This window comes from Pezoporus wallicus, unplaced genomic scaffold (assembly GCF_028554395.1).
Source record: "Pezoporus wallicus isolate ANWC-B61680 ecotype Strahan unplaced genomic scaffold, APGP_CSIRO_Pwel_v1 contig_5352, whole genome shotgun sequence".
Lineage (NCBI taxonomy): Eukaryota > Metazoa > Chordata > Aves > Psittaciformes > Psittacidae > Pezoporus > Pezoporus wallicus.
This window is the reverse complement of record NW_026639660.1, coordinates 2,298,338-2,442,516: the sequence shown is the minus strand read 5'-3', so window position 1 is coordinate 2,442,516 and position 144,179 is coordinate 2,298,338. Positions and strand designations below refer to the sequence as shown.

The 144,179-nt window shown below is 37.5% G+C and overlaps 1 protein-coding gene across 1 annotated transcript; it reads right to left on the bottom strand.

Moving 5' to 3' along the window:
* Window positions 1–25,897: 25,897 nt before the first annotated feature.
* Window positions 25,898–143,694, bottom strand: TTC27 (tetratricopeptide repeat domain 27). The gene is made up of 20 exons (XM_057415459.1): window positions 143,575–143,694; window positions 140,683–140,860; window positions 136,029–136,158; window positions 128,346–128,486; window positions 125,428–125,530; window positions 122,693–122,857; window positions 118,876–119,012; window positions 114,970–115,082; window positions 104,743–104,809; window positions 80,523–80,636; window positions 58,632–58,727; window positions 56,354–56,476; window positions 51,819–52,046; window positions 47,025–47,123; window positions 45,713–45,765; window positions 40,698–40,863; window positions 34,425–34,622; window positions 30,220–30,331; window positions 29,530–29,630; window positions 25,898–26,130 (listed from the first exon to the last, which is right to left on the bottom strand). The coding sequence occupies exons 1-20, from the start codon at window positions 143,660–143,662 to the stop codon at window positions 26,008–26,010; spliced, it is 2,535 nt and encodes an 844-aa protein (XP_057271442.1). The 5' UTR covers window positions 143,663–143,694; the 3' UTR covers window positions 25,898–26,007.
* Between the last annotated feature and the right edge of the window lie 485 nt (window positions 143,695–144,179).

Genomic DNA, 144,179 nt, shown 5'->3' with positions numbered 1-144,179 from the left:
AGATTTTTTTTAAGCTTTATGATTTTGGAAACATGCACCTACTTTTTTAGTGTGTGGTCCATTTATTATTTTCCTGACTTTTCTGGGGAGAGAAAATAATCAAAAAATCACGTCAAACTTTTTCCCAAAAGATCTGCTTAAACTACTAAATATTCTTGCCTGTCTTAGATGCAATCCTGGTTTTATGCATTCATTGTAAGATAATACAAATAATTATTTAATTGCTTACCTTTGAATTTTATCCCAAAAGATCAATCAAGTAGTTTTTTCCAAAGATAATCAGGGGCCCTATTTCAGCAATCAACAGATACTTCAAGTGAAGCACATGCTAAACATCTCTACAGGCATCACTTACTGTGTTAAGGATTTACTTATGTTTGAAGCAGTGGAATCCTGAAGTTAAATTTCAAAATCCACATTAAATTAATTTTACAAATAGTGAATACAAATCAGCTTCCTCTGACATGGCTGACCGACATTAGACCTATTCTGTTACATAATGTTGAAAGTAGATTAAACCATCCAAACTCATTTCCCCTTTGACTTCCTACAGTCTAAATAATCTTAATGCATGTTTTTTTTCATCACCTGTCTTTCACATGAGGGAGACCAGAAGGTAGAGATCTGTCCCACTAAGGAATCTGCAGACAACTGACTTTCCAGCAAACCTCTATAATCTATAATTCATTTTCCAAACGAGATCCTGCCAGACCTGGAGAGTTTGTGTGCAGAAACATCCTGATGTGATTCAATATTTTGTTCACCAAACCGAAATCATTATTATTATTAGATTACTTTCCTAAGATATTGGAAATGTGTAATCATGATATGTTTTCTCTTAATAACTTCTAAGCACATAGCCAATTTCAGTTGCATTTTAAGAGAAATAGGAATGTGAAATATATTCAATTTCTACAAGGCTGTTAAACTGAACTGAGAAGTTTCTGTTATGTTTTACTGAAAAATGACAACAGTATTAGACATCAGTGACTGCAAAACACTGTGGGCATCCCAGCTCTGGGAACTGGTTTGGCATTTGCACTGTAGATCAGACAAGATATACCCATAAGATAGAAAGCTATATAGTAGACCTCAGTAGCTTTGCTGCTCAGAATACTATTTTCTATACAGTGATAGATAGCTTTTAAATTATTATTTATTTTAAGATAAAAGTTTGTGTGGTCCCAACCTGCTGCACAAGTGCTGCCTGAGGGTTCCATCCAAGCTGCAGGCTAATTCCACACAAAGGAGTACCTCTGCCTCCCAAGAGCAACTGCTGCAGTTCCTCATCCCCCACTGATAAAGAGGAAGACCAGAGTCTTACTTAGCCAGGCACCTCAACCCAGGAGGCATAATTTCTATGCCACATACTGTGTGCAGGTGCCACAACTAGTCTCTAGCCCTCCCTCTTAAGGAGCGTTGGACAGCTAATCATGAAAGCCATAAAATCTCATGCTGTAATTTCATCACAATAATAATTGCATTATTTCATTACATTGTTGTGGCTTTGTTTTGCTGTTGGAATCCTGTGGTTTCATCTTCTTTTTTGTAACTGATTTTCTCATTTACAAGATAAATGATACACATTTATGCTGCATCTATAAGGGAAAAAAAGCCACTAAAAAAACCCCACTGAACTGAAAAATGACCCTGCCTCTATGTCAAGATTTTTCCTGGAATTATTAAATACTAGATAGATTGCAACAAAAATTTAAAACTTTAAAATAGGGCTCTAATAGCTAACCCATTTGGACACTCCTATGGAAATTTAGAAAATCAAGTTCAAGCCAAAGAGTTTTAAAATACAAAGGCAAAAAGATCAGATCCTTAGATTCCATAAACACATAGGACACAGTATTTGTTTTGACTGAAATATCTCCCAATATATTTTAAAAAATTGCTTACTTACATAATACAAATTTGTATGCATAAAGAATAATGTACTCTTTATATCCTGACACCATCTGTCCCATTTCTCTGATGAAAAACAATTGTACTATCTGCCTTAAATATTTTGTCACTGGAAGTTCAGCTAGAAAAACAAATGCTTGAAAATTTTATTGTTCATTCCTGAAAGAATTCTGGTTTTCATTAAAGCAAAGACTAGTTATAAAAACTGCTTTTCAAAGGCTATGAATGGTACCACAAACTGACATTGGTACCCAAATGAAGCCCATGGTGAGAGTCCGTCGTGGTATATTTGCATCATCATTCACTGGATATTTACAACCAATTGCTATGGAATTAAGGCCTCTGATAGCATCTACAGCATGGACAGTCAAAGCATTATAAAACTGATAATTCAATCACTTTCCCTGTGTTCTCAGTTAGTGAGGATGACATAGGAGTGGCTATCCTGTCACAGTGAAGTACCAAATATAGGGAATCCACAGCTTTTGCGATTCCGACCAGGACTGGGGCTTATTGCTAAGAAACTTTAAAATATAATGTTCTATAGGAAATAAACATGTGATAGTCAGATGTAAGGATTTATTTAAAAAAAAACCAACTGTTTTAAAAAAAAAAAGAGCCTGGTCCTGTGACAAATCAGCTTGTTACTTCAAGAGCTTTGCCAATGACTTAACTGAACACACAGAGAGGACATGACAAATCATTCAAGGTGCAGCAGTTAATCATATGCCTGTGCTGGGTAAAAGTGTGCTGCTGCTGTTTCTCTAGCCTTCCTTTTCAGGCAGCATCTGAACTGAACTCTGCTCTACACTGTGTATCTTCCTTTTATTCTCCCTTTGTAGGGAGACAATCCTGACAAGATCACATCAATCTCTTGCAATGGAGATTATTAATCACACTGAATCATTTCCTCAGTGTCTTTAGCTTATTTTTGGAAAGCATGACCTATAAAGAGCCCATCAGTCAGGGTTAAGAACCCCAACATTTCCTCTGCCTGCTATCTGAAAATTCTTTTAAAATGTTTCTGCTTATTCTCATCTGAAAGGTAGATTTTACTGAAAAGATTGAAAGTAAATATATCCAGCTGTTTCTTAAGTTAAGCAAGGTTGGAAAAAAAATACACTTTTCATACTGCATGAAGAATTAAAAAACACCTTGCCTTTCTCTGCACAGCTAGAAATGCCTGATCCATCAGATTTGGCATGTATGTTATTCTGATTCAGCAACGTATACATGATTGTACTGGGTGACAATCACCCCCCCCCCCCCCTTAGCAACAAAACCCCCTCACTTCTGTTGTATTCACTCTCCCATCCAAGTGCAATGAAACTACACCCTTCCCCCACTTTTCAGATTAAATTCTCATTTTTTTCTGCTCTCTCAGTCGGTTTCATACAACTGGTTTCAATACAAGCAGACAACCAGGTCAGTCACTTAACTGATTTTATTTGGTTCTTGTCCTACTGGGGTGGTAAGAGCGACCTAGGAAATGCTTAGTGACTTTAACTTCTGCTGACCTCCAGGCAGCTGAGTACTCTCAGAATCTCAAAGGACTGAGCCCCTGCATTCACAGCTTCAGACGTGGTCACAATATAACTATGAGGTGCTTTTAAAGCAGTTTTCAGGACTGCCTGTTCCCTTTTCTGCCAGGGACATAACTGAAGTATCAGTTTTCTGTTAAACAAACAAAAAAAAGGGGGGCAAAAAAGCAGGGCTTAAGCTTTGTGCCATCTAGTGTGCCATCTAGTCTTTCTGAACTTATGGGGCACCTTTGCTGTTATCTGAGAGTGAAATAAAAGCAGCCAACCTAGAAGCTTTTATCTCCCTAAAGTACTAGAAAAAAGCACAGTATAGCAAGGGGGTGTGGGGGGTAGGGGGCAGGCATGCAGGACAAAACATGCAGGAAAAAAAGGGAAGTGGGCATGAGAAAAGGCAGGGATTGTACCTTGTGACCCTATGTGCCACCCTACACAGGCAGGCAGCAAAGCAGGGTACTTCAGGTAGAAGGGGCAAAGCAGAGCCAGAGACAGGGTGTGGTGGGGACCTGGCATGCCCAATAGCTCTTTATTTCTACAGCTCTATAGGAAATTTTAGCTGTTGGCACTCTGCCTTGGCAAGCCACACCTTGTCACCCTTTCTGAGCAGAGAGGAAAGAAGGGAAGCTAAGTAAGAGCCCTCTGTGGATTTACCCACCAGTCCACCCAGAGCCATGGATGTACAGAAACATGACGTTTGAGCACCTGCTTTGATTTGGCTACAGGCTAGAGATTTCTGCTGTACCCTTAAATTGAGGAATACTTGTTGGCTTAAGTGCTGGAATAGCAAATGCTGGTAGGGCTGTGAAACATATAGAAAGACTAGATGCTCTCCTCTTCTCAGCATGGGAAAGAGCTCAGCCCAAGTACTCTGCCCCATTTGGATCGTGCACTTCACAAATAGAGCCAAATGGAGATAGGCCTAAGAAGAGCAATGGAAACTAATCTGAGGTCCAGAAAACCTGACGTAGAAGGAAAGGCTGGATATATTGTATTTGTTTAGAGAAAAGGATTGAGAGGAGACCTGATAACAATCTTCAGCGTATAAGGCTGCAAAAAGAAAAGGAAAGCAACAAACTGTTTCCCAGGTCCAGTGTGGACAAGATGAGGAGTAATACGCTTGATTTATAGTATGAGAAATTTGGGGACAGTGTATTTTAGCAAAGAAGAAAATAGAAGACTGGCTAGTTTTTCTGGATAGGTCATTACAGATTGTGTATTGTGTATTTAAGAACAGAGCAGACAAATCTTCATGAGAAGTTACGTTGGTTTAACTGATCCTTCTTTGGGACAGGGAGCGGGCTTCATAACCTTCCTGAGATCATGCCTTGAGAAAACTCTACATACTCTACATCAGATAAACAGTATGTCATGGTCACACTACAGACCCTGAGACACCACATGTGAATAAAAGTCAGGAAGACCATACTGACAGGCCAAATGGAACCCTTGGCACTTCAGAGGAGGATTCTGGGGACTCCTTCAGCCCATACTGTGTGTGAAACTTATGTACTGGTACTTGCCATTTCCAAGTAATTTCTGCTTATCTAGGAGCTGATTCAGAAGACAGTTTTCCAGTCACTCATAGGGCCTCACGTGGCCTTCTTTCACTTAAGGAGGAAGCGGTCTGGGAAAAGAAGTCATATCCTCACACCAGTTGTTAGAAATCACAGCTTTTTATATACATATATATATATATATATATACATATATATATGTATTTTTTTAGGTCAACAGAATTCTCTTATATCTGTTTCCAAAACTGGATTAACAGGGAACAAGAGCATATCTGCAGTAAGCAGAGCCCTGGGGTTGGAAATAGCCTGCTTCTTATCTGAGTTAAAAAAGGGGACTAAAGAGGAAGGCACATCCTACATACCTCCTGTATGTACAAAGGCTTCTGGCCACCCCCAGCTCAGGTAAGTCCTCTCTTCTGACCAGCCCAAAGACAGCAGGAATCCTTCCAGGAAGGGTCACCGACCTTTTCTTCCAACTGGCCAGACAAAGTCCTCGCCCTCATTCAGCTCTGCAGGAAGCACATTTTGGTGAGCGCTGCAGTTTAAGGAATGCAGGCATGTTAATTATTAGTGCTTCAAAAGATACAAGTTCCAGTGGGCTGGATTCCAGAGCTGTGAATGAAATTAAAACCTCATCTTGATCTCCCTTGGCCCACAGTGAGGGCTGTTAGTGGGGAAAAAAAAAAAAAATAGAAAACTTTGAATACACAGAGAAGATGGTTCACCAGTACAAAACAATAGTACACAGCTTTAGGAATATGGGATTATTTTAAGATGAAGCTGTTGTTGGGCAGCGTTCCTTACACAGTGTTCCTTACTCTTCAATGCTGTTAAGAAAATTCAACAGGAAGATTTCAGTGAATGTTTACATTGGTTTCCTTTAAAACAGATGTAAGCACATCTCCCCCTTCTTTACTGTTTGTTTGGAGTTCACATCTCAGTTCCTGTGCTGTGACTATGCTATGTAATGGGCGACACTGAGATTTAAAGGCCATAAGCAAAAAAGGATAATTTCAAAGTCTTTCAGAACTGAATTCCTCTATCTGCAGCTTCCTTTCTTTCCCCATTGCGGTTTCTTGCTGTTTCCCCCTTTCTGCAGGAGACTATGTAAAGCTATTATTCTGCTGCTTGCCTCCCTTTCTTATATGAGGAAGCCTGTGAGAGAACCAAGAAAAATATCAGATGTGTTCATCCTTTTGCTGCTGAAAAGCTATGATTCTAGGCAGTTGAGGTAGGAAGAGTAGCCCAAGTATTTTTCCACCTCTAACTACTCAGGTAAGACAGCACAATTGAGGACAGAAGTTCAAAATTTGGTATGTCCTGCCCAGGTTCCTACTGTGATACACATGGACACAATAAACTTGTTTTGGCTATGATTAAGCATCAGAGCCTCATCCAGTGAAACATTAGATCAGATGGAATCTAAAGAAATAAGAGGTGTCAGCACAGAAGGAAAGAATAATTCTCTCATGGCATCTTGACAGCCCAGCCACCATCACAATTAAATACTGTAGAAAATAGTAGAATCTCATTCTGCATTTTTCCATTAAGTGAGAGAGGAGATCATGTGAAGATTGACTCAGCCATAGAGGCATGCCTCCTGTCTAGTCCAGGCAGAGACTAAAGTTTCTCCTTTCTAGCACACTGGTGCAAGCTGTCCAAATGTCAGAAGGTGCAAGTCTCCAGCTCTTTCTACTCTGTAGACACACAGGTTAAATAATTGCTATTTGTAAAGGTTAAAATCTCTGCTATTCACTGTTAGCATAAGACATGTCTCCTCCACTCATGATGGCTGCAGCATGTGTCTGAATGGATTTTGGCACAACTTAAAAGTCATTGCTCCTAACTCTAGTTCTGTTTCTTACTTGCTGGATGGTCTGGGACAAGTCACTTCAATCCTCCATGCATCAGGTTCCCCACATGTGAAATTGAGCTAATGATACCTCTCTAAAGCCTCTGGAAAGGGATGACTGAAAAGTTCTAGATAGTATCAATAGCTCATTTCCCCAGCAGTTCATAAAATTGCATAGGACCCTCTCGCAAAAATGCAGGTAATTTTAAAATGCCAGGAAACGTCCAGCACTTCAAACTCTAAACAGAAACTAGGTCCAAACGTAAGAACCTGTCTAATGAGAATGTGGAGTTTCTCATTTAATTAAAATATAGACAACTAACTCAAACTCCACTTCTTACCTCACTGATGATGACTAATTCACAAGAGTTCCCCAGCACCCAAACAAGGCAGGGATTACTGTGACTGGGCAAAAGAAAACTTAGAGGAAGGTCTCTCTGGGATAAACATGGATATTATGCTCTCAACACATTCTAAAAACATCAAGGATGAAAAACTGAATTTCAGTATAGCCAAGAGTTCAAGTACCATGAAAGAGCCATTAAAATGTACATTTGTATTGCATCACTGAGGCAGAGCATCAAAGGATACACACTACAGTTTTACTTCACTGACTTTAATATAGGCATTGATATATCCTGGCTTCACTAGGACAATCTCTTTATGACTTTGTTTTTACTATCCAAATATATACATGAAGCGCTGGAAGTTTTTTCAGTGGACTGCAGTGAAGAACAGCATTCTTATAAAAATAGTAGTGGATACTTTGATTTTGACTGGGTAAATATCTACACAATTATGAATGCATGTGCAATTGTGAAAACTAAAAAAATTAGGCCTAACATTTACCAGTGCAGGCTTTTATAGCAGGGCTGAAATGGAAAGCTTCTGTTCCAAAGTGTTCCAAATCTATGAAGTCTGGATTAAAGAGCATAGTTAATCAACAGCTGATGGTGATAGTTGTGTGGACTCACCAAAAGAAAAGGACAAACCCACCATTTTGGAAACATATTACACATCTGCTGTTGTGCTCATAACATTGAAAATCAGGAAATAAACCATCAAATCTGCCTTCTCTTATGGTAAAAAGTTTGAATCAGGGTTCTGAAGCACACAAAATATCTCTGATACTCACTGCCGCACTGTCTCCTGAAATGCCCAAGTTATTTTCAGAATTTTCCTACAGAATTGGAGCCTGTATGAGCATTCATTTTGTGTATTCATTCCAGCAATTTCCTAATGAGATTTCCAACCAGCTTCTAACACTGGTAGAATTGTGAAAGATAGTTGAATTCCTCTTCCTTTTTTTCCTGAAAATAGACAGATGGGTAGAGATGCTATCAGAGTCCTGGCTCTGAGAAAACTTGCAGTTGTGAGTTCAAGATATGAGAGAAGCCTCATGGGAGAAAGCCCTTATATAAACACCCCAATGATGGGAAAAGCTTTGCCTGGGGCTCACATCCTCTTAGATAGTGAAAGTCAATCACCCATGAGACAAAAAACCATAGGAAACCAGGCTTCATTAGTTCTGCTGCCACAAAATTACTTGTTTAACAAAATGGCTATTCCAGAAGTTTTAAAGAAAAGCATTGTACTGTAGGCATGTGCAAGTTTGGATTTCTTTTGTCCTTTTTCACTAAGTGCTTCTCTTCTCTTTATTAAACTATAAATTGTGTACCTAACGCACCAAAAAACAGTCTCACTGCCAGAAATAGGAAGACAAATAAAACAGTGACCTATGAAGCACACAACATGAGCCGAGCAAATGTTTGCACAACCAAACCATGACACAGGTCTACTGAAAACAACAAAGAATGAACAATTTAAAGTACTGGCCTACCTTGCCAACAAGTGATGCCTGATTTTTAACATGTAAATCTTTAGCAGGACATGGAGGGGAAAAAAAAAACCAACCAAAATCAAGCATTCAGAATTTCCTTTTCAGCAGAGTATTGTATCCTAAATTTTCAGCCAAAACATCTGAAACAAGATTTATTATCAGAGAATGAATTTTGAAATACAGCTAAAAATCCAAGTCTAATTTGATGTCTCATAGCTGGTCAACAGAGAGATGAGGCATGCAAAATCTTCAGTGATCTTATTTTTAATCACGTGCTATGTGCATATGTTTTTGCTTCTTGGAGTTCTCACTCTGCTTGAGAGAGAAGGAAATTTAGTCACAAGAATCCCTCTGTATTCTTGACAGTAGGTACTCTTCAAACAGTAAAGCGAATTATAGAACTATAATAATCTGTCCATTGAATTCTGGATTTCACACATACATACAAAATACCCTCAACACCCTGGAAATCTTTTGCTATTGTGATTGCACCAGCATTCACAAAAATAAGCTAGAGACTTTGGCCAAGGTCAAAGAATTGAATCTTTGGGTTCTGCAGTATCATCAGGCTGAAAAAGTAAGGCTCAGCAGCTTTCCTCTCTGGTGGTCTCTTACTGTGGATTTATACTGGTTTGCATTTTTTAGGTCTGCTTCAGGAAGGAGGCTACAGACTTTAAAAAAAACCCAGCAAGCCAAGTTCACCTCAAACCAAGTGGGGCAACAACCATAAGCCTTAGTGGGCTCTGGCTTAAAAGCCTCAGAAAACAGGGAGGGTGAAGGCCCCAGTCCCATATGTGAAATACACACATTGGTACGGACAGAGATCCATCCACTGCCCTGGAGAGCAGTTGCTTGAAGGATTTATTCATTTTCTCACACCTCTCATGATTGCACTTATTGTTCATCCCATCTTTGCAAAGAAAGTACAGTTTGTAAAGAGCTGCAGTCATGCAGATACAGATCAATACAAGTTCCTTAGTTTAGTCTCTTGTCTGTATTGCTCCCAGTCAGTAGGATGACCGGAAAACACTTCTTTGCTATACCCTGATAAAAACTTCTGTTGAATAGTATTTTCTTTACCCTTCCTAAGCCCCACTTACTGAAATTAACTTTTTCCCTTTACTGTTTCATTTAAATCCTCCTTTTTCTTTTTTTCTCCTGCCCCTTCCTTAAATAAACTCCCCATAATCTTTCTTTGCACTTTAAAAGTTGGCTCAGTTTGATACTTCCTTCTTTCACTTTCTGTAACATTGGAACCATTTCCAGCTCATTCCTTTGCCATGAAACCTGCTTTATGTGTGTTGTCACAACTTCTTCATATCTAATTTTCAGTTCTCTCCATCCAGGTTTTAATACAACTGGAGCAACAACAGAATGCAGGAAGTAACCGAGCAGCAGATGTGCTAGGAGAAACACTGATGTTGGGAAGATAATAGACATCCTCTAAACAAAGAAATACCTGCTTATTTTTCCTAGCTTGGCATGCCATAACTATTCTCTGCCTCACATAATGCTCTGCCCTGGGAGCAAATTTCCATGTCTTGGGCAGAGCTGACTGGTGCCACACCAATTAAATGTAATTTTGCATTTAATGGACATGTTTAGATAAGGGATTTTAACCTGGGTTTCTTGAATCCCAGAAAATTCTTAGATGATAAATACATAACTCTTTCCAGTGTTTATGGGTCATTCATCAAGCCATTTTGTAATTATTTGACATTCTTTCTTTTCTTATTTTAGTATTTTGTCGAATTTCACTGATATGTTCCCTAATCAATCTTTGTTTGCAACTCAGTGGTTGAGTCACCATCCCTGGAGGTATTTAAAAGATGTGCAGATGTGATGATTAAAGACACAGTTTAGTGGTGGACTTGGTAGTGTCAGGTTAATGGCTGGACTCAAGAGTCTTTTCCAACCTAACCGACTCTTGTGATTTGATGATTTTGAACGGCTAATTAATACCAGAACCACCACCGGCTACATTCTGTGGCACCTATGCATCATTTCTCTAAGTCCCTCTGCAATTTTTTAAACCACGCTGATGCACACATTCAAGCTGATTTCAAAGTTTGTATACTGCATATTCCACGGTCCTCCACTGATTTAGTCATTATGGAAAAATAACACTGTCAAATGCGATGAGGTCTGGTAGCGACATAAACAAGGGCTACAACTGGAATGGAAATAGCTATATGTAGGCATGTGTTCATTGTGAAGAGAAGTGCTCTCTAAGAGTCAGGCATCCTGGGAAATGCAATTAAGGGTGTAAGTGCTCCAATGCAGATATCTGATCCTGCACATTCCAGGATATCTGGGACCATGATCCTCTGATTCCTGTCCTCTCCCCACTGCCTTGTATCTCTGTAAATAACATTTCTGAATATGAACCACCCTGCATCTGGCACAGCACTGCTTATGCCAAGCTGACTACACCCTTCCCCTGGGGTGTAAGGTCATGAATCATTATAAACACAGCAGTATAGGAATTTCACACCTTATAAAATTATTGTTTACAAATAATAGCAGTGATTACTCAAAAAGCATTCCAGAAAAAAAAAAGGGGGGGAAAAAGTTAATTAGAGATGCAGACACAGTAATTAGGCTGCAGCCACCACCATTTATCTCTTTACCCAGCAGTCTATGTCTTCCTTTATTCTTCTGCTTTTTCTCCAAGGAAGCTTAACCCTCTGCAAGCCTACCGAGAGGAGAAACACCATTTAAATACCCTGCTCCTGCAGCACAAAGCCCTAATTCAGTTCCTTTCCTTGCTCCTCAGGAAGAATCTAGCCAAGAGGGTGCCTTGTGGGTTATATTCATTTTGCTTACTAGCTTGAGACTGGTCAGACTTGGAAACTATCAAAACTATTCAGTTTTGTAGCCCTCCCTTATGCAATTGTTCCAAGCATAATCTCCCTGGGAGCAGGCTGTTGGAAGATGTCCAGCACTCCTGAACCTGTGTGTCCATTTCTACAGATAGCCAGCCACACAGAAATACCAGAGCTCTGTGAAGAAGTGAAGAGCAGCTTCCCTAGGTTCCCTGTTACAGCAAGCAGAAATCAAGGGCAGATGACCTGTGGCACACACAGCCAGGGAAGAGAAGCGGCCACACTTTCAGCCTGGAGCAGCTACTTCTTGGCAGGTCTAACCAAAAACCTGCTCTACCATTCCCATCCACACTGTGCTTATTTCCATTTCAGTTTAGTTACAAGTACCACCATACTTCAAGTGGGAAGCCAACCATTTCCTATCTCCCCATCCAGCTGCTCACCCCCAGTGTGTGGTTGCAAATAACACATGCAAACTCCTTGTAGCCTTGCTAGCATGTGTGCGCCACACACTGAAGTACAGAGATTCTCACTGTTGTGCAATCAGCAGCACAACGCTGGACAGGGTAGGTTCTACATGCTACAAACAAATCTTTTTCCCTCATTCTAAGCCATTTGGCAACAAAGATTACGTATGGGCTCAGGCTTTCTACTTTTAGAGAAGTCCCTCTAAAGTAGAAAACTCCACACAGGGACTTTCCAAACCCTTCAGAGCTATTAGAAACAGCAACAGCATGTGTCCTCCTCCACTCTCAGCAGCGAGACACTTAGGAGTTCCTCCAGCCCCATCTTAAAAATACCCAGAGCACAAAAATAAGTCATGCCTGAAGGTCAGTTAAAATGAAATCTTCCAAATGGTGTTGAAAGTGCCCCACTAGATGCAGCTGAGAGTAGGCACTGGGATTTATTTCCCAACACCTTTCATAAAGTTCAGTCAGTACTTACGCCATTGGCAAGCGGGAGACAGGGAAAGATTTCAGAGGGTCAAATATTGCAGATCTTTTCTGTGTGGGGTTGTGGGCAGACTGAAATGTTGGCAGCATGCCTAGCACAACATGGTCCCACTGCAGGGACCAGGGATCCATAAAATGGGTTACAGAAAACAACAGCTACACCTTCCCTTTCCATTTAGCCATAGGATGGGTCCCACTGCTGTTGAATTTACAGATTCTCTGCAAAGACCTGCTGTGGCCTGGCTGCCCCACTGGTCCTGGAATACAGAATGTGGGGGATGCAGGTATACATCAATTTCAGATTTCTATTTCTTCCTACAAATTAAACCCTTTTAGGGTTATATTCCTCTAAAGGTATCCTGGGCATTAGTATTTGTTCTGTGCAGCTCTGAGAGGCTTCTTAGACTTCATATGGAAGCTACATCTGCTATATTCACCATCTGCTATATTCATATTATTCACACGCAATATATAAAAATAACATTGACGTGGAGATAGGAGCTGACTAAATGGAAGCAGAAGATTAAAATCCTTGTTTTGGGGCAAAAGACAGGCATTAATTCTATTGGCTGTTGCTCAGTGGCAAGTTTGATTATTTTATGGTTCCCATCTCTTTACCTTTTCCTGTTTAATTGTTCTCCCTTATCATCAGTCATTTAGAGACTGAAGACCTTCAAGACAGACTTAATTCAATCTTTTCCTCTTTTATGTTTTCTTGTCAAGACTGCTGTTACCTGCTTCGTTTATCTGTGGTTTATTTGTTCTGCCAAGGCAACAAGCTTCTCTTTGTCAGCTCCCCAAGGTTGCCTCTGGGACGTCTTCCATATGTCTAACTGTATCTAAAACCAATGGCTCTAAGGTCACCTGAAAAGCCCTTTGCCTTTTAGAAGATGCTTTACCTCACATCTCCTCTACCTGCGCACAGAAAATCACAGTAACTTGTATATAAAACTAATAGCTAAAACTGGATGTTTTTACTCCTCTGCCTATCTGGCAGTCCTTGGGCTGTGGTTTTCCTGGAGGAGGAACTGTATTCTTCAGCTATATCTAGACTGGTCAAACTAATAGTGTCTGAGCACAGGCACAGCCATCTTGCTGAATTGGTAGCAAGGCCTCTGGTTTTGGCTTAGGCCAGCTAACTCTCTTCCAAGCAATATGTGGGCACAGTCAAGTCTGGACATTAGGATGGGACAGGGACCATTCCCAATAGGCAGTTGATGGGTCCAATGTTGTTTCAGAGAGAAAAATTGTTTAGCTGTATGGACGTGAGCTCTGCCATGTCAGCATTGAGTAAGCTGACATCCAACTAGGTGTCACTGTAAACTGCAGCTCCTGCAAGAGGGATGTATGCAGTGCCCACTCCCCTGGGGGTATCAGCCATGACTGACATCTCACATTGCTGCTTGAACCTCAATAACAAAACAATAGCTGTCTTTTTCCATTTCTAAGGTTTTATGAGTGCATAATGTTGTCTCCTCTCCTCCCACCCCCCCCCATTATTTGAGTATCCCTGTCTTAACACACAGGGACATCCCACTTAACACTCATTTAAGGAGAAAACTTAATTCCAACCTCCCTTTCATCCGAGAGAAGCCAAGAGGAAGGATCAGAAATCTCTGCACTCCCATTCACTTCCTTAAGCCATCTGAATTACCTTTGCTGACTCAAGGGTTAACAGCCAAGTTCATCATAAACTTTCTTCTCAAATTCTGCCTATGAAGCCTGTGGTTTCCTTTCAGGGGACCATGCTGGAGCAGTGGGAGCTGGAGAGAGCCTAACTGCAGAAGAGCTGTGCTGCCAGAGAAAGGAGGGTCCTGGGGACGTTCTCAAAGAGCATCCTGAAGACAAGGAGGCAGCTGTAAATGAGTTGCAACAGTGAAGGTAAACATATGAGGTGGTGATTTAAGGCAAGGGAGAGGCAACAGAACCAGCAACTACTACTCCCTATGGTGCTGGAGGGAGCAGGGTGTGAAAGACCCCCTTGGTATGACTGCAGATAAAGCCGTTATTCCTGCAAAAAGGCCTGTCACCAAGTCCAGGGAGTAGAAGAAAACATGAATAGGAACCTGGGAGGTTGCCATATGTCTCTTATGGTGCCTTAGAAAGGAGAATTTCATGGCAAAAGCCACAAGTAAAAAAGGATCAAATGGAAGCAAGAACCTCTGATCAAGAACCATATGTCCTCTGCTGTCAACACACACACAGCTTGATGCCATTCTCAGGCCAAGCATCAGGTGCTGGAAGGCTAGAGTGGTCATCGTGTTCCTTGCATGCTTCTGACAATAGCACATGGAGGTTTTGCTGCTACTTCATTTTAGGGGCAATAAAACCAAATAAGGATAAGGAGGATGTGTGTATATTCTTATCTAGATTATGTTTTTAAATGAGGAAAAATCAGAAGAGTAATTCAAATCTCTCCTAACTGGGACTCCTAGTCAAAGCAGTGCTACATCACCCTTTCCAAGCCCTGGCACAGAACTGAGCTATGACATCTTCCAAACACCATTTCTTAAACCCTCCCATCCCATGGCTGCAATACAGTAAATATTTAGGAGAAAGATTTACAAAACAATTTTATACCCATGCTCTCATTCTGCCACAATTAAACACCATTTCCAGAGTTGTGCTGAGATCCCAGATGGTATCAAGTGCAAACAGGACAGTAAATTATAAAGACATATCAGCATTATTCGCCTTTAAAAGGCACAGAAACGCACGCATACATGAACTCACACATAGGGACTTTTGCCAAGCATTAACAACAAAGTTATTTTTAAGCTTCTGTCAAATAGATGCATGACTTCTGTGAGGATGTGTATATGTTTAAAATGTCTAATATTATTTCAGTTATTTTCCTCAATGATCTACTTTTTAGTTTTCAGTACTTTTCCAAATAAATTTTGAAATATTCACAAGAGCTAAATATATTTAAGCTTGCATAAAGGAGAGAGAGAGAGAGAGAGAGAGAGAGAGAGAGAGAGAGAGAGAGAGAGAGAGAGAGAGAGAGAGAGAGAGAGAGAGAGAGAGAGAGAGAGAGAGAGAGAGAGAGAGAGAGAGAGAGAGAGAGAGAGAGAGAGAGAGAGAGAGAGAGAGAGAGAGAGCACATTTAAGGTCTGATAACATTATGCTGAGATAAATTTGCAGAGTCACTATTTTTTCAGGGATGCTGCTCTTACTATTGTGCTGGGATCCACCCTGACAAATCGACAAACACATAAGTAACTTTCCTCCACTGCGGGAACATGCAGGAAAGTCAGGCTCACGTGCACAAGTTGTGAGGGCTACTGCAGGGGCCCCAGTTTGGGAAGTATTCTTTACATTACCAGTCCTGAAGTGAGTAGAAGGGTTGTTTCACTGGGTTTCTCAGGGGAAGTTCATGGCCCCTGTATTTGACAGATCAGAATAACACTGCTGCTCCATTCCTGAAGTGCTGATGCAATATGCTCACTAGAATTCTCACAGAGTAAATCCAAAGGAAAAACACCCCCTGGATTAAATTTCAGTGACAATAAATCAAAGCCTGAATGCTTAAAACTCAAATGCAATTGCTTTTCTGCATAGATATTACCTTGCTCATTTGTTTTCACTGATGCAGAACCTTGTAGAAATGTCATTACAGCAAGAAGCAGCATCAGGGAGGATATCAGGTTTTCCTCCAGATTTATGTCCTGGAAGGTGGACATATCTGCAGTGATCCAAAACACACACAGGCAGAGGGTGTCAACATATCCTACTTGTGGCTCACTGTTGTCACAGCAGGTAACTTCACTGCCTTTCCAATACTTTCACAAGGAAGTAAACTCGTATGAAAAACCCCAACATTAGCAGTATGCAAACTAATTTATAAGTATGACTGTATGAGAAAACATCAGGCAAAGATCTAACACACAAACAAATTTATTTTTGGTTTTAGGAAATTAATGTCATCTCTTTCCAAGGTTCCTTGGCCCAGCTCCCCAGGCCTCTATACACAGCATCAAACTGACCATTCAGCTAAAGGCATTGCCAGCAAAACAACACAGGGTTCAAAACTGCTTTTAATAAAAAATTGCAAACCTTTCCTCTTAAACCAATCAACCAACCCAACCAACCCACCCCACCATGGTAAGTGACATTCACAGAACTGACAACTCTTTCACTCAGTTAAACCTCATGGAGAGAATAAAACCTTAACCAGAGACTCTGAAATTCTGCCTCAAGCAGAATGCTTGAAAGAACAGAAATCCAAAGATCCCATGATATCCACAACAGTTGATTACAGTCAGTGATCTTATGCAGCAGGCACTCAAACACTGCAGCAATGAGTGGGAGCATTCCCATGCAGCATGGATAAACCATTGAGAAACAAGACTCTCAGACATGTCACTTTGTGCAGCAGAACATCCTAGATTGCTGTTTTGCCATGAGGTGGAGAGAGGGCCACTACAAGCAAGAGAAGGGTACACGTACGCGCATTTATGAGTCCTTGTACACACAGAAGGGTGGTCTGCAACATCTGCAGTAAGTTAGGTAGCTGCTGTCAACCAATCAAAGCACAAACCTCTTAGGTATTGTGCAAGAGAGTGAGGCACTTGTAAAAGTATAATTGACACAGGATGCGAAATGAACAGGATAAGCAGAGGCTTAACCTCAGGAGACTGAATCTTTCTCCAAGATGTTCAGGAAACTTGGGAAAACCCTACTGACCTCAGTGTCAATCCTCCTGATTAATAGTTAGCCAAAAGTTCGCTACAGTTCTGATTAGGGACACCTCAAAATATGAATCATATTTGATAACTGTTTCTGCAGTAAAATAGCAGGTGCAGACAGAAGGGAGTATCTTGGTGTCTGTGCCCTCTATGAATGGTGTCACAACGCTGTACATTCTCAGTACTATCACTGTTTCATTTTCACCTCAGTTCTCAAATTGTTTCCATAGGCCATTTCCTTTTTTTGGTTCCCCCCATTAATTTATACAAAACTTGGGCTGAAGTTTTATTTAAAACTGCATTAAGTTATTCTACATCAATTTTTTTAAGTCGTTTTGCTTGCCTATCAGCTTTCTTAGAGATTACCACAGCAGTAAAAACCCGTGTGGAGTGGAGATCAAATGCAAGACATACTTCAGCTACAATCTACCTCTCTGCTTAGCATGACACTTAAGCTAGTTCTGCAGTTACAGATTACAAACGTATCTGATTCAAGTTGCTTGCCAAGCTTAAGAACTACTTGCCTGTTTTTCACTTGCAAACAAAAAATGCAGACTGGTTAAAGCTATGTTCAATACACCTGGTTTTAGGACTGGATAGAATTTACAGTTAAATTACAAGCCTCTAAAATAGGGAGTGATAGTGTTGACGACAGCAAAACCTGAGCTTAAGATAGGCTGCTATGAATAAAACAAAAAAATCATAGATATGGCTGCAGCATTCCCAAACAGCCACAATCAGTCAGACCATATGGGCTATTAAAAGCCCTACAGTACACTGGCATTTGTGCCTAATTTTGGTTCTTTTAATTTTGGGCTATTGCCAAGCTGTGACTTACCTTTGCTCTCCAGCTGCATCTGCTACTTTAGGTTGGTCTGCCATCTGTCTCTGGCAACATAGTAGTTGGTCTGGTCATTTACTGCCCAATCCTCTGCTCAAGGAAACACTTGTGCCTTCCTTCCTGATGAATAGTGCTAAGCTTTTTCCTTGTTTCAGCAGTTCCATGGGGACCATCATCACTACCTCTGTGCTGCTGTTCTTCCTCCACAGTGTCAAGTTTCTTGGCAAAGGCTTATAGTGCTCTTTATTCCCCTTAAACATAAAGGTACTTGCCCTTGTCTCCCCTCCCAGGGGAGAGACAAGGGGCTCAGCCAAGGCAAAGGGAAAAATGCCTCTTTTCCACTCCTTTGTGTAACCCTCATCTCACTACAAATTACATTTTTCATGTTGCTGCTAACAATTTGCTAGCACTAACTGCAATCTTAAGATCCTTCCTAGCATCTTTCCTACCAAGAATTCATAGATGAAAATTTAGGGAAGTAGGGAAGAGAGATTATAGGGAGGGAGGGGAGGAAGAGGAACTACTACTAGGAAGGGACAACATGAAACTGCTGTGGGGCAAAAGCATATAAAGAACTATAAAAATCCAGGGTGTTTTTCTAGAGACCACAATGTCACAAAACTGGCAGAGAGCTGAGAAATACAAAATGGGCAAGCCAACTCCATGCCACAGAAACTGAAGAAAGAAACGCAAAGGTGGTTTCCACGCTTGCAGTTCACCATTCTGGTAAACTGAAACTGAAAATTAAGCAAGACAAGAGGCTTGAAGGTGGATGGAATAACTGCACTTAACACAGAAAAAATATGGTGCTCATTTACAGATGACGTTGGAAAAGAGCTGAATCGTAGGGGTTAACTTCTAAATGTGACTTGCAAAATGTAGCTGCTTCACTGCAGCAGTGATGTCATTACTAGGCTAACCTGAAGTTTTGAAGATTTTCATGCTGTTAATCCCAGTTTTCATTGCATGGCTTTTGCCTAGTATTTCTTTGCCTGGTTCATTACACTTATTTTTGGACAAGACCTGCTGCAGTGACTCACAGGAGTCACTGAGGTTTAAAATAAATAAGGGGAAAAAAATGGAGAAAGGGTATGTGACATCACTGGTGATTGGAAGTTTCTTGGTGTGTTCTGAGAAAACATTCAGGTCAGAGTAAAGTGCAAACAGAAAAATGGACTTCCATCCTTAGGTCAACTTTCTATACAGAAAGCAGAATTAATATCACAGATTTTTGATCCCAAACCACCCTGTTCTTGCAGAGACACAATTTAGGTTTAGATCAGTAATAGATTAAATTTGTAATAGGTCTTTTATCCACAGCAGTACAGAAGGGCAGTGACTCACTTGCCAGCCCCTTCCTGTTATCCTTGTCTTGCTCAGTGAAGCAGCCCTGAATCCACAAACTTATTTTCTTGCCTTAACAACAAAATCAAAGAAAGTGCAAATGCTATAAAACCAGTAAAACAAACTAACAAGCCCAACACGACTGCTATTTTCTCTGAGGTTTTTGTTTCTTTAGAGAGCAGAAACAAATCTACTTAAGATACAATATATGTAATAAGCTGCTCCTGAGAGTAAGGGTGTCTCCATTTTCAGCAAGGAATCCTAACTTTACATGCTGCCAAGGGTTATCAATTTTCACCTCATTTGCTGAAAACCAAATACAGTCACCAATAATTACCACCCTTGCTCTTTGAAGGATGTTAACAGTTAAAAAAAAAGAACCCTGTGCTACTACACTCAGCCTATAAAGGATAACACTTTTATTATAGCTGAAGGATTAGTAGAAATGTTTGTCTAATGAATGCAGTTACTATATGAGCACATGCCTGAATAAGCTACTTATAAATAGATAGGTTTCTATTGACAAGTACTTCTGAATGGTGCAAAATCTACCTGTATTGCAGTATTACAGTGGCTTTTGCCCAGTAGTAAATATTTTATTGCCATTCATATTGTGAAACTCACCTCATTTGCCAGTTTTATTTCTGAAACCTATCATGTAAAACATACAGGATAGACTTTCCTATATCTGGCTCAATTTGCCTGTGACTTTTTAGCTCAAAAAACCAAAAAGTGTTACTGGTTTTGCAGTTCTTAACAGGGGATAGGCACATCTTTTATATGTACTCGTGTACCTAAAGCATCTCAGAGATGCAAATTAAAGCACATATATCCATGCCTGACTGAATTCAGGGCAACCATCAAAATTTTTTAATAAAATGAAATGATTTCCAAAATTCCACTCTTGATTCTTCAGCTTTAATACAAAGTAAATTCTGTTATTATTTGATTTTAAAATACTTCGTAAATGGATTAAACCAGACTTTTGTAATGGCAGACATCAGTGGAAAACTCTTATGTGCATAAAAAAAATGAAAACATACATTAAAATATATCTGTTTACATAGCTTAAACGTAACCATTAGACCAGCAATAAACAACGGAGTTGAAACAAAGAGAGCAGGAAGTTCAGAGTGAAGGCAGACAGTATTTAAAGGTATTTAATAACGAAATCAAAGCTACGCCTGCCCCCCCCAACTACAGTGAACTTTCACAAAGTCTCTAGTTATTGCCTGTTAATAACAAATTTAGATGGTCCATGTTTGGGCTGATATTTAGGCCTAACTTCTCAAATCTGAATAGGACTTTGAAAACAGGGATTTGGAATGAGTAAAGTAGGAGAGATGGAAAGGCTCTGCCTGGTTTTCCGAGAGTGCTTAGCACATTTACTTCTAAAGTCAGGTGCTTTTAAAGGTTTCTTTAAAGGTGTACAACAGTACACTCAAAACAACTAGTCATTTTTGAAAAGCAAGACTATCTATCCTGCAGTTACCACTTAGATGAGTGGCAAGAATGCTAGAAATGCACAGATAGGAGGCTGATGTGTGTTCCAGTCTCTGTAATGCATACTGCTTTCATGAGATGTACTTTCCGGTACACATACCTCTTACACCTTCAGAATTAACATCTCTTTGACACGCACATGATTACTTCTATGTATATATGTGCGTGTTTATACATATATACATACATGCACACATATGCACTTACATATATATACACAATATATAGAAAAAAATTAAATTTCTCAAAATAGATCTGAAAAACTTCGTACTTAGTTTGAATAATCACACTGAAAACAACTCCCTACAGTTGATGGCAATTTTGTCCTCTTTAGAATAAGATTTTCCTATTAAATTCCAGTGTATTTTTTAGTTCAGAGAACCCAAGTTGTACACTATCAATCAGCTGTTACCTTTCCCTATTTCGTACACACTTCTGGTGCAGAGCTCTGCATGGATGCCGAGGAAGAAAAGTTTATTACTTGATATCATTTTAATTTGTATTACTTTGGAAATAGCATGACTTTTTTAGCTTTCCCTGTCATACATAATGTCCATCTGTACTGTCATTCATACAGTCATTGATATTAAGACAGATACACTGAAGAGTTAATTCAAAATAATTTCAAGTGACTTTATATCTTCCTGGGCAGTACTGCTTCAAAGCAGGATAAAATGAATACCTGGGTTTTCTGCCTTATTTATTCTGAAAATAATTAGAGGTGTAGTTCTAACCAATGTATATAGAGATCCAAAACCTAAACTTGTAAATGTGTCCTCTGTAGTTGCATATAAGTCATACGCCATTTTTAGATCTGAAAAATTATTTCAAGCCCTATTTCTTTCCAAGGCACTTTTAGTACAGAGCTCTATATGAATGCCTTTCTGAATGTACCAGTTAGTGCAGTGGAAGGAACATCAAGGATGATGTGATGTGAAACACCTCATTTACTGACATTTATTCAGGACCAACCTGAGTCAGTTTGGCCTCACTGGCCCTAAGAACATTCACTTGTGTGCATGAGTAATGTTCCAACCCAAGAAAAACTTTTAGCACCACACCCGGCTGTGTACCCTTCCGCTATGTAGACACAGCACTCGGGATGAATCAGGAGACCCTCCCTGGGTTCTAACCACCAGTAACTGCAAATATATCATAGGTTGAACTATATTTGGTGAAAGACATACAAACAAACCCTCTTGGGCTATAAATTCTTTTTCATACACCATACTTCCTTCAAGCGTAACTGGCTTTATACTCATCTTCAAAAAGCTGAGAGAGTTGCTTTCCCTATCTGGGTTGGTAGAAGTTGAAAGATTCTAAACTCATGCATTTTACTTCCATTACACATCAACTCTAACAGCAGATAGATGACAAAATAGGTAACCCCTAATACTTTTGATTAAAGTAAAAAAAAAAACAAAAAAGAGCAGAAGTATCTGAAGTTCTACTGTGAACTATAAGCCATTCCTGTGAAACATTGCTTAATGAAGCCCATGCTACACTAAGTAATCATTATCATTTAGCTGTACGCAGAGCACTTGAAAATAACATAGCTGTTATAGAGGTATTTGTAGGTGTGTTAACTATGTTGGGAAAGGACTGTCCAGTTTTGCTAAACCCTCAAGGATTTTGCAGTTGTCATGGGAGTGATTTGAGTGAGAAACATTCCCATGCCAGAAGACAGATGCCCCGAGTAAGATGGAAGATATGGAAAGTCTGCAGTTTGTTTAGGAAACATTCCCTCCTCTTCTCATACTAACAAGTTTTTTTTGAAGCCAGAGCTTTTATAGTAACATTGTCTTCATGACAATAGTCTCCTACTCCTAGAGCTGTTCTGAACCAAATGCCACTGGTATGAGTACAGAAAATGAGTACCATACAAAACTGAGGCAGCTTTTGTATCTGTAAAGTTTTAAAAGGACCCTATGATGAAATCCAAAGGATAGGCTCAGCTTGTATCTGAGGAAGATGCCACTAATACAAAGAAAAAGGTAGCAAGAACATTTAAGAGATTTACCTCAGGCATTCAGTCTCATGGATAAAGGGGCTGAGATCTTCTGGGATGGCCATCTGTTCTGAAAAGTCAGTATCTCCTGAACAGTGAGCCAGCTCCTGCCTCTCCAGCTTCCACACCATGTATATTGTCTGTATGTAATTAAATTGTGTATTTTTCAGTATCTGCAGAGATCTCTTCTCTATTGCATTAATTATGACAGGAAAAGTGGTGTGCTATTATAACACTAGTCAGCCTACACTTCAGGAATACGTCTGTGGATAGTAGGCTTTCCCAGCATTAGATGAAAGACGAAGTTCATACTCCACACGTGTTAAGAGAGGGAGGTTCAAATGAGTTAAAAATCTGTGCTGAGAAAAAATGCCGCTCCCCTGTGGTACTTACTTAACATTGGAAAAAGTCCTTATGCTCTTCATGTTACTACCTTGAGGAAAGAAACAAAAATAATAAAAATAAAAAATAAAAATCAAAAGGGAAAGGAAATAAAGGTCTTCTCACAGATCTCTCTAATATTCTATACAAGATGTTAACTTTTCATCTATTGTGATTAAATGCTAAGCAGAAGCCACTCCACAAAAATGAATCTGGCTTCATGTTCTGCAACTTCAAACTAGCTATAAAAGTGTCTCAGGCCAACTCAAAGGAAGTTATTTTCTTTTAAACCAAGACCACTGAATTGAAGTCTTATGTTTTCAAGTTGATAGTGGGATAAAATTCTGATTTAAAAGTTGCCATAAGATCACAAGAAAATGGGAGATTTTTCTGCCACTGAACAATTCCACACCTAAACCATTTCTTCCAAATAAAACGTAATGTTGGAAACAAAACAGTAGTCTCAAAGACTTTTTTCTTTTGTTTTATGAATAAGGTAAATAATATCAAAATATAATTATAAAATGATAGCAGTGGTGGGAGTCTGTCACAAAACTCGCAGCCTTTTTTTTCCAGTCAGGTGAGACCCTCACTATGCATGTAAGCAAAACAGAAGTGTCTCTGCACAAACTTTAATGCCTCCTCCCTTTCTGAGCCATTTCATTGAAGAAGTGTTTTGGAGCCAGCTCTCCTTCACAAGCAGGAAACCTGTTCGAAGTTAATAATTTCTGTGGGAATCTCATGTTAAAACACTGGCAATAAATCACTTACTCTCCATTGTAAGAAGGTTTACAAGGATACAAAGCTTTATAAAGGCATAAAGATATTTTTCCCTTTCACGCACCAAAATAACATGCTTTTACTGCTGCTTCAAATCCAAGCAATTGTTTAGTTTCCTTTTACCTTCCAACTTTCTCCTCAGGAGAGTATTCTTCCTATTTAGTAATGGTATAGTTTTACTGACCATATCACAGATGCATGCCCAGAATACAGATAACCTCATTTTTGGAGACTGCACCATCCTCATATAGAAGAGCCAAAATCATGATGAGTAAGGAAACTATTTTGCATATGTTTCTGGAAAACCTGAAAGAATCCCATTTTAAGAGTTGTAGTAAAGATACTCAAAAATAAAACAGTGCAAAATAGTCTAGATAAAAATAACTCAGTCAAGTTTAGTCAGATATAAGTATTTTAAAAATGGAGATATGGGATATGGAAAAGGTAGAGGTACTCAATGATTGCTTTGCCTCAGTTTTCACCAGCAAATGCTGCAGCCACACCACCCAAGTCACTGAAAGCAAAGGCAAGGACTGGGAGAATGAAGAACCACCCAGTCACATTCAGGAACATCTAAGGAACCTGAAAGTGCACAAGTCCATGGGACCTGATGAGATGCATCTGCAGGTCCTGAGGGAACCGTGGACCTGTTTGAGCAAGTCTGGAGGAGGCCACGAAGATGACCAGGGGGCTGAAACACCTCTCCTAATGAAGATAGGCTGAGAGAGCTGGGCTTGTTCAGCCTGGAGAAAAGAAGGCTCACACTATCACAGTATGCTAGAGATTGGAAGGGACCTCAAAAGATCATCTAGTCCAATCCCCCTGCCGGAGCAGGAACACCTAGATAATGTTACCCAGGAATGTGTCCAGGCAGGTTTTGAATGTCTCCAGGGAAGGAGACTATAACAGTCTTCCAGTACCTAAAGGGGGCCTACAAGAAATCTGGAGAGGGACTTTTTACAAGGACATGCAGTGATAGAACAAGAGGAAATGGCTTTAAATTAAAAGAGGGTAGATTTGATTAGATATTAGGAAGAAATTCTTTACTATCGGTGTGGTGAGGCACTGGACAGGTTGCCCAGAGAAGCTGTGGCTGTCCCATCCCTGGCAGTGTTCAAGGCCAGGCTGGATGGGGCTTGGAGCAACCTGTTCTAGTGGAAGGTGTACCTGCCCATGACAGGGAGGTAGGAACTGGGTAAGCTTTAAGTTCCCTTCCAACCCAAACTGATCCTAGATTGCAGTTTCATTGCTGCTTCAGTAGGGGGAATTCCCCATGCCTGTAAGAGGCCCAAATGAAGTGCTAGTCTATTGCCCACGAGTTGCGTATTTTTGATTAATATAATACTCCTTTAAATAACTGTTTGCAAATCCTAACACAGCAAGCATCCTGCTACTTCAGTTGTATTACAAGAATAACAAAAGATGAAATTCTTACTCTCAGAACACCACTCCTACTGCTCTGAAGCAGTTAACACTGATTAACACCGAAAGTCCCTGACAACCCAGTGAGCCTCCCCAGTCCCAACTGCGCTCCCCACCATGGCAGCCTGCCCTCACCTCAGCTTCTCACCACTGACGGGCCAGCCTTACAGCGCCTGTGATTGGCCAGCAGCAGACGGATGCACCCTCTGATTGGTTGTGCACCTCGCTGGGGAGGGTGACAGGCCCAGCTCCTACCTCTGCTCCTTCCCTAGTGTCCCTCCTGCTCCCCCACAAGCAGCACAGGGGGGGTGTCCACAGAGGTCTGGCACCCGAGTGTGATGCAGTCAGGCAGAACTAACCCTCAATAATCACCTCATACATACAAGTAACTCTGTTCCCAGCCTGAGAATCCAAAACGCGGAACTTCGCAAGACAGCGAGAGCAGGTAAGAATCTTAAAAAGCAGCCTGAACTCAAAGCTGACCACGAGAGCAGCGCTGTACAGAAATATGTTTATTGAGAGTATTGTTGCGTAAGAATTGGTCTTAAAACTGTGGCAAAAGGAACGTGTCATTATCATCTTCCTGTCACAAAATCTGGTCCATATGTCAGCACCGGTCTCTCAGCTGGTTGCTCAGTTCCTGAAGTTCAGCAATCATGTTGTCCATAGTTGTCACCTCATCAGCTATCTCCCTGTGAACTTCATTACTTGTTACATCTACAAAAAGTTGCTGCATGACAAAAAGAAATGCATTATTTTAATATATACATACAGCTTCTCTGTTTCAGCACAGAGACAATACAGGAAATACATCACCACTATCCCTCATTTGTATTTTTGGTACCCATGATGACACCTATCTCTCTCTCTTTAAAAAGGCCATTTTGTGGCTAATAAGTAGCATATATATATATATATCTTTACATACATTCACACACACACACACACACACACATATAGACCTGAGGTCTGTGCCCCACACCTGAAATTTTGCAAAAGGGGCTGAATCCTCCTCCTGTAGATGGTGGGTTTCTGCTCTGGCCTGACTGCCTGTGCTGACTCCTGATGCCATTGAAAGTAAAGGAGTTTACTATGAAACTCAAATTAGAAGAGCATCTCACATAATGTCACTGCAGTTTACAAACTCACCTGCTGATAAATTAGGAGCTGTGAGTTTTAATGGCCATTTTTCCCAGTGTCATGTTCTGTTGCATCATTTTCTCCAAAACCTCTAATAAATATGTTTTAACATTAGATGTGAAGACGTACGTGGGTGGAGATATTAATCTGCGTTTAATTAAGTTATACAAGAGCAAACAAAACACTACAGGGTAATAAAAATAGTTTGTTCTTAAAGACCTTAAGACAATAACAGGAACACAAAGCAGCTAATTCATGAGCAATCTTAATTTTCATATGTTTACAGGGAAACCAAGAGAGAGGAACGCTAAAGACTTTTCTAAAGCCTTGAGACAGGCAAGCTCAGACTGGAGCTTTGTGCATGCTGCACCAGAACATGTTGCTATTGCAAGGCCAGGACCTCTCACTTGACTGAAGTAACATGGAGGCTGTGTGAAGTACCAATTCAGAGAAATATGGGAGGAGGAAAACACCCCCCCCAAACATATGTTTCCCCTTTATTATGTAAAGAGAGAGTGATTAACACTTCATTTGACATAAAGGGAAAGTGTATATTTAGAGACAAAAACAAACTAAGAAAACAAAATCGCTCTATAATACATCTGTACATCATTACATCACCAAAACATAATGGGACACTGCCGATACATATATAAACAAGAATTTACTTAAAAGGCCTGAACCAAGGTCTTCAATGTGCCTCAGAACAGTGCTGTCACTGAACAAAGGAACATCTTAAACAAAAATAGGCATGTATTCTTGCTACAAGTAGCAGAGAAACTTTTCTGACTTTCAGCCCCAAAACCTCACACTGGGAATGTGACAAAAAAAGTTTGGTTCTTTCTGGCTAAGACAGCTGAAATAAATCAGGATGATAGAATTTTTTATCTGCCCCCCCCCCCCCCCCCAGTTCAAGAGATCTAGTCAACTACATGCAGCCTGGGGAAGTTTCATGCACCATTATTCTTTGTGCCTCATGTTTCTCCACAACAGTACCCACATTTCATGCATTTACGACACAACTCCATGACCTTTCTCCTTTTCAGAGACCCCCACCTGTCAGATCCAAATGATGCATGGGCACAAGGAGCAGAAAAGAGCCCACTATGCTATTTACCAGAAAATGCAACTCCCCAGAAGGCTCCATACAGACAGAAGCCCATTAACAACACATTTTTGAGTTGCAGCTTTCAGCAGACTGTGGGTGCATGATAGGTCTAGTACGACACAGCAGCTGGAATGTTGGAGATGGAGATCCCAGGACAGGCGAGAAGTCCAAGAAGCAACATTGTACAAAAATTACTGTTTTGTTCCAATTGCATATCCTGACCTCAAAATTTTGAAACCTTATCTTCTAAAAGTTTCTTTCACCATTCCTTTATTCCTTATGAAATTGTAACTACTGAATCTGCTCCTAGCCCATTTTTTTAGGTTTTCTTTTCTGTTAAAAGAAAAAAGGAAACAAACCCCAACCAACAACTCCACACTAATACTGATTTAACTGGCAACAATGTCACGCTTGGACAGGCATAAACAGCACTGAACTGTTTGTGCACAGGATCTCACAGAAGATGACTGAGTTTTTAAACCACAAGACTTTGGAAATTCAATATGACTTCATATTAAAAATAAGATGGCATCTTGGAAAGTATGCACAAACAGTGAGGTTATACCAACAGATTTATCTCTAACATGTCAGTTTTCTCAGAAGTGTCATAAAACTCAGAGGCACCATGATCTGTCAGTAATATAGATGCTCATTTAATTAGTGCCTTCAGGAATTAATGATAAAATTTATTACTCACCTATTCTTAATATTTCAGATACTGCATGATCTTGGATAATATAAACCACCTGTACTTGTATTTATATAATTCATATCAAGTAGTTTTGTTTTCTCTACAGTCACACTCTACACACTTTTTTTTTTTTACAACCATTCTGTGAATCACAACAAAACATACATATTATGACGTTTTTTCACTACATTCCACAGACTTTGGCATGCCAGTATCTAAAAGTGCAGTTACAGAGCCAGCTTGTGTCTGCTTATAAAACTTTCTTAGGCTTTTATCCTCAAAATTATAGGACTTCAAAGAGAGTGAGCCAAGTTTAGCACACTGATGATGGATCAACACTTTGTAACACAAGCACACATGTTATAAAACTTATGCTCTGTAATTCACATTTACTAAATCCCACACACAGCCAGAAAGAATACTTGAAGACATTAAGTGTATTTTGAATGAAAACGTATTTCAGATCAGTGTTCAGTTAAACAATAACTGTATCTCATGTTGTAAGATGAAAGGTAAAATCAGGATAATAGTGGTGCAGAAACAGACTCAGCTCTTTGGGTGTCTAGCTATGGAGGCACAACTCCAAAAACCAAACATATGATTCAAACGATGACATTTTCCAACAAATTAGTATCTGAATTGGAAGGGTATCCACCATGAAAACCTTATTGAAATATTCACTGTTCCTTTATTCTTTCTGAAATCTTAAGTCTTTTAATAAATAATTATTTTTTAAAACACTTCAAGTGATGCAAAGTAGTTCTGATATGTTTTGGTCCTTTCTGCAGGTTTACATCCATTCTTTCTGAGCCTGCCGTACTTCCCACATGACTACTCACATAAGAATGATATTTGAAAATACTTAAGATACTTGAAATGAGTGATTTCTTCCAAACATTCAAAACTGCCCATTATTTTAAGTAAAATTCTAACTTACTCTAAAATGTCAATGCTATCTCTTAGAAAAACAGATTTATTTCAATCAAAGCCTAGCAGGAAGAAGGGAAATAAACATCTACTTAAAACCGGAATCCTTAACAGAATGGAGGTGAATGTCCATCTGATGATGCATTGAGACAGACAGCTATTATTTCATCTATAATTGATTCAAAATGTAGAAATGGTTTATAGCAAAAGAACAAAGATTCCTAGCTTTCAAACACAACTTCCTACCTTTCAAAGATTCTTACCTTTGCTTTGGCTGACAAGCCACGTAAGTTGAGCCGAGCTGAAGAAAGTATCTGTAAAGCTTCCTGATGATTAGACTTGTTCTTGCTGCATTTTATAGCCACTAGAATCCAAACACAGGACACCCCCCCCCCCCCCGCCAAGAAAAAAGCATTACCTCCATAGCAGTAGTTTATATACATCAACATTTAACTATAAATCTCGATACCTTTCATACTCAATTTTTTAATGTAATATCGCCCAGAACAAACAAAAAGAGACAGAATGCTAAGCAATGTTGACAAGGTAACTCTAAGCCCAACAGGTATATGTGTCCCTCTTAAACATAAATATCACAGCACAGTGAATAGTCTTAGCAAGTCTAAGTTTTGTCCATCTCCTGACTGGCAAAGTCAATCAAACTTATGTGAATATTTGAGGACTGCAGTGAACTATAGATGCATTTTCACTTGCATTAAGAAATTGCTGGACCATGAAATTACTGGATCACGTTTACTAGTCATACATTTACTGACTCACACAACAGAATTTCTGCCTCATTCCAAGTATATTTTTACATGCTCTCTGTTAGAGGACTCCCAATAGTAGGAATAAATTTAATGTGTAAAGTGTGTTATTATTTTATTACAAAGCTTAATAAATATTTTATACACTCTTCATCAATAAAAAAGTTCTTTTCAGGTAGAACATACCATGTGCAATCTCTATGGCTCCTTTCACCACTTCCTTAAAAGAAGATACATCTTTCTCCCAATTGCTTGATTGAATTTCACATTTATGTGCCTTATTGAGATACTGCAGTGACTGCAAGCAGGAGAAAAAATGATCAGTATGTAAGAAAGCAAACTATGAAACTAATTTAGTTCTAAGTGTCCATGAAATTAATGCTCAATCCAGAAAATGAATGTATCTTTACTACGCTTGATTTCCTTGAGTTGGAGTAGTGTCCTTCTCTGCAACAGTAATCACCAGCTGTAACACAGATGTTCTTCACCAATACTGCATCCCAAGTATGAGAGGCATATAAAGTAACATGTGTCTAATTTTTATCTTCTAAAAATCTGTCTAGACTGATGGATGTGACCCATGTTTGCCAAGTCATCATAATTAAATGCACCTGAAAAATGGAAAAATACTTGTACTCACACTTTGAACACCAATTTTGCACCTAAAAAAATTATAACTGAATACATCAAAGACTTCTTTCTGTATATGTATTCTTGGCGAATAATGTATTTTACAGACACAGCTATTAGCTGCCATAAAGCTCTGATTCTCAGTGTGAACAGGAAAAATAAATGCAAGCAATATGGAAGGGGGGAAAAAAAGGCAGAAGAAATTAATTTTTGCTTTTGAGTTGTGTTTTCTTTTTAGAGCATCAGAAATACAAAACAAATACATGCCAGAAGTTACATGGCTTGGTTCAATGACAACTCTTTAATTACCTTTTAAAAGAATTTAAATATCATATTAAAGGAATAAAAACCTTTCAGTGCAGTACAGGTACCTGAGCACAATAAAGGCTTCTGATTGCTGAACAAAGATTAAATCTGGGAGTCGTCACCCCAGAAGTTTCCAACTTCTTTCTTCCACTGGAGCTCAAATCACACTATAGCATAGGTGACTGAACTGCTCATGCTACTGTAAATTACAGTAGATGTGTATTAAGTCAAAGCAAAGCAAAGCAAATCAATTTTTTTCATAATAACCTATGTTATAATTGGTGGAAGTTCTTGCTTCTGCTGGCCAGAACTTCCAAGAGAAGGAACAACAGTTTTTACAGCAGTCTGATTTCAGTCTGCATGTGTCTTAAGTCATTGCAGCAAACTAGGGGGGGTTTGCTGACAGATGTCAGAGAGGCGAAAGAATTCAAATCTAATGGGTTGTTTGTTTGCACTTCTGGAACCTGGATTTATCCTGGAAGGAAACCGTTATGAGCTGGGAAAAGTTCAAGTAACAGAAGGGTTAGTAACTAGCCTGAGTACGGATCAGCAGGAAAATTGAATGTTGGAAAGATTCCTCGGTGGGAAGGGGGTGGACAGGACTGCATTCAGCATAGGAAAGAAGGAAGTACTGAATGAGGTGGCAGGTCAGATATGTAAAATTGTAAGAGTAAATATATACAAAGCTAAAGAAAAGAAACCAGGCTTTCAAACCCAATACTTCAATAGTTTTACACTCCTAACTTGTTAACCCTGTCTAATTCAATTCACAAAGCACTGTTATGAATTGTAACTATACTCTAGTAATTCATGGCATCAGACATGGCAGCAGAACGGAAAGACAAAAAATCCCAGCAATCAATCCACCTTTTACAATAGCCAGACATAAAAGGTTATTCTTTCAAATGCAACGCTAGGAAAAAAAAAAAAAAGGTTAAATATAATTAAATTTGCACTAAATAAGGTACTACGTTATGGAATAAAAGTAAAACCCTACCTTTGTAAGGGCGTACATGACACTGTGATAGATCTGTTGCCATATCTTTGTTTTACAATGCCAAAATATAGTAAAAAATAACCTGGTGTAGTGGAAGGTGACCCAGCGCATGGCAGGGGGGGTGCAACTAGATGATCTTTAAGGTTCCTTCCAATCCAAACTATTCTGTGATTCATTCTATGAGACAATGTCCTTTCAGAATTCACTGGCCTTTTGCATAATGACCACGGGTGGAAAACTGCAATGATACATATGGAATTTTTCTATGGATAGTTATATCCACTTACTATCCGACTGACACATGATGGTGCCTGTGGCAGTGAAGCAAATAAATGTTGTTTTTAAAATTTTTAATTTATAATAGCAGAAAAGCCACCAGCCATTAGCTAACTTATTGCAAATTAATTTTACACTGTAAATGAATATGCTGTGGCTGCAGGCAATTTCACACTTTCATGATCTATATCTGTCATACCACGATATTGGGATACACATGTAAGCATATCTTAAGTATTTATAAGCATCATTCCATTTTGCAGGCCAAGCTAGGCCGTAAGCGAGCCCCATAACCAGTCTGATTAGGAAAACACAGACAAAGTCCTGTCTCCTCTACAAATTAAAACCATGTTTTTAACTGGGTTAGTAAAAAATACTGTGATGTAACCAGATTCTGAAACGATTACATTTACAGTATAGACAGGACCTCTGCTACTTTGCATGTCTGAGTAAGAATTTGAGGATATATTACAGGATATTGCAGTGTCTGTATTTCTGAATTCTTAATAGGCCAAATCCCTTTTATTGTTCAGCAGTAAAGAAAAATAGGGAAGGAAGAAAGGGAGGAATTGGAGGGATAAAGGACACTGTCAATGACTAAACAAGGCATTTCACAGGGCAGAGCATAAAGAGGAAACTAATGAGCAAGGCCCTAAAAATTTTAACTCCACAGACATACGATTTGTAGCCCCAACCACCTGCCTGAGATGCTTGACATCAAGTGACAAACAGTCCTCCAGATTGACATTTTTGCCCAGGCCATTAGGAAAAATACTGAATGCTGACCTTGTATATTGTCAGCTTCAGTGAAGATCTGATAACCCGTAAATAATTTTTGCAGTGCAAAATGCAAGACCATTTGAATTTTGGAAATTTAATATCAAATGCGAAGCACACTGCAGCATAAAACAAAGTAAGCACTTCAAGCAGCACAGAGTGATTATTTTGGAAATGCAGTCAACTTGATTACCTGGGAAGTGATAGGAACAAGAGATGGAAGTTAATGTAGCAAAACTAGAGATGGATAAAGAGAAACCAATGGTTCCATAGATTAGGAATTAAATAGAATTATTCAATTTTAAGCTAAGTAAGGACAAAGTACTTTTACTCTGGGAACTCTAAATGTATTTTTTCTTGGTGATTGCAAAGAAGAATTGTCCTGGTTTAAGCCCAGTCAGCCATGCAGCTCGCCTGCTCGCTCCCTGCCCTTCCTCCCTCTGACCCCACTCCTGGTGGGATGGGGAGGAGAATGGAAAGAATGTAACTCCCACAGGCTGAGATAAGAGCAGCCCAGTAACTAAGGTATAACACAAATCACTGCTGCTACCAGCAATAATAATAATGATAAGGGAAATAACAAGGGAAGAGAATACAACCTCTCACCACCTGCCGACCAATACCCAGCCCAACCCCAGCAGTGATCTAACCCTTCTGGGTAACTGCCCCCAGTTTATATACTGGGCATGACGTGCTGTGGTGTGGAATACCTCTTTGGTTAGTTTGGGTCAGGTGTTCTGTCTCTGCTTCCTCCCGGCTTCCCCTCCTCCCTGGCAGAGCATGAGACTCAGAAAGTCCTAACTAAAGAAAGTCCTAGACTAAACATGACTTAGCAACAACTAAAAGCATCGGTGTTATCAGCGCTGTTCCCAGGCTGAAATCAAAACCACAGCACTGCACCAACTACTAAGGAGAAAAATGACTGCTACTGCTGAACCCAGGACAAGAATATAGATGGCTTATGATGCCACTGGATCATGCTATTAAGATCCACTTCTTCCAGGAACTGAAATAACTTGGTTTTAGCATCACAGATTCTGATTTAAAAAATAATGAGCACCACTATTAAATATAAACATTAGATTGCTGCCGAGAAAATTTTCAGAATACAAATCCAAGACAAAGCATATATGTTGTCACATGATGTTTTAAAAAGAAACACTGATAAAAGAGAAAAATTTTTCTAAAATCCATAAAGCCTGATGTAAAACATCTTGCTCCTGTCAGATAACAAAAATGTGTGCTGCAGTAACCTGAAAAACGGAAAATAAGCTTGAAGAAAAACTAAAACCAAAACATGTTTGGAACAAGACCACATCTTACTATAGCCCTAGTTAGTTAGCCAACAGAATGTTTATACCATAAGTGTGTATCTATAAAAACATACACCTCACAACACATTTACCTTTTCAATATCTTCACCACTATCATTCTGTCCATTTCCGTAAAGTCGGGCATAAAGTCTCCAGATCTCCCCATCATTTGTCACTCGTGAAGTCACTCTGCCAAAGAGCTCTTGCAATTTCCCCTTTAATCCACTGGCTACTTCTCCAGCGCGATCTGCCATATCATCCACTACTGCTCTGACCAGAATAGCCAGCACCTTAAGAAGAAAAAAAGGAAAACAACAATAAAAATGGCAACAGGAAAGTTGTTTGTTTTTTTTTTTTTAACTCAAATGACCATCAGTATATATAATATCTGTAATAATTCATGTCTGTTAATGATCCAGTAAAATAAAAATATAGTACCATATGACAATACAGTATTTATTAAGAAATGCATTACTAGGGGTGTAATTCAATTAATTTAAACCTAACCTTTAAGATTTTAAAGTTTGTGAAGAGGCCAAAGAGCTAAAACAAAAATTTGGGTTACCATGACAGGTTAGAATGGAACAGGAAAAAGAACAGAATAGGAAATTGTGGCAGTATCCTAAAGATATTTTCACTTGATAATACAGTTATAAAAAGATCAGTAAACAGGCAGAACCAGATAATTTCAGGTAATGAAAGACACTGTTGTTTATAAGACCTCTATTTAACTATGTGTAGAAACTGAAAGATATACAGCGGATGAAATGGAAACTGGGAGGCAACTGAATACCCCCTTGGGAAAGTCTGTGCTGAATTACTAGTCAAGTCAGTTTAATCAAACTTTATAAGCACCCATTAAACAGCCATGCTTCCTGAGTCACTGGCTACAGAATGTGGGATCTGACCTGCAGAAATGCTGAGCATGTGTGATAGTGAGCTAAATGGAAGCTGGGCTTTGCAAGTATAAAATCCTACAAAATACCAAGTGTCCCTGAAAAAGACCTGAGTCTTTGTGTCCCAGAATGAACACTGAAAATCAGTTTTGCCATGCCTCAGCTCCTTCTCAATAAGATGAGACAGCAAATGTAAATTAAGATATTGGATCATATGGTGAATTAGAAGGAAATAATTCCCCAAAAAGCTGTGACTTCTTAAGTGACAGCTACCTGTCACACAGGTGTGGTGTGTGAGATGCAGAAACTGGGGAAGAAACAAGATACGAACAAAACAGAATTGTCATAAGGCTTGCAGTTAACATAGGCCAACAAAAGGTATAAAAACACCTTCATGTTGTAGTTCCTAACTCATGAGGCTACAATTTGGCAGCTTTAATGTTTCAACACTTTTGTCCATGTGATACTTACAATGTAATCACATTAATAGCAACAGTAGTATCAAGACAGTAATTAAAGCCTATTTCAATTATGATGTGCGAGTAGCCCAAACCACACAGGTATATCACTACTCTAGTAAAAGCAGGACAGCAGTGCACCCTCCTAAATCAAGACATGGTTTACTGACAGAAAGTAATGCAAAAATTACAACAGTATCAAAAGTATATTATAATAAAAACATATTCAGTTTAATATTTGTGATGTCATTTTCCTAAAGCAATTTTCTTCTGTACAATGACTCAATTAAAATACATCCCAGTAATTAAGTACTGAGTTTTATCAGATATAGGAAATCTTTGTCAAAACCCAAATAAATCAAAATGGCTGGTGATGTTATGAAATAAATCTATGCAACATAAAATGTGAAAAAAATGTGCATCTCCTTGGTATCTTTTCAGACTCAATTGAGTCATTTTATAGAAGAAAAGTTGTTTCAAGTATGAAATCACAGTAGCATCTGAACATCAGCTCAACAGCTCTCCCCAAATTGTAAAATGATACAACAAACTGGATGTTCTTTCTTTTAAAACATTCAGATTTTCACTTATGATAATAGAAAACATGATCAACTATTAATAGTCCAAAAGTTCTAAAATTCATATTACATTTGTGATTTGGAATCTAGAAACTAAACCCTATCATTAAACCAATCAGGTCTTCTATAAGGATTTGCTAGAAAAACATGAGCAAGTATTGACGTTTCCATTAGTACAGCACTGCAATAAGAAATAGAGAAGAGGTATAAAAAGCAGCATTAAACTATGTTCTCTTTTGAAAAGGAACTAGAACTGGTTCTGCGGATTGTATGACATCTCAATCAATTTCACAGTTTAACAAAATGGTCATTCAGGTCCAGAAAGTTAGTTCACATGAATATCATGTACAGTTATGAAGAATTTTAAAGACAATGATGTTTTGTTTGCACATGGAAAATAAATAAATAAATAAATGTTTCCCCAGACAGTGGGATTTAGCAGTTGAAAAATTACCCATATTCCCACAGAGTTCAGGCTTGGTTTACACTTTCATCTTTATAATCTATCTCCTTTTTTGTAATTCATCATGTAAGCTTTAACACTACAACAGTTAAAATAAAACTAGTGAGAAGGCCTGGATTAAAGGGTCCATTAAACAGTAATGAATCGTTAATATTACTTTAGCTGTGCCTAGTTGTTAAATAAAGCTATTTCAAGCTGCAAGTGTATTATGCTGATCTTCAAAAAGTATTAGCAGCGTAACAAGAACTTTCCGTTTAGACAGTTGTCTTAAGTGTTAAACTTTAATTCCTACCTTTGTGAGATTTTAAACTGCCATACATACTAAACTACTACAGCAATGCTCTGCTGCCCAGGATCCCCCACAAGGATTTTTTAAATGCTTCTTCTACTGAACTGGGCTCCATATGATCACTGTGCTGAGTTTGTGTTTAGCATGACATCACACAATCTGCTTTCCTCTTCCTTCACTTTTGTGAATAATGTGTATTGACTGAAAACTCAGCAAAAGAAACCATGGGACAAAACCTCAGAAACAAACCAAATAGTTTTAAAACTCTGTGATGTCTATCAGTTAATGTCATTCCACAACTGTTCTCCAAACAGCTATTTTCATATGAAAATTCAGTTGGTGAAAATATTCACTAATACTAATCAAACTTGACAACGTTCAAGTAAGAACAGAACCCTCAGATACCAGATCCAAAATGACATTATCTGCAGTTTATGAGCTTTCCCTATGTTCCTCCCAAATTAAAGCTTTATAATAAGACAATTGTCATTACGAAGCTTCTTAAAAGAAGAGCTCCATAAATTAGTAATTCCTTACCTCACTCCTCAAAATCCCCTTGGAACATGCTCTTGAAGCCTTTTATTAGAAACAGTCTGGCAATACGGACAGCTAAAACACGGATATTTGATGGAAAGGGTAACAAAAATCTTTGCTAGATTCTCAAGAACTGCAGAAAAGAGTCATTTGTCCATACTTTTGATTGAATGTTTTTTGACAGCACAGGATGAAGATCTGGTTTCCGAAAGCCATGTAGCAAAACAGCTTTTCCATTCACAAAGTAAGTTTATTGTTTACAGAACTGCAACTTTCTAAGTAAAAAAACATTGCTTGTCTCCACAAGCATGCATGTGGTGCAAAGTTGTATGAAATTTTTCAGGTATATTTATCATCTCACACTAATTCAGAGGTTAAAGTGATGATTACAACAGGTAGGGCTTTCTCCTTGGGTCCTTTTTAGTGACTGATTTACTAGCTGAAACTAGAGACAATTTAGTGAGCTTTCGTTTTTTTTAGTTACATAAATCTGTATTAAAGGTTTTAAGGTATAATTTCTCTAGGATTCATGATCATTAAAAGAATTTGGAAATTTGAAGAGCTTTAAGAACCAGGAAGGAGGGAAAGAAAGAATGCTTATAACATTTATGCTATAAAGAAACTGAGGCTTTTGAAAGTATGCCCTTTGCTGTAATCTTTTATTGCATTGTTGCCTATTTATAAAGAGCCCTTCAGCTTTTCCTTGTTCAATTTTGCCTGCAGAATCTATACGTACATATCTTCAAGCCTCACGATATCCTGAACCTTTGCCACAAGGATGACATCATTAAATAACTCAAATAGCTTAGAAGCAAAGTCTCCCAAAGCGGCCTTCCGTACTCAGAAGTCTGATACAAAAAGACATCAATGGCCTACCAGAAACCACAAATGAAGATATGAATGCCTTACTGTTACTATAAGAAATTAGTGATTTATGAATATGACTTCATACTGTGCTCAAATAAAATAAAACAAAATCTGATGTCCACACACAAGCATGGACATTTCAAATTATATATTCAATTGCACGCCCTTACTTGATGCATTCAGTTTCACACGGGGTATTTTGCAATGATGATTATGTTAAAAGTGGTAGGTGATCGGCTTTGTTTTCACAAGGAACTGTAATCAATGACTCAACTTGTTGCTTCCAGTCCTGTGCATATTTATTTTTCTGTATTTTTAAATTCCAACCTTCTTTCTCATCACTATGGCATCTAGCTTAGTAGTCTATCAATTCAAATCTATGACAACTACAAATACTAGCGATAACTTGAGGGAAGACCGTATTATGTTAGCATGGAAACAGAGGTGTATGCTTCCACATACATTCCATTCTTTTATTTTGTTAAATACAATTGCACAAGAGGGTTATTGAGCATCTCTACTTAAAACAGACCAGATGGCAAATGGGAGAGGCTCAGAAATTAATGGTGAGCTTTGCAAACAATCTCAGCAGAAGCTTTTACTTTTATGTGGTTTTGTTTTTCTTTTGCTAAGGGAATACTCTTCCTTGTACGATTATCAATTAGAGCCTTTCTGAAGCTCTTTAATCAGACTCTGAATTTTTACTTGGCTGAGTAGTAAAATCCTTGTAATTGAGGAAAGTTTATTAGAAGTTATGATGAAATCCATAAAGCACTTTACATATCAGACTTCGAAGTTAAAATCAGGATAAAAAAACACGTAAGTTAGGATACATAGCATATATACTTCTGTAAAAATGACAGAAGTTGTATGAGAAGAGTTATACAACACTAATTATTAGTGAAACACACTAATAGGATTCTGTGTCATCTCAAAAAATGGACAAATACATGTAGAAAGTTCTATTCCTCGTCACTTGTCAATCTGACTAAAATAATGCAGTAGACACACAGGACTGACCAGTGCCACAACACCATAGTTGCCAAACATGCTAATCTTCACCATATATAAGACTATTTTCCACAGAAACATTTTAGTGAAATGACAGTTTGAGACCTTTTAATGTTCAGCCATACCAAACTGAATGGATTTTATTTATACATAATGTTATGTTGGTTTTATGGTAGAATGAGTATTGTGCTCAAGTACAATTTCATTAAAAGGTAACCTGAAAAAAGTTTTTAACATCCCTGCTCCCCATGAACAAATGAGACATTTCCACAACCATAATTATTTTATCTGTTCAATCAATCTAATGAAACTTAATTCACTTTCAAAAGCTCATTTGTGGAAATTTCAACTGCATGAGAAAATCTTACCTTTCTTTAAACTAAATAATTTATATGATTTCTGATACTAAGATATGCAGGAACACTATGGACAGATGGGCTTATGCATTATGTTTGATTTAAGAATAGATCTTAAGCCTCAACGCTCATATTTGGCCTTCCACAAAGTCTGAGGTAAAGCTGGATGCAAAAGTTTTTCTTTCTGTCCATTTTTATGTTAAATACTTAGCCTTATGGTTCAGATCTCAAACATTTAAATGGGTTGCTTACATGAGTTCACTGGCATGCGTACTATGATTACTGATAACCGTTATCAGCAGAAATTAATGAACATATAGGATGCCTTAACATGCAAGTTTCCCCACTGTCCTGGGTTCAGCAGTAGCAGTCATGTTTCTCCTCCTTGGTAGCTGGTGCAGTGCAGTGTTTTGACTTTCAGCTCAGGAACAGAGCTGATAGAGATGTTTTGGTTTGGCCAAGGACTTTGTGAGCCTCATGCTCTGCCAGGGAGGAGGGGAAGCTGTGAGGAAGCAGAGACAGGACACCTGACCCAAACTGACCAAAGAGGTATTCCATACCACAGCACGTCATGCCCAGGATGTAACTGGGAGTTAGCCGGAAGGGCTGGGAGACTGCAGGGTTGGAGGAGGTATCGGTCAGAGCTTGGTTGGGCTTGGGGGGCGAGTTATCGGTCAGCGGGTGGTGAGGTGTTGTATTCTGTTCCCTTGTTATTTCCTTTATCATTATTATCATTGGTGGTAGCAGTAGTGATTTGTGTTATACCTTAGTTACTAAACTGTTCTTATCTCAACCCATGGGAGTTGCATTCTTTTGATTCTCCTCTCCGTCCCTCCGAGAGCAGGGGGAGGGCAAGAAAGGGGGGGAAGTGAGCGAACGAATTACCTGACTGGGTTTAAACCACGACACCCACCTGTGTATCCTTGTACTTTTCTCTTAAGTCCATGAGCCGGTGATAAGCTTTAATTGCTTCTGAGAACTCTCCAACATCTGTACTGGTGAGAAGATAGTTCTCCCATATTTGCCAGTGCTCATAGTTGCACTTGAGAGCTTCTTGAAGGGTTCGAAATGCTTTGATTCTAATCAATAATAAAAAAGTAGAGAAAAGAAGATTCTGTATTAAAGACTAAATATCGAAGATTTCTAAACTATAATTATCTGCCATTGTATCAACTAAAAAGCTGCTTATTAAAAAAAGCATTTAGAAAACAGTGCCATGTAAAAGTTACTGTTTATAATTTTCAATACTGTTAATTCATAGAGTCATAGAATGGTCTGGTTTGGAAGGGACCTTAAAGATCATCCAGTTCCAACCCTCCTGACATGGGCAGAGACACCTTCCCCTAGACCAAGCTCAAAGCCCCATCCAGCCTGGCCTTGAACACTGCCAGGGATGGGGCTACCACTGTGCAACCTGTGCCAGTGTCTCACCGTCCTCACAGTAAAGAACTTCTTCCTAATGTCTAACCTAAATCTACCTTCATTTAGCTTAAAGCCATTCCCTCTTGTCCTGTGATACATGCCCTTGTAAAAAGTGCTTGTAAAAAAGTCACAATTACATTTGTCAAAAAAATGATGACAATTGCGCCATCTATGTCAGCATCTGCTTTTCCGAATTTTTAACTGGAATGAGGAGAAAAGAAGCTTATTTATGCTGCAGTTGTAACACACATTAAATAAAATCACTGAGTTCACTGCAGATGCAGAATAATAGTGACTGTGATTTATTTCAAACATTGGCACGTGGTGCACACCCACTGCACAGAATCCCATCAGTTTCAACCTTTTTTTTCTTTTCTCATGCCAGCTGGCAGCATTATTTTCACTCTGTTTCCTGATGCTGCGCTGCTCAGTACAAATTTGTCAAGAGTGGCCCCAAACACTACTAGGGTCCCTCGTCAAAGGTGATGTCCAGTGTATCATCTTACTGCGGCAGGAAGAAGGGCTGTGGAATAAAGGTGGGCAGCATAATTCCTATAAACTCACTGTCAAGTATGGAAGCATCTTTATTTTTCCACATGGATCCACTGCAGGCAATTCTAGCATTCCCTTACTCAAGGAGAGAGGTAATGGAATTCTCTGGTAAGGAACATAAGACAGATTGGCCAAAACAAGAGTATGGGCTGAAAGCTGCTGACCTACAGTTTACAGAGGTATGACCTTCTATGCAACATGCAACCAAAGGTGCTGGAAAGGAGGCATAAAAGTAAGAAATCTTAATGCAATATGATGCACATGTTACTAAGGTCTGGGTGCCTACTGCTTAAAGCTTTAAACATACTGCCAGAAGTTTGAACAAATTAGAAACTATAAAAACAGCTTTGCTAAAGAATCAGAATGATATGGTTCTTGGGACTTTAAGAGACTGAAGCTTACTCTCATCTGGGAAGTCATGATATATAGAACAAATACAAAGAAATAAATTCCTTTAAATGAAAACTTGAAACAGAGTTTTCCCAAGCCAGTAAAAATCTTCTTTGGAGAGGTATTACAGTAAGTCTCTTCTTAATAAAGATCATACAAAGATGGCTTGTTTCAAAGTTTGCAGTTCACTTGCTGTATTGCTTGAGTAAGTTGCTAAAAGCGCTGTCTAAAGTAAGACAGCTCAAAGAAATTGTTGGTTGAGTTTCAAAAACAGGACCCAGAAGAGTGTAAATATCCCAGTCAGGAGAAGGGAATATCTAACCGATGGATAAGGCCAGTAAAAGTTTGGAATGACTGGGTCAGGGAAAAATATAAATAACTACCAATCTAAGCATATAGTATTAAAAGAGTCACCAAATACATATGAAGAGACCTGACCAATAGAGCAAAATTTTTGAAGAAAACCAGGTCATTTGGCACAGGCAGGATCTTTCCATGTTCACTCCCTGTTCTCTTCTGATATACGTGATATTGCCAAGTGAACATACTAACAGTTAGGTCTCCTCCACTGTTAGCAGTCTTAGCAAGGGATTTCGAGCCATGACTTTGATAGATTATACTAGAAAAGAACAGAGACTTGCTCCTTCCTCTGTGGATATTGCTACAATGGAAGCTGGGATCTGCCACAACTCTCTGACGGGTTAGAAGATGCTCTGGCTGACTGATGTACCCCAATCACCTTGAGATACTGTATCTGAAACTGCTGTACAACATCTGCAGGATTAGCCTGTATGATCTCCCCCATCTTCTCAAAAAAGTCAACAAGTTACCAGGAGGGGAGATGTCAATCAGATGGAACTCTGAAACGCAGACAAGACACCTGAGGGATGGAAATTGTATTCTTCAAATCACTTGCTACACTAATAAGGTCCTCCAGGTTATCAAAACAAACACCCTATGTATTTAATGAATCATATAATAATGGATTATCCTTAACTGGGGCAACAGTTAAACCATTTCATATCTAAACAGGAAACAGCAGGCACTACCAGTGCATCACCAGGATTTTACGCAAAGCACAGATGGCCAGTCCCAGTTTGTTCTGAGAAACATGAGATCCAGATCTCAAAGGCTTCCTGGCACGCAGAGAAGTTTTTCTGGTAAACTTTCATCACAATTAATTTTTCTGGAGGAAATTCAGAATACACAAAACCTGTGGACTCTTTAAAAAAAAACCGCCCTTAAAGAAAAAACAAGAAACCCCCTTTTATTTGGGTGTCAGCAAGTTGTTTGCATATACTTTTCAAAACAACTTAAGATTTTGTATTTATTGTATGAGAATCCACTAAGCCTTAACCAAATGCAAAAAGCCTGGCTGGACTAAAGTCTGATTCTGATGAGGGAGCAAAAGAAAATGATTCAATTAAATACCTTATTTTTGTTTTCTTTTTTCAATTCTACCCCAATTTTATTTTTCTTTTTCCTAGAAGTCTTGAAAAATAAGAATTTACACTTTCAGCATCACTCAGTCTGCCCTCTACAATAAGTTATGCTGAAATGAGCTACTACAGATATCCCTTGTTTTGAGAATCGGTTAAACTAAAAATCTTGGAGCAGATTCTCCTGGAAGGCGTGCTAAGGCACATGAGAAACAACAAGGTGCTTGGTGACAGCCAGCATGGTTCCACTAAGGGGAAATCCTGCCTGACCAATTTGGTGGCCTTCTGTGATGGAGCTGCAGAACGGATGGACAGGGGTAGAGCAGTTGACGTCATCTACCTGGACTTGTGCAAAGCGTTCGACACTGTCCAACACAACATCCTTGTCTCTAAATTGGAGAGACATCAATTTGATGGATGGACCACTCCGTGGATAAAGAACTGGCTAGATGGCCGCACACAAAGAGTTGTGGTCAATGGCTCAATGTCCAGCTGGAGACCAGTAACGAGTGGTGCCCCTCAGGGATCGGTGTTGGGACCGGTCTTGTTCAACATCTTTGTTGCTGACATGGCCAGTGGGATTGAGTGCGCCCTCAGCAAGTTTGCCGATGACACCAAGCTGTGTGGTTTGGTTGATACCCTGGAGGGAAGGAATGCCATCCAGAGGGACCTTGACACGCTTGTGAGGTGGGCTGATGCCAACCTCATGAAGTTTAACCATGACAAGTGCAAGGTCCTACACCTGGGTCGGAGCAATCCCAGGCACAGCTACAGGTTGGGCAGAGAAGAGATTCAGAGCAGCCCTGCGGAGAAGGACTTGGGGGTGTTGGTTGATGAGAAAATGAACATGAGCCGGCTTCAGTGTGTGCTCACAGCCCAGAAAGCCAACCGTATCCTGGGCTGCATCAAAAGGAGTGTGACCAGCAGGTTGAAGGAGGTGATCCTGCCCCTCCACTCTGCTCTGGTGAGATCTCACCTGAAGTATTGTGTGCAGTTCTGGTGTCCTCAACATAAAAAGGACATGGAACTGTTGGAACAAGTCCAGAGGAGGCCACGAGGATGATCAGGGGACTGGAGCACCTCTCGTATGAAGACAGGCTGAGAAAGCTGGGGCTGTTCAGCCTGGAGAAGAGAAGGCTGCGTGGAGACCTCATAGCAGCCTTCCAGTATCTGAAGGGGGTTTATAAGGATGCTGGGGAGGAACACTTCATTAGGGACTGTAGTGACAGGACAAAGGGTAACAGGTTAAAACTTAACCAGGGGAAGTTTAGATTTGCTATAAGGAAGAAGTTCTTTACTGTAAGGATGGTGAGGCACTGGATTGGGTTGCTCAAGGAAATTGTGAATGCTCCATCCCTGGCAGTGTTCAAGGCCAGGCTGGACAAAGACCTGGGTGACATGGTTTAGTGTGAGTTATCCCTGCCCATGGCAGGGGGGTTGGAACTAGGTGATCTTAAGGTCCTTTCCAACCCTAACTATTCTATGATTCTGTTCTATAAGCGACTATACATATAATCCAAGAATTTCCTATTCCACAGCAAATACAGGCCACACTTGCCTATCTGCATGTAATACTTGCATGACTTAAGATTTCCTGTACACATACTCCTCTTCCTTGGGATTCCTGTGGAAGAAAGGTCAGAAACATTCCCCCTTTACTGCTTTTGATACCACAACAAACACGTCACAAGTTCTGTATGTATTTAGCATGTTAAATCACAAGAGTGTTTTCCCCTTAAATCTACTGAGATTAACGTAATATGAATTGACATAAGCCTGAATACATAAGTTTGCCTGAAATGGATGTATCTTTTTAACTTCCTAGTCAAATTAGTTCCCAACTTTAATATTAAGATTTTGCGTTGGTTGTACTTACTACATCACAAAGAGTTTTAACAAGAAAAAGAAGTGTAGGAGGAGAGGTACTTTTCTAAAGCTTATGAAGCTCCAGTTCCTGTAAAATGAAATAGGTTATCAATGATCCAACCTGGGAATGAGAATTGAAGGAATAAGAATTACAAAATATGAGGTAATCACACAATAAGAATAAAATCTCATGGGATAAAAGGAAATCCCAATTACTTATTTTGTAAGCAGTATCTTCTAATCCATTTACAGTACTTACTTCTGTTTTAATCTGATATAAGCAGTTGATAAATTGTTCCAAGCCTCAGCATTCTGTAATGATAAAAGTAGTACAAAAAAAAAAGTCACTAAGGCTTACTGCTAATACGTAAATTAAATGACTGTGAAATATTTCACTAATCATACACATTAATGCATATTTTCTACAAGCAGCCAAAATATTACCCTAAAATAGAAATGATATTAAAATAGAAATACATAAATATTACTGACTAAAACAGCAATCACGTACATGAATACCAATTAACTGCCTTCATGTTGGAATACACCAAGTCAGCTCTTGCCTTCATTTTAAACTGTAAACAGGCACTCTCTTCAGGATCTAGCTGAGATGATGGGTGAGGTCGGTGCTCCCAGCAGCTCATCACATCTCACTAGCTGAAAGCTACTTACCTGCACCACTCTTAATGGAAAAAACCATCTGAATTATCTCCTAATGCATCTCAGACAAAACTAGCAGGGTTAGTTCCAGCATGTTTATCAACTGTTGTAGCTGAAAAGGATTACAGAATTACAGTCTTTCCTCTGGTAAAACCAGCAGAGGCATGTACAAAGATGATTCCTGCCCATTGCCTTTCACTGCTGTAAACTTGAAGCCGCAATAAAGGAAAAAAGAATACTCTGTCACCTTTCATTGCTCTCTCCTCAAAAGAAAAGAATGAATATAAGTTTCTATGAAGTAGGAAGCATGTGAGCAACATGCTGGTAGTGAGGATTTTTGACAAAAGTATTGCCGGTTCATTGCTGAGAGGTAATTCTGATGACCATTCTGCTACCTCAGGCCACAGTCACACTCATATGGCAACACTGTACATGCTTGCCCCCTGCATCCTGAAAACCTGGCTAATAGGCTCCAGTCTCCCTGTGACCTATACAGCTACAAATTCACCTGACACAGACAACCACTCACCTTTTTATTATTATTTTTCCTTCAGGAAAATTTGATTAGAGGAGTAAGTATTTTAATTTTTTTTTTTTTGTTTTATCTCTTTTCAGCACTCCTCACAGTCTATTCATTCCCTCTTTCTAGCAATGTATACAAGCATAAAGGAATTTCTGCTCAAACATATTTTAACATTCACGCACATATATATATATTTGGATGAAGTTAAGTATTGGGCAAGTATTTTTATGATGCCTCATGACAAAAATATATACCCATGCACAAGTTTAATTTATTTGAAGGGCTAACATTTAAACAAGTTTTTCATTATTGCCTTGCTTGTTTATAATGAAAACATCCTTGTTGCTTTTAGATAAGCCATCTAAATCGTTTGTTGAAAAATACGTACATCTGGTTCCAATGTCACACAGCGCTGAAATGCTTTGGCAGCACCTTCATAGCCTTCTAAAGCAATGTATGCACAGCCCAAGGAAAACCATACACCTAACTGGAGAGAAAAAAAACAATGATTACAGATACACATACATATTTCTGCACACAAGCAATAATTTTGCCTGGATGCTCAAACACACACTACTCTCATAGACATGAAGAACAAGACAAAAAGTCTCTGGGGTAAGAATTAAATCAAGACCCTCAGGAGATGCTACAATAAGGAGGCAAAAAGTATAAAGATTATATCTCAGAATACTTCACTAAAACGGAGAAGGTAACATGCTGGAGGATATTGGAAGGCTGTGAAAGGAGAAATCCCAGAAAATACAGGACGATTTCAGTAATTCCACATAGGCTGGTAAATACCTTAAATAAATGAAATTCCAAGGGTAAATTTTTTAGATTTGAAGAAGCTAGTCAGAAGACAGAACTTACACCTTGATCCCGACCAGTATGAACGATCAGGTTCAAAAAGTTGCCATACAAGACACTTTGTAACCCATCTAGATTTACTAGTCCTTCAAAAACAAAAGTATCTCGTTTAATACAGAGGATATGAAATGTAAGAGCTACTCAAAAAACTAAAAGGGGCAGCTAAAGCGTAAAGGTCTGCAGAAGACTTGACACATTTAAAGACAAGACATTCCAAAGCCTGGAGCAACTGCATACTGTCATTCAAAAAGGGTCTAAAAAGACTAAGCAATCATACAGTTAAAAACAAAGGAGATTATTAAGAATAAGAGAACATACTTGAAGCACTGGTGTGCTAGACAATTAAGAAAGCTCAAAAAGAACATCTGATCCCCAAACATGGTAGCTGTATAAAACCCCCAAATGAAGCCAAACAAAAAAAAGGTTCATTGCCTTTGATCTACTATAGCAATGAAATGATATTTTATCACCCCTCAGGTATGTGCAAAAAAAAGCATGTTTTTTTTCCACAATAGAAGTACAGTGACTCTCTAATAATATATTTAGGATACAGTTTAAGAATGGACTTAAGCTATTTTTCTGTGGAAAGAATGGCAAGAATTCCCTTTTTATTGGGGAGGGCATGGAACCTGCTTGTCCCACTGGCTGATGTAACAACTGTTCTGAGCAAAGTGACTGACTGAAAGGTAGTGTAAGGAAAACTGCATCTGAAGTTCAAAACCAGACTTTTGTCAAGGCCTGTGGAACTAGGTTAAAGTTCTTTTTTGGAAACCAAGAAAAGTGCACTGGCAAGAGGTTCAGATGGTGCTACTGATTGGAAAAACACATGAAAATGAGCTGTAAATTTTTATCCTTTCCAAAACTGAAGACAGTGACCAGTGAAGGAAGATAATTTAAGCTTGTACTCTTTGTTAAAACTTGACATCAGGAATTTCTAGGCAAACCTTTAATAAATCTAAATGATTATGAAATGCTTTAAGAAAGTCTAAACAATTCTCTCATATTAGTGGGAATACCATTCCAGAGTAACCTAATTACAGTATAGCCAAACACTTAAAAAGAATACATGACAAATACATTCCTCCCCCAACCCCCCACAGTGAGTAAACTCTTTGGTAAAATACTCTTAGGAGTACAGCAGTGTTAGTTTAGAAACAATCTGTACCCTGTAGAAGAAAGTGAGGGTCTGGAGTTAGTAGTCACTATAAAATTTTAAGAGCTCTAGTTGAGTGCAAACCTAGCCGAGTCCCTTTTTGATTACTCTTTTTTTGGCATCATTTCTCTTTTCTTTTAATTCAACTTATTTTGAACAAAACACACTGAGAGAATGCACTATGGTTTTAAGGAAATATAGAGCCTTTCATACTAATTTACAGTGACAGACTCTAGCTAAAACTGTTGCTTAAATTACTTTTACTACAAGATAAGAATTGTTGAGAATAAGGGTCTCATTGCACTCTCCAAAACTTTAAATTCCAGATGTAGTTGATGGCAAGCTACTTCTAAAGTGTGACTCTTGTCCCAAATTGGAGAAAAGATCACTTGCCTTCCTTCACAGCCAAGAAAATCAGCCTGAGAAGTTACGAGATAAATCGTCTAACATAAAAGAGGATTATTCTTTTCTTGCAGAAAGTGACATACTGGAGAACAGTGTGCACACAAAATAGGTGCTATGAACACTCTGTTTTCTGTAAAATTTAAATATAAAGTGACCAGATTTAGAGAACTATACACTGCCCAGCACATGAATGAACACATCTGTAATTTAATAAGCCATAAATTGTTATGCAGACTTTCACCACTGGAGAACTGACTGCAGGACTCTTTTGATGTCTGGAATGGTCTCAGTCCAGCCTCACAAGATGCTCACAGTGAAAGTCCAAAAAAAAAAAAAAAAAAAAGGAATAGCATTGATCTGGTAGCTGGACCACTCAGTGGATAAAGAACTGGCTAAATGGCCGCACGCAGAGTTGTGGTCAATGGCTCAATGTGAAGCTGGAGACCAGTAACGAGTGGTGTCCCTTCAGGGATCGGTGTTGGGACTGGTCTTGTTCAACATCTTTGTCGCTGACATGGACAGTGGGATCGAGTGTGCCCTCAGCAAGTTTGCTGATGACACCAAGCTGTGTGGTTTGGTTGATACGCTGGAGGGAAGGAATGCCATCCAGAGGGACCTTGACACGCTTGTGAGGTGGGCTGATGCCAACCTCATGAAGTTTAACCATGACAAGTGCAAGGTCCTACACCTGGGTCGGAGCAATCCCAGGCACAGCTACAGGTTGGTCAGAGAAGAGATTCAGAGCAGCCCTGTGGAGAAGGACTTGGGGGTGCTGGTCGATGAGAAAATGAACATGAGCCAGCTTCAGTGTGCGCTTGCAGCCCAGAAAGCCAACTGTATCCTGGGCTGCATCAAAAAGAGCGTGACCAGCAGGTCGAAGGAGGTGATCCTGCCCCTCTACTCTGCTCTCGTGAGACCTCACCTGGAGTACTGTGTGCAGTTCTGGTGTCCTCAACATAAAAAGGACATGGAACTGTTGGAACAAGTCCAGAGGAGTTGTCAGAGGATGATCAGGGGACTGGAGCATGTCTCATATGAAGACAGGCTGAGAAAGCCGGGGCTGTTCAGCCTGGAGAAGAGAAGGCTGCATGGAGACCTCATAGCAGCCTTCCAGTATCTGAAGGGGGGCCTGTAAGGATGCTGGGGATGGATTCCTCCTTAGGTACTGTAGTGATAGGACAAAGGGTAATAGGTTCAAACTTAAACAGGGGAAGTTTAGATCGGATATAAGGAAGAAGTTTTTTACTGTAAGGGTGGTGAGGCACTGGAATGGGTTGCCCAGGGAAGCTGTGAATGCTCCATCCCTGGCAGTGCTCAAGGCCAGGTTGGACAAAGCCTTGGGTGACATGGTTTAGTGTGAGTTATCCCTGCCCATGGCAGGGGTGTTGGAACTAGATGATCTTAAGGTCCTTTCCAACCCTAACTATTCTATGATTCTAATACAGACAGATTTTAGAAGACATTGTTATGTCAATCCACACTGCCCATCTGCTTAATCTATTTGAAAGAATTCATCTGAATTCTAAACAGCTTTCTGAGCACCAAGAGGAAGAAGGGCTCTCTTTCCTATATGGACTGGCCTATTTTTCTTGCATTGCCTTTCATTTTAAGCTTTCTTTGGATAGGATCTAAAAAAAAAAAGCATCTCAGTAGCATATTTCTACATTTTGAGCCCTGTAGGCAAACTTCTGCCGCCCTTTATTATACAGGAGTCCTCCTGTTTTTAATATGGTTCTAATCTAAGAGATATATATTTTGCTGGCATTTCCTGAGTAAGAGACCTGAAAAACAAGGGAAGCATTTTTGCTCATTTTTGCTTTCCATTCTAACAGTGTTTATAAGTTACCTGGAATTTACATAAATGAGAACAGGACTCTGATACACTGCAATAAAATACCTCATCGAAATGCAAAGAATCATGTTCATGATAGACAATTTGAAATGCTGGAAGACTTGAAATTTTTTCTAGAGCTGAAGTCCTTCCTTTGGAAGTGCTCTTTGGAGGGCAAGAAGGAGGAATATCCTAATTTTGCATGGAACTGGGACTGACTATATAGAGCACAATTTATATACATAAACAACCACAAAACTGTTTTAAATTCTCAAGACCTATCACATGGTGGATCTTCCTGGGATGGGACATAGTGGCTGAGAAACTAGAAGAGATTGCAAAAACTGTCTGCAGAACAGCTTGCAATCAAAATTACCACTTTAATCAAGAGAACTCAATTTTGACTGTGGTTTCAGTTTTGATACATTAATGCAATAAAAGCTACTGTCATCACAAGTGTAATACAATGTTTCTCAGTGACTCCAGAGCAGGACAGACTGGAACGCCTGAAAAAGATTTCTGTGAAAAACAGAGATCAGAGTTTGTAACTCAAAACGAACAGACAAGGCAAAAGTATAACTTCATTAAAGTCTGTACAGCATTCTTATATCTCCTTTGCTTAACATCTGTTCATGATTTATTTGATGATAATTATTAATTTTCAATGGCTTGATCTTTTTGAAATAGAAGAGCTGTCCAGGCAAAGAGCTGGCTGTATGCAAGGCCGTAAAAGCAAAAGGATGTCTTAATTTCATTATATTACCATTTTCAGCCAGGTTTCAAAGTAGATGGTGAAAAGTTTGCTAAGAATAGTAATAAGCTCTTACCTTGACATTTGTGCACAGAATTGCCTTTTAAAAAGTGTGTCCTCACGCAAAACTGAACACACCAACTAAACCAAAGCCATATGTGTATCATTTCCTAACCTGCATAGGGTTGATCTGCACCGAACGTTCAAAGCACTCCACGCATTCTCTGAATTCCCTGTTGCGGAGGTGGAGGAGGCCTTTGGAGCGCTGGGCGCGGGCGCTGCGGTGCCTGGAGAGCTCCCAGGCCTTGTCATAATACTGGTGATCTTTAAGTACATCACCAAGCAAGCAATATAACCCTGGCGTTTCCTTTTTCTCTAACTCCCGCCTGAGTATTTCTTCTGCCTGTTAAAGAACAAAGAGAAATCAACACATAATGGGACAATTTAGTTTCAGTTAATCACCTACCTGAACGAATATCACTTCAGCACCTTGCAGTCATCAGTAAGGGAACTGTATCTTCATCCAACACAGCAAAGAAAGTCTAGAGAGAATCTGGTTCCAAACTGTTTTTTTAAACTAGTCCATTTCAACATCAACATGGCTTTTGGTTTAACACTAAGAGAAATATATCCATTAAAACAAGAAGCAGCTTGTTCCTCATTTTATATCTCAGGTGTGCATTCTGTCCCAAAGGCAAGTATCAGTCCTGGACATCAAACTTACACCTACTTCATAGCAATGCAGAAGCAACACCATTAACATATGCGCAATCCAAAAACGTTTATTATCTGTGGGTTTTATATATTTTAGTAAGTAATCTTGCAACAGGTGTCATTCCTTTTACTCTAATCACTCTTTTCTGAAAACAATGATCTCCATTCTGCTATGGGTGAAGACACATCCACTTTCATGCTGTTGGTTTTGGAAACGCTGCTCTTTTACATCAGATGCAGAAGTTATAAATTGATCTAAATGTTTGCAATAAAATATATTCAGAAGATACACCATGTTACGAAAAAGAAGATACAAACTTTGTTTCCCAGACATCTATCATGGGTTGTAACCAACTTTCAAAAGCTTTTTATCTCGGGGCACTGCCTAGCTCTAGCAATAAAATTATTGTTTCTCTTTTAAACAAGAGATAGTCTGCTTTCTGTGGCTTTTTGGAAAGATAAATACACTGCACAGATGACCTGTTGTTCGGACCAAACTCTCTCAGTCAGTCCCCTGCTGCAAAAATGCAACATCCAGAATTCAGTTCAGTATCATTTTTCTATTGGAAAAAGTCTGTTTGAACCCTCTGAACCAAGAAAGATTCAACACAGCCTGCCAAAAAATTAAAGTTTGATAGTGTAATACTAGTGAGTCTTCTATCACAGCTAGTTTATCTAAAACAAAAGCTGGTTCATATCTGCATTTAAATTATTACTGCTTTTCTTGTTTCTGTAAGAAATGTTTTCTTTGCCCTTCAAATGATCTCTAGAAGCAGTCTCTTACTCTTCTTCCAATCTGTAAAATTAATTGACCCTGTTGGTAAATCATCTTTAGAAGAACTACTTTGTTTTATTTGGTTCTGAAATATTTAATGCACATTTTTTTTTAACACATTCTTACTTTATTTTTTAAAATAAAGTAACAGCAAAGTGTACAAACATCTGAAGTGCACAAATGTGCAGAAGGGATGCACTGTCTAGATTTCTGAACGGATCTTAAGCTAGCAAAAATAGAATCCCATTAAGAAAAAAATGATTGGCTGAATATTAGGAAAATTACTTAATGGCAAGTGTTTCTAAATGCCTGTGGAACAGTTCTCCAAAGAAAGCCAAAGAAAACATTACTTAAAATTTAGAATTAACCTTGTCAAAGCACTAAAAAACCTCACCTAACAAGACAAATGGTACTTGCAGAGGGTTTGGTTAACGGCAGTTTACTTCCCCTTCTCTGCCTCCATGAGCTGCTATGACATATTAATAATAGATCTTTAAGATAACTTTTTTCTAGATCAGAGAGAACGGGGTGCTTTAATGTGTGCAGGAACCACATTAGGCACCAAAAGGTAATTTTCCCCCTTTAGATAAAGAAAAAAGATTGAAATGCTGCTGTGTAAACAGCAGCTATGAGGTGAAAAGTGCATTGCATGCTGCTTCTTTGGCTCTTCCTCTGTAGGGCACTCTCAAGCTCAGATTCCCAACCTGTGGCAGTGCCTAGTACTAATCGTACACTAGACTAGAAAGCTAACTATACACTAATTGTATTTCACATTTAAGAACATAAACTCATCATGTTCTCTGGTCTAAGCTTACAAGACTTTGTTGCCAACATAAATATTTCAGCACACAGATAAAACAGAAGAAGGGCACAAATTGATAAGAACCCTGGTCCTTTAAAAAAAAAAAACAAATCTTAACAGCAAAAAATACCACCAAGAACAGTTTCCACATAGGTCATGCAGTATACATAAAATATAACCACTAGAGGTTTATTATTACCCATTAAACAGACAGTGATCAATCAGCATGCTTTGTAACTAAAAATTGTATCTAAATCATGTAAGTTTTGATAAGAAAATTAGCAATCACATTTATCTAAAAAAAAAAACAACAAAACCAAGCCCAAACAACAAAATAAAATAAATTAAAAAAAAAACCAAAACACAATCCCAAACTGTATAACTCTTGCTGACTGAAATGGATGTAACTAGAACAACAATGCTTTTCATAGGACGGTCTGTGCCAGAATGGATGGAGTTCAATACTCAGTTCAAAAGTCAGATGATCTGAAAGTGAAGATTTAGGCTGTTGTCTTGCTTTCTGGACTACTATGGTTGGTATGGGAATTAAACAAGCAGCACTTCACAAGTATCCTCAGTCGGTAAAGAGGGCTCTATTTTAAATAAAAAGTGGTGCTTGTTCATTACTCACTACAGACTTGACCTTGATCTATCCATTTACTTCTCTTTCTCAATTTTGTAGGTACATATAGGAGTCCTTACCTGCCTCCTTTGCCTGTTAGGATATGTAGTGGAAATCAATCAAGCTCTTGATTGAGCTTATGCACTTAGTGTAGAACTAGACTCTGCATCTAGGAAGCATTTTGTCAACTTAAAGGCAAGCTTCTGAGCTCTTACAAGTGAGTATAGAGCCATTATCTAGTAAAAGATCCACAAAAAAGTTTGCTAAATGTCAGTGACAACTTACTATGCAAAATTTGTACTGCTACACAGCTGTGTTGTAACTGAGCGAATCGTGTATTTCCCAAATGCATAACGTGGAGCCTTATTTACATGCTCTGATTCTTTGTCAGTGCATAATTGAAAAGTAGGAGGCAGGAACATACTGTGATGTGTATGTACTCAAACATATTGATATTGCTGATATCTGGCTGTTTTATTAGATTCTTCAGTATTTAAATCCAGGCTTTATACATAAAAGCATTTGTGAGTGAAAAACATGCAGAATTTTATTTAACAGAATTTGTTCCTTTGGGCAGATATGCTAAGGTCTTCAATGACATGAATACCCACTGAACAACATATCACTTTAGTAGATTCTCATGCGCTTCTAAAACAATAACTATCATGTTTAAACACATAAAAACATTTTTTTATAAATACAAACAGTTCATGATCTGAAAGCTTTCTGGTGACAAGCACAGTCACTCCCCTTGGTGTACAGCTACATGTTTCTAATTTTCTGATTTTTTTGGTCTGAAGCTAGCCTTTTTTCCAGCACTACTGTTACTTAGTACTTAGCATTTTCTATTTTTCAAAGCACAGCACAAACCTTCATTCTGAAAGCATTTCTAAGCAGTTTCCTGTGTCAGATATCCTGTCCTATTCTCCAAGTGCCATTTTCATAACTCCCTAAGGGCAGTTTGTGAATGTAACAAGGACAGAATGCATTTCCAGGAAATGGAAAATATTGACCTCTACTTCTCCACAGTACTGAAAAGACTGGGATATTAGCATACTAGCCCATGGCATGCATAATGTGACACAAAATTTGCCAGCAAGACATATTTGTCAGTATATAATGACCAAAATCTAGGCATTGGTGCATGATAACTACAAAACCCATGTAAGTATAAGAATGCCTGCCTTTTTCAGTTAATTGAAGTTACAGCTCTCTATTCTATAAGCTTAAATTAGTTCAAGCATAGTATTTGTGCTTATGGTGTCATAAAGGCACATTCATATATTTACTGCTACCATATAACAGAGAGAAAGAAAAGAGAAGGGAAAAAACCCACCCAAAACCCCATAATATTTTTGTCTGAAAATGAGTACTTTTGAAAACTATTTAAATTCTGAAAGCAATACTTGATAGTTTAAGTTCCTGTTAGAGAACTTTTGTGTGAGCGACTGCACCAGGCAGAGAGCAAGAGCCTTTCTGAAATGCCCACATTACACCTCGCTGCACATCCAGTTCACTTAGTTTTCCTTCAATATTTTCAAGAATCACTACCACTGCCTTCTTGTTTCTTATTTATCAATTTCTACTTCATGAGGTCTTAACCCAAATACATTTTTTTTTTGGCATTCACAGTTTATGACAGACTGACATGTACGTGCCCATTTCTTCTGAACAGACTTTCCTCATGATACCCCTGTAGAACTGAAGGTCTTTTCTGAATGGGCAGCTGAAGCCAGACAGCCCTTCATAATCCAGACCCTATTTCAAGACAAGCTGTAAAAAGAAAGTTTTTCTTACCTTTCCGTGCTGTCCTGCTCTTTCATAGCAGATTACTGCATCTTTCCACATTTCCAGCTCCTCAAATATCTGTAAGGCAGAGCTGATGCATCCCAGCTCAAACAGTAAGCTTGCAAGCTGACGCTGGAAAGATAAGAAATTCCAGGTAACTCAAAAAATACTGTAAATACTTTTTACATTTTTAAAAGATGTTAGAGGCACTTCTGACATCATCAAGTACCAGAGAATATGGAATTATTCTCTTGAAACTTCAAGCTGAAAGCCTCAAACAATGTAAATACTTCAAAAAAGACCAAAGAAGCCATCAGTAGAACAGTAAGTGTTTTGATTTTACTTTTGTTCATGTCAGTAGCTTAATTACTTTGAACTACTTTATGATGTAATGCAAAAAATGGAAGCAGACATAGCAAGGAGGAACTGACAGAGCTGAACTCCCACCCCTTAAACGAGCCACATGGCCCATGTGCTGGAGAGCAGCTGCAGCAGGAGGTTGTCAATGCTGAGTGTGGGAAACAGAGCCTGAAGGAGGGCATTAAAGCCTCTTCTAAAAATACTGTGCCATAGCAATCTGTACCTGTGAAAAAACACATACAGAGAGAAAGGCTCTAAAAGGACTTTGTCAGCTACTTGCGAGAAATCACTGTCCCACACAGATGCTGCCAAAAGGTGCTATTTTTCAGTCAAATCAATGTTGTATTTGAGTTCAGGTTCAAATTCCTAGTTGAGTTTTCATCACAGATATGGCAGCCTCTTTGTTATTTCACATTCTACTATTATTTCAGTCTGCTTATGAAAATAAATGAGTAATCCTTTTAATTTAAAAATAAACAAGGTATGTTTTCATGACTTTGAAAAGTTGTCTTTAGTCTTTTGTTTGCTTTTTAAAAGGAGATTAAAATCCCATATAGGTTTCATCTTTTAAGAAAGGATAACTTATTTACTATGTGTGACAAATACACAGTTCGGTTTGCCCAGATTAGAGCATTCTGTATAAGGACATCTAATTATGCTATGAGATCCCATACAGTGAACCTCTGCAATGCTGCTGGTGACCCTGAATGGATTCCCTGAAGTTCTCTGCAGATGTCATGGACCTCTTTCCATGGGCTTAGGTTCTGTATCTCTACAAATCCAAGGAACAGACTAGTAGTCAGAACAATTAAGAACTGGCTCAGTTCTTTGACAGAAATATAGAAAGAACTCTGAAAATCTCTAATGAAGAAATTATTTGTTGTCTTGATATTAATCGCTTAGGAAAAACCCTACATTTTCCAGTATCAGGAACTAAACCTCGTGTATGTCTTACTAAATTTACTCAGAGTCATATTTGGTAAAAATTATATAAGCAACAACTCTTCATTACTAGAAGACTGCAGTCATCTTCCAGTAGAAGATTAAAAATCCCTATTTTAGTATTTCTATCTTTGGCTTGGAAAAAAGGCTTGGATTGAAAAGTGCTACTCTTGACTATGGGAAATGGAAATCCCATTTACTAAGTACCTGTTGAAAGACTGTGTGGAATAATTTGAGAATGCTAGGAGAAGGTATGATTAGTTAAAGCAACATGCACTGAGGTTAGAAATTGAAAAGTTAAAAAAACACTATTAAAAGTAATCAACATGAACACCTTTGGAGGCACGTAATGCAACTGTCTGTTAAATACAACATCACAAGACAAGACTCTAACGTGTACATTTCTGTTTTAGAAAGAGCTTATTGTCAAGATAAACAGTGTAGTTTTGGAAAAAAAAAAACAACCAACCAACCCATGTCAGTACTAGTAAAAAGGGGAATGTATTGAAAATAAAAGCTTTCTCCACTTGAGGAGTCCTTCTCTGTGCTTTTGACTCTTAATCTGGCTGCTTTGCACATGATCACTTCCTAAAAACAACCCAAGGTGAGTGGTCTCCCAAAGATGAGAAAGATGCAAATAATAGTAGCATAACTTAAACAGTAATAAATAGAAAGAGAGTTTCAAGATATTTTTGAGGGAGATGTCGGAAGCTTGCAAGTTTTGGTCCATTTTTTATTGGACAAAAAAGCAAAACAAAGAATTGCCTACAAGCAATTACCTCCATGCATGACAGAAAAAGATAAATGAATGCAAAACACTCTGGAACTTGATTTCTTGCCAGAAAACCCTGATGTGTTGTTATGTCTTCATTTCTACAGTGTTTCAATTCAAGATCTTATCACACTCAAGTTTGGAGTCATGCAGTATCAAAAATAAAAAGAACCACAGACTTAAATTAAAGCTTGAAATTGGATTGCTTCACACCTGTATGGCCCAATGTGGAGGCACCTGACAGCAGTAGAAAATCTTCATGCGTTCAGATACTGATGTATTCACACCTTCAAACTGATCTGCAAGTGCCTGGTAAATGCAAAGTATATACGGATTTAGTATTTTCTTAAGACTTAATGAACCTGAAAAAAATAAAATTCAAAGCATTCAGGATTTTAAGTATTCTTGACATACTGGACAAATTACATTAAAGATACACTAAACACCAGTAAGCTTACACTATAGTGTTTTACTACCCTATGTAAGAAAATCTAATAAAAATATATGTTAAAACTTTATTATAGATAATAATAAAAAAGCTTTGAAAATACTAAAATTTCAAAGTGCATGTAACAGTAAAAAGAATCAAATTTACAACCCCCAAACAATACTTGCAATGTAACGCTATGTCAAATATTAACATGACCTTGCCTACTGCATTTCAATCCTTTAGCTAGCTTTTCCACAAGGGAGTATCAATGTGCATTAGGCATGAAAATTCTTATTAAAAAGAGAAAGACAAACACATTATAGTGGACCATGCTTTTGGAAACACAGCTCTAATACAGAATTATTGTGAAGTGTTTACTCCTAAAGCTCTTCGAAAGAGAACGATAACTTTCACATAGCAGAAGTGCAGCAACTTCAGCAGTAACTTTTTCTCTGAAAATCCACAATGAAGTTATTACATCAAAATTCAATAGCAAGAAGGATAAAATATTAAAGGTAGCTACGGTCAAAAAGTTGGTTTGATATTTCAAGATTAGGGAGAACCCTCTTCAAATGCCAGTCATCACTAAACTAGCAAGTTTAAGTCCAGAGATATAAATAAGGGAATATTAAATTATTTGCCTTTACATGATTCACCTACCCAGGTCTCACATATAACTCAGTTAAAGATTTACAGAAGGAGCTAGACAGGTTCTCAGAATTTTCTCAGCATGGAAAATGAATGCAAAGACTCCCAAACAAAAGAAAAAATTGGACAAGCTCACTTCTTTCTCTCTTTTTCTAAATCCAACAGTTGGCTAGCCAACATGTATCAATAACAGAAATAATCAATTATGTGATTTAAACAGTTAAGCATCTTGTAACTGCTAGGGATGTTAATGGGATTTATTAGGTAGCTGTGTTTAATAAGGAAAAAAAAATCACAATACACAGCAATAACACAGTCTTTGAATCAATGCTTAACCTCCTAATTGATACTAATATTTAAAATATTCAATCTTATGCTTATTCTCTTTCATAAAATTATCTCCAGAACCCGATTCCTATAGATTATCCAGACACCTATCCCATGAAAATTTATAGCAAATAAAGGGACAGACTAATAAAATCATACTCCTTTACACAGTCCCAAGCAGTCCAAAAGGAGTCAAATTCAAATGAAATCTTTAGGGCAATGTTATTTAGTTACAGATTTTACTTTACTATGAACCATATAACAAATCATATTTTGTAATTTCAATTCTGCTGAAATGTTCTCATGTTATGCAGAAGCACATTTTTCTATATTCTGTTGCAACAAAAATTAAGCTGGAAAATTCCCCAATTCCTTGTGTAATCATTTTACAAGACCAGACAAAGTAGTAAACTGCAGTTGGAAAATTTAAAAATAATAATCGCTGAAAGCCAGAAAAATCCTAAAAATGTCCTGCACAATTTTTTTTTGAGGAGAACAGGGAGAGGAAAGGCAGAAAATGTTTTAAATCAATCAATACATTTTGCTCCTGGTTCAGCTTTTTTAAAAAATCATTTCTATTGTTCCAAAAGAAAAACTGTATTTCAATAAACAAGATTTTCCAAAGCATAATATTTTCTTGGAAAATTTGTGGCAGTATCTTTTCTACACCTCGTAAGCAGAAAAGCCTAATGAAAATGACATATTGCAGGAGAATATGACTATTAGCAAGTAAAATTCTCCCCCTTCCCACAAGACTGTACTCTGTTCTGAGTTCCAAAAAACCCTGCAGATTTACGTAGAACATATGAATATTGCACATTCCCTAAAAAAGAATAAATGCTAATAAGCTTTAGACAATATTAAAATCCACAGTTTATGCACTCTCCAGTATGTCAAAAAAAAAATAAGCTGGTAACTCTGCCTACTAGTGAATATAGAAAATAAGTTACTAAAAATTGCTGAATTCTGTGTTTCCGAATTACACTGGAAGAAATAAAATTTGGGTTGTATAACAGCAAGAAAATTAGAATCCTAGCCCTACTACACAGCTAATATCTAATCACAGAACAACAAATCATTAAAGTGAACAAGGAAACACTGCCAAATAAGCATTTTCTTCATTAATACTCTTCAACGTAAATGCCATGTAAAAAAAAAAATCTCTGTAAATACAGAATATTTGCAACATGGTGGAAAGATTTTGGTGTCTTAGTTTAACTCAAGCCTCAAATTTCTGTCTTAGAAGTTTTAAAACAGAAATATAGCAGAAATCAACTAAAAGTCATAACTCTACATGAGTTCTTCCACACACAAATTTGAAAACATTAAGCTTAACAGATCACACCACCACCACCTTACACACACTTTCTGCAAGGCTGGAGCTGCCACGGACAACGACTTCTTCAAAAAACACAGTACTGAGAGATTCATTAATCCCCCTTGGAAACGGCACAACCATTGATGGTTTTCATGGAATTTTATACCATGAACAATGACTACATTATTGCCACATGAAAGTGGGAGAAGACAGCTCTTGGAACTACAATTCATTCTCCCTACCTCATACTCAAATCTCTGGTACAAGATTAAGTAGTACAATTGGTAGCTTGTGCTTGAGATTTGTATACCATATTAATTTGAAATGATCACAGAGTTTTTACCACTTTACTAATCAATCTCAGTCTAATCATTCTATTAATCAAATTCAGATGGTTATTACCCATGACTTGAGTGCATGAAGTTTGTAAATGATTTTTTCCGCCTTGGATGATTCTTGCCATTTTTGTTACAACATAATGCTATTTGTTTTCTCAACCAGCTCATAATACAGCTTTTAAATTTATTATTCATCCAACAGGTCAGAAGTATCATCCCTTTGTTAAAATATAATCACCAACTACTTTTTGCGTTGAGGTAAATAAATGGCAGACCTTCCCATCCTTCCTTCTATCCTCACCCTCTTTATTCTGGATGGAATAGTTTACTTACTTTCTCAAAAAAAATGTCCCTTACTATGTAAAACCGTAACTATATATTCCCTAAGCCAAGCTTATTGAGGGGAAATAAAACAACCAGCCAACCAACAGAACAAACAAAAAACCAAACCAAACCCATCTTCTGAAAAGAGCAAGATACTCATTACTCATAAAAAAAAAACACCTTCTTGAAAACAGCATCCCACTTTTGTTTGTGCAGCAACTATTTTATTCATCTCTCCCCTCAATAACACTGAAGATAGGCCTGTCCATATTCAAACTTAATATCGATGGCCCCAATAAAACATCTCCGTCAAAACGGTCTTGATCCATAGGCAGCATTTTATCCATGGAATTTCATCTCATTTCTTCCCAGCCTTTCATATCAGTAATTTACAGTGCAACTGCATTGTTTTTCCTTTCACCTATCTTTTCCAACAACAGCATTCCCAGTTTTAGTGTTCCAGTCACAACTGCTCCACAATAATTTTCATCTGCACAAAATCTTGTTTCACAGACTGCATCAACAATCACAGATTGTTTATTTTAATGGCCTGCCTTGTCCCACTGTTGATCAGGCACCAGCTGTTTCCCACTGACCAAACCCTATAAAAAATATTAGTTTTTACTATTTTAGTACCTGATTACTTGCTGTGCTCTTATCAGTACCACCATTTCTACCCTTGTTAGCATCTTCCTTTGATTTACCCTGGAACACTTGATGTTCCTCTTTATGATTTTGTAGGCAGGAAGATTAGACAAGTTTTTTGTAGTCTCCTTCTGCTTCTCAAGTTTAGAGGTCTTGTCAGTTTGCCAGACTCAATCCCTAGTTAATCCCTCTGGGACTCCAGTGATGACCATTCACCTAAGAGTCCTTTCTACACAAATGCTCTCAACAGCTGTTAACCACAATGTTTTTCTATCACCTAACCCTGAACAAGATGTTGAGTGTGGCATTTTTTGCCCTCCTCTTCTAAGAACTCTAAGATGTCTCACTTATTACGGGTGTTCAGCATATTTAATATGAGTTTACCTTGATTTATGCCAAAGGAAACTGATCCTGTCATGTTACACTTTGCCTTTATCACCATGATACCTCAACTGGTACCTTAATTCTAGGAAAACAGAGGAGGAGGAATGGAAAAGTACCTTTCAGTCTTTTCTAACACAAACTCCAGACACACAAAATTTTCCCTATGTTCTTGTAATTCTCGGGTCCTTTCTCTTCAATTTCTCCAAAGTCTGAAGACTCCTTCTGAAAATCCCACACATCAGCCTGACCTCTCTACACTCTGCCTAACTACCTATTTCTGTTTTCCTTGTCCTTCCTCTCTTTCTGTCCATTACCTCTGTATGCTTTATAATCAGCGAGCTGATGTCACAACTCTACTGCTCTTGTATTCTAGCTGCCCCGCTAGCTCTGTGCCTCTTCCAATAGTTCTCCTGCTGGCCATGTGCTCTGCAGGTAGGTTTATTTAGCAAAAGTAAACAAATCTTCAGCAAACTGTGCAGCCTTGTTAATATTTTCCTTCTTGATATGATAAAAAAGCCAAGCTTCAGCATCTGCATTATGACTGCAGGTTATAATTTGCTCATAAGCTTTGCCAAATAATACGTAATGCAAATGAATTTTAATGTACTCAAAGATAAAGAAAATACCACCATTTCTGTATCCATATCTTTTTCCTCTGCTTTGTCCCATTGCCAGTACTACACCCGGGCACCAACATCCTCTTCTATACAAGAAAGCAAAGAGATTAACCTTCCACCTGCTTAGCTTTTCAGTCTCTTGTTTAGGTCACTCATAACTCAGGCTTAGAAGGTAAGTATATACTAGCATATACCATAAACATAGTTTTCCCTTCAGATAGCAAAACTAACACATTTGCCCCTTTTTTATTCTGTTTTCTTATCTTATGAAAATTACCAACTACATAGCAGTGAACCTATTGTACTTGCTGAACAAGTATCATCCTAGCCCTCCATTTGATAAAAGTATACTAGGAGTACATCAAAAGTACATCCTCAAGAAGGAAAGGGAGAAGGAAAGCCTTATGAAAAACTGCACAGCACTGAAACAACAAATAGCATATTGATCTTGGATTAAAAATTAAATAGATAATACAGGTTTTACAAACTGCCAACTCTGGGTATCTGCCTTTACTTATACAACCTGTATACATTTTCTAAGTGCCAAAGTATGGACACCAGTTTTGGGACTGCCTGGGTGGGTCTTGTCTTCTGGGTCTGATGGCACAAAGACACAGCTATAATTGTTCAGCTGCTTGGAAATAAAGTGTTTGGAGACAAAGACGGTAAGAAATAAAATCACTTCTGTAGGGAAAATAATCCTGCTATCTCATTGCACTACGGCAATGCTTCTAAGACTTTAGCAGGCGTATGGCCCAAACTGGATGGGGCTTACCTATGTTATTTACTCAAGAAGAAAGTAGAGGAACACTTTGCAAAAGTAACAGCAACTACATGCGTAAATCTGTGGTTGTGCAATTACAAAGTTCTTGCTTTATCCATAAGTTTATTTTACAAATTATGAATAAAGAGGAAAATTTATCATCAAAAAGCTCCTTTGATTCCTTATCACAGAATTCAGTCACACAGATAGAGTTTCGATGTTTAGTATTTATGAAACAAAAAGCAGGCATTTTATAAAGCTTCTACAACAAGAAGCTTTTGTGGACGCTGCAGTATTCACAGACTTCTGTAAAACTTCCAGAGATTCATCATTACATTTATTCAAACTTCATGCAATTGAACACAATTATAAATGCTTTTAAAACTTTACTTTTGGGGGCAGTGATATCAAAATACTTGTCTAACAGAAAAGCTACAAAAATTGAAGTGATTTTACTATTTTTGAAACTGTCCACTGCCAAATAACATTTTCTAACAATAATGCCTGAAAAATGCTGCACAAGAAAGAACTGCAGTCCAAATGAATTTGGGATGCATTACAACAGCAACTGCCACAGCCTTGTTCTGCAACAGCACACTCAGTAACACATAAATACGGAATTACTAATAAAAGCTGCATTCCTGTTGAAGAAAATGTATATAATCGGTGTCTAAAATTCAGAAACTGCATACACATTAGAAAGCAGGTGACAAATACAAAAAATTAAATATACAGAATAATTAGGGCTTTTCTGAATTTGTTTCCTATGAATTAGATGAGATATTCAATGCTTTTTTTCATGTACTGTAAATATTGTAGCACCTTTTGGATATGTAATTAGATCTTCAGATATGCTCTTCTGGTAAACTTATTTAATAAGAAAAAAAAGGCAAAAAATTATATTTACAATCCAAACAACAAACTTGTTTCAACAGCTCTTTGCCAGCCCAAGTGCTCCTGTAACCAAGGCCGCTGAGACAAACTGACACGTACCCAGACTTCTAAGATTCACTAATCAAAATACTTAATCTTCCAGTGAAGCAATGCCAAAAACTATGAAGCAATAAAAACAGTTTTCATATAACAATGCAGTAAAGTTTTGCTTAATGGGAGAGAATAACATTTGGTTGATAAATACAGATATAATGTGGAAAAAACAAGAACAGTTGAGCACTTCATGAGGAAGATTATGACCAAATACTGGTTACTGATTGCCAATTTTATTGCTGGATAAAAAGACATAAACTCAGTATATTTACAACATTCAACCATTATTCAGAACAGCATTTGACATTTAAGACAGGACTTTCTTGCTTAGCAAGACTTAAAAGAAATAATGAGCTATCCTTCTAAAAAGCTCACAGATGATGTATTTCTGTTAAATGATGAAAATCTATGAACAGTCAAGGACTAAAGCATGCAAACATAAAACAAAAGCTATTAAGCAAGGACGCATTTCAACACTGAGAAAGGAATGCTCCCTCTCATTTATCTAATTTTCAAAGGGGAATTATGACATGAAATATTTGAGGAAAATTTATTACAGCCACGACTATTATAAATTATGATTTGTGATTCAGGGAAACTCAGAAAGACCATTTCTTACATTGTGCAAAGATGCCAAGATGAAGATCACTACATACTGGAGATTTTACATTATTCACATTCTCAGGAGGATGAAAATGTTCTGTTAGAACACTGCAGAAGTTCACATCTTAGAAGGGAAAAAATCTTACCTTCTTTTTGCCCCTCATTCAAATATAAGCCTTGGTTCCATTAAAACCTTGTAGCCTTGAGGACTTCCATTATTGCTCACTTTGCAAGCTCACCCTTTCAGTCATCCTTCCATGAAATTATTGCTTGATAGGATAGACCTCAAATGATGTGTATATTTAAACCAACTAGAGGATGATGTATCACACTATTTCCTAGGAACTAACAGCTGGTTTAAAATTTGTTAAAGCTAACTTTAAAATGTTGTACAGCACTGACTTGCAACTTGTATTGCAAATGAAAGGTTACAGCAAAGATGTAGTTTCTTTTTTGTGAAGCATCCTGCCTAACAAGGCAAGGCAATTCTAGAACTATAAAAACAAACAGTGCTTGAAACAAAATTAACTGAAACATTCAAGGAGAAGGCTTCAGGCTGCAAGTTTTCAAACCTAAGTCTGCATTGAGAGTGGTGGTTTAGCTACTTCACCCAACGTCTTGCTAAACATTTCTTGATTGTACGTATTTGCTACATTGAACGAATCTGCAATGCTCAGTGTTCAAGGTTATTTGCTTTTTTAAAAAAGCCACAAGAAAATGTTCCCAGTTTCTAGCAGTTCCACACACAGAAGGTTGATTTCCTTTGATTGAAAACAAAATTTTTCTATTCATATTCTTTCAAATTAGCATAATCTCTTTTTAAACAGCATACTAATTCCCCAACCATTGCTTTGTTGTTTTTTTCCCCTCTCACCCTACATGGGACACAGAAGTCTCCTTGATCTACGAAGACAAAAGTCCATCTTGTACTGGATTCAGCACCATCTGCCCCACAGTATTTTCCTAGCAGCTTATTTTGATGAATTCTTCAGTTAAAATGTTGTAAGTACTCATAGTATTGAGATGCAATGTTTGTTTTATGACTTCCATGCTATCTCCTATTTCCTTCTCCCTCTAAACAGCTAAGGAAACTCAGCACCACCTATCCATCAGCAAGTACTTAAGAGTGTAAAGTTTCTGGGCTGAGAATAATGTCAGCAGAGTTTTTTTCAGGACAAACATCTCTACGTCATTTGCGCAAAGGTTTCATTTCATTGTCAGTGCCTGACATCAACCTGAGAATAATACTCTCTGAGATAGATTATGCCTAGAGAACTTTCTAGAATGTTTCATGTTTGATGAATTTAAGGCTGTTATTCCTTTTAAAAGCATAAGCAAATAAACTTTTTCTTTCTTTTTTAACAAAGGTTGTATCCATTTTTCAGCAAAGGAGGAACTTGTTTGTAATCTTTAGTAAAGGTCTGACAGATCTCATGCCAAAACACGTCTATTCTAGCGTACTGTGATTTTTCCTTCCCACCCCCATCAGGCATTACAATAAAGTGTTATACAGAGTAAGTTACATCAAACACTTGTGTTTTGTAATATAAAACAGTGTCGTGGTTTAAACCCTAGCCAGACAGCTTGTTCACTCACTCCCAGTGAGTGGTGCTGGGCTGGAAGCAATCGAGGCCCCCCCGCTTCCGTGGGCTCTCCCCTTCCCCGCTCCCGAAGGGATGGGGAGGAGAATCGAAAGAATGCAACTCCCATGGGCTGAGACAAGAACAGTCCAGCAACCAATGTACAACACAAATTACCACCGCTACCACCAATGACAACAATGAGAAGAGAAAATAACAAGGGAAGAGAATACAATACCACCCGCTGAGAAACGAGTCCGACCCAGAAGCCCGTGTCCTTCCGGGTAACTCCCAGTTACCCCCCACCCCGGCCATGATGTGCTATGGTATGGAATACCTCCTTGGCTAGCTTGGGTCAGGTGTCCTGTCTCTGCTTCCTCCCGGCTTCCCCTCCTCCCTGGCAGAGCATGAGCCTCACAAAGTCCTTGGTGAGGGTAAACATTACGTAGCAACAACTGAAAACATCGGTGTTATCAGCACTGTTCCCAGGCTTAAGTCAAAACACAGCGCTGCACCAGCTACCAAGAAGGAGAAAAATTGACTGCTACTGCTAAACCCAGGACAAACAGGTATTTTCTCTGAGAGATGTAGTTCTTCCTCAGAAAAGCCACAATCAGAAGGGGATAGTCAAGCTGAACCCTTTCATTTAATAACATTTATATGCAGTACTTTGTTGTTAGTTTAGGTATGATACTCATAAAAATACATGCCTCTATGATCCATTTAACCTATTCTGTATTCCAGCTGGAACACCCTGCTCAAGAAGAACAATCTTTTGTAAACATCCTGTACTTCTACTGCTGGCAGACCAGAGTTTACCTACCACACATTTGCATTTAGCTAATGGTAAATTGCACAATAGTATATATATGCAAGCAATAACAAAAAATGACGTGTTTGGCAGTAGCAGAAAAGGCCTCCTTAAAGTTTTTTCACAAAACATAAGTAAACCTACTATAAATAAATATTTAAATAAACATTTATATATGGAAAAAATAATTAGAACTTGGGACTTAGGTTGTATTTTCTGAAAAATGTAAACAAGATACTTAAAACAATTTGTGAGGAAAACTTCTTAAGACCATGTTATTAACTGCAAGTATGTAAACTGCTTCAGCTTCCTCCTACCTAAGGTAGAGATTGGATGGTATTCTGTTACAGAAATAGAAATCTCAAGGAAAAAACATAACACAAAACAGAATACGGTGTATTCAGGTAACTCCAGTGCAGTTTTTTTACTGTCAATCATACCAAGAATGATTCTGTCCTGTTACTTAGATGGTCTCAGATGTCTGTAAGGAGGAAAAAAATACTGCCTAGTATTTAGATACCTACAACCTGAAACCATAGATATTCAGCTGCTCTAATTGCTAGCAGCTCATTTTGCAGTATTGGAAATAACCAACTTTTGAACATCTTTAGTTATTTTGGGGAAAGGGACAAGAGTATGAAGAGAATGGACAGACAAGTTCAGTCTCTTTTGTCCTGAATTTGACCTGAATGTCTCAGATAACATCTTGGAGCATCCACTGTTTTCCCTTCTCACCAAAAAATACTCAATCTAACCCCAAACCAAATCAACAACAACAACAAAAAAAAACCAAGCTCCTGACACCAAATCATTACTCTTTTTCCTAAGAAGAGCTTTCCTATACAGTGAAACCTTGTCTGATATCCAGTAGTTTCTGTTGAAAAATTACTTGGCAGGAAATACAGATTCTTCCAGTAGCTGAGCCTGACCCAGCAACCATTCAGTATACGATGGTAAGTACATTAGAAATATGACACACAGGCAAACAGTTTAAACTTTAGCTATCCCAAAGAAAGGCAATCACATATAAAGAAGTCTGTTTTCAATATATGTATTTTCTTGAAAGACATCCAATCTACTTCTTCACATGTTCCTGGAAAGCTCTCTACACATCAGGGAAAAACAAACAAACCCCCTCTCATTGGCTGTTAATGATTGATTTACTCACCAAAGAAGAAAATAAGCATCTTCAGCAACAATTGGCTTGAAATCAATTTGACTTCCAGTAAAATGAAAACACTTTAAATGCATTAAATGTTCCATGCCTGATTGTATGACATATTCAGACAGAAGCACATCAAGCTCCCCTGAAGACTCAGCTCTTCTTTATCAAAAAAAGTAAAAATCCACAAAACCACAATTCTTTCCACAATCACACTGCAGTACTGGACATGGCCTGTCTGGTACAGAAGCAACCAAGAAATAGAACTAAAATAAAATTTTCATTCATCTGGAGGGAGTTTCATGGTCTATGCTGGTCACTCGCACCAAACAGGTCAAGGAGCAGAGTCTGGAAAACAGATGTTCTGCTGCTTCACAGAGGAGCAACTACAAGCATGGACACAGGATCCTAAAAGCCTTGCCCCAAAAAAACGTGGGCTGTAGAAACAAAACGATGGTTAGCGTAATATGTACAGCCTTTAATCTGTTAATAGCTTTCAATTACTTAACCGAGGACAATCAGCTGCAAGTTCTAATGGTACCAGTCTCGCACTGGAGGCAATTTTCTTGCAGATCTTCAGGAGGAGGTAGCACATTGCTGCCAGAAGAACAGATCACTTTGCTTTCAGCTGCCCAGTTTATTTGAGATACTCTAACCTAGGCCAAAAGGGAAGGACTGAAGGACAAATTAACTCCTCCACCAGTAGCTACCACTGCCTGCTTTCTGCTACCGCTTTTATCCAAGGGAGAAAAGAATGTGAGCCCAGGAGTCTGCTGGGCCTCTGGCCATGCATCCAGTCCTCAAGCCTGCACTTTCAATGGCGAACCAGAGCAAAGAAGGCAGATTTCAGACCAGAGGAATTGCCCAGGCAAGACGCAGCTTGAGAGCTCCTGAAATAGTTTATAACTGCACTATAAATGGTCAGTTTATAACTTTTAAGTGTTTGAACTTGCAACGTTATTAACGGCTTTTGTTTGCATGCATTATACACAGGGGGAAACGGAATAAAGCAGGAGATGAAGCTGTCTGTGGTAGGATCATTTACTGCATGTTTCTATTCTATTTCTAGGCAACTTCAATGTTTGGACAGATCTGCATCTGGAAAAATGGGCAGGTATAGCACAGCAATTTGCACAATAGCTACAAACAATAATATTTATGCTGTTTAAAAATCTAGTTCGGGCATGGTAGGCTATACCTCTCACAAGAACAAGTCCACATCTATCAAAATGCCCAAGTCGTATCACAAAAACACAACATTATAATTTACAATATTCAGACAGACAGCAATACTGTGGAAGAAACTGAGTAACTGCAAAAGTAAACGGAAATACTGAAAACAGCCAATATTGTATCATCATAGAACTCTCCATGCACCGATTCAGATGATTATTTGAATCAGTGGTCCCTAAACCAGTTTGGAAAGTTCAGAAGCCAAATACATTCCTCAATTCCTAACTAATAACTGGAACAGGAACCAAATGAGTTGAGTTAGGCCAGCAAGCAGTTCTCTGGTTAGAAGCTATATCCAGCCAACACTATTGCAAAGTCTGCCTCCAGTACAATAGTTTCCAATCAAGTGATTCTTTACATACTAGATTCCCCAAGTTCTCTACCTCTGAACATTTAGAAACCACATACAGCTAATGTACTAAATATTTTCTTAACAAGACAACCCACTCTGTAACTTACTAGAAAATTAGACCCTTGGCGTAATGGATATTTGTTTGGTGGAAACATCTATCAGAAAAAGCAGCTCTCCCTGCGTCAGCATCATAGATACAGACTAGTTTCAAAGCATGACCATTTTCATTTTTGGAATTAGTTCTTGTTTTTGTAAATGATACATATAATTTAATCTGTAAATAAATAGTAAAATAAATTATATTTACCCTCATTAATTACCCAATTACCCCATTCTTTTCTATTTTATCTTTTCTGCAAATAGTATTTTCTTTCACTATTTCTAAATGCATCTCACAAAGATTTGTCATCAGTTTAATGACCTTTTTTACAAATCCCTTCACCCTACTTCAGGTGAATCTCCAAGTTGATGATTACAAACCTCCACAGCTTGTTTTGTTGCAGACCCTGGTATGCTGATATCTTACACTTAGCTGGTGCTCAAAAACCAAACTGCCAAACACATTCTCCTTGATTACCCCTGGTGCTGACCTACACAATAGAAGGTAAATGCTTCCCATGTAATGTTCTCTGACTCTACCCCAATACAACCACTTTCTTGCCTCAAATTTAAACTTTGAGTAATTATTTTCAGCTTTCCTCATGTTTCCCACTGAAAATCTCCTTTGACAATACATGCATTGGCTTCTCTTTAAATCACAGCTTGTATGCTGACCTGAGGCAGTAAAATATTTCTTTTGTATCAGGAGTCAGCCTTACTGACAAGAGTGTTCACTCTTTCTTTACTGATCAAGTATATAAGGACAAAAGCAAGGACCATTAAGGGCTAAGTTGGCTTTGACTTATTACCTATTCCAACTTTTGCAAGTATTAGAGCACCATTATTTCCATATTCTTTCACTTTGAATACTTCTAAAGCTAAAAGCAGTCTCTAGTCTCTCATTTCCTGTAACGGTTAAAGCAGCACTAAAATACCTTCTAACGGAAGAATTTTGTTCAGAACAATGCTGGATCACTTTCAAAATATGAAAAAAGGCACAAACACTTCTATCAATAACATCTGTCTTATTGTTACTGTACTACTTCCCAGCAACTGTTTTTGTGCATCTTAGCTTCATTTCAGTGACTAAGAAGGCTCTATCTACTATAAGCATAACTAAAAGTTAGTCTTTCAAGACTGAATTCATCTGCTACATGTTGAGAGACAGTTCACCATGGCCCGGGAACTTCCTGAACTACAATAACCCACATGCTTAGTGCCTTATCATCATGCTGAAAAACTTATTCATTTGGTAGGCTTGCAGGGGAAGATTGGGGGTGTATTGCTCAGAAAAAACTGAGGGAGGACAAAGAGAACTGCTTTGCTTTACTTAACTGATTGAATTTCTTACCTGTAATAAACTGACCACCACTACTGAATTATAACTGCAAAACTATCATCATCAGAGAATTTTTTACTTGCTCTACATATATTTTATAGTTCTTAAAAACTATTAAAATCTGAAAAGAATGAAAAACTAATTCTGTTTGTCTTAACATGGCTCAAAAATGCTATTTTTGGACTAAAAAGTTTCCGTATTTTTAAGAGACTACTGCCCTAATCAACCAGCCAGCAACTAATTTTGGTGTTTTGTTTGTTTTCGGTAGTTGTTTTGTTTGTGTTTGGTTGGGTATTTATTTATTTTATCTTCAATGTTTGTTCTTTAATTTTAAAAGATAAATTTTCATCAGCAATGAGAATCAGACTGTCCTTCAATTCTACAAAGCTTTTTTTTAAACCAGGAGGATCTTGTGAAGACATGTTTAAGACAACTGTATCTTTAGCATAAAATTCCTGTTTTTTTTTAATGTTAGAGAATGATGAATTGTATTTGAAATGAAAAGCTGTTTCTTTTTTCTACTTTACATGATGGAAAACTGTAAAGCTAACGTTGACACAACATTTCCCAGACCTTTTCTTTTTGTGATAGTCTGGTCATTCATTCTTCCCCACTCCATTGTTATCAAGTCCTCAGGCAAATAAATTAATTCTTCACTTTAAACGTATTCCCTAAATATATCTTGCATGTTTAAGCAAGATCATCAAAAGTCATCTTTGATGTAATGTCTTCTACATCTTTGTAATGACTTCAAATTCAAAAATCACTGAGGAAGAGACTATCTTCTAAATTTAAGAGTACTGGTTTCACCTATGCAAAGTTTTGATGGCAGGAAAGAGGGAAGAGCAAAAATTTGTATGACATCTATGCAGAACCTGGAGTACTGGACTACCAATAAGATTTAGTGTCTGCATAAATCCAGGTGAACATTTAAGATGCAAGATGATGTTGATAATTGTTAAGGAGAAGCATGCTTAGGCAGAAGTTATTGATTAGGGTGCTGGAACTATGCTTGTCTACTTTTTCTAAAATGAGGCCCTGCAAAGATGTATTTCACTTTGAAAACAATACTAGCCAAAGAAGAAACAAATATGCACTTAGGCTGACTGTGTCATTTTTCTAAAAAAGCTTCAGCTTCTTTATAATAGGGCTTTTGCAGCTGGGTGGAGAAGGAAAGCACACAAGAGGAAATGAGTCCAAGAATCCCAAATGAAATATAAAGCATTTTGGTATCAGAATTAGTACAAAAGAGGTCAAGGGTATGAGCATAAGATATCTGGATTCATGAATGTCTGATGCAATACTTCCTTTTAATTTGAAACAGAGAGCCAAGCAGTATACTAGGCAAGTTAGAGCATCTCTAGAGATGCTCTAACCATAGAGCAACTACCATTTGGAATGTTGTGTTGTAGTCAAACACTACCACCTAAAGAAGCATGAGAAAACAAAAGAGGCATCTAACAGCACAACAGTATTACTGATGCTCAAAATTATGCTTACCAATCTGAACAAATATTGCACCCAAAGTTACTAAGTGCCAGTGCTTAGGATATGGGTTTCGATGTTAAAGTCTGGTAATGGTTTAAGCCTCAGGACAAATCCATTTAGAGAGGACACAATCTTCAGAAAATTCTGTGTACATTTTTTTATCTTTAAGCCATTTACATTTATTTTTACTTATTTTAATGTTAATTTAATGAAATTTAATTTTTTAGTTATGACTATAAAAGCATAACAATTTTATAGTTATGACTACTATCAGGCAAGTGTAGCTTTTTAATGTTTTGGGTTTTTTCCAAAGAAAAAGCTGTTTCACTTGTCAATTATGTTACACATTCTTATGATGCATCAAAAGGTGTAAGCAGAACTTCCCCTACAGTCTCTATGTGAAGCTAGATTTCCAAGGTTACTTCTGAAGGATGGATTTAAAACCAGAACACTCATTTTCTGTTGCAAAAGCAAGAATACCTATAATACCCATTAATTTACCATGACAGCATTACATTTAAAATGAGTCCAAATAAAGCCTAGATCATTTGGCATTTGGGGAAAGAACATCTCTATTTCCATACATGCATCTTGCTCCCTTTTCGGTATGCTTATAGCTTACTTGTTTGCAGCATAGCATTGTCGTCTCACTCTTACTCTATAGTCTCAAATGTCAAACATATCCAGCTGAGCTTTGCTTTACTCTGTGTTGTCCTGGTTTCAGAAAAGGGTCTGTTAGCTTACCTTGAGATACCTATCTCCAGATCTGCAGTAGTAGTTATAACATGCAGCTGTGGAGATTCATCTACTCATAGTTAGCAACATCTGTAAAGCTTCATTTATTCAATTTAGCAATAGGTGGGAATAGTGTGTCATCCATGCCTTGCATCTGGTCTGATTACATATGAAAATTATTTTAATTGTTTAATTCATTGCAGCTCAGCTTATGCCTTCCAGGGCAAAGCTTAGGCAGAAAGATGTGAATGTTGCATCTTGCAATCTGTTGATATTTTTCTTTGCAACTCTCTGACAACACTTAGTCTATAAAAAAAGTGTAACATTACTGTTCAATATTGCTTAAGGAGTCTCCTCTCTGACATTATGACTCTTAATACCATCACTAATTGACAGGACACTGAGAGAAGAGACTTTAAAGGGAGAAAGGTGAATGCCTTCAGAGCTAATGTTCAATGGAAAACATTCGGAAAAAATGGGAGGCTTACTGTTTTTGGCTGCTTTTACGAAGTGCATTGACCCTAGGAATGGAACAGCTCAGTTACTGAACATAATTGTCAAATAAGCAAAAAGGTTTGTACTTTACAATACTAGCAGACAAAATATGAAGAAACTTTAGCACATAAAAATGGTTTCATTCTTTTCCCCACACCAGCTAATAGCGTTGATCCAAACTGGCAAATACAACAGTGCAGTAGAAAATTTCAAGGCAGAAATCATTACCTGGAAAATTATACTGTTCAATTTTTTCTTATTTTGCCAGGGGTACAAAACCACTTATTCCTGAAAAACTCTTGGCAGGCTGGATCTCTGGTTTAACTTGGGTTTTATTGCAATAATTGCACAGTGGAAATAAAACAGAGGGAGCCAAGCACCACCATGGTAATTATTTTGAAGCGTGCAATGTATCCCTAGAATCTCTTCTGTCATGTAACGTCTTCTGTCTAATCTGTCATCTGCTTAAGCAAAATGAAATACGATTTGGAAATATGTGTCTCGAAACTGAAATAATAACTATCACTAGGAGGTCACTCTCTCGTGATTGCTCTCTGAAGTAATAAGGTTTATTTCTAGGGTTCTGGAGACCTTGTGATCTTGCAATACAATTCATTAAGGAAAGGTTTTATAAGACACCTGGCTCTTATCCTCTTTTTAAACACTTTTGGAACATGTGTTCAAATTATAAATACAATTCATAATAGTTGAGAACTACGGGGATATCAATGCAGGATGTCTACAGAAGAGGTCTGTCTTGCACTTATTACCCTCCTGAAGAAAGTGAGTTAAATCTCTCGCAGTTCAACAGTGCATCTCACAGATCCTGGTAACTTTGTTAAAACTTTCAACTTCATGTGAAACAAATTTTTAGCAATTAATTTAGCAATATTCTCTCTCTTCCTCCCCTCTCCCATTCCATACACAACTCAAAGCAACTACTAAAATCTTATTTAATGTACTCTTAGAGTACAAGAGCGAGTTTAAGAACTCCTAGTACAGTGACCTAACAGTTTAGCTGAACAGACAAGCGCTATAATTCCCTTGGTCATACTGAAAGTCTCTCTATATTGCTCCAACCCCAGTCTTGAGAGGCCGGACAAGAAACATCAATGACTTGAGAAGCAAAAGCAGTGGAGAAAAATGCGTTAATCTCAAAACTCTCTAGATCACCTTAGTGTGAGGAAGACTGCTCCCATCTTTTTGAACTCTTCCCTTAAATGTTGAATTCGTCCAATGTAGAACAACCACCAAATAAAGCAGAGGGAGCAAGATGGCAAAGAAGTGACAATCCGGTTTTGAAAACAAAAAGGATATGCTTCTATATCTATGACATAACTTTCTTGCATAACTATTTAAAGACCATCAGTGTGAAAATAACGAAACAGCAATACTGCATTCAGGCTCATAGAGCTCAAGATGCCACTTCTGTTAGATCTATACCAGTCACTTCTCTCTATAGCTGTACGTAAACTTTTTAGATTTGAAAGAACTGAATGTCAGCTAGCATGTTTCTATAGTTAAGAACAATTTAAACATATTATTTCCCTTCTTGATACACACAGAAAAACATTAGTTGCTGGAAAAAAATGACACTCTGAAGTATTATTTAAGTGAAAATTACAGGGCAGTTGATACAGAATTCCCAACCACATACATCTGTGTATGACTAAGGATATAAAACAAGATCTCATGTGACCTTTCAATCTTAGACATAATGATTAGCCTATAATATTCCTAGTCTGCTCCCAGCTCTCCTGAAGTCTTATTAAAAACACCCTTTCAAGACACATTCCTCTTCCCCAATGGGCAAATTCCTTTGCTGCCAAGAAAAGCAAGCAAGAGAGAACCGTATGAAATACTGCATACGTTCTACTATATGTTAGGAAAGCCAAGCGATTAGGTTACAGTCATGCTATCACCAGGTGCAGCAAGCAGCAGAAAATACAATCAGAAAAGGGGCACATAACAAGCTGATAAAAGCTGAAAGCACAGAGGTAGCCAGCGTGAACACCCTGAGCAAGCTCCAGGAAGTAGCTGTAACAAGTCACTGTAGGATAAACCTGAGCAGGCTACTGGGCACCAGGCACATGGCAGCTTCACCTCTTCTTGCTGCTGGCGTAATCCAGCAGCAAACGATGCTCTCACTGAAACACCACCACCCTTAGTACAAGCATGTGATTTTTATGCCTTTTCTTCATTCTTAAAATTACTTAAAAATCCACTGATGAGTACACTTTTTTCCACAATTTATTATATTTCATATATCAAGAAACTAAAAGATAGCATCCCCTTCTATGTGCTTTAAAATAGTTTGGTTTTGATTGGATTTTTTTAAATAATCCCTCCATTTTCTCTTTTTTTACATAGCTCCTACACCACTCAAAATATCTTTTTTCTCCCCATCCTATCACTTGAGCTCTGGCTGTACTTTCAGCAGTAATTTATGGATTAACAACTTATTCTAACCCATTTTCCACTATTAATAGTTTCTGAGTTACTTTCTTAACAATAGAAGGTAGGTGACGATCCCAAAACTGATGTAGAAGTGGCAGGTTTCTAATTATGTGGAGAGCTATTTACCAAAAACTGTTCCATTTTCTTTCTGTTCTCTCCCTCCTCCTCTTTCCTTTCTTCCCACCCTAACACTTCTCACCCTCCTTCACCTACACGCATATGGAAAAAACCTAAACACCCAACCTTAAAAAAATCATACTGTATCCAGCGATACATTTTGGTTGGCAGTACCTTAATCCAGACTTCAATATATGTTATACTGGTCATGATTAAATATTCTAGTGGAATGTAAAGTTTTAGCTGTCCTTTTCTTAGAAAACTGATTGAAAACGGTACTGGCTTTAGAAATCTTTCAACATATTTTTGTGGCTCCAAACCTCATTTAGGCAAAAACTGGATGGACGACCAGTAGCATCCAGAAAAAGTTAAGAATAAAAATCTCTCCTACTCACTTCGAGTTAACTACAATGTTCCAGAGTACCTAGAATCATCAATTTAAAACATGTTCCAAAGACTGCATTATCTGGAGTTCATATTTTTTAAGTAATCAGAAAAAGGTTTTGAAAATGATCATTTCTCTTTGAAACCTTCCAGTTCAAAAAAAAAACCCACTTACAAAATAATTTTATAATAACTATTTAATGTAAACATAAACTTAATATGTGGAGCATGGCAGCTAATTCAACCAATATATCCTCGTTTCAAAAATAGCTGCAATTATTTTTCAAGCAATTAAAATAAATTTAACAAAAAACATGTAGCCAAAACCCACTTTCTTCAACAAACAACACAGCCTGGCCTGATTTTGGCTGAATATCAGCATATACCTGCCCAGTGATACCCGTACTTTTAGATGCTTAGCAGCTGCAGACCCAGTGTAGAAGCATGCAAGGGTGGAAATGGGGAAAGGAAGGAGAGTTACAGTAGAAGAGGACAGGACAGTCCAGCATCACTAAGTCAGAGCACATAAGGGCTCTTGCACTCTTCAGACAACCCTACAGTAAGTAACTTAGAGGATTTAATTTACCACTGCTTATTTGAGCTGTCTTACAAGAATTTTTACAATTACTTTAAAAATTTGATAGTATAAACAATGGGGAAATCTAATCGTATTTACACCTACCTCCTTCCTTAATCTTCAATATCTAAACTTTCTGCAGCAAGTATCAGCAACTAGTAAACGTGAAACTATAAAACAACCAAACCAAACCAACACCACCACCACCACCCACCCCCACAACCCAATTTGTACGAAAATTTTATGAGTTTGAAATCCACTTCTAGTGATAAATAGCTGCAGAACTTGCTAGCTCTTTGGCATCTTCATGAAGACAATATATCAAAACCCTTGGTGTTATGAATGAAAAATGACATCATTCATTATATGTTTTCTGATTCCTTCTCAGAACTGTAAGAAACCAGCATATTGAAAAATTCTGATCTGATGGAACTCAGGAGTGAAAACTTTAAATGGAAAGTTATTCAAGTTGTTTGATTAATTTAGTACATATCAATCCTAAAACAACTTTTAACTGTTTTGGGGAACTGAGCTTGATACCATATCAAATCAACTCATATATGTTATTACATTCACATGTCTAAGAAACTTTAAGAAAACAAGCATTTTAGGATTAAAGATAATCTTTAAAACCACAGATTCTGTCTCTACTGTGAGGTCACTTTCCTGAAATGTCACAGTGTGTGTTAATCAAATCCTTTACATTACTGCAGCTGCGGAACGCAATGAAGTCACATAAATGTACTTGCAACAATTTCTATTATGAGATGGTCAAACTGTAGAGTACAACAATTTCCAGTAGTGAGGTTTAATCTAGTTGACAAAAATGTCTGAGATACTCCAACTGTTTTACAGCTTAGGGCACCAAGGATCCTGAGATTGCTTCCCAAATGCCAACAGATACTTCATCTCCCAGACTGGGAATCCTGGATCTTTTGACACTCTCCCAGTGACCCCAAGAAATTCCACTATAGCAACTCTGTGACCTCCTCAGAAAAACAAAACTGCAGCAGCACATCCCAGCTGCACTCCTTCTGAGATCCATGAATCAACAGTGCTTTTAAATGAAACATCAGCATTCTGGAATTTAATTTACAGCACCATAATCTTAATTTTATACATTCCTGGCTCTTATAGTCAGCAGAACTGTTGTCTGACAGACATACAGAAATGCCTGCTGTTTATGTGAGACAAAACCACTTAACAGCATAAAGATAACAATCAGCTAACAAAAGTTTGTAATATGAAGGGATTTTAAAATAAAAAACCTACAGACCTTTCCTTTGAAAAATCTATTTCTTAAATAAATCCCAATTTTTATTTTTATTTTTTCATACTTGGAAACCGATCTTCTCTTTTTTTCAGAGCAAAATTATTTAATCACTGCCTCAAACTTGCAATAAAAATACTAATCACTAAGTATCACATCAAAATGATAAATCAAAAGTACTGCTTTATTCACAAATATGTTTTCTTGTTCTCACAATACCAATGACTACAAATTTGACTGTTTTCTACAGATAATTTACTTGCATAAAAACTATTAAAAATATGACAGAAGTAGCAGCGTTACATTCATTGAACTTCTACATAAAAACTGGTATCAGAAGTCACAAACTAGAGGTAAGAAAACAAACTTTAATTTCAATCTTCTAAAACTTGTTATTTTTGAAAGAAAGTAACCAATTATTACTTGTACGTATTACTGTATGTTTATGAGTTTATCTTGAGACTAGCAGACATAAAAGCATTTGTGGTTTAGATACATAATTAGAAAATTATCTCAATGTACAGTTAGCACAGAAGAAATGCAGAAGCTCCTAACTCCTGCCTATTTTTATTTGCTATATAAAGAGCCTCTGTTTTTAAGAAGGCAGCTCAGAAGTCTTACCTGAGTCTGCTTCATTGCCCGTTCCATCCTGCGAGTACTTCCTTTTTCAAGCTTGGTCCGAAGGAACAAGGCTGACGTCTGAATGGCCCAGAACTTTGGCTGAGAGAGCAAGCACTGCAGAGAAAAGTAACATTTTTTCATTATTTCATTTAAAAGACACCAAAGACAGTAAAGTTTGCAATAGTGTTCTCAAGCATGAATGCTGTTTCCTATTCTGAAAGCCAAATATGTGGTTGCAGCCCTTTTCTGAGGGCTGTGAATATGGATTAATCTCTTTTCAATATAAAAGGCAGCCATCAAAACTATTTTCTCACGCTCAGCTACTGCAGCACTGTGTGTACATGTACCCATATGGTTCATACACCAAAATGCACAAATTGATATGGCTACTCCAAATAAAAGGCAAATAAAGAATCTGATATTGAGCAGTCTGGCTCAGCCTTCTCCACACCTGTACACTGGACAGCTGTAGACAGCAGCAGGAATCCTACTTAAGACTGAACAAAACCAGCTCTCTCTCAGCTTCTCCTCACATGCAAAGTGATTTGATGCCTGCATTAACACCATCCCCCTATTAAATAGGCTGAAATTGTTAAGAAACCAAAGAATATTAATTTAGAATATGCCATGGCTTGAGAATAACATGAAGAATTTTTGATGCGCAGTAAATGGGCAGAGGATACGGAATAATCTAGGTAAAAAGCTTTTCTAAAGACACAGCAAATTATCACTTGGAACACCCTGCCCTGATGCCAGGAACTTGGTGACAGTCTCCGACCACTGATTTTTAAGAAAGGCCAATAGGATATATGTAGCAAATACAACTTTGATATCCCTTAATAATGTACAGACCACCTGGATTCTTTCCAGTATTGTTTCAGACACTGTATACCATTTTTCTGTTAAGATATTCACTTTGAAAAGGGAGACAGCAGGCAAACATCCTTACTAGTTTTATAGACACTACAAACACAATACAGCTGCTCTGATAAATTTGCCTATAGATACTTGAAGACTGGAAAAAAAGCCCCTTTTGCTTTATTCTGTGAAAGATTTCCCCAAGCATTAAGAAAGTATACTTTGCTGGTGGTTTGTGTAAAATTTCTGACATTTCTGTCATACTGTAATCTACTTTTTTTCCCCCTAGTGTTTTCGCAGGAAAGAAGGCAGAGACAAGCAAAACTAAACTTTCTCCAAGGAAAACTACAACGGGAAGACAGGCAACAGCAAATGAAAGAATGAATGCAAGCAGTATGAACGGATGTACACCCACCAAATGCTTCAACATCACTTGATCCTCCCTCTTGTGACCAACAATCTCTGCACTGATTCTTTCATGGCTTCAAGTCAGTATTATATGAAGAAGTACACAAAGGCTTCCATACAGTCCTCTATGTGTTGAGGACCTGGAAGTATCAGTGGAATGCCACTGCAACATTCTCTATGCTTTCAAGTGTCCTTTTACAAATTAATTATGATCAGCAAATCTGTTAATTGGTCCAAATCCTAGTTCTGAGCTCATCTCTCTCCTGTCTCATCATGGGAAGATCAGTCTACTACTTACTTTTGTTTGGTCTGAAGACAAACTGCAAGGCACAAGCGAGTCATTCCTTACAAGAGGACTCTGGTTCCTGAATTTATCCTTTAATGGCTATCCCAGGTGGCTGCTAAAAAACCTTAAGGGAGTGTTAGGGCAAACACTTTAACAGCGTTTACTTTACTTTAAAAGCTCCCTTTTGTAAGAAAGGTTATTCTTTCCCCCATTTTCTACACTACTGGTATTCCGTCATATGATTTTTAATTAAAGGGACCTTTTTTCTCTACCACATGGTGACAGACACTAGTATTTATTTTTCAAATCACAACATCATCTCTTAAAAGAACAATGAAAAGTAAAGGTCTTGAATAATAATTCTCCTAAATATATTTTCTGGTCCAATTACAGCCCTTTTCCAGCAGCAGATTACTTGTCCCATCACTTCGGTCCTCCTTAGCAACTGGCATGATTTGGGCACAGCACAAAGCCTCTGTGTGCACACCATCAAGCTCTGTAAGAGAACTGGAAAGCCTGTCCTTTACTTCCATGTGCACCTCCTTCACCATTGTATTGACAGTGATTTAAGCACTCATGCTCTATGAGGTGTGTATTAAGTCATACAGGGACGGAGGAGAAATGAAGAGAAACAGGGTGGAAGAAGGCAGAGAATTATGTTTCATTCCTCTGCAGAAGCAGTGACAGTCGCATCTGGAATAACAATCCTGCTTTTAAAAGGTATTCATAAAGCAAAATGTGAGGTATACCTGCTGTACAGTTACAGGAGAAAAAAGTGCTGCAACTGCGTAGAACAATAAAAAGCAGTCCTATTTTTCAGTTAAGAAACACCTGCAATTTTATACTGAGCTCAGTCCTGTGCTCACCTTCTCATTGCCCAGTTGTGATATTTAAAGCACCACAGATACAAAAAGACACACACGGGTGCAAATGTTTGCACTCAAGGGCTGTAAAAAGTAATTTCAGAACATGTACCCATAACTATGAAGCAAGCTTTACTCTTCTACCCCAAATCTCCACATATTCCAGAAAATCAGCATTTTCTTGTACGTCCCAAAGCTTTATGTTTTCACCTAAATGAAGCTAAATTTAGACTTTATTAATAAGAATATAGGTTATAATGAAATATCTGGAAAAAAAGAAAAACTAAATCAAGGTTATGCAACTTTGTCAACATATCTGGAAGTTTATTGTACTGTACAAAACGGAGCTAAGAAAATTAAAACAATAATTCCAAAACAAAACCACTATTGAGAATCTTCACAAGTCATCCTTGCTCTTACTTCAGGGAAAGAACAATAAAATAACCAGGAAAATTAGATGGGGTGAGAAGAAAGGAAAGAAAGGTTATGCAACATCTTCTGTCTTGAATGGAATGTTTTCACATGGGAAACAGATTCACATAGGAGACAGATTTCTCCAATTCCGCTCCACATTTTTTCCTAAAAACAAGAACCCTTTATTTAATCCTCTCCCATCATATCAAAGTGTAAAAAGGAGATTACCAAAGTATTACACAAAACAGAGTATTTCATTCAATATATTATCCTTACATGACATTGGAATGAAACAACATGATCCTCAAAGTCTTAATAACAAAGTAGTCCATTACTGTACAATACCTTTATAATATCCCCATTACTATGTATGAAGAAAATGGCAAATAATACCTAAATTTTGAGATAGGTGCACACTGTTAAGACACACAGGTCAAACACAGACATGACTTCTACCAAACCCAGCTGAACTCTCAGGTGGCATTCATGAGTGATTCAGCCTCAGTGAATCGGTAAAGCTCTCAACAAAACACAATACACCTAATTCAAGCCTACTGACTTCAAAGCTTGTATATGAGAAGTTATACTAATGGATCCTTCAGTACAATCCTTGATTTGTATAAAACATGACTATATGATAGTTCTGAACAAACAACAGTGATTAACTTGGAAACAAACAAATATAACAATAAAATTTTTGTCACTGACATGGACAGTGGGATTGAGTGCGCCCTCAGCAAGTTTGCTGATGACACCAAGCTGTGCGGTTCGGTTGATACCCTGGAGGGAAGGAATGCCATCCAGAGGGACCTCGACACGCTTGTGAGGTGGGCTGATGCCAACCGCATGAAGTTGAACCATGACAAGTGCAAGGTCCTACACCTGGGTCGGAGCAATCCCAGGCACAGCTACAGGTTGGGCAGAGAAGAGATTCAGAGCAGCCCTCGGGAGAAGGACTTGGGGGTGTTGGTCGATGAGCAAATGAACATGAGATGGCTTCAGTGTGCACTTGCAGCCCAGAAAGCCAACCGTATCCTGGGCTGCATCAAAAGGAGCGTGACCAGCAGGTTGAAGGAGGTGATCCTGCCCCTCTACTCTGCTCTTGTGAGACCTCACCTGGAGTATTGTGTGCAGTTCTGGGGTCCTCAGCATAAAAAGGACATAGAACTGCTTCATACTGGAGCACCACCAGTATGAAGACAGGCTGAGAAAGTTGGGGCTGTTCAGCCTGGAGAAGAGAAGAGGCTGCATGGAGACCTCATAGGAGCCTTCCAGTATCTGAAGGGGGCACTACAAAGATGCTGGAGAGGGACTCTTCACTAAGGACTGTAGTGATAGGACAAGGGGTAATGGGTTCAAACTTAAACAGCAGAAGTTTAGACTGGATATAAGGAAGAAGATCTTTACGTGAGGGTGTTGAGGCACTGGAATGGGTTGCCCAAGGAAGCTGTGAATGCTCCATCCCTGGCAGTGTTCACGGCCAGGTTGGACAGAGCCTTGGGTGACACGATGTCGCTGCCAATGGCAGGGGGGTTGGAAGTAGATGATCTGAAGGTCCTTTCCAACCCTAACTATACTATGATTCTGTGATTCTAAGATGCTGAAACAAACTATTTTAAACCATCTTCTCATCACAGCTTCTGTCATCTATAACCAGTGGCACTGCAGACAACAATCCCAAATAATAATTTTGCAATTTACATCATTAACTGGGGTAATAATTTGAGCACCTATAAATTCCTCGCCTTCCTCAATATTATCAGTAAGAAATATCTGATATTTGATCGCATGTTTCAATATTTTGTCAATAGATGACTAAGACCTACTACTCTGTTAGTAGTTAGCATCTGTTCAAGAAAGCAAAACTTCAGATAAATAAACTTAATCTCTAGAAACATTAGGTAGGAATGCTTTAAGCACAAGTAATTACAAGATGTAAGGCTCTATATTCTGCAGTCACATTTTACTAGCTATGACAGCTTCATATTTTCTAAGGCCCAACAAGAAAAAATTTAGATTAGGATTTCACTTTAGATGCTTCTTGTTACAACTTGATAAATGGCATGATTATTTCCTTAGAGAGCAGCATTAACAAGATAAGGGACACAAACACAGAATATAGTATTTTCATACTTTGAGAATGCAAGGCTTCCATACATTTTATGACGGTGGATATATTTAGTGGTTAGCAGATCTTTAAGATCTAAGCAGAGGGAATACATGCAATAGTGTTTATTCTACTCCATGTACAGCTCTCCTTCTCAAGATCAAAAGAATTACTCAGACATCAAACCAACATCAACGGCCCTTTTGATAGGTTTTAACAGTTATCAAAATCTGTGCTGTATAAGGCTTGACCCATCTGTTTAATTTCACACTTCCACTAAACACCAAAATCTATCCTAAACTTAAAATCACTGTAAGGGTGATCTGAACTGGAAAGTCAAAATATTGCCAACTTATCCTGCAATTTAGAAGTATATATACATGAACACAAAAGCAATCATTTTCAAAATTTCTGGGGTTTTTTGTTCCCTATAAGAAGACAACAATTTTAGCTAGCAACTGACCACGTTTTTTTCCACATGGCTTTGACAACTCTAACTTCCTTTTTTTTTTTAACCCAACAATATGCAAAGCCTTTGGAGTTACAGACTACTGTTTGATCAAACAGTCTTAGGGCAAAACTATTAAGACAATGGTAATTTACATTTTCTTTGCAAACATCACAACTTGTATTATACATTCCAAATGAATTATATTTCAGGAATGATTCCAAGTCCTGTGTTATTGCTTCTTTCTCAGTGTTGCTTGGGGAAAATGTGTTATTACTTGGTTGGGTCTTACATGTTTTCCTGCCTAACAGTATCTAATATAAATTCTACATGGCACCTTTAGAGTATTAAGCCAAGACCTTCGCACTATAACAGGAAAACAAAAAAAACTATATAATGCTTGATCCTGTATGACATGCATTAGCAGAAGTTCCGTATTTTCTTTTATTAGGCCTTTCACCCATTTTTATTAGTTGTTATATCAAGATAGCACATTCCATAGTCAATCATGATCATTTGTGATTATTTTTCCAAGGTATTTCCAAGTTACCATGATTTAAATGCTACCTTCTTTTTAAATGAATTGTGTCTGACTGTTAGTTAGGTAAACCAGAGAGGCAAGCAGAAATCATGAAAGTATTAAAGTGACAGAGAAGATTTACTTTCCTGAACTGGCAGAGACATCAGCATATTCACAGTGCCATTTTCCAGTACTGCTTTAATACTCCATATATATTTCAGTAGTTTTAGACCACACACTCAGCATATGTTTTCCAAAGTCTAAAGCTATTTACTCAACTGTATGACAAGGGTTTATTTTGGTCATAAAACTAATCATGGGACTGCACAACTAAAATAGCTTTTCACCGCAACAGGTGTTAGCTGATCACAAACAGAGCTGGGCTTAAAGCTCTTAGCTGCAGCCATTAGAAATATCTCTTGGTGTTAAAAAGTCAAGAGGAAGGCCAAAACACCATCAGTGAACTGTAGCAAGGACTAGTTTAATTAGAATGGTATTTTTAAAATTTACTTCATCTAGTCTTGTCTGGTAGTCTCTGCACTCAAGTTGTAACATTTCATCATTGTAAATACAGAGTACCTGTTGCTGAATTTGACTGCTAAAATGAGAAGCCACTGATCTTTATTCCTTTATTTTTTTCATTTTTATATACTTCAAACTGCTTGAATGAGATCATAGAATCATAGAATAGTAAGGGCTGGAAAGGACCTTAAGATCACCTAGTTCCAACCCCCCTGCCATGGGCAGCGACACCTCCCACTAAACCATATCACCCAAGGATTCATCCAACCTGGCCTTGAGATCCACCAGGGATGCAGCATTCACAGCTTCCTTGGGCAATCCATTCCAGTGCCTCACCACCCTTACAGTAAAGAATTTCCTCCTTATATCCAATCTAAACTTCTGCTGTTTAAGTTTTAACCCATTACCCCTTGTCCTATAACTACAGTCCTCAGTGAAGAGCCCCTCTCCAGCATCTTTGTAGGCCCCCTTCAGATACTGGAAGGCTGCTATGAGGTCTCCATGCAGCCTTTCACATATATCATTTCAGTGTTTTGGATAATTGAATGCATTTGGAAAAAACATTAATTCTGAGAGTTTTAGAATTAAATATATGTACATACACACAATGGACAGTTCATTTTTCCTTCATCTGAAGCTGTGAAGCGTTGTCACAAATTTCTTCTATAGACACATTCCAAAAGCAAAATGTATGCAAAGATGTTAAAAACCTCTTAAACAGTTGATCATTTAGACTATGCTAGGCTGATATAGAAATGAATGCTGGACTTAGTATAGCAGCAATTACATTGCACATACCTAAATGCAATTTAACATTCTTAAATATCTCACTTAATCTCAGTTTGCAAGCAACTGACTCTCTCTGGAATTTACCGTATCTGAAATCTATCACATCTGAAGGTACATTAAATACAATCTAAGAATTACTCAGTAGCTGGCTTAATTCATTTAAAACTTAGAAGGGAAGAATGGAATAAATTTTTGTCTTGCAAGACTTACGAAATATTCCACTAGTGTACAGAGGAAGGCTAACATCATCTCATCTTCACTATATTTTCCACAGCTTTTTTTAACCCCACTTAAATAGTAATCTGTAGCAAACAGATAGCACTTGATAACATCCACCCAAAGGAATCCTCATATTCCATTCCGTTCATCACCCTAAACATATTTCACCTCCATGGCACTGTCTTTAAGCAGTAACTCTTAACTCTTTCTGATACCTGCCTTGTAAAGAACAGCTTCTGGGCAATTACTTACGCTAGGTCATCTTAGAAATTGTGATGGCTATTGTGCCACTTCTGTAGTACCTAGGATTTCAAGGAATAAAAAAAAAATAAAAAAAAAAATCAGGCAGACAAGCTTGGAAGTTAGTCCTACTGAGTCCTTTTTACACAATTAGCAATGGCAGGAAGGGTCCCTAAAAAGACCACTGTGAACAAGCATCAGCCTCAGGGACTCCCTGAGAAAGCCTCTTACTCTCCCCACTGAATTTATGAAGGAAACTAGTTTCCTAGCTTATACATATTGGTTAGGTGCCCAACTGAGCTGCTTCTTCCCAATGAATCCTCTACACAGGTTGTCAATTTTCTGGTATCTTCCAGTCTCAAATCTCCTTTGATTCCCTTGAATTTGTAATGGGGCTGCAGACAACTCTGGAATGACTGTTTTAGCTGCATGGTGGAAAAGATATGCTCTAAGGGAGACTTTCTCTATAGATTTTTCTCACAGATTTCAAAGTGAAAAGTAATTAAGCTGTACCTCACATCCTGATACAGTTTTTAACTCAAGGCAAAGAACAAGCTGAGAAGCATTTAAGTGTTTGCACAGATCTAATCACTTTCAGTATTAGACTAGCTGATATGCTAGCAACAGATGTAAGGATATATGAATCAGTAGTCCTATTACTAAAGTGAACTGTCTCTCTAAAAAGAACTGTCTTTTTAGAAATCACTCCATTGTCTACAACTCTTCTTTATTTCCTCTAAAGACAATTAATCATATTTCTGTAGATGGCATTATAAAAGCCAATCAACTAAAGTCAAGAATAAGTTGCATTATAAGTACTACACATTATCTTTTTTCACTGAAGATATTGGAAAGGATACTGAAAACAAAAGAATGAGTGGTTGTTTTGGTTTTTTCAAAACAAATGCATCTGCAACGTTCAAAAGAAAATAAATTCAGATTTCACACCCTATTTGTCCATCTTGTTTTCTCTAGCAATATTCAGGTAAAATGAGGCTGCCTTATTTCTGGGTCTTGGTTTTCTAAGTATCACTAGCTAGAAGAACATCCAACTTGCATTTCCATTCTCCATGACTGTCACCCTTAGGCCAGCTCTCCTCTGCAGTAAATTTTGTTATTTTTGAAGGACAGGGAGCAAAAAGAAACACATGGAAGGTCTACACGTGCTGCTTTTATTAACAACCATAAACATGTTCTGTAAAAGGCTGCACCTTTCTTTTTCATTCTTTCTGTTTCTTTTCGTCACACACAGAAAGAATATCAATCAAAATGACTCTCCCTCTCCCCAAGTACACTTTTTAATACTGCACAGGGAAATGCTTAATCAACTATTAGAAAAATGTTCATGTCCAAAGCAGAGTCCATTATCTGTTTCTTCTTCATTCCCGCTACACTTTTTACATCTTCTGAATACACATCAAGAACTTTTTGAACTTCCTTTTAAATTTGAGGTTTCTATGGCTTTTCTTGGAAAATATCCTGCCTCACTCCATAACTTCAAGGCTCAGAAATATGCAAAAATTGTCTGTATTAAGAAAATGAAATTAAGGGAGGTCATTTGATGTGGACATCAGCACACTATAACCTGAAATCTAGTCAGCAATAGAATACACGTAAGCATATGACGATTGTCTTTTGAGGTAGATGTGGATCTAGTTCTGCAGATAAAACTGAAATTGTGGCTCACTGTCCCCTACATTATACACTTTACAGAAAAAAAGGTCAAAGCAAGTGAGCACAAGAGAAACGTTCCCTTGCAATGGAGGCCTCGTATGTTCCACAGAAAAAGCTGAGTAGAGATTTATGCTTACTGAAGAATTTTCAGTGAGAAAAAAAAAGACTCAAGGAAGGCTTGGTATGGGTTTAAATATAACAGAAACACAGAAAAGCAAGCTTACATTAACTTGTATGGATCAAAACCAAAAAGTAGGGAGATACAGAGAGCTATAAACATGATTCTTTGATCCTGCATAATGCAGTCTATTATTTAACTTGTATGCATGCAGATACGTAACTTTCAGAGACCTATGGCAGGAACAAAGATCACAATTCAAAGTAATTTTAGACTAATTGGAAAAAATCAACTCAAATCAGGTTCTGCTGGGAAAATGTTTCAATGCTTTTTCCCCCTTTTTCTACTTCTAATAATAGTACAGAGGTACTGAGTATTAAATTATTTGTTCAGTTCTACTTATACATCCAAACTGCAGATCTATCCTGGATGCCCAAAATTAAATAAATTTTCTTCCACATTAACATGCATCAGGGGGACGATATTTAGCAAGTTTCTAAGAGCTTAATGCTCTGTGATGATACTAAGTGGTATCCATGTTGTATCCTCTTGTATGAGTTAAAAAAAAAAAAAGAATAATTTTTCATGTTGTTGCTTAAGCTGGTTTTTGGGTTGTATTTTGATTTTTCTTTTCATTTTGAGAGAATATTTAAGTTTGGAAGCTAGTTTTCCTTGGAGGTTCTCAATTTTTTTTAGGAGAAGGAATAAACTAAAGAAGAAAAGGAAATGTCATGAAGAAAGAAGATACTGTATTATTTAAAGGACTCTGCTTACAATGACTAAGGAAGGGTAAATCACATAAGATAAGGCTCCTACTTTCACCTAGAATGGTATCCAGGCGCACTACTGACACTTACTCCATTGTGCCAAACATATCACTTATTCTGTGTTATGCTGAAAACTACTTCAGCCAGATCCGACTGTAGCAGCATTGTCTTTTTCAGGTCTGTGGTTTGGACTTACTCCTGAAACAGCACAAGTACAGACTTCCACACCACATCACAGTACTGCATTTGTTTCCTAAGGCCCAATCTCAACAGCAATAAATCAGGTTTTTGGATTCAAAAGACCAGACTTCAACTCTTTAGTATCAACGATAAGGATTTCCCTAGGTATTAAACATTGAATTTCCCATTTTAGCTGCTCAGCCTGAGGAATTTTACTGTGTATGCCAAGGTTCTGAACGCATCATGTGCTCTTTTGATACTATCCTGAATAACAGAAAAGCACATTCAAAAAATTGCTCTCTGCACAGTTAGTAAAACTGTGAATTTGGTTTGAGAGTGGCTAGATACCATGTTTTAAAAATAGATGGTTTCAGGACCATATGCAAAGGCACATGCTGTCTGAGGACTTGCAATCTGTTAAGCTTGAAAGGAAACAAAGCAAATGACTAAGAAAAGGGTGACAGATAGAAAACCAGTGCCAATGGAGAATATTTTCTAACTTGTTCCATTCAGATTGGCTGTGAGAAGAAATACGTCCTACTCCCTACTAGGTATTCCCTTGGAAACTACCACAATAGGCTTTTAAATGCTCTGCCCTGCTTGCTCCACCCTCAGCCTCGCCTCTCCTCTGAGAAGGAGCATTTTTGGAACAGACAGTGCTACAGGTTAACTTATCCTCTGTGATACAAATTTACTCCTCAGGGAGACAGTCATTACTTTCTATCTTTCCATTTCTGGCACTGCTGCCTGTAGCTACAAAAAACCACCACGACTTGTCAATGCTTTCTTTAGGCTGGATACCTCGGTTTTATAATAGTACTTCTTACTCAGCAAAATCTAGGTAAGACTACACATTAAGGTGTCCATTTCTTTCTTTCTGCTTCTTGGCTTATTTGATCTGTTCAGGGCAAACTCAGTGTTTGCAGCACTCTGGACCACTGGAAAAATCCTTTAGGCCTGACAGATCCTGCATCTTTACACAACTGCCCCAGGGTGGTGGGATTTGTCTGTTCTGACTGCCTAGTCACATTCATGAGCTCACTACTATGTCTCTTCCGCCACTATGTTTTTTCTATAGACTGCCAGTGATGCTTCCTGTTTATTTGGTCTACCAAAATCTTATGGAAGAATACAGCTTTAGATACTGCATCTATCTGATGCAGCAGAGATCCCTAGTCTAAAAGAAACTTGTATCTTTTCTTGCAATAGCAACTCCAGAACAAATATCCATTAATAAGAATTATTCTGAAAATACCTTAATTGAGTATCTTCTGCAGGAAGAGAAAGTAAGGTATCAAAAATAGTGGTTCTTGGAAAGATTTAAAACACAACTATAAAAATTATACAAAACAACAAGCCTTAAAAGCTCTCTTAACATCCTCAGTAAAGGCATAAAATTATCTTCTTGTAAAGAAACAATTTAAATGGTTTCATAAGTTCAAAACTTTAAGAGTAGTCAATGCCACAACAAGAATAATGTAACAGTTGCATATAGTTTTTAGATTATAAAAATGTCCTTTGTGAACCCATCCCATAATATATTAACTAGTCAAAATCAATTATCACATTTTTTTTTTCTGCAGCAGGAACAGACAAAAAAAATCAGGAAAAATTACATGTTTAAACCAGTGATTTACGGCAAGGCTGCCACTGACTTTACTATTAAGCCATGTCATGTAGGAATGATAAAATTTCTACAGAATTATCTTCACAACCTTCAGTTTAGAAGAACAGCTGTTTGTATAAGAAGGGTGAGTCACAGCAGAGGAAAACCTACACAATGCCAGATAGGACTCTACAGGAAGCGTGTCATACCTGGTTTTCCCCTACTTTGAATGTCAGCATCCACCACAGGAATTCTGCCTACAACAGTCTCCACTCTTCATCAGTCTACATACTACAAAACTTGGCATTCACAAGTGTAACACGCTGAATGCAAGTGGCATGCCCCAATTACTGTTTGGTGGGCTGAGTGTGGCTAGGGTCAAAGTCTGGAGATGACAATTTCAGTGAGAGTTTTGGACGATCTCAACAGTTTTCCAAGAAAGAACATACTAGCAAGTCTCAATGTCCATTAAAAAAAATATTCGATTTCTGACTTATTCCAGTTCCTGACTTCACCAGCAGAAGTATTCTGCCTCTTTAAAGAGCTACTGTTCCCATTACATGCCAAGGGATGAAGGTGCTGGAGGTCACCAGCATCCTGGTTTTAAACCTTATGTGCAAAAGGAGCAAAACCAAAGCTGCAGCCACCTTCCTTTCAGAGGACGAAGACATAATGGTCCTGGAAGAAGACTAACTCCTTAAGCAACAACCAAAAGCAAGGAAGGAACAGAATAAAAATAGTGTCAGAAATATGTGAGAAAGATAAATTAGGGAAGATGACAGCAAGAGTGCACCAGATAAACAGGAGGCAAGAGCTGACAAAGGAGGAGTGGCAGGAATATGGCACAGATGACTAAACAAGAAGGGAAGCTGACATAGGCACAAGTGACTAATACTGAAAAACTGAGTGACAGAATGCTGGGGAGAATAAAAGAAAATCCTGTCTTGGTGAGCAATAGTAAGTAACATTCCTAAATCTGACAGAGTTGCGCAGACAGAAGCTATACTCTGAATATATTTATTTGAGACCAAAAGCAGTATCTGGGACATGCTTAGACTTGAAAGAACTTAAAAATATGAGCTCTAGTTGATTAAGATTCAAACACAACAGTCTAGCATCTGTCCAGTTGTATTATGCACGTAAACAACAGCAGTTATTAAAACAGCTGTGAAAATTGGATGATGAATGACAGAATAGTTTGAGTTGTAAGGGACCTTTAAAGGCCATCTAGTCCAATCCTCCTGCAATAAGCAGGGACATCTCCAAGTAGATCAGGTTGCCCAGAGTCCCATCCAGCCTGACCTTGAATGTTGCTAGGGATGGGGCATCTACCACCTCTCTGGGAAACATGTTCCAGTCTCACCACACTCACTGTAAGTAATTTCTTCCTTATATGTAGTCTGAAGAAGCTACAAGACATTTTCCTTAGATGAAAAAAAAGAAGCAATTTTTTTAGTTATGCATCTCCAAGCTCTGCATTTTCCCAGCTCTGCTGGAGATGTAACACACACACAAATGTTTCTGTACAGATAAGGAAAAAATCCAAAATATACACAAAAATACAAAATACACACACAAGTATACACAGTTCTTACACAGTAAGATGCAGGATGAGAAATACAGCCTTATTCCAGCAACTAAATGACCAACTTGGCTTTCTGAAGCTTATTACTAAGCTATTAAGCAGCTTCAAACCATGCAAGATGTTCAAAACAAAATAAAACCAACTTTTTTAAACATTTCCTTCTGTTATTCTGAAATTGAAAAGGTTTCACTTACATTTATTAATCTGAAAAGCAAAGAAAATATACTCAGTTTCAGCCAATGACACAAACCAAACCAGGAACAATACCCATTTGAGGGATTCAAATACATATGCTGTTCCTCTCTGAGTGCTGTAATTTCAAAATCAAACAGATCATTTTGCAGCATAGGAAGTCTTTCACTGTCTATTTATAGCAATCTGTTAAAGTTACTTCCCATCTTTTGTCTAGACTAGATAGAATTCATTGTAGAATGTGTTGGCCAACATATTCTGACAAATCTACTGAAGAAAAAATCTAGCTGACACGACAAAGTCCTTCAAGGAAAAAAGCTCACGCTCCAATTTAATTAATGCAAGACATGCTTGCAGATAATATAGACAAGGCAGTAAAATCAAATATGTCAAAATACACCAACTTATATCTAGTGTCACAGTTCTTAGTTCAGAAAAGGCCTCAAATCTCAGCTTCACAGATATAAAAATATTAAATATTCTAAATATTTTTCAAACATTTTTGTGAATTGAAATATTTTATTGGCATTTATTTAAATAGTCTTCATAACTAAAATTTTTACTTGTCGTTATTAATGCGGCCAATCCAAACATGTCAAATGTATTTATGCCATACCATATTATCATATAAGCTAAGCATGTAAATTATACACAGAAAAAAAATTGTCTGAATTTTCTCACAGTAATCATGAGACTCATTTATGATAGATACTGCATGAACAGTCCACTAAATGAGCTGGCCTTGTTTTGATGATTTCCTGATGCAATGAGCTAACCTTTAGAAACAGAGCATGAACCTTTCCTGCTCATGTATTCGCACAACTGGAAATAAGTTTTTACAAAGGTCATAAACACTTCATGCAAATTACCTAATCAAATTTTCTTGCACATTTCGTGTTACAAATAGTTATTTAAAACAGCCCTTTGCTTGTCAGTATGCAAGTTCCCAGTAAAAATGTATTTGTGGAAGAAAAAAAAGCAGAATGATGTGGTCTGCTGGCAAGAATGCATCTTTTTCTCCCTCCCTTAAGTCATAATATACTGTTTAGTACGTGATCAGTACTAGAATTCGAGCATTCTGTAAATATAAGCAAAATAAACATGCATACAGCATTCATGTAGGTGTATTTAAATGTTTCACAAATTAATCTTAACACCTTAATTTCTGGTCACCAGCACTTTCATATTTGTTCCCTGCTTTTAATAAAAGACAGGAAAGGAAATGCTGTAGAAAGACCAGAATCTGAGCTGGTTAGCTTTTGTCCTTCTATAACACAGATGGCATCATGCTTTTCCAGAACATACTAAAGCCAACTAACTACTCACGTAAGGGCAGCACACCGTGCAAGCACATGCCCAAGATCACTGCTGAACATAATGGGGTTTACTCAAACAAGAAATGCTAAGTATGTAAATGGATATTTTGCTGAAACTAATCTCTAAGTGTTTTTTTTTAAGAAAACTTTTTAATCTTTCCTTTTTACATCTCTTTTCAAAAGCCTATGATCTACAGACTTAGAAATTGATTAAACATTACTTTTTATGCAAAAATGTTAAACTGAAAATCAGTAAATCACCCGAAGAGGGGGGAAAAAACCCCAAACAAAAAAGCAATTAGAAATCACTTCCAGTACCATGGCTACCTAAAACTTCAAGAAAATCACTGGAGATATTTAATTATTTCACCCCTAGTTTGGGAGAAATAGAAAAACAAATTCATGCAGAAGCAGGGTAACACAGATTTATTATCAAATTCATCTCATATTTTTCCCTAAGCAGCTAAAACAGAAGAACAGCTAGAATTGACTGCAATACTAGCTGCTCTTAAAAACAAGCAAACAAAAACACCCCACACCAAAACCACCCAGAAAACCCCAAGAACAACAGAACTTTGACATTTTAATGATGATAAATGAATTAAGAGTATGAGATTCGCACACTTCTGACAACTTGGGAGGGAATTAAAAAATACATAATTAATGATAACGATCAAGGACTAGGACATTCTCAAACCTATCCTAAACTGTTTAATGATAATAAAAAAATACAAACAAAAAAAAAAAAAACCAAAAAACCCCAACAAAAAATGAAAACCAACCCAAACAAAAAAAACAAAAACAACCCAAAAATAACCTACACAACAACAGACCAAGATATTTTTTCACTGTTTCATCTTTAATAAGGACCAGAAAAAATGTTTGGGGTGCCGATATAAGAAATATGCTACTTCATCCAGACATGATACAATCAGAGAAAATTAAACTCAGTTTCTTGGAGACAGTAGCAACTTGACCAGAAAAAAAGACTTCAACCAACTTCATTTTTTTCAGATGCTATGGAACAAGTAAGATTAGAGTAATATTTGAAATGTTCAATTAGGACTGAAAAAAAACAAATGAAGGGGCAATACTAAAACTAGGCAGAGGAGATGAGGACAACACTTTAGGACAGGTTAAATTTAAGAATAATTCTCTCTCACATGAGGTAAAAGAACAAAAAGGTAAATTTACTTTGGGAAAAGGGATACTTGGATTTACCCCTTGCTTATTAGCTCATCAGCCCCATCCCCAGCCAAAAAGGCAGATCAGTAGAATACACTAAAAAAAAAAAAAGTGAATTCTAATGCTGATAACATATTCACTGAACTGATCATCAGAATATTATCAGAAAGGGAATACTATGCAATACACCGAGTAGTAGAAAATATCTTATTTCCTTCAGATGATACGTCAGACATCATTTTCTTGATTAAGGGGATTAATTTAATCTTCTTGCTGAAGTAAATTCTAATAGTTGTTAACTGATGAAGTACATGAGAGGGGGAAGGGAAGCCTGCAACACGTCAACTGGCTGTCAGAGAGATTGCTAGAAAAAGAAATAAGTGAACTGCTGATGGATAAAGAGGAAGGAGGAGGGGGAGAAGAAAGGCTGCTGTGGGAAAAAATGTCACTAACTGTCATCGAATTTGCCTGCTTAACTTCCCAAACCCTTAGACAAGGAAATAATCAATATTTAAACACATTTTTTCATGTTCTCTTACCACTGCAGTTTCAGTGAGCCCATTAAAATCTGTCACTTAAGTAATTCTGTACAGATTATACAAAGAGCAAACTATTCTAAAAAGTAAAGGCTATCCAAAATTTCTTCCTGCTCAGAAAGGCCCACAATAAATCAGGAATCACGTCCTGTAAGGTATGATGCAAGCAGACCCGTGGATCCCATGGACTCAGGGAAGAATGCAGACCACAGAGAACGAAGTTGAAAGGGATAAAAGTGTCAATTATGTTGAAATCTGATATTTTGCAAAATAAAACAACTTCAAACAGATTGTTACTTAATCCCAGTTTGGGAATGGAATGCAAGTTTCCCCCCCTCTCCTGAAACACATGTACTATAGCTCCCACTTACTTTACCCTAAAATACCTCAATGCTTACAACAGCAGCAAAAATAACTAACACTAGGTTAATTTCCTATCCACAATACTTTGTAAACATAAGTACCAGACACTTTGTGAATAAGCTTCCAAGAAATCTAGTTGAGTCTTTGCACATGATACTCCAGCAGAAAGAGGCAGCTTCTCTTTTGCTATACTCAATCTGATTTCCCAGTGATGTGTGATGGGCCAGAAAGCATACATGTCTTAAATTAGCAAGTGTTTAGATCCTAACATTCCTGGAAAATGATTCAGACTTTTGGAGGAAAAAAAAAAAAGGGGGGGGGGGGGGAAGAATAGAACAGCTTTGAGTTCATTTACAAAAAAAAGTCTTACTAGTACTAGCAGGGCTTTGCTGAAAGCCTTTGCAGTGTTATAATCTTGTAACCAACAGGCTATTCAAAATGGGCAACACAGCTTAGAAAAGAAGTGAAAGAGACTTTTTATAAAGCCACGAAAGTTACAGCCATAGAGACACATGGCACCCTTAATGAGCTTTTCAATACCCTTGCTGGTTATAAAACAAAGAAAACTACAGCCATTTTCTCAGCAGAGAAAAATGCACTTCTTTTATTTAAGCTATATAAGCAGCTTCTCTTTAGAAATCAAATTGGCATGTTAGTTTTATAGAGGTTTTGATAGGAAGGCTTAACATTAAAAAATATCATATGCTGTGATTTGATTGCTCCCTAGTCCCACATTAATATCACAAATACCATACAAAAGATGAGAAAAACAAAGCGTTCCCATTTCCACCTTCTGCTCCCTCCTTCCAAAGCCCCCTTTTTACAGTGAAAAGCAGAAGTATTCATATGTGCAATACACACACTCTCAACAGAATGTGGACTATAATTCTCTGCTGTGATTTTCAAAGGGAACCATACAGAGACAGTTTCTATTATACACACAATAAATGCTCACCTCTGGAAAACAAAACAAACAACAAAACAAAAAACCACACACACACACACAAACCAACAAAAAACCACCCTGTCCAACCATTCTGAAATTCCTTAACAAAACCAGTCTGTAATGAGTAGCACAACACAGTGGAAAAACAAGACATGATGCACAGTATTCCTTGGATTTTGACAGACTCCTTCTCATTCTCCGAGTCAGACACTGGTATCTCTCACAGCATTACTGAAACAATTTCAGAATGATCAGGTATTTTTGTTAGAAGATGGTCAATAAGTTTTAAGTTTTGTAATCTGAGCAAAATAAAAGCTATTACACTTTTTTTTCCTTCTCATTAAGAAATGTTGTTCATTTCTGTTGTTCACCTGTTCAAAGTGTTGAAAGACAGAAGACCCGCTAGAGCTTTCTCTTCTTGTTTTCCACCACTCAGTAAAGAAACCAACTGCTCTACCCTCTATAAATGATAGAACTCTCACGAGTATAGCAAATCAATGCAACTAAATTCTAATTTTTCCATGGTCCCTTTTCCTTTTCATGTTCTACGGATTCCAAAAAATATAAACATGGAGCTAAGATGTGGGAAGCACAAAACAAGAGGCTTCTTTTCCACAGTTTCTGGTAACTTTTTCTCCTTAGTCCTCTACAGGTTAATATTGTTGCTACCACTCTAAGTATGTTGATCATACCAGACTAATATGGCAAAAAAAGTCAGTTCTCCCACAACGGGCTAAGTACTTACCACATTTACCACAAAGCCCCTTTCTCCTGGACAAAGCAAGGACTAGGATAGATTGAAGGAGTAATATTAAGGACCAGCTGCAGCTCTGTAATCATGGATATTCTCTGTTGGGAGTGTCATATCAGACTAGAAACACTGAATTGTGCCCCCAGTATGTAAACTATAAACTACAGTATAAGCTTTCTATAAAGCTTTAAGAACTTTTATTACTGAGTGGGTTGGTTGGTTTTTTTTTTATTTTATTCTCTTTTTTAAGAGAAAAGTGCAGCACCAGCCATAATTTAATCCTTTCCCTATTTGTCTGCAAGAAGTGCATAGTCTTAAAACATAAAGGAAGATTTACCAGTTCTTACACACAGCTTTCATGTGTTCGTGGAACTCTTACATTTCAGAATTACTTTTTAGTTCCGTGTGTTTAAGTTTATATTCACATGATGGACATCTTTTATAAAGCTTTAAGCTTATTTTCTAAAAAATTCAATATAAAAGTATACTGAAATATTATGTACATTTATATAACACTGGTGTTCATTTAAATCTTCTCTTTGGTATATTGTCTTAACTGCATTACCTATTCAAAATAATGCAAACAGCAAATATTTAATAGAAGTGATGTTAAGACCTCACTTGTGGTCATTTACAAAAAGGTTGCTTTGGTTTGTTTTTTTTTTTCTAAAAAGATATTTGGATCACTGATATACAAAGATCAGTGTGTGTACTTCTGAACTTCTAAGGAAAAACTGCTGCCTAATATAAAACCTATTATAAAGCAGACTTCACATTTCTCTTTTTATATTAAAACAACCCACTGAAACGACAGACAGGATAAGAAAGCATATTTAGGCATTGTAAAACTAAGTTGAAGAGCCGAGAGTAAACTGGGCTGCAAAACCTGAATGTTAAAGCAATACCGAGTTAGTTCTTTGGTTTCTTGCATCGTGTACTTCTTATATGGAAAGATCGGGGGAAAAAGTTTATAAGGAAGAAACTGGTAATTCTAACAGAAGCACTGGCTTTCACTCCTGGTTTATGTTTCTTTCCTCTCTGAAAAATGGCATTCAAGTGCAATATTCAGTTAGCTGAATCAGCAAGATTGCTGAATACCATATGCATAACTGGGTCTCTAAAGCATACTGTGTGATATTTAATTACTAAATAAGAACTTAGCTTTCTTAGAAGTTTGAGTACTTACCATAACAGAATTAAAAATAATATAACTCCTTTCTTAAAACATTATGCATGAGAAAAAACATATTTAATTTCCCTTAAAATGTTTAATTCTGTGTTTATTCTTAAGTGCACATACATTACTTCTCAAGTAAAGATCAAAAATCAACAATTTAACTATAAGCAAGAAAAAAAATGTATCTAGTTTCAGCTATATATTAACATCTTAAAAACTGAAATATTATGCTGATGATAGATGAACAGATTTGACTAGAACTCCTCAAGCACTGAGGTCCAAATTATTGTACCAAGAGAAGCTATCCCAGACAATGAGATTACATACCCAAGTACACAGGATCTGATACACCCTAACAGAAATACTAGAAGTAATTCTTATTTACAAAAGTTTACTTTTAGGACAATGGCATTTATTCCAAAGTGAATACAGTAAAAGAAAAGCAGCAATCCTTTTGTATTTGACAGCAGTCACCAAGAAGTTACTAATAGTGACATAATAGTACTATTTGTAGACTCTATGTTGCTTAAAATACATATATATATATCTATCTTAGAGATCTAGTAATTTTTAATTTCTATTCCTAAAAAAGGGTGTTTAGAAAGCCTGTTGGCCAAACTACACCTAGTACAAAGCAGGCCCATATCACCTACTTGATTTCACTTTGATCATCCTTTCCCTTTCGTACTACCTTAATTCCCACTGCTCAAGAGAAATTGCAGGTCACATGCATTTGTTTTGCAATGTCCAAAGCAAGAGGATCTCTTGGAGATTCCCTGATCTATTAAAAATGCCTTACAATTTCTCAACTTTCCTAAGACATCTTGAAACGCTTTCCTTTCTTCAGGAAATATAAATTTCAGCAGATATGAAATGAATGCATGACAACCATCTAACCAGCCTGCAGATTTAGGAATCCACATGTAGGCTGAGAAGATGCCTGCTCACACACACACGCATACACAGCAGTTTAAATAATGTTAAAGAAATTACAAGAGCAGCATTGGTATAGTGCTCATTTGCCTGTTTCACTAGGTAGTACCAAAGCTTGGTAAATACCTCAGATACAACTGATAATATTTGCAGTGCCACTTGCATACTCAGCTAGCACACACCATAAGAACCAAGGCTGTGTTAACATCCACACAGAATATCCCTACTTCCAGGGAGCACAGCAAATGGATTTACTTGCCTTGGGGACTCAGAGCTAAGATGCAAAAGAACTCAAATTTTATCATGAAATTCTGCAGTGACTATGCAAAATTTTAGGTGCAGGTGCAAAATCCACAAAAGCTTCCTTTATTGAAAAGAATTTAAGTAAGCTAACATCTGATTCCTGCCTTCAGTCTCCAGGAAAGATTTAGTATGGCAATGTTAAAATCCATATGTATCTTGGAAACACAGGCCACGATCAAAAGATAAAATAATGGTAACATTAAATTGTGTCCCTACATCCAGTTAACTTGGAAACATTAAGCAAAAGGTTAAAAGAACACTATTCTGATAATGAAATTTATTATTTCCTCTGATTTTAGGGTACCAGCTACTTCTTCAACTCACTGCTGTCTGAATTCTGTACCACTGGCAAGAACGACATTACTGCGAGTTTATTGCTATAGGCCCTTTCTTGCTATTCAGAGCACAAAGTGATAGGGATGCCTGCACATATTGTCCAGCTGTGTTTGTTTCTCTGGAGATCTATCCCGATAGTGGCTGCTGATCTTACAAGGGTGAAGCAAGCTGTAACTGACATAGCAGCTCTATAACAAAAACAAACAAACAAACAAAAACTAAAAAAATCCCCCCAAACAAACAAAAAACCCAACAAACAAACAAAAACCCCACAAAACCATACAAGCTCCTCACAGCCACTGCAATAAACGTTAAGGAACAACTTCAGCCGCTGTCCAGTGAATTTGAGGAACCAGCCACTAGATGGCAGAAAAATGCAGTTTAATTTCCTCATCATAACAAAGAATTCACCCAACAGATTTCCTTCATCTCAGATAACAGGTAATATGATCTGTCAAGCAATGTCAGATAAAAAGGGCAGTAAAGCTGATTCTTCCCTATATATGTGTTATGTTGACTTTTTCTCCTCTGCTGTAAAACCTGAAGAATGTTGAAATGTTTGAAAACGGAACTGTTGAAACAGCTAAACCCCACACCTAGTTTAACTATTCTGAAAAGCGCACCATTACAGTAGCAAGGCCAGCCTCGTTAAAGATGTTCTGTTATCACAATATAACTCCATGTAATGTTAAAAGGACAGAATATACAGAGAAGTTCTTTCAAGATTCAGGTATATAATGGCTGCTTTTCCACCCAAGAATAATGCAAATAATAATGGGTAGTGAAAATAATAAAGCAGGGAGTAACAGAAAAGGTCCAGGAAGTTTGACAGGAAATAAAATACGAGATGCAAAATTCTGAGTTTTCACACAAAGCGCTCAATTTAAAATATATTATTTTTACAACGAAAGTGGCAGAGTTTGTTTTAAAAAGAAATCGTATTCATGTCTTGAAACTTCATACCTTTGCATTAACCTTTTTTAAAAATATATTGTAATAATTTATCCATTTTTTAAAAGCTTGCGCTATTCGGCTCTTTTCTCATTCCTACAGCCTTCTCTATGTGTGCGTTTCCTTCCTTTGTACATACTTATTCTTTCTGTGAGTTTTTTCCTCTCTTTAATGGTCACCATACTTTAATAACATCACTCGGGTACTTCAGTTACTACAACACATGAGAGTTAACATTTTTTCTACATCTCAATTTTTTCCCTTCTATTTCTACCCTAAAAAAAAAAAAAACAAACCCCAAGAAAACCCCAAACCTACAGTTCAAAACAAATACTTCAAAAACTGTATCATAAGAAAGCACTATGATCACTGTAGCAAAGAGAAAACCTACAAACCCCAAATTGTTTCACAGCGGTTCACTCAGTTCCCTCATGCAGATCTTACATGTACTTTATTACCGTAGATGAGCTAAACATTACTGTAAACCCAACCTATTTTACATTTACCTATTTAATGCAAAGATTAGGATTTTCTTTTTTACAGACTGAACTTTTCACCACCACAAAAAAAAACAAACCAACAACCAACCCAACGAAACATTACTACATTTAATTTTAGATTACTATCTTTCACATAATTACAAAGTCAGTGAAAAAAATTCTCACTCAATTGAAATCAAAGGGATTTTTACTGAGATCCTATCTGCAAATTTTTAACAAGAATTTATTTTTTTTCATATGGCAATATTACAGCAAAGGGGTCTCAGACCACAATGCTTGGTAAGAGAGCAAGCCCTCTTTACTGCACCAAAGCTGACCTCTAACATTGTGGAAAGTTGAAAAAAATTACAATATAATCAATGGCCTTTCTTCCTCCGCTCCCCTTATAATGTACTGTTGAAAACACACAAAAGCAGAAAAGACCAAGCCAGCAAACTGATATTCGTCTTGAGTAAAAAAAAGAAAAAAGAAAAAAGAAAAAAGAAAAAAGAAAAAAGAAAAAAGAAAAAAGAAAAAAGAAAAAAGAAAAAAGAAAAAAGAAAAAAGAAAAAAAAGAAAAATCCCCAAAGAAACATCACAAACAAACAAAAAAACACATTGAAAAAATACCAAGTTAGTATTTTCAAGGCACTTTGGAAGTTACAGAATTGTTCTGCAACAAATCAGCCACTGGACCAGGAATAAACATGTTAAACCAGAACATGTGATACATGGACTGAATAAATCTGACAGAACAAAGCTAAAATTCCTTTCAAACTCCACTTAAACACTGTTTAAAGAAAGACGCTTTCAACACCAGCGCCGTAGGAAGTGTTAGCTATAAAAATGCACAGTTGAAAATTGCATTCTAATTCATATACTTACTACAAATTGAAACAAAAAATGTTCTGTTTTCAGGTGAAATTAGATTTTTCAATGTCAAGCTTATCCCACATGATGATGACTGAACTGAACCGCAGCATCACTTTAATTTCTTGAAATAAGCAAAATTTAATGAAATGACTGAGTACTAAAGGAATATTTGTTTATAGTTTCATGATTAATGTGATTAACAGGTTATTGCTTGATACTTCACTTACACAGTAAGTGATAACATGTTTACTAAGAAGTCAGGATAAGTTACTTACTGAAGTAAAAGCCAGAAGCTCCTCCTCAGTTAATTTGTGTATTGGGTTGTTCTTTTGAAGGTCTATACTGTAAAGGAAATAAAAACACACACACAAAAAATGCTATTTTAAACTTTACTATACTGCTATACGGAACATTTTTCAAGCTTGAAGAAATGTAAAGTGCATTCTGGAAAACCATTACAATGACAAATGTGAGTATGGTATGTGCAGAAGGCAGCCTAGACCTAGGAACAGTTGCAGAACAGAAAGAACCACTTAGCAGACTGAGATACTTCAGTAATACCTTTCTAATACCATTCTAAATTGAAACAGCTTACTCAATTTAAGCTCATGGGAATAACAATTTTACAAATACTTATAAGTTTTAAATCCATCCTCTGCTTATACAGTGGTCTGTTTTCAGTTAAAATTCTATGACTAAGTGAATACAGATTCTACAAAACAATATCAAAAGTCCCAAAGGGTAAATAAAACACCCTCTTTCTAGTCACTCTAGGTACATGACCACAGGGGTCCATCTCTCACCACTGCCATTACCACTAACTTGTAGTACACAAATGGGGAAAACCAGAAGAATATACTGAGATCAGAATTATTTTATTGACGGTTGTACATGTTTACAGAGATGATAAAGAAACTGGGCTTACAACTCAATGTGGACGGATGCTCTCTTTAGTCAACAGACCACCAACATTTACATGTATACTACAAGAGATACCTCTAAGTGGCACATAGAGCAACATAGCTAATATTCAAGCTCCCTGTGAAAACAAAAAGGTATCACATGAAAATATATCCTAAATCATGGCACAGAGTATGGATCATAGAATCATAGAATCGTTAGGGTTGGAAAGGACCTTAAGATCATCTAGTTCCAACCCCCCTGCCATGGGCAGGGACACCTAACGCTAAATCATATCACCCAAGGCCTCATCCAACCTGGTCTTGAACACTGCCAGGGATGGAGCATTCACAATCTCCCTGGGCAACCCATTCCAGTGCCTCACCACCCTAACAGGAAAGAATTTCCTTCTTATATCCAACCTAAACTTCCCCTGTTTAAGTTTTAACCCGTTACCCCTTGTCCTGTCACTACACTCCCTAATGAAGGGTCCCTCCCCAGCATCCCTATAGGCCCCCTTCAGATACTGGAAGGCTGCTATGAGGTCTCCACGCAGCCTTCTCTTCTCCAGGCTGAACAGCCCCAACTTTCTCAGCCTGTCTTCATACGGGAGGTGCTCCAGTCCCCTGATCATCCTCGTGGCCCTTCTCTAGACTTGTTCCAACAGTTCCATGTCCTTTTTATGTTGAGGACACCAGAACTGCACACAATACTCCAGGTGAGGTCTCACGAGAGCAGAGTAGAGGGGCAGGATCACCTCCTTCGACCTGCTGGTCACGCTCCTTTTAATGCAGCCCAGGATATGGTCACTAGAGTTATATAGTGGCTATATATATAAGCTTAAATTCATCACACTCTTAACTTTGCAGCAGGCTTCATATTATAGGTTACAATTGCAGAGATAGTATATTTATTGTGATGATAGGTCACAAATTGAAATTATGCTCCCTACATTACATACCTTCGTTTGGAGGCAAGACTTTGCCACAGTCTGACTTTCTTCTTGCTTTGTTAATTCTTCTTAGTACACGATACAATTACCATTATGGAAATAACAGTCAATACTTTTGATTAAGGCTTGTTACTAGCCACAAGAACAAGCTACAGAGTAGAGGCTGCCTGTCAAAAAATCTATTATCTTTAACAGTACATGGTGATCAAAAAATGTTCCTGAGGACAACAGAAGGCAAATAATCACTCCTATCTTCTGGAAGAGCAAGAAGGAGGATCCAGGTTAACCTCACCTCATTCCTTGGAAATTATATGAAACAAATCATCCTTGAAGACATTTCCTAATGCATGGAGGAAGGAGCCAGCAGACATTCACCAAGGGGAAGTCATGTTTAATCAACTTATAACCTCTATGTTGAAATGGCTGGCTTGGTACATTTGGGGAGAGAGGTGGACATTGCCCACCTGGACTTCATTCAGGCTTTCAGCACTGTTTCCATCAGATATTCATTAAGAAGCTCATAAGCAGACAGCGAGATGGACTGAAAACTGGCTGGACAGGTAGGCCCAGAAGGTTGTGATATGTAGTAGAAAGTCTAGTTAGAAGCCAATAGCTAATGGTGTACTCCAGGATTTTTTCCTTCCTTGACAAATTTTTTCAGGAGAACAGGAAAGTAATAAAGAAATACTCTTTTTCAGGCATTTCTTCCCTTGTCCAATGTCAGCTGCTAGCAGAAATAGTTGGTCAGCTTGAGGTAGTCAACTGAAGTCAATAAACACTGGTCACTAAAACAAACGTGACTTCAGATGAAAATAACACGTGTCTCTATTCATCGGGAGAACGGGGAAGTAAAGAAGGCAGCAAGAAAACTTGAAATATAACAAGAACACCACAGCAGCAAGGCAGCCAGAACACTGACATGACCATAGCTTTTGAAAGCCATGCATAAACCAAGTGACAGCTAGATTTTCACAAAATTGGAACTTATTTTTTGGCATCCTAAACATAAATGGATTCAAGCAGAAAGGATTAATCCGCTCCTTATTCTAGACAGATTTTTGTCACAGCTTTTTGAAGCATATAGCTGCAGTTCTTCCAGATCAAAGCAATGCTATAATAGGTCTCCAATTTTCATTTCTGCCACATCCATGTAAAATGCCTTAAGACACGTAAGTACAGTAACATAAACCTTGAAACACAGGAGAAAAATGAAATTGTTTTAATGATTTTCCAATCTAAACCAAATAAAATTTAAAGTTGTGTTTTAAATCTGAATCTAGAGTAGAATTGTAGGTTGCTTTTAAACATTTTTAACGACTGTATGAGCTCCTATCAGAGTATCTTCCAGACATTTCACTTCTATGCCCTATATTTGTTCTGATTTCAAGAACAGGTTAAGCAGTTCACCCCAGAGAATTTCAGGAGTTGAAATCAGAGTGGAATTTAGGAGCTGTTGCTGTAGGTTTTATGATCAGGCATCTTTTCATAACAACATGAAGAGAATTCACTAATCACCACATCATTCACCTTTCGTATTTTCTGTTCACTCTAGAATCATGTCTTAGGTAGTTGAATGGAATAGAAGAAGGAAAGAAAACAAAGTGTCCAGGGTTCAGCAGTAGCAGTCATTTTTCTCCTTCTCAGTAGCTGGTGCAATGCTGTGGTTTTGACTTTCAGCCTGGGAACAGCGCTGATAACACCGATGTTTTCAGTTGTTGCTAAGTAATGTTTAGTCTGACCAAGGACTTTCTGAATCTCATGTTCTGCCAGGGAGGAGGGGAAGCCAGGAGGAAGCAGAGACAGAACACCTGACCCAAACTAGCCAAAGAGGTATTCCATACCACAGCACGTCATGCCTAGTATATAAACTGGGGGCAGTTACCTGGAAGGGCTAGAACACTGCTTAGGTTGGGCTGGGTATCAGTCAGTGGGTGGTGAGAGGTTGTATCCACTTCCCTTGTTATCTCCCTTATCATTATTATTGCTGGTAGCAGCAGTGGTTTTGTGTTATACCTTAGTTACTGGACTGTTCTTATCTCAGCCTGTGGGAGTTACATTCTTTCAGTTCTCCTCCCCATCCCTTTGGGAGCAGGGAGAGGAACGGGGGTAGTGAGCGAGTGGCTGTGTGGTTTTGGGTTGCTGGCTGGGCTTAAATCAAGACTCAAAGAGAAATAGATATTCTTTAGACAGATAAAAAAGAACCTTAAAGTAAGATCTATTCTGCAGCGGGAAAAAAGTATTTTGTAGTAAATCAGCAAAAGCTAATTACCTATAGTTTCAATTTACAGCCAGTTCTTTAATCTGATTAATCAGATCTACACTGGCAGCCTAATGAATAAGGTATCCAGTTTTGCAACATAAATAGCCATAATCTTTGTAACAGTGGAATTAATAGCAACCATTCCAAAGCATCCCTTTTTGGATGACGACTCAAAAATTTTTGTTTCAAGAACTGATTTAGAAAGTGGACAAATGTTAAAGAATATTGTTAAAAGCCATTAAAACCAAAACAGTGTTCTTCAAATAACTGAATTTGTTTTAATACAATACAGAAAGCATCAGGGAGTCTGGATAATAAGTAATAATAATAGTAATAAAAATACACCTAAAAATGTAATTATGGAGTCCAAAAACTGTTTCAGGAGAAACTAATCAAGAGAGCCAAAAATCAATGCTAGATCTTTCTTCCTATACAGAAGGAACAAAAATTTTGAGAGTCCACAGGACCAAAATCACAGCCCTGGTATAAAAGCCATTTTAGAGAAGTTCTATGAGTTCATTGCATTAGCATTTACTGCAGAAGAATGGGTCCCAGGGATCCTTTCTGAGTAAGGGAGAGAATTACAAGACTCTTTCTCAAATTAAAAAGCTGCAGGAGAGGCTATATGCTAAGAAGTTAGATGCTAAAAAATTAACAGGATAAAGAAGAGTTAGAAAAAAAAGTTTAAAATTAGTTTTGGGATGAAATAGCTGAGACACTAAAAACAGTCCTCATTTAGAACTGTGTCAGTCCCTGAAGATAAGAGAGCAACAAAAACGATGCTGACCTTTAAAACTGGTGTCAGGGGATCAGTGAAACTATTGGCTTGTAAGCATATCATGTGGAAGGTATGTAAGAAGAGACTATATAATGAACAGAAGGATTAGAAATACCTGGACAAATGTGTGTGGGGAGAGTCGGCCAGGCATCTCTAGAAAAATATTTCTGCTTTACAAACCTGTTTGGGACTTTTGGAAGGTTTAACCAGCTTAAGGATATACATAAGCTGCTTGATGAAATTAACTTGGTTCTCTAGGATATCTTCAGAAGACTCTCACCATAAAGGATTTTAAAAAAGAAACCAAGCCTTTATATAAGAATGTCTTGGCAAAGGTCATTAACTGATTAAAAGATAGGAAATGGTATGAGACATAATCAGACATCCCAATGGAGGTGACCAGTGCAATCTTGCACAAAATCCAGGTTTCGTGATGTGATCCACACACTATAATATTAATATACAAACTGGAACAGAAAAATGTAATTGAGGTGACAAATGATACTCTTTGAAGTAAGGATGTGATTAGGCAATAAGAAGCTGCAGAAAGACCTAACAGGATAATAAAATAAAATACCAAGCAATGCACAATAGAAAGCACAATCCTGGCTCCACAAAAAATGGTAGGCTCCAATCCAACCATTTCTATTCAAGAGCACATCTTTAGCACTGCAGCTGCATGAAAACACTAGCTCAGTACTAGGCAGCTGTTAAAAAGGCAAATCAATATGTAATTAATTAGGAAAATAACACAGAATCACACACTGGAGTATACTACATAAAGTATATAAATCAATAACAAATCCTACATAAAATATTACATAAAACCTTTGCCCATCCACAACTAGTATGTTCTGTTCTTGGCCTTCATTTAAAAAAAGAATAATTCAGTACTGGAAAAAATTCAGAAACCAACAGCTAGAACAACTGTTTTATGACAATGAATAATTGTTTTATGCCTTATAAATACGTAACAGCTTCTACAAAAGAATGTCTGATTAGGGTAGGACTAACCAAAGAGGGATACTGCAGAGATTTTCAAAACTGTTAGGATACAGGTGAGTTAAGTCACTAAATGAAGGCAGTGGCAACTAAATAGTGACAAATGTTTAAGATACACTGAGCATGCAGACAAGGCAAGTCAGGCTCAGGAAATCACTTTTCAGAGGCTGGGAAAATATTAGGCAGAAAGAAGCAACACATGCCTGCCCTGTTATTGTTCACCCTTAGCTATCTCTTCGCAGTCACTCTTGAAGAAGAGCGTAAAGTTAGATGGCTGAAGACAACTGCTGTTTTGTTGCTTATGTTTCCTGACATGTTACCTCTCTGCAAGTACAAACAATTCAAGTTCCGTGGGTAACTACAGTTAACTAGCATGAAATGTATGATGAAGAACAGACATGTCAAATTTTCCACACAGGCATTCTAATGAGCATTTGCTGTATTTTGATGCAGTTTGTTTTTACCAACTGTGTTAATTTTGTGAACAGAGAAGAGCTAAATCCAATAAACCGATCACTTTACAAGCTTTTTTGAAGTTTCACAGTATTTAAAGAGACTAATGTTTTTCATGTGAGCATTTTGAACAGCAAGACAGGAAGCTTATTTCCCTAGTGGGAACCTCTCCACACAGTCTTATGTACTGGTGCACAGCAATGTATTTTGTAGCAATGATTTTAAGCAGCCATAAACTGACCATGGTGAGATCATTGTCCAGCACCTGTAATTGGTTTGTTTCAAAAAAATAGTAATAATTTACACCTACATGATATGTTTGTAAAGATTGGCCAGAGCGCCAAAAAGTATTTAACACAAAAACTGTCATCTCTTTTAATGTTGCTCAAGATTTTATGTTGTAGCTTCTACTTTCATTGGACAAGAGGTGTAAGCTCTAGCTTTCCACAGTCACTTTAATATAACCTTTTCCATCTCAATGGCTTGGAAGAGAGAATGCTCTCTCATAAAACGAGGTGAAAACAGTTGTTGACCTGCTGTTGTCTTGTACTTCTGATACAAGCTATACTGCATGACCTTGCTATAAAGTGCAAAGAAGGCTGCAACCATGTATACCTAAAATCTTAATAAGCACCTAACTTTAACCACGTAAAATTTAGGCCTTTAATCTAGCTAAAAGTCTACGATTTCTTCAGAGTCCATGTAAAAATACAGATAAATGTAGGGAGCGATTCAACCCATTGTAAAATAAGTACCTGAAGTGAAATAAATCACACTCTGCAGGTACTGGCTCCTCCATTGACTAGAGAACAGAAGCTAAGAACAGATTCTTAAATTCCAAGTAGCTAAATATTTTGCTGTTTCACCTACTCAAGTTTCCCAAAATGCATATTGGGATTTTATTTTTCTAATTACTCAATTGATTCAAAAGCTCATATTTAGTAATTCTGTCAAAAGCCTTTTAGTCTTAATGCTATTTAGTGCTTGTGCAGCTGTTTCATGTATGCTTCTACAACTCATTCTGTAAACTGTATATTATTATCGAATGCAAAAGAAATTACTGTAAAATAAAAGTTACGCTTCCTGATGCTTTCCTTACCAGCTGAAGACTGGTGCAGAGTCTGCAACTGATCTGAGGTACCTCCAATATAACACACTATTTGTCTGATTTGATTCTTGAGAAACAGCAAAAGATTAAGAAATAACCAGCCACTGGACATTTGTCTTTGCTTTCTTAGAACTACTAAAAGGTCCCCCTTTTCATGAAAATGGTGAATCAAGTGATGAGAAGGGATTTCTTTCCAAGCTGCTGAGACACAGCTGCTGTTGCCTATTCTAACAGCCATCTACTTTGGGCTATTTCTAAGTGACAAGGGAAACAGAGTCCCCTCTCAGTTTCTCAGCACTTTGGCATCTATACTATAGTACACATTATTTAAACCATACACTGGTCCATTCTTTTATTTTATTTTTGTATTGGAACTTTAGCATCTTTTTCCATTTGCCTCTGAAAGGTTAGTTCTAGGTTCTATACAATGTTCTGGCCACAGTCTTAAGGCTTGACTGTAAAATAAATTTTATAATATCATGACTAGTTATTTTCATTTAAAATATCACAAAAAAGTCCTAGCCAAGTGATGCTTCTGCACTCCTAGGAGTTTATTCTAGTATTTCCTTTAGGTTGCATTACTCCTGCAGTGAGATGATCTGAAGACACCTCCAGAAAACATTCTTCCTACAGAAATACTACAAAATCTGTATTTGTTGGAATAGGAAACCTTTGTGTAAACAAGGCAGACTGAGGTGGCTTCCCACACACATGCTTTGTTTTAGCTACAGTTTCATTATCGTAAGAGGCAAATGTTTTTTTAGATTTAGTTCCACATACTGTCCAGTATTTGGAGGAAGAAATATAATAGCCAAACACTCTAAAGGAAACTGCCTCAAATTACTGATGCCACAGAGGACTGGCTGGGTATAGTTTACATTGCTACTTTTTTATGATTTATCATTTTTCATGAGAATAACAGAGAGAGGTCTAAAAATAAATAAATAAATAAATAAATAACTGATTCAGGCTCACACATGCTATTTCCCAGCTAGGTTATGCATACTGCACGAGATACTGCTTCAATTTTTGTAAAGACAACACGTATGAGATACTTTATATCCTCTTAAAATGTTACCAGGGAGGAGGAGATAAAGATGTTTGCATTGATACTGTAATAGTACTTTGTTTAGATACTTAATCATTGTAACCTACTTGAAATTAAGCTTATTTCACAGATGGAAACATTATGTGTATTCAGGTAATTCCATAGGATTCTATGCAACTGTAATTGTCTTTCACAAACTGTAACAATTTTCACTCTGTCCTGCTATCCACAAACATTTCTGCATGCTGCTGATTGAGCTAGCATTACTTAGCCACAAATCTATCAACTGAATTAAGGGGCACTTCCATAACATTTGTTGTAAAATAAATACCAGCAAACACAGGGAAATATATAGGAAAAAAAAATTTCTCACATTTACTCTTTTTTCTTTACCTGCGGGTTGCCTTTCTGCAACAAACCAGGTCAGTCTCTTAAAGTTTATTTGCATTAGAAAAAACATCCACTGCTGACAGTGTCAGTCAACAACAGATGCCATTGAGGTGATGCTAGACCTAAAGTGAAGTCTAGTTACAACTGCTTTGGAAAGTTAAAGGAATTCTAAAGCCAAGTTATTATGAAATTAGTTATTTACTCTATAGAACTGAAGTCCTCGAGCATAAGAGAAAACCAAGGAATTTTTTACAGCTTAGGTTTGAGAAGTATGTTTTGCTTAAAAGCCAGCACTAAACGCTTGAACATGTATATGCTTCCTTGCAAACTGATATGCCAATAGCTGGCATAAACACCCAGGGTAAAGCCAGCAATTCCAGCCTAAACTCCACTCAGTCACAAGGTTTATATCCTAAATTCCCTTCAAAGAACAGTTCTGAAAACTGACATTCTAGTAGCATTTCTGCAACATGGCTGGATATCAAATCTTGTTGCCATCTATGCCTGAAACAGCTCCAGTTGCTTAACACTGCCTAACCCCCTGAATGGCATTTACCATTCCTGCAAGGAAGCAACACTGAAAAATATTTTGTTGGTTGTTTTTAGTTTCTTTAATGAGCTTCTTGCCTTGAGTCTTGCCAAACTCAGATACCACTTGGATTAATTATAATGTACACACAGAGCTGGGAGTCAAAATCGTTTCTAGCCACTATTCAGAGCATGACAGTAGTGGTTTCAAAGTGTCATACTGTGGTGAAAAAACCTACTGTGCAGACAAGTCAATGTAAAATACAAATTCTACCCTTTCAGAAAGAGACCAATAGACAAAATTTCCTCCAGAAGGATGGAGGCAGGAGGGATGAAATATTCTGAACACAAGAAAATACTGTGTTAAAAAATTAAATGCATGTGACAATGCTTCTGGGGAAGGGGAAGGCCTTGAGTCAGTGCAAAAGATTGAAAGTGACTTGGTCAGGAATGTATGTCAACCCACTGGGGTGGTTCACTCCTTTTTCCTCCAACTGGATCTACTTGGGGCCTTGAAAAAAAGACAAGCTTAAGTCTCAGGGAATAAAGAAAATATGAACCCACAGTACATATTCCACTCACGAATTCCTCATTACAGTGGATGGCTGAACAGTTAAAAGACATAGCTGAAACCGCAGACATCTGACTTCAACTATATAGCCAAGCAGGTGTGGGGGCCTTCAAAAAGCTGCGGTCTGAGAAATGAGCATATGAAAGGAAACAATCTTCTCTCCACCAATTATTTCACTGCGCTTTATGGGACAAAAAGAGGAAAATAACTGAAAATTTTGGCAAGTGGGAAGAGGAGGGGTAGAGATATTATAATACGCTACAGAACAAGCAACGGATAAAAGAACAATATTAACAATATTAGCAACTAATGAAACAGTGCTGAAATTCTGAACTGGACACTAAGTTCACTCTGAGATAACTGAAAATTCTGCCCACATATAATGCAAGTCATACTATTTTAGCCAGACTACATAATAATGAAGGAAAAAAAGCCTCATTGACTCGCCACTTCATTATCACAATTATTCATGCAGTTTTGCAGTTTTTTTGAGTAACTGTGAACTAATTTACCATATTCCAAGGATTACAGCAAGCTCTTCTGCACACAAATCTGGTACTTGGTACTGATCAGCATCTGCTAATTTTATCTCATTAAGCAACGTATCATCGTTTAAGTCATAATTCTGTGGAAGAGAAAAAAAAGTATTTTAAAGTAAATAGAAACTGTTACAGAGAAATTTATGCTTTCAAAATATGAAAAAAAATGTAACTTGTCTGAAACGGATAATACCAACATCAGAAAGAGACACAATGGAAAGTAAACTACCATTCTATAACTGTGACAGAATTAACTAACTAAGCCAGTAGAATGAAGTACCATCCGAACCACTTTTACTACAAGTATACTGGTGGTCAGGCAGGAAGAACAGCATTCAGAGTAACTTTAAAATTATCTAAATATTGATTTTTTTTACTTAAGGGCTGAAGAAGATTTTCCTTTTCAAATTCTTGCTTATAGTGTTACCAAAAATGTTGTCCTTTATTTTATGTATATTTAAAAAAAACCCAAACAGTCCTTAAACCAGCTATCGTACTACTGGTTTTTAGTTACCAGTAGTACAGAAAATGGATTATTCTAACAGTTTTTCAAGCTTCCTATTCATTTCCCTTCAATATCCTATTGGTATCTATTTCCAGCGAGCATCTTTCATTTGCAAGGTGAAAACAAGGGTCCATGGAAGAACAAAAAGTGAATAGGAATGCTCTGAAGTGGGCTATCTGCATTCATAACTGATATTCTATCACTGTATAAATGAAACTAAACTGTGAATTGGCAAAGAATGTGAAGAAAATAAATTTGTTTTAAGGGGATAATGAAGACATCCCCACTCTTAGAGGCATATTTAATACCATCATTTTATTTTCTTACATTAGCATATATAAGGATTATCTGCCACTTCCAGGTGAACACTATTCTAGAGTACTACACTATTATAATACCACTTCAGCATATGTAGCCTAAGTTACAATTTAATATAATACAATTAGAAAAAAATTTCCAGCTTCTGGCCTACATAATCTTTAAAATCTAGCCAGTATAAACAGTACTAATTGCTTTAACGTTACTATGAATACTGATCAACTGAACTGTACGCTACAATTTTAAAGCCTGATTTCCATCCCTCGGTTTAAAAATAAATTCCTTATTCCCCATAAACATAAAATCAGCTCTGATTTTTTTTAGATCTAATCAAACTATTATAAGATGCCACTTCACATCAGGAGTCCTTATGCATCACCTCAAGCCTGAAGTTTTCCTTTCACAGGAACTGACTTGTGAGCAAAGCTTTGAATTTAGTCTCAAATATTTTTAAATGCAAATAGTTTTCCATCTAGTACCATCTGGGACAACATAATTGCTCAGCACCAGGGGGAAGCAGGAAGCACTTGACCAGAAATCAGCTCAGCTACCAGTCCAACAATCAGTCATATTGCTATTTTGGTTGTATTTTTAATGGAATTAAATTACTGACTGCTTAATTGCAAAATAGCTTGTTCAGTTACCTTGCTGAATAATTATAAGGGGGGAACTTTAAGACCATAGAAGAAAGCACTGCAAAACAGGAGATGAAGATTAATTGTGACCAGTGTCAATTTGGCCTTTTTACATACTGACAAAGTTTATAATTCTTGTAGGAATTTTTTTCCACTCATCCAGGATAATTCCTATCTTTAGACAAATAAAAGTATTTTCCTTTACCTGAAAATGGTAGACTTAAAATAAGAACATTGGACAAGAGAAGAAAATTTCCCTATAATAATTTCGCAGCATGATTACAGGCCTTTTACCGTTCCATGCATTTATGTTAATTCTGTGGAGATTCTCAGCACCTTTCAAGGCTTTGCCTTTATGCATTTCCATGAATAGTCTTTTAAAAGTCTACAAGACAGATCAAGCACCTGCCCTAAACTTAGATGGAGATGCAATGATGTTGTTGGTAGCTTTTGATGGATGGAGAATAGCATTAACTCCAAATTTTAGCTAAAATAGCTTCAAGGTACACTCAAGGCTGACAAATTTGAGACCATACCTGGCAAAAGAAACACTAGGACTCACTGTTAAAGTTAACACTGACAAATTACATGAACAAGTTGTATTTTGATACTACATTATTCATAAAGACATGCTGGAAAAAGCGGGGGGGGGGGGGGAAATCAAGAACTTTAACTGGTAATTTAACAAACACATGAATTGGAGAATCTACTTAGTCAAGCCTGGTCTAATGCCTGTGGCAGAATATTCACACACAGTGTTAATAAAATATCTGAACTTGAAAAAGCGCAGGTTTTCTTTAAAGCCATGCACTGCTCTACTAACATTATTTTCTAGAACTTCTGACACACACAAAATGCAGAAATAAAAGGTTCCTTTTTTGTTTTTTTCCCCAGAAGCAGACTGTGGGAACAGAAATCCTAACTTTCCTTAATACAGACCCTGAGCAACTTATGAAGAGAATTATGACACAGTCGCTCACACTTGCACAAAATTTAATTCCCTCCATGTAGCCAAAACCTCTCAAGCCCTTTCTAGCATCATATATTCACTTTTCAGAAAGAGTAGATATGCTTATTTTTCTAATATTATTTTGAAGATACATTCTCCAAAATCTTAGTAGGAAGGCATGGATAACATATGCACTACTAATTTTTAAAGGCTCTAAGGACCCTCTTGTCCTTCTCAAACTCCCCACTAAATTTAATGAACAGACCCAAAGCTGCTGAAGTAAGAGGACACACAAATATAGTATTTTATTAGCAAGGACAATACATTACAGTCCAGTTTATACCTACAACCTAAACCAGTACTGTCATTATTTTATGCCAAATTAAAGTCCTTATCAGATAGTCTACAAAGGCAAATTCTTCAGAAAGTTCCAAATAACTGGATAAAACAGTTACACAATATCTCAGTTCGGGACTCTCCAAGAACAATGCACCCTATCATCTTAAAGGTCTTTCCAATCTAAAGGATTCTATGATTTAGTTCTAGGTAAGTTGTAAGGTAAGGCTTTAAGTCTGACACTCACCAAGTGGCCTCACCTGAGCTTTCACTATCCTTAAATAGGCTCCTATACATAGGTCTAAGCACAATTTGTTAAGATATATGCAGTCAATCTCTTTTCATCAAATCAAATACAACACTAAGGACATACTAATGGACAAGCAAAAAAATAAAAAAGTTAGGGCAGTCTCTTAAGATATTTGTGCATTCAATGTAGAAATAGAGAAGTACTGCCAAATTTTTTGCTTAAGACCGCTGCTTGACCTGGAACTCTATCAAGGCATAACCCTTTTTTATAAAGGGCTTTCCAACTTAAAGAGTAAGTCTTGGACCATAATGCCTCAGTTTATCTCTGGATTCTTTAGCAAATTCAAATAACCTTAAATCCTGACCAGAACTCCTCCTCATGAGGGAAAAATGCCATTCCAAAACAATTCAGAGGTTGTTGAGCCATTTATTGTTGAACTCATCATGCACAGCCTTAAGATCAGCTGGGCCAAGTCATGTAATTCATGCCAGTAGGAATACCTAGACTAATTTCCTATCTTCACTCTGTCATTAAACCCGACTGTCAGTCCTTAGCAATCCATGTTTTTTTCTGATGCCTTGCAGGCTGTTTCTAAAAACTGTCTCTCATCTGTTTTCCTAACTCCATCACTCTTAGTCACTATAAATTAATACATGAACTGTGAAAGGTCGTATTTGCAGATATGCTTTTAGCCGACAATCATACATTGTTTTAACCCATGGCCTTTAATACCAGACAGACATCTACCCTGCACCTTTTTCAAAAGCTTTCAGAAATCAGTTAAGTTTATACGAGGCAACACACACTTTTCACTTGAAGACACTCAAGAAAAGCTTCAGAACACTGTAATTTTAAGAAATTAATACAATTCTCCTCAAATACTTGCCATTGTTAAGTTTTCTAGAGGTGTTGGAGCTGGACTTAGTTCACTGTGAGGAAGAAGGAATTCATCTGTTCTTTGGACATCCAAAATAAGCTGTGCAACATATTTTTCCTGAAATCGTGTTCTCTTCCCCAAAGCACCTACAGAAAATCAATACAAATTCACATTAATGAACACTAAGAACCACTAATCCCATCAAGCACAAGAAAGTTGCTCACAATAAAGCAAATCAAAGACAGAAACCCATTAAGAATTAGCCTATGAAATTTAGCTGTGATTTAAATCTGTTGGATCTCTTAGCAGTGAGCTACATGTGCTTTTGCCATGACATACAAACAAACGTATTACAAACATGCAAATGCAGCTAGGTAGGTCTCACAAAGCCACTTTTAGGTAAATTTTCCACCATATTGTCTCTTGAAAACTCACAGTAATCAAGATTCATCCCTAGCAGTAAGCCACAAGCAATTGTTTGATTTGCCTGTAAAAAGTTAATGACAACGTAGAGACACTTCAGCAAATGAAAATCCCACAGTATTTTAAAGGCCATCATTTTAAATATTTCAAATCTTCCTTTGGAGACAGGCCTACAAAGAAGAATCACAGACATAATACAGCATATAAGACACTGTAAAAGTAACGTGACAGAGTGAAACAGCAAACCAGTGAAAGCTGTCTACCGAATTTATCAATATTCAGAATGCATAATGTGAAATTCCTCTCGGGGTTGTTTCTTCAGTTTTTTACAGGACCCTCAGACATATTGGCATATTTCTCCTCCCTTTTTACTAATTTTTAGGTGGCAATTGGCATTTATACCAAATTGAAAAGAAAAACATGCCTGTTCTTCGTCTGTTAGCAACCTCGGTTGCAAGCTGCAACCTTGATTTCCAAGTTGCAATCAGAAAAATCATAGAACAATTCCAAAATGGTAACTTAAAATAACAGAATCCTAACCAGAGCCAAAACGGACGTAAAAATTACTTAAAATCTGGAGGCTTGCTCGCTTATTGTTGAGTACTGTGTTCATAGTAATAATGTGAAAGCCAGATAACAGAATCAGAGGACTGAATGCTGATCCACTTACAGGACATAAAATCTTTGAGGTAAAGATGATTGACTGTTCATGTGACAAAAGCCTGAGGACAAGGCTATTGTCACTAAGAATTACCTAGCACAGGCACTGAAATAGCAGTCACCCCTTATCTTCCTGAAGCTGAAAACACAGCAGTAGAGAAGACGGAAATAAATCTGATTTCTGCTTTCCTGCCAATTACCCATTTAATGGGTAAAGCCCTGTGTTACGAGTTTATAAAGATTCTAAAAATGCCACCTTAAAATCACAAGGCACACTGCAGAGAAGACACAGAGAAAGAAATACTGGATAATGATTTATACTAATTTTATGTGGTAGTGCTCAATTATCAGTTTTAATAACACTTGAAAATAATTATACTGTAATTTACTTCCTATTATGTCTTACTGCTTAAATAGCTAAATAAAACATACTTGCAAAGTTATGCTGATTAATAATACGTTTACTTGCTACCACCTAGAAACTGTGATTTGTTTATGCTTAGCTGCATACACCTCCCACTCCATTTCTTTAAGTAAAGAATTCATTATTATTACAGTGACAAAACAATATTTTTTATTTGGAAAATATACATCATGTGTTAAACCTAGGGGAAACAAATTGCTTGCTTTACACCACCACATATCCTCATAAAACAGAGGGAACCTACTCCGAGATTTTACCGAGATTCTGTTCCATATTAAATATTCCCAGCGATGCATTACTGGGCGTGAAAACAAAAACAAGACAATATGCAGATTTCAGAGTTCAGCATTATTAATCCTCCAGATCTGTTGATCTTAAATTTACCTTGGACTACCATTCTTTATCTTAGTAAATTTATAAGCAAGAAGGACCACATACTTCTCTTTTACTGGAAATAGCTTTGTGGAGTTAGCGATCGTTGTGACTTATTGTGAGGGACAAAGTTACTTTTTAATAAATGCTGAATAGAGCACAGACCTGGATTAAAGGGACTTTGAAAAGCACACAAGCCAAAATAAGTATAAGAATAACTTTGGAAAATACTAATTCTAAATTCTCTAAGAACAGCAAACATTTCCATGCCATAAGAAAATACTCAACTCGTACGGACTGCAATCATTAAAGAATAAAAACCTCTTAAAGATCCTTTCCTAAAAAGGAAATTCCTTCCAAAAGCCTTAAAAATGTCTTTCCTAGAGTCTGAATTTTTACATTAAAGCAAAGTCTTTTCTGATGATGTAACATTCTTTCCATTTAGCCCAAACATGCATGTCAAATGAGTTTGCCTAGAATGTAAACAATTCCCACATGTTCAGCTCAGTTCATTTGCCTTCAGGTTAGACATCCTTCGTAACTATTCTAAAAGATTTAAGGAGATAAACCACAGAACTTTTAAGAGTTTCACAACATTTTTCCAAGAGTCTGTAAGACCACAAACTCTCTCTGGAACTAGCATAACCTCTTGGTAAAATAATAACAAAAATACAAATAATTCCAATGCATCCAAATTGCTTTTTCCACCCCCTTCCAAACAAGAGGGTATTTTCCTAGGTTAGATTTAAGGAAATTATTCACCCAAAATCTGAAGATCTCTTTCAAAGTGGGAAAAAAAAACAAACCAAACAAACAGCACACAGCTGTAAGTTGAGGAATATCCATGAATAGCCACCTTCCACCTTGATTTTAGTTAATTAATCTTTTATAGCTTGAGTATCATGACACACATTGATGTTTTTAATAAAAATAAAAACCCCAAAAATGAAAACTTTAGGTTAATTTCAAACAAAACCACCTTATAATACCAAGTTTGCAGTACATACCACACAAAAAAAAAAAAAATTTTGTTTTTTTTTTTTATTTTTGTGTGGGTTTTTTTGTTTGTATCATTGGAATTTTTTAATTAAAATACTGAACTGACTCAGGATACAAGTAGAAGTAACTGCAGCTCCAATCTAAATATAAAAAAAGTGCTGCCTTGTAACATACAGTGGTGTAATAGGAGGCTGCAAGTTTCAGTTCCTGAGTGCTTTCCACTAATAAGCCTACAGAAAAAAAACAACATAATGGTTTTGCATTTTTACTCAGGTACAATCAAAAGTTCTCAACAGAAAAGGTGTGTGTTTTATGTCATTTTATTACCTAGCAGGACCAGCTAGACCTAAGAGCCCCATATCTATCTATGCAATTTTAAATGAAGTTCCAAGTGCAGCAAAGTGATCTGACTGACTCCAAAGAATACAATTATCCTTTCAGAACCTAAAGTCTCCGTAATGATTGAATCCTCAATACTACTGTTCGACTTTTCTACTTATTTCCTGTGATAACAGCAGTCCTTGAAGTGACTTTTAAATGCTATTTACATGGAGTCCATCTAGGCTAGTGGCATAAAAAGTCAAAGACTGCATCAAATCATCATGCAGACTTCTTCAGAAGTGTCTACAAACAAACTATTCACCATGACACCAGCTAGTTCAGGAATCCCACAAGAGACAAGTAGACCTAGAATTTGACAGGAAACACGAAAAGGAAAGATCACAATACCACAGACATCCATGTTAGGGATGATACTGTAACTAGACAGCATATTTCTCTTCCTTTTTCCAAGTAATGGTCATTCTTAGAAGACAAGTAAATCTGACTGCTAAAAGTCAGGATTCAAAATATAGTCCATTTCTAATTGAATACGTAAAAAACTCCAAATAAATCATGTTAGTTTGGCCCACCCAACCATTCTCAAAGACTGTAAAAGCAAAAACTTACCTGTGAGATTAATCTGCAGTTTCGTTATGTCTTTAGCCATACTGAAACACTGTTTAGCTTTTTTATACTCATAGTAATACAAAAACATATAGGCACACTCAAGATGGAACTGAACTGCTAGGTGCCAGCTTTCACTGCTTGTGAACAAAGTTTGTGCTTCTGTCACTGCAAATTAAGAAAAATAACAGCTGTCGGGATGTAGTCTGCATGAATGATGTTTTAAAAATACACTTAAAACACCAGGAGAAAAAGTCTGTTGTGCTTCAAATAGATTGTTCTTTACACCACACATTTAAAAACCCACAGTCAGTGCACAGAAGTTATGCAGTATTATAAGCATTTTTCAAGTTTTACATCTAAGGATTACTACTGCAACAACCAGAAGTTTAATCTTTGCTCATATTTTACATCAAAGCTGAATTGGGATATATTACTTTTGTAGGAAATAAACAACAAATTGTCTTGGACCTGCTGAAGAACACACGATCTCAGAACACAGACTGTTGAGGTAATACCCTCATTACCCAAAATTACCAAGGATTTTTTAAAACATTTTTCTCTGATTTTTGAACTTAGAGGTTGGCAGCCAACTCCAGCCTGAACAGATTGTACAGTTTAAACCTCCTAGGCTTTTTTTTTTTTTTAGTACTTGTTAATCCTCAAAAACTTTCAATCAATACACAAAGCTGGTAAACCTGAACATATTTTATACACAGCTTTTTTTAATCCCATAAATAAGGATTTGCATGGATAAATCCCACCTAACAACTTAACTTTTTCCGAAGTCTGATTTTAGAGATTTTGTTTAATAAAAGCAAATTGGTAATTTAAAAATATTACTGCCATGGTTTTCAACTAAAGCAGGATAGAGAATGCAGCAGGTTACAACTTAATCTTCTAAATAACCCCTTCAAGAGACTACAACTATTTAAAAAAAACAAAAGTCTGTGCAATTTAATCCCTGCTTTGAGCCAAAAGCCTATTTCAAACATACCACTTCAAAACTGAGAAAGTTAGCTAAATTTTAACCTTATATTTAAGTAATGTATCCTCTTCACTAATGAACGATCTCAGGTTTTAACGCTTCTGCCCATACTTATCATTGAACACATTCTTTTTTAAAAAAACAGAATAATGCCCATATTAAGGATCATAAAACACCTGCCTTTCTAACAAAAGCTTTGTTTTTTGTAAGGGGGGGGGGGGGGGGTGGATGGAGCAAGCAATAAAAATCCCAAGAAACCAGTAAATGATTTGGGACATCTGCCATCTTTATCTGCTTTTCACACTCTATACAGTGCCATTCTGACCATTCCCCAAAAATTCCATTTACATGCAGAAAAAATAGAATTAGTTTTCTATGAGTTATTTTCAAGCACTAATCAAAGACTATTTAAAAGGTTTACTGAGTATTTGTTTCATGGAATATGAAGGTACTTATTTGAAATACCAGATGGCTTTAATTTGAAAGTAAATTCACTACAGATTCAAGTATACTTCACATCATCTCCTTGGAAAACCATATCCAGGAGTCTCAAAACAGGTCACTGAAAACAGACATCTTAGTGCTTATTTAGTATCTGTGCATAAGCAGCAGCAGCCTCTACACAGCTCAGGGCTGCACAAACTACTGTATCTCTACCCAATATCAGCTAGTCAATTAATTTTAATTAATGACTTCTTTTTCAGTTTTGTTTCATGTTTTTCCAAAAAGTAACAGTCACATTAACATACTCCAAATTTCTCTGATATTTTTATCTACATAACAGAACCCGAAAGTGCTTTCATGTGCTCTACATTCTCCAAAGTTCACACAACAAAACTATTCCATCAAGTCAGAACTGCAATACTCAAATAGAACTGCAAAAGCATTAGCATCTAACTATCTGATGCTGGGCATCTTCAAAACGTACGTATGTTGCAGATCAAAAAAAAATCTCCATTAAGTACAGTAGGGGAGGAGTCTTGAAACTTTGGCATTTAACATTGCTACCTTCATCAAAACATATATGACAACTCATCTCTAAATGCAATAGAAAATTTCTTCTATGTAACTGGTTGGAAATTTTAGGCTTGTTAAATTAAATGTGGAATCTTTAGCTGACTAACTGGCAAGGGGCAAATGTCCATAAGCAGCTTGCCTCTTCATCCTTCTCAGTTGCTGCAGGAAGTGATATCAACTGTCTATGGAAGAGTTTATGTTTCTTAGAAAAAAAAAAAACAAGTGATATAATTACATTTGACATTTTAACTTTCTACATGGTTTTTGTAAACATATATATTACATAATTTAATGTTGTCTATTTTTTCTATGTATAATGCAGAGTAGTAATAAATCTCAAAACTTAAGAGGTTAGGACAGAGAAAAGGAAAAAAGTTTATCTCCTTCATGAAGATATAGAAGAAGAACATGCCCTTTTCAAAACTAAATGAGCTCAGTTAAGTAAGGGTTGAGAACTACAGAATGGCTTCAAATGAACTTGTGACAAGTTAACAGCGTTAAGCATGGGAGAAGAAAACCTTTGTCTTCAATAACATATTCCAGTTTTCATCTTAGAGGCTGGAAAACAGCATGTGCCACGCAACTCCATGTCAATTTAAGTGAATTCTGTTCCTTCTCTACTCGCTGTAGTTACACAAGCATCATGCTGAGAGCTGTGCCTACAAATTCCCCTCTCCTATGGTATCTTGCAACTGATCCTGTAGGCCAATAAACCGAGTAATTAGAAACATACCTTGTTTTATACAGGTCTGGGCAAGAGAAAATAGCTCAGGTGATCTCTCCTCTAACAACTGCTGGTGAATATTCACACACCTTAGAGTCCACCAAAACACTGTCTGAAAGAAAATATGGATATTTCAAATAAATAACAGGTATATTTCAAAGTATCCTTAAGAACAAAAACACAAATGACACAACAAAACCAAAACACAGAACAGGAAAAAGGATAAGTGCCTTTAAAATAAAGATTTTGCAATTTATTCAATTCTAATTTCTAAACAATACTAAACCATCCAAAATTGCTGTTTATATAAAAAAGTGAACACCAACCTAGGTTAAAGATGAACATATTCAAGCAGCTCTACAGTGCTCTAAGAGTTTGATGGACTTTCCCAGTTAATTTCTCTAGCTGCTCTTTGAATCCTGCAAATCTTTAGGACCATATTCTGTTAAGAAACTGCTCAAACAGAAGATAAAAGGAACACTTGTGTGCACTTGTTCTGGAGTAGCCACTTGCTACTTTGATTTCACACCTCCTAATTCTGGTAACAGAAAAAGACAAAAAAAAAAAATAACAAAACAAAACCAACTGTTTCTCACATACCTTCTTTTGTGTCACTTTCATGATTTTAATAGACACCCATGATTTCACTCTTCAGTAATCTTTCCAGCCTGAAGAGTCCTAGACTATTCAGCTGATTTTTAATGGAAGCCATTCTGTATTTCTGATCATCCAGTGTTACCCTTCTAGGCAATTTTCCTGTCCTGTTTTTTGTTGTTTTTTTTTTTTCAGGTGGGGGTAGAAAGGAGACAGTGAGGTGGAGGAGGATCAGAACTGCTCATGAGAACACCTCACAATCACAATTGAAAGTATTAATGTTTCTACGTGGAATTTCAAATAGGTAAATACCTTACTGAACTAAGTAATCCTTCTATAGCAGAGCTGAATCACAGCTCAGGAAATAGAAAGCTGTGTACAGAAAACATAAGTTCCCCACCATATTTTATCCCTCTCTAGCTGCACCAGGTGGAAATGCAGGGAAAAGCTAACTGATAATGCAATGGTCTATTCTCTAAATTACCTAGAAAATTGTCACCTGTGAATATAGGGTATGCCTCTACACAGGCCCTAATGATTACTAGTTAATCGACTATTGTTATCACACCAGTAATTTTCTATGAAACAGATATTTGATTGCTTCCAAGATGTACCTATCTTCTGAGCTTTTCATACAGGTATGCTTACATCAGACTGACCTAAGGGCTGTACAGTAGTCAAGCATAAACATCTAAACCAATCACATGTAGTTGACTAACATCCCTAGAAAGGAACCATCAAAAAGAATAGCAGCTTCTATTTCAAAAAGCAATGAAAGATGACTTTTGATATCAAGCTGAACAGAGTAAAAGCACACGAACAACAGACTTTGTGAAAAAAGACCAGATCCTGACATTTCATCACTTTAGAAACTTAAAGCAATTTAAATTAGTTTCCAATTACTTCAGTTTAGCTATTTATAGTATTCATTTTCCCACACAACTGATTATTCAGCTTAATGATACGATTTCCTGAAGCTTGCCACTCAGAAATGCTAGAATGGGAGAGAGCACACATACAAGTTTCAGGCAAGCCAGATAAACTCTGTATAATATTCTGTCAGCAATGTTAGCTTTTAGGGAGACAAGTTAATTTTTGGATTATTTTTAAGCATTTAATCTTCCATGTATAATTTTGTAATAAAAAAGGGCTTTATCACTGCTTCAGGGAATATATTTCGAGTAGTTCACACCACTTTAAATTTATTTGCACTAAACAAAGCAAAAGTATTAAAAGACTTCATTAGGATCAAACTGAAACAAAAAAGAATGGCAATCTTTAATTGCTACATTGACCTGTTGATGAAAGTAGTTTTTATCAGTTGTCCACTTTAAAATACTATCCAAACTTGATGTAACCTAAGTAATTGAACCTCCACTAGGTAGAAGGTGGCCTCCTATTACGTCAGTCTGAGGGCAGGCAGCAAGGGAATTCTCTATACTGGGTACATTTTCTGCCTTCCTGACTGACCCAATTACTGAAATTCAACAGCACTCATCTGTGAATAACAGGGAAAACGATGGAAGAGCTTGGCTCCCCAAAATGCAGCACAGCCAATATCTCCTACACAGTTTAATTCATTAATCAAACAAAGACCCAGCTGTGAAGGGATGTTGTCAGCCAAGCATATAGAGAGACCATGTGTCATCCTGATCTCCAGCCAAATTCTGTTCAATTGGAATGTAATAAAAAGACATTACTGCTGTTAAAAGTTGCCTAGTTCCAGACTCCTGCTACCGAACAGCCTGCTGCTAAACTACAAGGCAAGTATAGACTAAAGCCCTCTCTCATGGAAAGGTCCATCATATCTTCTCATTTTTAATGTACAAGCACAATAGAGAATTAAGGTGGCCTCCACATGGATGCCTATAGAAGAGGTAGAGGATTAACAACAAACAAAAGAGTATACTTCCTTGCCATCTGGAACTCATGGCTTAGAACTCATACAGTAATGGTTAAAAGTATCCCAAAGCTTGTTAAAAAAGGACACAATATATGTGTGCTACATCACAGAGCATTCTCTCTCCCCTCCCCCAAATGTCACAAAGTATGTGTCTTAAAATTGCTTCTTATTAAATTTTCTAATTTTTCCAGGTAATGAAGGTATCATTCTTCTCTCTTGGAGAAGAAAAGATCCGTTTTAATAGATTATCCTTAAGAAAAAGATACTTATGTTTAATTGTAAGCAATTTTGACCTGTTTCTTAGAAGAAAAAACCTCAGAGATGCAGGAAAAAAAAACAAAAAAACAAAAGGAATTATACTGATTCAAAGAATGAGAGAAGCAGTTAATGAGTAGCTGGCAGTCATAATCATGAGTCACATATTTCTCACCTGAAGAGATGCAAGCTTGTGTCTGGAATTGACAAGGATTATCCTGGCTATAAGCAGCAAAATAGGATGAGAAGTCAAGGTATAGACTGATTCAGCATCTAGAACCAGCATCTTCAGAATAGCCGCATGCAGCATTTTTGGCTGAAAGAAGAATAAAGGAAAAAAATACTAGGTTCAGGAAACATAAGTAAGTCCATGAACAAGTCATGTAATACAGAATTAGAAAAAATAACTGCTCATGTATTTAAGGAAAAATTCTCATCAAAACATTGGGGAAAAAAACCTGCCATCTCTTGGAGACTGAACCTTTTACTAAGTCATGGTGAATTCTGCCTTATGTCTTGTGGTCCTGACACACCGTATCAAAAACATCTGGAAGACTCCGATTTCCTCTCATCTGAAATGTCTATGTCCAGTTAACACTATTCCCAAACACATTCCAGTAATATCCTCCCCATGATCTACAGAGAAAAGCTTCTGGTAAATCCATGCCATTCAATTTTTAATCACAGAAATAAAATAATTCATTAAATTAAACCTACAGCACTCAAATACACTAGGTATTCTTCCAGTCATGTCAAGATGTATTATCTTCATTCCCTAGAGGGAGCTTTGTGTCAGAGTGACATCAGGGCAGCAGTATCAGAGGCATTCCTCACTCTGCCAAAAAAAAACCAGAAACAACTCTCCCTGCTTTGGATTCTTTCCTGTATGATGTTCCCTATAGTATTTTTTTTACTTAATGTGCTTGAGATGGCTCTCCAGGAAATCTGCCTCTGTGGTGACTGTCATCCAACAGTCACATATTCTTCTCTCACTTTTAATGCAATGAAAGCATTTAAGAGGTTTATCTTCAGGAACAGGGAGACATCAGTTCAGCAGTTTATTCCTAGTTCTCATAGGACAGGTTTCCTTTGCAAACTAAAAGCAGTGCTTTTGTTTCCAGTTGGTATGAAAGGGGCAAGAAAAGGGAAAGGAAAGAGGAGAAGGTTAAATGACAGCCTGCATTTAAGTCCCTTGCCTGAGAAAATTTGCCATTCAGTCTACACAATCAGGACAGAAGTTATTTGAATCACATTTAAACTTTTTAAGCTGAATGAATAATGTAATTCCTAAGTTACTTGAAACTGTTTTCAATACCTTTACCAAGAGGTTACATTGAAGACAGAAGTTGTAAGCCACATTACTCCCCTAATTCACCTTTCAATAACAAGTCTGCAAGGCTTTTTTTTTTTCCCCCAATTTGCTTAGGTTTGTTAGTTATCTATCTTGCATTAACATTGCAAATACTTTTACTTTGTAGACAATGACTAGGGACTTTGTTTACTCACAGTGGAATCTTGCATGACATCGCTGCAGTCATTTCAGTTCCACTGTGGAAAACAAAGTTTACAATAGCCTGAGAAACCACTTAAGAATAAAGGAAACAAACTGCCAAGTATATCAGATCCCTCTCACCTCTACTGATTCAGAAAGGAACCACCTTACCAACATCTCTACTCTGACCTTGAGGGAAAGTCAGCATTCAGTAGTTTTAAAAATTCAATTTTAGAATACACACATGCAATTGCCCACCTAATATAATTCTCAGTTTAACATGAACTTTTTTCCCTTGTCTGCTCTGTTTTGATTCTATAATCAACGTAGACAGCACTTAAAATACTCAGTGGGAAAGAAAAGCAGCTATAAGTTTTCTTATGAAACCATTTTCTAAAAGAGCCTTGCTATACTAATCCACACTTGTTTAAGCACTGTAGCAAGCAATTAATCTCAAACTCACATTTCAAGTCCTTTCACTGGAAAAAGCTCAGTCCAACTAATGTAACATTACAAGGGATGTAATGAGGATGGGAAGAGATGATGACATGTCACAGCCTTGACAATAAGCCAAGTCTCAGAGCCAAAGAACTGCTACCCTATTTAAACAAATCCACGTTCTTTCCATGAAGCAAATCCCATACGGGAAAGCATACATCCTTTCTTTTAGCTGAGAAAGCCTAAACCAGCATTCATTCTTACAGCTTCTGCTCTAAGACCGCGTTATCAGTGCGGAATTCTAACAACAGAATTTACTGCCCTAAGGTAGACTTTAAAGATGAAAGAACATAAGAGGTAGACACTTAAGCTTTTATAGCTTCAAGGGCTGAAAGGTTAGGAATCAAGTTCATAAAAATCCCTAAAGCATTGACTAAGAGTAAAAAGCAATTTTGAGCTTGCCTTGTACCTAAACACTTAAATATCCGAAGTTCTGAAGCTATCTCATACAGCTCAAAAATTCCACATCTCTCAAAACTGCCATAACCCAAACCTTGCTAACATGTTCTTGACCTAGTAAACCTGGGTTAGATTGTAGAGTCTTACCTTTCTTCACCAGACTTGACACCAAAACACGAAATTATCTTATACAGGAATAATTTTCTTAAAACACAGAAACATATAGTAGATAATTACTGTATGAACATAGGATGAGAAATCTCTGAAGTAATTATCCAATTTGTTGTATCTGCAGGTGGTTCCATTTAACTAAATCCAGACAAATAAAGCTTAATTCACTCTAAATATATAATTTTTAATCTCTGAAACATAGCTGGTTATGTATTCAACTCCCAAACACTAAATTAATGGCTACTGTCAAGTTACTGTTTGTTAGTTACTACTAAAACCCTGAATGAACTGCAAGCTGAACAATACTCTTGGCTACTTCAGTTTTCACAGTATTTCAAAAGTATTGCTCAGAACAACCATTACCACCTGAGTAATGATGAAAATCAGAAAAAAAAGCTTCTGCCATTCACATTCAATAGCTCTGAGAATAGAGAGTAGGAGAATTTTAGTTTAGGGGCTTCATGCCCTTTTCTTGCTAACAACAGTGACTACAGGCCACATGAGCATTTGGTATGGTTTTATTTTTGTATAAGAAACTGTTCTGAACTTGCCTTCCTAACATTTCATCAGCATTTTCCTCAGTCTTGGGGATCCTTCCCCTAAATCCAAAAAGGTAAGTGAAGACATACACAGAGGTAGAAAAAGCCAAACTAAAGGTTTGGGAAGACCCGTTTAAACAATTGGCAGGGGAAGGGGAGCCTTATATACCAGGCTTTTTAGATTTTAAACAGTACGAAGACTACTGCACAACAATTTGTCATTTGGCAAAGCTAAGGTGTTGTATCTTCCAGAATAACGGAGAATGTACCGAGGTTACTAGGCAAAGATTTGCTCCTTTGGAACACAATTCACTCTTTACTCTAGATTTCAGGGGATAAAAAAAAAATGGGTTTGTTTGTAACTGCTTCTCTCTTTGACTTTCTGCAAAGAAGGCAAGATTACAGTGGAGGCTCCAGTTTTGTGACCCGAACTAGCAACAGGCAACCCATGCTGAGCCAACTTGTAGTCTCAAGATAATAAAGGTGAGCTAGCACAAGCAAGTCTTCCCTGAGAGTGCTACAGGTAGAAGTACTTAGCTATGATGCTCCTGCTACATATTCCCTACAAGGTTACAAAGGAGTCTCCCTTCTTTTCCATATTCATAGCAAGAGAATGTCAGGCCAGACTGTAGTCTACTTTAGCCTATTATCCCTGCTTACAAGACTGCACCACCCACATTCAGTCTTTATCATCCATCTTTATATTCCCCACAAGAGGCAGAAGTTTGCAAAATGTTCAAAGCCTGTATCTTGCTGGTCACTGGTACTCAAAACAGCACAGTCAGGCTAAAATTTAACTCTCTTCTTTGTGGCTAGTTTATGCTAATAGAAGCCAAGCATCTGAGTCTGGAAAAAGGAATTCCCAACACGCTGAATTAACATGGCTAAGGAATCACATTGAATTTGAGACAGTAGTATTACACAGTTTATCAGTATTTTTCATATTAATTATAAACATGGCTATTAATATCAATATTTCATTGATATATTTCAATGTGCGGTAATATTTCAGTCGCTTCCAGCAAAAGGATCAAATAATTCATAAAAGAAGCAATAATACAAGTATAAGAAAAAAGAATTATTCAAATGCATTCCAAAACTCATTATTTGGAATCAACCTGGAAGTTACTAAAGTCCAGCAGGAGCTATTGATAAATGTATTTGGAAGACTCCTAACAGTTAGTTACATGTACTACCAATTACCATATCAGAATCTTCTTCCAGATGAAGCTTCTCACTGTTATCAAATATATCATATTGTAAATATGAAAACAGATAATGAAGAATGAAAGCAGCTTGTTTGCACAATACTCTTAGTCACTGGTGGTCTTAACTAGTCCTACTACAGAGCTTTGTACAGTTCATCTACTGAAAATACTAAGTTGAATTGTATGAGCTAATACACAGAAACTATGGGGGTTGGAACTAGATGATTTTAAGGTCCTTTCCAACCCTAACTATTCTATGATTCTATGGAATTTAAGGGAGAATAAATACACACTAACACCAACAGTTCTTTATGTTTTATGGTACATGCAAAGAATCAGTGACAGTTCTTTCATAGACAAGGAGACCATTACTATATCCCATTTATTATAAGCACTGCACTATTAAAAAAGTTTTAGTTTAATTCCAGCAATTTCAAAGCCAGAACTGATAAAACATTTTACGTCTCACATCATATGTACATGTTAATACATATGTACATCTCGTATCTTCCTTTAACAGAATCCACTTATTAAAAAAAAAAAAAAATCAAGGTAGTATCACTCAGACTGTTAACTGGTGTGGTAACTGAAAGACACCTAGTAACTAAAAATCTAGCTGCTTTTCTATAAAAAAAAATCCTAATAGAGTACATAAATGTAACTGTAATTTACAGAGAAGGCTGGAATCAATTTGGGGGATGGGAAATAATGTACATATACTCCAGGATATTGTTCATGAAAGACATCCAAGAGGCCTCTACCAGCAACGCAATTAGAAGAGGCTATTTTATTTGTTCTTCACTGAAATTAACTATAGTCTTATGCAGTCTTAATGCACTCATAAGAAATTAATGATGCATTCAGAAGTTATCTGGGAGCAGAAACGAAACTACGCCACTGATCCAGAAATGAAACTTTCAAAGGATAGAAATGGCATCAGTTATATAGCCTGAAAACATAAATTTAAGACTAATCCAAAGTTAAGACTAATTCAATAAAGGGTTCTGAAAATAAAAGTAACAGTTTTGAAAATATTCCGGGGGGAAAAAAAAGGAGACAATTGTAAGGCTGAAAGTTACTGACATTACTTAGAGCAGGCTACAAGAAACATGAAGACATACATTTTTTTAACCTTGACATGGGTAAAGATCATTTTAGTCTGAAAACATGAAAAATGAAAGGTCTATTTAAAAAAGGGATTGTATCAGTCTTGATGATGGAATGTGGAACATTACAAGAGATGGAAAAAGTTATAGCTCTATTTTTAACACACTTTCTGAACATCTGTGTATGCAAGAAAGGAAAGCTGGATTAATGGAAGCACAAAAATGTCAGCTTATCAAGATGTTCACATCCTGGATGGGTTCAAGGCCAGGGTGGATGGGGCTTTAAGAAACCTGGTCTAGTGAAAGGTATAGTTGGAACTAGATCATCTTTAAGATCCCTTCCAACCCAAACCATTCTATGATTCTATGTTCATTTTTACAGAGCATTTATATACTAAGAATCCTTTGAAAGAAAAGTACATATAGGTAATTCAAAACATACAAGAGCTTTTGGATTAGATGCTTAATAAAGAAGAGAACTGGATTTTATATTTTAGCACATAAATGTTTAGTACTGTAGGGGAAAAAAAGAAAAAAACCCTAACATTTCAGAATATAGATAGCAATAATATAAATAAAAGTAAACTTTCACCTGAACACATAAATAGCTAAACCTTGCAGCAATATCAAAGTCTGACGCAGTACTCATTAGAAAACAAGTATGCTCAACTCTGTTTTCCATTGCAATCTCTTGCCAGTTCGTTATTCCCCTAATGCCACCTCTGGGTAAACAAGCATCTTCCAATGCATTACATTTATGGCCACAGCAGAAACACCACAGAAACTAAACAGGAAACTTATTCCATTATTTAACAGGTATTAGTATCTCATTCTCACCTTAAGACAGACAATAAGTGGGATGGTTAAAAGAATTATGAACATTGTGTTTTACAGGTCTGTGAACTCTTGTCAATGACAGCAATTCTAGGACTACCATCTTGTGCTGCAGCCTCTTTGTTAGGCTTCAGTTTGTGCATATACACAAACGTAGATTAGGGTTCTTTAGTAAAGAGAACCCACAGATTATAAGAACATTTTAATATTACAGTTCACTGGTCTTAAAGATTATAAACAAATTATAAGAATGGGAAAAAAAGTTTGTATTTATTATTATTATTATATATAAAGAAAATTGAACTAATTTTCCCCTCAAAAATAGAATACTTTTGTATTTCTGCTAACTCATTTCACACCCTAGAAGGTTTAGCAGTCTTGGTTTCCATTGTTACTTATCCAGTCACCAGAACATAAGATTTGAATTTCTAGTATCAAAAATTGAGCAAAAAATAAGCCTATATACACGCTGTGTTAGCGCTAAAAAATAAACCAAATTGATAAACATCTATTTAAAAAGAGGAAGAGAGGAGAATTAGTTATTTAGAAATATAACCTTGCAAACCAACCTAGGGTAGGACTTTGTGAATTATTGCATTCTCACAAAAACTTGCCACAATAATGCAATACAGAGCTGATGGTTTTATGTGAAACTTTTCACATACTCAAACTTCCCCTTATTCCACAGTTCACAGCATTTACACTGCCTATGTTCCATACCTTATTCAGTGAAATTCTAAATTTAAACTCATGTAGATTTCGCACTAGCGTCAGTTCTTCCCTGACACACTGATGTAATTTTACCATATTTTTTTACCATATTTTTTACCATATTTACCAGTATTTTACCATAGCTTTAATTCCATGAGAAAAACTGATGCTCTAGAAGCTGTGCTGAACCACAGGTACAGGAGAGTCACTAGATAGTGTGCTAGTGCCATGAGAAACAATTGGCACATCTCACTTAAAATAAATTATGGTGTTCATCAGCTATTTACATTAAAAAGTGCCAAAGTAAATAGAACTAACAGTCCTCAGTTTCATCTCTTACATTCCCCTCCTCTTCCAAAGCTCTATTTGAGTTTACATTTTTGTACTAATACTCCTACAATTCACTTTACATCATTCATGAGCCTAAAAAGATACTGAGCATCCAAATCTACTGTTGTCTTAGTATCTGACAGATATTCTGCTGTTTGCAAGATATGCAGCTTCTACCTTAGCATAAGAGGGGGAAATTTCTAAGCCATTTATAAAGATCTTTCTTTGATTCCAGTCAAGAACACATCCATAAATAAATAAATAAATTAGCAGTTTATTGGCTGCACATGCCCTTCAGGTAAATGCTTCCACACAATAAGTATCTTCCTCATGCAAAACATCTCCAGCAGAAAATGTCTTAAGCAGCGAAACAGAGTAACTACTATTAGGACCCTGCTTATAAAACCGATACAGCTGAAGATGCTTGCAATAGCAGCCAGAAGGCTCAGTAATCAAAGCAATTCTAGCACTGCACCTCACAGATGTGACTTCTCCGACACATCTGTGTGTTACAGTTATTTCTGAAAAGCAGCGATCATAAAAGGACAGCTTATTAAAATCCACATATACCTCACAGAATTTCTGTAACAACGCAGGTGGCAAAAAGTCATGAAGCTTTAACTGAACAGGAGGCCCGGTCCAATTGCTTTGAACAAAGAGCTGCAAACTGCCCACACCAAGTAGAAATATCAGCCTCTGCCTGCAATATAGATAAGGAAAGCAATTAGCAACACATTACATTTTTAATTAAGGCTAAGATCTGATTAATTCTTGTACTAATTAAAAACCCTCAGCCTTAAAAAAAAAAACCACAACACAAAACAACAAAACCAAACAAAAAACCTCTCTTACTAGGAAAAAGAATAGATCTTAATATTTTAAAGATGGAATTATGAGACTTTCACTCTTGAAACTAAATAAGGCAAAATCTCTCTTATTTAAGACTAAACTCATCTAACATCATTATGATATTATTTCTTTACACACATACAGAAACAAATAATCTATGTCTGCAGAAGGCAGGGCACAATCCCTCAGAAATTAATCGCCCATTTAAAAGGTGTAGGCCTATAGGAGACTTGCACAAACTTCCAGTTTGGTTTATAATTCCTTGATTACTTATAACCTTACTGTGTTATCATCAGTCATGCGCCGACAAGGGCCCTGACACGTAATATGATGTGCCGCCTGCCCACAAAAAGTTAACATTTTAATTGTGTTGGTGAAAAATTGGTACGTTAAGGAGCATTGCCAAACGGGAAAAATCTAGCCTTCCCCCCTTCCTCCCCCTCCCTATAAAATAGAGACTTAAAGATGCAAGAGTCCTCCAAATGGGGGTGGGAAAAAAAAAAGATGAAGTGTTATACAAGCCCGCAAAAAAAAACAAGTCAAGTAGAAAAGACACACAAACAAGCAGCTGGTGGGAAAGAATGTGATAAAAGATGTAGAACAATGAGAAAGCAGAAATGGGAAAGGCTTGGTTGAAAAGAAAGTCAGTTCCAAGGTCTAATCCCCACAAATGCTATTCTCTATTGCTTATCCCAGCCTCCCTTTGCCTATCCCCACCCCACACCTCTTTTTTATCAAGAAACATTTCATTCTGCCTCTGACTGCCTTCACACTTACACTGCAGACCTTTCAAATGCTCACCCCTCAAAGGCTGCCTGAAAAGCAACAGGGACTGTGGCTAGTGTCTAACTCACCATGGTGACCTATGTAGTTTGATTTATTTCTTATATTCCCCTACACGTGTCTATCCACCCATCCATCTTGTTATTCCTTTCTATGTGAATGGGGGTTTTGCTGGCTTATTTTTAAGCACTGTTTACACCAAGTCCAGTAGGACTGTGATAATGATGTCAAAGCAGATGCTCACATACACCCTACTGTAATAGTCACATTGCTACACCTAATCTTGCTCAAAGCAAAGAATAATAGAGCATTTGTATTTGGCAAAATAATAGATTTTTATATAATGCCAGAATTTACAAATAAGAGTAAGAAAATAATAGACAGGCTATGCTTAAGATGTCATCAGGTTACCTCTCTGGGAAACATTTATTTTCTTTTTAGCAAAGTCAAAAAATTACAGAAGAGAAACAAAACCAAAATTGGACACTGAACAGTCAACTCGTATACATCAATACAAGCTGGGAAACAGCAAGAATTTCTCCATTTTTGTTTTTCAATATATATGGCACACCAATTAACCAACCATCAGATGCCCCCATCTTACCATTCAGTGGGAAATCATAGCAAGCTTTATTGTATGGATTTGTTTTGGAAAGTTTGGTATTCATTTCTATGTTGAATAAGGTAAAAGTAGTAAATGCACTGCCAATAAAAATAACTGTTAGTGCCCATTTTTTTGTTCCTTTAGCTTCTGGAATCAAACATAAAGATGTTTTGAAACAAGCTCTCCACAACTATTTTATCTTTTTTATTGTGTCTTGCACATTATTTCACAGCTTTTAGAATGAGGCAATGAATACACCTCCTTCATATGGAGTTCAGAAAAAAATAAAGAGGCATTCTCCCTCTATATGGTTAACACATATACTATTGCTTCATCCTCTACAATGTGCTGATTAAAAATTTAGCTGCAAGGCTACATTTTCTGTAGAAGATAAAGATAACCGCTGAAACAAGTAGCAATAGCAGGGAAAACTAAAAAAAAAAAAAAATAAAATCTCCTATTCAACAATGTTTGCTTTGAGACTTTCCGTAACTTTTTAAGCCATCAAGTTTAAAAGTGCCATAGTGCAAAATGTCTGGGCAGGCAAGAAGGGAAGCAGTTAAATGACAGAAAAAGTTGCAGCAGATTTTAAAATGCTGCTAAATATTTTCCTCCTAGAGTTACGGATTTGAAAGTGGAAAAAGTTACAGGCTATGTCCAAAGAAATTACAGTCTAGATCCAAATTTTGATCTATTTTGCCCTCAAGCTGTCCAGTTTTAACTTCAGAAATAGAACTCCTTAACAGATCTTTTAAAACTATTATAAAACTGAACTTCATACTGTGGTTACATTGTGCAAAAAGATTAACATTATCCAACTTTCTGTTTCCGATTTAATTCAACTCCCATTGAGTTTTTTCATTTCCATAATTACATCTTTCATTTCAGGCAACAGAAGCATGTATTTGAACTTACACTGCCTACTAAAAGTTACAAGAAAACCAGTGTCTTTGTGAATTTTCTGAGCTAGAACTCAGAGGTTTACTGCAATTCCTCTGAATCATTCAGTATAAAAAGAAAATGACACTTTACCCATATACACAAAAAAATTTTCACCATAGGCAATGGAAGGTCAGAATGCAAAAGCTGCATTAATTCCTGCCATAAGACAGTCACAGGGCATAGGGCCTGTAAGTAGGAATATGTAACTATGTAACACATTTTAACCTAGAAAGTCATTGGAAACTAACAAACATGGTACAGATTTAAGAGCTACAAGCAGTGCCTATCTAAAACAGGGAATGATCTTTCAGTATAAGTTTTTCTATCAAGAAAAAATCTCAACTTCCTTCAGCACTAATTCAAAGCTTCTTACAGTATTATTAATGAAGCTTGAAAAATTCACTTGACAAAAAATGTTTCTGGCAGACACCGATATATTTTGAAGACTACATGCTTTCATTCTGAATAAAACTTCAGAAAACAAAAAAACTGTCTGCTTTTGAAAGGCTAAATATTGCAGATCTGCCTCTGTATCTTCTGGTAAGGGGGCTTCTAATGCTGCCAAAAATTGCTGAGGGAACAAGAAAAACCTCAAAGACCAAAGAGCTGAAACACGAGCACCAGAGGAACAAATTCTTTTGCTCTCTGCAGCAGGACCACAGCAGTAGAGTCCTGTAAATGACATACAGCTAAAAGCTCACAGGAGAGCAGGAGATGACATATCACCATAACAGGATATGTATAAAATACTACTGAATGCATTGTATGGATTATGATTATGTTTAAGAAGCTGAATGGTTCATAAAGGCAGCAACACATACTTCAAACAGCAACACATATCTCAAGCAATGATCAAGATGAAGACTGAGTCTGTTTCAAGCCCTGATCAATGTTTCTTTCCTTGCCACATTATTTAGAATAAACTACTGCAAGATGACAGAATTTAGAAATATTAAAAAAACTTCTATAGACTCTGTTACCATATAAACTACAGGTAATATTTAACAGCAACAGCACAACAAAGTAATAAAAAAAAAAACCAAGAAAACCCTAACAAAACCAAAAAACAACCCTAGAGACAAAATACACAGGAGCAACCTCTGACCATTCCAACTCAGAAAAAAAGAAGGGCATTGCATTATATGCCACACTAGAAGACAAGCTTTTGACACACTATGATCACTAACAAAACTCAGCTCAATATTTTAGAGGTGCCAAGTATTTGTTTCTCCCTGATACTTTCGCTAAAACTCTTGGGTTTATGTCTGTCAGGCATGTGCACTTTGCCACACTTACTGGCAATAACTGACCTTCTTCTTATTTTCTTTTTATCTTCTCTTATCTTTTGGCAAAATTTTTTCCCACCCTCACCTTTTAAAATAAACAAATACATATACATACATATAGTTTTCTGCTTCTACCATGCCTAGCATGATAGATTTCAGTCTGTTCATTATTTATGCAGGAAGCCATAAACACTGAAGTCAGACTCATTAACAGCAAGAATTAGCATCTGCAGTACAATTTAGAGAACCTATCAGAGAAAGTCTTGTGAAGAAAATTATCGACGAATACTACCTCAGTAATACCTTACTCATTTTACATTAAGAAGAACAGAAGAATCTTACTATGAATCGGACGTGGAAACACAGGCATTGATCAGACAGTAACATTACATGGTACTTTAAGTAGTCACGTACATATAATGCAACACTACACAGAGAAAACTATTAATAAATTGTTTGATGACACACGGCAACGTGAATTTACATTTGTTGGCTTCCTTATACCAGCAGCTTCAAAGGTAATCTATGTAAATAAAGCCAGTGTTTCCAGGAAACCCTCATATCACAATAGTATCCAGTGAAAGAAACTGTGATAATGAACAGATGTTCCAAGATATGGGGGGAGCAACCCAAGAAATCAGTTTGCTGGTTTGGGCAGAATTATGTCACATTTTTATTTTCTTTTTCCTTAAAAAAAGCCTTTTCTAGAAATCAAATATGGCCTCTAGTAATCTTCAATATAATAAATAATGATTTCCACCTTTCCACGTTATCAACCTCTGCAGAACAGTCCAGGTATGCTAGAATCTGTTTCTCCAAGTAACTGTCGATGTTCTCCTCTGCCACAGATGATGCACTGAAAACATTCTGGATAGCTGAATTTGAAAATACTGCCTCGTATTTCCCATCCAAAATCAATTGTAATAATGATCCACTTTCTGAAGGAAAAGAAAAAAAAAGAAACAAATCAGTGTAAACTGTCTTACAAGGCCTAATCAAACCAAAACATATACCACTTCCCTTTCAAGGAATGAAACTTCACTTACAATGCAGAAGAAGTTGCACTGAAACTAAAGAACAGGAGTAGCAGCATCACTTTATCCAAAATTTTACAGGACTTGTATTAATGCTACAGTGAAATACAAACTGCCAGATCAACGTGAAACAAACTTGCACTGAAATTTCAGGGGAAAGACATGGATCTCGTTTCAAGCATGTACACTACAGTTACTGAAAACAACTTCAGTTGTCACATAACTCTTTTCTTCCTTCAAAATATTTTATGAGTGTGTTCCAGTAAAGTCCTACAGATAAGACAGTAATTTCACGGACTAGAAAACCCTTCTAGAGGAAATGCAACAAATAAAAATGGTTCAGTATTTTCTGGATTCAGTGAATACATTCTCATGTAAAAACTGCAGAAACTACTCAGTCTTTCCTTTAAATGCTTAGAATGTACACAAAGAATGGGCAATATGATTTTATCTTTATAAAAGAATTATTTTCCTATGATAAGTTTACTATCTCAATGAGAAGTCTGTATATGGAATCAGATTCTTAGGAATAACTAGATTTAGATCTAGTGGATTGAGATCTCTGTTTCTCCACTGAAGCCTTTCAAGACAAACAGAAGTCATGAAATACTACACATTTAGTTACTAAGAAGCATCAAAGGCATCAGATTCTTGACCCAGGCTACAACTTAGTTTACAGAATGTATCTTCTTTCTTCAGACATGCTTTAGTGCAAATCAATCCAGCAGCTGTTAGAACAACTTCATCATGCTAAACCTGCTATTATTGAGCAAAATCAGTATCTGCCTACACAGCAGCTGCAATTCATGTAGATGTACTAAGTGGTTTTAACTAGCTGATGCAGTTAAAGCTGATGCAGCTGAGAAGCAGCTGAGGAAATGCAGAGATTTGCATAGGATAGGTGCTTTAATATTAATCTGTGATGCCAGCTGGGGGCTGCAGCTCCCATGCACTCAGTGTTACCACAGCTACACTAATATTAGTACCAGAGCTAGCACCAAGCATTAAATCCATACACGCAGCAGCTCTGCAAGTGAATGAACCAAATACCAACCCTAAGCCCACCCAGCTAAAACAAGTATTCCAAACTTCAGACGTACAGGACAATGGAGCACAGAACCAATTTCACTAGCAGCAATGGATGACTTGGGAGGAATGAGTGATAGACACACGTTCATTCCGATCAGTCTGGACCTGCTAATCAGGCTGCTGGCCAAAATTTACTATTGTTCTTTACAAAAACAATCAGCTGAATGATGTAAGAGATCTTTTAGGTGCTAGATCATTTACCAAGAGCTGTAAGCTGTACCTGGAAAGGCATATGCAAAAGAATAGTACTTGTCCTGCAGCCCCACTGACATCATGCTCTCACAGAGAACAGCAATAACAAGAATTTTGGTCCAATCTACACTTTGGGGAGACTTTCTTTCACCAAATAACAGCTTCTCTATATTGGATTATATTTTTCCACACAGGCAAGACTGTAGCTGGCAGAATAACTATTGGCTGTGAGGATATTAAAAAATAGTGAGGTTTTCTCTTTCCAATAACACTGTAACATAACTGTAAGTACATAAAGTCTGCATTTGGTTCTGTGCTTAGCTTCTTATAAGACACCATACAAACTGAAGGTCACAGTCTTTAAACTGAGTTTCCAGATCACCGGTAGGAAGGGCCCATATAAGTGGTAACTAAGAATCACCACCAAGCCCACCATTTTCTCTCTCAACTGCAAGATACCTTTCACCAACTCTCAGTGGAAAGGTAGATCTGACAGGTCAGTCACATCACCTGACATTCCTGGACAGTACAACGATTAAGATTAAAAAGGAAGCAGCATAAACAGCTGAGCAGCTCTATACAGTTCTTTTCCAAAATTCCCTAAGTGCTTGGGTACAGATAAACAAGTCTTTCAACACACTACAACCTCTAAATGTTTTAAATACCATCACTTGAGCACAACTGTGTTTCTAGCCTCTCTGAAATATGCAAGTACCTTTTTGTGACAAATGTTACATTTTAAAAACTGCTGTGCTCCCCTGATTGAAAACTGGGTCAGTAACAACCGAATCAAGTGTCCTCAAGCGACTACTTTTCATTGTTTCCTCAAGCAACACTGACTAAATACTAGTAAAATATAGAACAAGTAGTTCATGGCAGACTTTTTCTCCTCCTGTTTTGCTACAAGAGCCAGGCAACCCTTCTCTCGAAGGTCATGAGCCAGCCGGAGGGCGCACTGTCATGAACAGCCTGACTAGAGGAGCGGCGGGGGCCTGCTGCAGACGCAGCTTCTCCACTTGAAACCCGGTCGGACCGGCAGGTAGCGGCCGAAAAACTCTTGAGAAGAGCCACGCCGAGGGGACCGCGCCTCTCGCCTCAGCTGCGCCGCTTCTCCAGGCTGACGAGCCCGGGGAGGGGGCGGCCCTGAGCCCGGCAGAGAGAGCAGGTGGAAGAGAGATACAACCGCCCCCAGAGCGAGCGGGGATGAAAAGAGCCGCAGCCACTACGCCAGCTCAGCCTGGGGCTGACGGAGACGCTGGTGGTTCCGGACGCGCACAGCGACGGCCACACACAAAGTCCGAGCACCTCCTCCGCGACGGGCCGAGACCTCCTCTCACCTGCCGCCGCGACTTCGCCCTGCTTCCACTCCAGGGCCTCGGCCGCGCTGAGGAAGCCCCTCAGCAAGGCGCTCTCCAAAGCGAACATGGTCCCGCCGTCCCCGCCCCGCTCCCTACCGCTGCCGGCTCGCGACCCCCGCGCTGACTGACAGGCGCTGCCGGCGCTCCCTCAACCCATGTGTGGGAACCGGCCTCAGGGAGCCGCCATGACACCGCCGCCGTGCACGCCGGGAGCATGCGACGCGCGCAGGCGCAGCGGCCCGTCCGGCACGCCTGTCCACGCTGGAGAGCAGCCCAGCGGGGGTGATGTGAGGGGGGAGCGGGGCTGAGAGAGCGCGGTGAGGTGTTGCTGGGGGAGGGGAGAGAGAGACCGAGCCCTCCGCTCCCCCCGCCAGGCGGTGCAGGGAGGGCGGGGCGCGGTGAGGTGCGGTGAGGTGAGGGGATGCCTTGGGACGAGCAGGCTGGGCGCAGGCGCGCCGGAGTGGGGCTGTTGCCTGTGTCGTTCCCTGATGAGGCTCCTCTCTTGAGGCCCGCGGGGGCGCGCATCCCCCGGAGCGTGTGTAACAATAAACTTTTCTGAGAATAAACGGTAAATAAAGCCAAGG

Bases quoted from the DNA above. Each gene is read 5' to 3' on its own strand.
- TTC27 (XM_057415459.1), bottom strand. From the start codon at position 143,662: ATGTTCGCTTTGGAGAGCGCCTTGCTGAGGGGCTTCCTCAGCGCGGCC. The intron at 52,047-56,353 runs GTAAGAAAAACT...GTTCTTTAACAG, and splicing joins GAGCAGGACAGCACGGAAAG to GCAGAAGAAATACTCAGGCG. The intron at 30,332-34,424 runs GTAAATGTGTTG...TCCTGCTTGCAG, and splicing joins GTGGTGAAGATATTGAAAAG to TCACTGCAGTATCTCAATAA.